Source organism: Malus domestica, chromosome 09, assembly GCF_042453785.1.
Source record: "Malus domestica chromosome 09, GDT2T_hap1".
Taxonomy (NCBI): domain Eukaryota; kingdom Viridiplantae; phylum Streptophyta; class Magnoliopsida; order Rosales; family Rosaceae; genus Malus; species Malus domestica.
This window is the reverse complement of record NC_091669.1, coordinates 19,047,342-19,191,520: the sequence shown is the minus strand read 5'-3', so window position 1 is coordinate 19,191,520 and position 144,179 is coordinate 19,047,342. Positions and strand designations below refer to the sequence as shown.

At 37.0% G+C, this 144,179-nt stretch overlaps 7 protein-coding genes, 2 long non-coding RNA genes and 1 other non-coding gene across 12 annotated transcripts; 3 read left to right on the top strand and 7 right to left on the bottom strand.

The window, feature by feature from the left end:
- Positions 1–10,356: 10,356 nt before the first annotated feature.
- On the top strand, positions 10,357–12,668 carry LOC103443835 (uncharacterized). The gene is made up of 4 exons (XR_001790909.3): positions 10,357–10,594; positions 10,771–10,907; positions 11,514–11,572; positions 12,396–12,668. It is a non-coding gene; the product is annotated as an uncharacterized lncRNA (long non-coding RNA).
- Positions 12,669–19,557: 6,889 nt separating this feature from the next.
- LOC139187942 (uncharacterized) lies at positions 19,558–21,601 on the top strand. Its single transcript, XR_011570983.1, has 2 exons — positions 19,558–19,883; positions 21,243–21,601. It is a non-coding gene; the product is annotated as an uncharacterized lncRNA (long non-coding RNA).
- TRNAR-UCU (transfer RNA arginine (anticodon UCU)) lies at positions 21,084–21,156 on the top strand. Its single transcript has one exon. It is a non-coding gene; the product is annotated as a tRNA-Arg (tRNA).
- Positions 21,602–65,491: 43,890 nt separating the features above from the next.
- Positions 65,492–73,971, bottom strand: LOC103443834 (calmodulin-interacting protein 111). Of its 2 annotated transcripts, XM_017334624.3 has the most exons (12): positions 73,419–73,941; positions 73,156–73,314; positions 72,679–72,742; positions 71,904–71,994; positions 71,188–71,392; positions 70,101–70,308; positions 68,769–69,247; positions 67,985–68,411; positions 67,727–67,807; positions 67,317–67,507; positions 67,052–67,236; positions 65,492–66,170 (listed from the first exon to the last, which is right to left on the bottom strand). In XM_017334624.3, the coding sequence occupies exons 1-11, from the start codon at positions 73,695–73,697 to the stop codon at positions 67,096–67,098; spliced, it is 2,325 nt and encodes a 774-aa protein (XP_017190113.3). In that variant the 5' UTR covers positions 73,698–73,941; the 3' UTR covers positions 65,492–66,170; positions 67,052–67,095. The 2 variants fall into 2 exon arrangements, with proteins under 2 accessions (XP_017190113.3, XP_008380953.3); XM_008382731.4 differs by having other exon boundaries at positions 71,904–72,742; positions 73,419–73,971.
- Positions 73,972–93,591: 19,620 nt separating this feature from the next.
- Positions 93,592–94,852, bottom strand: LOC103443842 (early nodulin-like protein 7). The gene is made up of 2 exons (XM_008382740.4): positions 94,581–94,852; positions 93,592–94,146 (listed from the first exon to the last, which is right to left on the bottom strand). Exons 1-2 carry the CDS (start codon positions 94,768–94,770, stop codon positions 93,764–93,766), a joined length of 573 nt encoding a protein of 190 aa, XP_008380962.1. The 5' UTR covers positions 94,771–94,852; the 3' UTR covers positions 93,592–93,763.
- A 426-nt stretch (positions 94,853–95,278) lies between these two features.
- LOC103443832 (probable inactive ATP-dependent zinc metalloprotease FTSHI 2, chloroplastic) lies at positions 95,279–101,711 on the bottom strand. The gene is made up of 11 exons (XM_008382729.4): positions 100,028–101,711; positions 99,631–99,803; positions 99,237–99,338; positions 98,967–99,131; positions 98,714–98,854; positions 98,234–98,392; positions 97,968–98,053; positions 97,021–97,099; positions 96,162–96,284; positions 95,966–96,022; positions 95,279–95,877 (listed from the first exon to the last, which is right to left on the bottom strand). The coding sequence occupies exons 1-11, from the start codon at positions 101,382–101,384 to the stop codon at positions 95,650–95,652; spliced, it is 2,670 nt and encodes an 889-aa protein (XP_008380951.3). The 5' UTR covers positions 101,385–101,711; the 3' UTR covers positions 95,279–95,649.
- Positions 101,712–102,780: 1,069 nt separating this feature from the next.
- Positions 102,781–105,580, bottom strand: LOC103443833 (CASP-like protein 3A1). The gene is made up of 3 exons (XM_029108341.2): positions 105,134–105,580; positions 103,683–103,818; positions 102,781–103,270 (listed from the first exon to the last, which is right to left on the bottom strand). Exons 1-3 carry the CDS (start codon positions 105,409–105,411, stop codon positions 103,055–103,057), a joined length of 630 nt encoding a protein of 209 aa, XP_028964174.1. The 5' UTR covers positions 105,412–105,580; the 3' UTR covers positions 102,781–103,054.
- A 2,269-nt stretch (positions 105,581–107,849) lies between these two features.
- Positions 107,850–111,716, bottom strand: LOC103443831 (nuclear pore complex protein NUP35). 2 transcript variants are annotated; one of them, XM_008382728.4, is made up of 4 exons: positions 111,383–111,716; positions 110,453–111,052; positions 109,106–109,217; positions 107,850–108,426 (listed from the first exon to the last, which is right to left on the bottom strand). In XM_008382728.4, the coding sequence occupies exons 2-4, from the start codon at positions 111,022–111,024 to the stop codon at positions 108,118–108,120; spliced, it is 993 nt and encodes a 330-aa protein (XP_008380950.1). In that variant the 5' UTR covers positions 111,025–111,052; positions 111,383–111,716; the 3' UTR covers positions 107,850–108,117. The 2 variants fall into 2 exon arrangements, with proteins under 2 accessions (XP_008380950.1, XP_008380949.1); XM_008382727.4 differs by having other exon boundaries at positions 111,267–111,550.
- A 15,685-nt stretch (positions 111,717–127,401) lies between these two features.
- Positions 127,402–128,419, bottom strand: LOC103443826 (uncharacterized). Its single transcript, XM_008382721.4, has 3 exons — positions 128,148–128,419; positions 127,856–127,918; positions 127,402–127,711 (listed from the first exon to the last, which is right to left on the bottom strand). Exons 1-3 carry the CDS (start codon positions 128,217–128,219, stop codon positions 127,508–127,510), a joined length of 339 nt encoding a protein of 112 aa, XP_008380943.1. The 5' UTR covers positions 128,220–128,419; the 3' UTR covers positions 127,402–127,507.
- Positions 128,420–141,881: 13,462 nt separating this feature from the next.
- LOC103443827 (GATA transcription factor 12-like) lies at positions 141,882–143,623 on the bottom strand. The gene is made up of 2 exons (XM_008382723.4): positions 143,207–143,623; positions 141,882–142,867 (listed from the first exon to the last, which is right to left on the bottom strand). Exons 1-2 carry the CDS (start codon positions 143,501–143,503, stop codon positions 142,172–142,174), a joined length of 993 nt encoding a protein of 330 aa, XP_008380945.1. The 5' UTR covers positions 143,504–143,623; the 3' UTR covers positions 141,882–142,171.
- Between the last annotated feature and the right edge of the window lie 556 nt (positions 143,624–144,179).

The following is a 144,179-nucleotide window of genomic DNA, read 5'->3' as shown; positions in this document are numbered from 1 at the left end:
TGGAATCTAGTTGTGAAACTGGACACCATGGTTTTTGCCCTTTCGGCCTCGCTTGTGGCCATGTCCTCGTTTGTAATTATTGCCATGAGAAGATGTGGTATTCCCTTTGAGGGAAGTAGCATTCACTTCTGGGAATGGTGCTAATCCAGTAGGCCGGGACTGATGATTCTTCATTGGAAGCTCATTGTTTTGCTCAGCTACAAGGATCACAAATATTAACTGGTTGTACTGAGTAAAGCCTCGCTCTATATACTACTGCTGCATGAGCACCTTGGAGGCATGGAAAGTGCTGAAAGTCTTTTCCAGCATGTCTTCCTTAGTAATGGTTTCTCCATAGAGCTTCAACTGGAGGTAATTCTAAACATAGCAGAATTGTACTCAGCCACCGTCTTAAAATCCTGGATCCTTAGGTGAGCCCTCGAAAGAATCACCGTTTTTTGGTGATTGTATCTATTTTTCAGTGCCTTCCAGAGGGTTAGTGGATCTTCAACCATAAGGTACTCGCTCTTCAGTCCCTCATCAAGGTGGCGACAGATAAAGATCATGGCTTTCGCCCGATCTTGAGAGGATGCACTGTTATCCTCCTTAATAGTTTCTCCAAGATTCGCTACCTCCAGATGAATCTTGGCATCCATTACCTAGGTAAGGTAATTCTTCCTAGTAATATCCAAGGCAACAAAATCAAGTTTTGCCAAGTTCGCCATTTTCTTTTCAGAAAGAAAAATGATGTGTGTAAGAACTTGCAATATTATGTATTCTGGAAGAACATATTGTTAGAACTTCTGGTTCTTACAAATTTTTCATTTTGATCTTCAGGCTAAAATGATGAGCACTCGAAACTTCAAGCTCGAGATTTACATGATAAATGAGGAGGGCGATTGTACCGCACCATTCTCATTGAATAGCATATGATGGGCGATTATTCTGCACTACTCAAGTAGTAGAAATTTAAATATGCAGAGCAGGGTGGGTGATTATTCCACACCACCTAAAATTGCAATAAAATTAAATAGCATACATATTTAAATATGCAGGGTAGGGTGGGCAATTATATCATTCCACCTAAAATTTGCAGTAAAATTAAATTTGCAGTCCAAGATGGGTGATAATACCGCACCATCTTTGATTGCAGCAAAGATAAATAAACATAGGGTTAAAAATTAGGAACTAATCCAAACAAGAAATCAAAGATATAAGTAATTGTTAGGTTGAGAACTAAAAGCAGACATGGTGCGAACAATTCTTCACGAGGGTATATCCAGTAGTTGAGGCAGAGGAAGAAGAAGAACAGTAAAATCCTTAAAGGAAACTTTTTTTTTTCTTTCGGTGAAGAGCAATGAGAAATGTTTTAGGGTTAGAGAGTCGTGCTGATAACGTATTATAAATAGACAAAAGTTAGAAAGATAACCTTTGCTAGAGACATGAGTGAGGCTGTAGTAAAATATTATAAAATGATTGCAGATAAGAGAGAAATAGGAGGATACTGAAAATATTCTAGCTTTCTTTCTTTTCTTGTTGTTCTTGTTATTGTTATTGTTGAACACTCGTAATGCTCTATTTATAGAGCAAGTGGGCATACATACCCACTATTAATCATATAAAAAGTTTACTGTATACATGTGGGCATACATACCTACTATTTACAACAGGGAGTGAAAAAAAAGTACAAATTAGAAGATAGAGACATATCTTTAAGTTGTATAAAGGTAAAATAGTAAATGCAAAGGCAATAAAAAAATAACCATGACATCACCTGTCATATGAATAAGTTTTGTCTCTTTGCAATAAATAAAAAACTTTGTATCTCTCAAATAAACCGAGGCATGATAAATTAAGTTAGTTCTTCTTTTTTTGTCTAATTTATTTTATTGTCAATATTCAAATTCAAATTATGTAACTTTTCCCCTTAGTATCCAAGAATATGTTTGATTCTTCGCTTTTATGCTTCTTTTTTCTTTTAGCCTATGATTTCACGTTTCATTTGTTCACGGTACACTTTGCTTTTAGCTAACAGATATTTGCTCAGGTTTTCACAAATAATTTATGAGGACTTTTATTGGTAGAGTAATGATCTACTTGTACATATTTACAACCGTAAAGACATTTTCCAACCTGTCAGGGAAAAAACAACTTTGGTCATGGCATGTTATGTGTTGTAAACTTCCCACCATGTTTAGTACTTTTCAATAATAAAATTTGGGTAATTTTAATGTATGCCAATAGCTAGTGCATTTGGTAGGTGATGAGAACAAAATTAATGGGAGCAGTATTCTCTTGCCTATTTTTTTCTCTACCTTTCTATGAGTTCTCTCTCCTATTTGAACATTCACCATTAAATTCCGTCAATATTTTAGATTAATTTTTTTATTAAGAGAAAAACAAAATAAAAAATGTGAGAGAAAAAAAAAGAGACTCGAGCCCGTAAGAAAAAAAAATCACATAATAATTTTAAAAACAAACATTGAATTTAGAATCCGAATCATGCATGGTATAATTTTAAAAACTTCTATATACACATTAGCTATTGGTAGCTATTAGTGACTAATGAAGCTTGTTGTTGTAGTGTATGTTTTGGTACGTTATTTTTTGAAATATTGGTATGTACCAGTGTTTTGACATATTATCATTTGCCCAGTCCTGGTACGTGACAATATTAGTTATGTTATATAATATTAAACTAAGTACGTACTAGTATTCTTACCATTAGATATGTACTGACTCCTGAGAGCCCAACTCAGTAACACACTATGAAAAGAAAAAAAATAGTAAACTGCGGTTTGACCTCTTAAATTATTACCTCAGTTGAAATTGACTCTTGAACTATTTTTTTGGTAAATTAACCTCCTGAACTATTTAAAATCAGCCAATTAACCCCTTACAATTAGATTCTGTCCACTATTCTGTCAAATTCAAGAACAAATTAATCTTTTCTTCATCAATTCTTACTTGTCAGTTACAACCACCAATAAAATAATGGCACATTGACACGGAATAATTCAAAAACTTATAGTATAATAAGAAACATAAACAAACGAAACATTTACATAAAAGACCATTTCACATTATGTGTTCACATGTCATAATTTTATTGGTAGTTATAAGTGACATGTAAGAATTGATGATAAAGAACTAATTTGCCCTTGAATTTGACAGAATAATAGACGAAATCTAACGATAAAGGTCAAATAGTTCAGGGGGTTAATTTACCAAAAACAGTTGAGACTCCTAAGTATTAAGTCGCATATGGACATCACGCCCATGTCTTACTGGAACATTACAAAAAAAAAATCGTAGGAAAATATGAATTATGACGTTGGGTACATACATATAAACATCACGCCCATACTTTCTAAATCTTGCTAACAGGAAAAGACCTAGCTTGCAATAATCAATTGCAATTTTAAACCGTGAAAAACAAACACCAATTGCAAAAAGATGAACCCAGTTCAAATTTCAAAGATAAAATAAAGATATGCAAATAATAAACAAAATGAAATACAGAAATAATATTCTTAAAAAAACAATACATTAATGAATAAATAAATGATGACCAGCGGCAGATTCAAGAATTTTTTTTTTCTGGGGGTCACGTGTAAACAAGCTCAAATCTTTTGCATCTAAAACTCTTTGTGGTCTCTCTAGGGCATGTCTCAGAGGTTGACACCTGTCTACCAATGACTCCATTTGAAACACTGTTAAACTCTAAAAAAGATTAAAATTAAAAAAAAAACAAAAATGAAACGTTAAACGTGAAACGTGAAACCCATAAGCCCAACCGTTGACTCCACTTTTACACCGTCGACGTCGTCTTCGAATTTCTCTAAAAATCATAGCTCTATTTTTGAATTTCTAAGATCATCTCCAACCCATGAGATAAAGCTTAAAATATAAGCTTTAAAATCCCTCCAAACAATCTCCAACTATTGGGCTAAAATAAGTCATGAAGAGAAAATATCTTTGGGCTACGTTCCCTTTAGAAATTAAGCTTGGCTTAAATAATTTTGAACCACCAAATTGTCATATTCCGAATGACACACCTCGACCCGGAAAGTTCCAGTGGACACCGAATCGAGTTGTGCTGGCCGACACCTGGAGGGTGACGAAACCATATATTGTAGTGTAGTGGAAAAACAATGTGAATAAATTTAAATCTAAAAGTGCCTAAACAAAAGAGTGCGCGGATGAGCGGGATTGAACCCTTTCACACGTGATATTAGAGCATAAGACAGTAAAGTGAATAGGATGAGGGTTATACCATTGAAGGTAACCATCTCCTGAGATTTGCCAGAATCCTCGTATATACATAAGCACAGCTACTAAACCTGGAGGGGCGAAAAACAAAGTTGAGTGGGTCAGCAAAACAATGTTTTGTAAAAACCTTTATTTTTGAATATACTAACCCCTCGCCGTAAAACAAGTATAGTTTCCTTAAAACGTATTATGTAAGTATGTAAACAATAATACAACAACATTATAACCAGAAATATGCCAAGTCATATATATATCAAATGCCACAGTAATATAATCATGTGATAATCAAGTATAGCTAAGTGCTCATGCATCTAAACTAACACACGAGTTTGACAGATAATTTTTTACATGAGCACGACTGGGTGTAATCAATATGCTCTAGTACTACGATCATGTGAAGGCTGGTGCAGAAGCACGGTCACATACAAGTCGGATTGCCTAATGCAATCTACCCAACATGACTGGCACCTAACTTGGATCCAAGGAGAGCATACGGTGCCATGTGAACATACACGTGAATGACTGGCTTTGGCCTTGGGGCAAGTATTAACATCGGTGCAGCAAGATGAGCATGTACAAATATGTATGAAAGTCATGATAGCAATATCTCAGCCATATAACAGCATTTATCACAATTAATATCACAATAACGATACTTGGCAATATAAGCGTAAAAGTGAAGTAAATATGCATTTATAGAAACTATAAATATGTATAGGTATAAAACAACTGCCCACTCACATATATGCAGTCAAAACGAAGTCTCCGAGCCTTGCTTGACCTCATACGTCCTTGGGATACGTTTCCCCTATATGTGAAATTACTAATTAACTTAGTTTAATAACACATAAACGGAAACTTAAATAAAACCTTCATAGATTGCTCAAACATAGGGTTTGAATATATGAAATCGATTTACTCGACATCATGGACCTACACAAGTTAACAAAAGGTCAATCGAAGGCCGGACGCACCACCACAAGTGGTTGCACTGACATCTACACGCTGCACGCATCAAGGACCCATGTGAGACCACACACACCCACGTGCATGCGAGTACATACGTACTTGCCTTCATTGCGAGTTCCTACAATTTGCAGGTTGAAGGTCCAACTTCCAGAGCTCCTAACGAGCTCGATTCTCCACCAAAATCAATGATACCAGAACCTACGTGAAGTTTGGAGTGTAGGGAACAAGTATATAAGAAAATAGGGCCGAGCTAAGGTCTATGGTGGCCAGGAAAATGGCCTGAAAGTGGCCAAATGGCCACGGTCTAAGTTTTCCAGAAATCTAGGAATTTCTTCCCTACTTTCAAAGCTAATAACTAACTCGATACTTAACCAAATTCAATGATTCAAAAACTAATGTGAAGCTAGAAATATAATGAACAAGGCTATATCAGTTTCGAAGGCCAAATGCCAACGAGATGGCCGGAAAAATCCTCTAAAATGGGCTAAATGGTCACGGGTCTAAGCTTTCAAATATCTGGGGAATTTCTGGGGAATCTCTCCCCTTCCCCTCGGAGATTCATCTACACCAACCTTTCCCTGATTCTCATTTAAGGTTGAAAGACAGTACGAGATCATGTTTAAAATAAGAAGGATTTCGAGACTTACCATGGTTGCACAATGCTTCTGTGCACAAAGAATAAAGAGAGCGAGAAAGAGAGTCCCTTAGCATAAACATTCATTCGTCAGTTCATCATCATCACCATATCCACATGTCTCACAATTAATTCAAACTATCTCTAACACAAAATTACCCATTTACCTTTGGTATTCGATGTTTCGTAAAAACTTAACCGTAGCTCCGATTTCAATTCTGTTCACGCCAACTCATTCGTAATGACGAGCACTACAAGGATATGCTAAAAGAATAAGTCCTACGTTCCTCCAGATGATGGTCAACAGAAGACAAAGTCCTTGCCTCCAAGGCATTTCGTAAATTCACGCTTTTAAAATTTATAAAAACGTCAAATTAAGGATGGGTTGTCACAATTGTAAGATCCCATATCGCCCAGGTGTGAGGATCCTGCAAGCCTTATATATATGTGTGTGTGTGTGTATATATATATATATATATTCTCATCTCTACCTAGCACGAGGCCTTTTGGGAGCTCACTAGCTTCGGGTTCCATCAGAACTTCGAAGTTAAGCGAGTTCGCACGAGAGCAATCCCATGATGGATGACCCACTGGAAAGTTCTCATGCAAGTTCCCAAAAACAAAACCGTGAGGGCATGGTCGGGGCTCCAAGCGGATAATATCGTGCTACGGTGGAGTCGAGCCAGGGATGTGGTGGGGGCCCGGGCCGGGATGTGACAATTTGGTATCAGAGCTAATCCCTGGCCGGAAATGTGCTGACGAGGACGTCAAGCCCTTAAGGGGGTGGACTGTAAGATCCCACATCGTCCAGGGGTGAGGATCCTGCAAGCTTTATATATATATATATATTCTCATCTCTACCTAGCACAAGGCCGTTTGGAAGCTCACTGGCTTCGGGTTCCATCGGAACTCCAAAGTTAAGCAAGTTCGCACGAGAGCAATCCCATGATGGGTGACCTACTTGGAAGTTCTCGTGTGAGTTCCTAGAAACATAACCATGAGGGCGTGATCGGGACTCAAAGCGGACAATATCGTGCTACAACGGAGTTGAACCAGGGATTTGGTAGGGGCCCAGGCCGAGATGTGACACCAAACATTTTTTTTGTTTTTACTTATAATCCAACAACTGTGATCAAATAAGATCAAATTTAATGGTAAAAAAAAAAATTGACGGCCCAAAATTAAACCTAACGTCTAAAATAATTAAAAAAATATTTAAATCAAATTTCACTTAAAACTTTATAAATACCTATGTATTTGTATGATTTTTAATTAATTATCGGGATAAATATTTTTATATTAAAATGTTTATAATAATCAATTAAGATAATCTACATAAGTTTAATTTTTAAAAAAGTTACCCAAAAAAATTAAAATCATTATTTAATGATCTCGGGTTAAAATTTTAAACCATAGATCCATAACCATTGGAGAAGAAAAGTAGTTTTTGGGTTATGGCTTAAAAGTTTTTGACTTTAATTTTTAAGCTATGGCCCCAAGTATTGGAGATGGTCTAAAAAAAGCAAAGATGGGTTCAAATGTCAATAATGAGGGTGATACGGTTACAGAGATGATGGGTCAACAGGCATGAAATTTTGGGAGCCACTTGACAAGAAATGCATTCTTCCTCCTACATTTAGAAGGGAGCCTGGGAAACCTAAAAAGTAGAGAATAAGGGAGGCATATGAAAATGAATTCAAGTTAAGCAAGAGAGGGCAAAAATTTATGACGTGTAGTATCTGCAAGGGCTCAGTACACAATAAGGTCAGTTGTCAAACCACTCATCCTCGTCCAGTTGCTAGAAAGGGAAGATAAAGCAAGAAAAGTTAGGTAAATTTTTTATATTTGTGATTGATTCTTAATTTCTATTTATATATTATTCATTACTTATCCATTACTTAGGTGAATATATTTTTTGTGAATTGTAGAATTTGTATGTATTCATTACTTAGGCTTCAACATCTAAGGCATCACATGCATGTACTTCCGAAGCTCCACAACCCTCTCAGTCATCACATGCATGCACTTAGGAAGCTCTATAACCATCATCTCAGCCAACTCAAGTCTCCCAAACCACTTCAAGAGAAGGTTATAGAAAAGGAGGAGCTGCATATTTATGTTTTTTGTTCTTTAAATGTTTGTTTTGGTACTAGTTGTATATGCCCTTGGTATTTTGGAGAACAACTTTGGTATTTTGATACTTATATTTGGGAAGAATAGCTTGACCCAATAGTTGTTAAAATTATGGTCTTTTGGTACTTCTTTGTTATGAATTGAACATTTTAGAACTTGACCCAATAGTTGTTAAAGTTGTGCTTTTCTAGATTTTAGATTCATAACAATTGAAATTAAGATAGTTATGTGTGGTGGTTCAACCTTACACTTGAGAGATAATGACTTCTACTTTGTTTCTAATTGAGCACAGGAATAAGAAATTGGTTTATGAGCATGTGCTTTTAAATTTTTTTGGCGGGAATTGAAAACCCAGGCTCTAGAATTTAGGGGTTCTGAGGTGGGGCTACAATTACAACTCCTGCCAAATGGGTTTAGTTTTACAGTTTTTAGGTGTTTAAAATGTCAAAATTTAAAAATTTTTTTTTTTTGGGAACTTTAAAAAAAGAGTTTGAGCAAAATTTATTCTAATAACTTTATTTAAGAAAAATGATTTAAATTTTAATGAAATTGACTTAAATTTTAATGAAAAGGATAAAATTTTAATATAATAAAAAATAAAATTAAAAAGCATAATAAAAAACTGATGCACGAGACCCTGCTTCCATCAGACACACTCTCTCTCTTTTCCTTCACTATTTCTTAAATTGGCTATTTCTGAAATTGAACACAGATAGTATCACAATTTTTTAAACTGAACACTTGTACTATCACTATTTCTTAAATTGAACATTGACTATTTCTTAAATAAACTATTTCTGAAAATGAGCATGGGTACTATTTCTGAAAACTGAACACGGGTTGGTGTTCACCTTGCACGCAATTTTGGTTGGGTTTTTTCTTTTGTTTCATTTTCTTTCTTTTGTTTTTATCATTAAATAAAGTTATTAGATGATTTTTAGTTAAAATGCAAAGCTTCATTAGTTTTCTTTTTATTTTTTAGTGTCCAAGTGGGCCTAGATTGACACGTGGCCCTCAAGAATTGTCTACGTGGGCGCGATGTTCTGACGGAAATCTTAACAGATGTATGAAAGTGTCCTATAAATCTCACTCTAGGTACGAGACTAGTATGAAAAAAAAAAAAACTTAATGTATGAAAGTTTGAAAACCACGAAACTTCAAGTAATAAACTGAGAATTACCCTTTTTATATTAGTTGATGAGAATCTTATGCAAGACTTTTAGTCCCCTAAAATTATTTAGAGTGTTGTGAAATATAGTGTGAATGCCACAAATATGAATGTACGAGAAAGCAAACCAAAACAAACTTTGATGTCAACAATTAAAAGTTTTAGGGAGGTGAAATTTTTTTTTCATGCATGCAAGGTGTTATCTGAACAAGACCTATATAAAGAAGTATTTGCATCATTGAAAAAGAAAACACTAAAATAGAGAAATAAAGAGAAAAATAGTAAGAGTTAGCTTTATATTCCTATTATTTCACATAATTAGAGAAACAACTATAGCTGCCCTGAGGACGTAAACACATTTGCCGAACCTCATAAATATTCATTCTTATTTACTTCATATTTCACTGCACACATAAATATTTTGTTTTATTTAATATTCTATGGCACGCATATTATCAATTTCACAATAAAAACATTTGTCCCAAATGAAGGGACCTCCTGTGATGGCCATACACGCAGCAATAATATTGGTTGGTAGACCCCCTCCCTCTACCTCCACTGAAATTATTCTGTGGAAAGATGGAGAGATTCATAATCATCATTATACACTCACTAGCTACATACGTAAGTCAACCTCAAGGCTCAATCAACTGTTCCATCACTGGTGCAGGCCGGATGGTTCACTATTAATGCTTTCCTGCAGCCTATTTAATACTCCTATCTATTTATTTATTTATAGAAAAACTAACGAAAAATTTAAGTTTTAATAAAAAAATGACAAATAAAAATGTAATGAATAATATCAAGAAAAAAAATAGTAAAAATGTTGTGACAGCCCGTCACTAATTTTAAGAATTTTTAAAGTTTTAATAAAGGATTTTACAAAAATGCCCTTTGGAGGTACGTGCATTATTCGAGGTTAATCACCATGTCGTGCCATCTAAGATTTGTTTTCTTGACATATCCCCGTAGTACTCGTCGTTACGGACGCGTGGGCGCAGACGGTTCGTGATTTGAAGTTATATCGAAGAAGTTATTAACGTTTGAAATTTGGGATTTTAAGGAATTACAATTTTAGTAAAATATAGAAATTCTTTTATGAAAATGGACGGCCCAGATTTAATGGAATTTGAAATGGATGGCTGAGATGAGGGAAAGGTTTTTGGTGTGTGTATGTGTATGAGAAGAAGAACAAGAAAACAGAAAAAAGAAGGAAGAGACTGGGCAGAAATGCCCAATCGGAGAAGAAGAAGATGAGAGCGAATCAGAGGAAGAGAGAGGAAGAAACTGACCAACCAGGGGAAGGAAAGGAGGGAAAGGAGGGTGAGTGGTGCACGGGGGAACAGGAGGAACGGGTCACCCTTGACCCGCGCGACCCAAGCTTCCAAATCGGCGGGTTTTCGCCATTTTCGTCCAATTTTCCGACGAATTGAATCAAGGTACCACTCCCAATCAACATCTAGACATTCCCTCTTCACGTTTCACCCCAAGAATCATTGAATTTCATGGTGATTTCGCGAAGAACACCCCTACGGGTGCCGCGACCTTTTTGTTTAAATTCATCAAATTTTGAAATGTTTTCTTGAAATTACTAACACCATTAGCATTCCTTTAGGACCTAGAACAAAGCCCAAGAGGTAATTGAGGCGTTGGAACAAGTTTGAAGGTCGAATTGGAAACACCCAATTCTAGGGTTCTTCACGGTTTTGGTGAAATTGAAGCACTTCCAGGCCAAATTGGCCTTGGCCACAGGTATGAAAGTTGTTCTACTCATTGAGATCTTCAAATCTGCAAATTTTGGTAATTTTTGGAAATAGTTGAATTTTCCGGCGAGCCGGGGCGGCCAACCGCCACCCGCGGCGGCGCGTGGCCAATGGCTCGCCAATGTCATTATTAGCATGTGTTTGAGGTTCTAGATTCAGTTTTGATAATTGATGGACGTAAATTGAATAATTGAACCTAAGTTGGTTACGATTCGTGGTTAGGTGAAAATGTGAATTGACGATCCGACCGTTGGATCGTCATCAAACTTTGATACGTTGTAATACGTAATATTTGAGGATTATAGGAACTTACGGATTGGGAATCCGATTTACGGATCTTCCGAAATTGAAGTTGTAAGTTCATAAAATAGAATGTTAACCGTCACTTAGTTTTGGAAATTGACGGAGATCCGACCGTTGGATGGTAATGAAATTTTAGGATGTTGTCCTAGAGGTATATTGTGGACCTCTGGAAGTTACGGATTTGAAATCTGAGTTGCAGATCATCCGGATCGAACTACGTAGTGACGTGTCTTATATAAGTTATGTATTCGATCGGCAGGATTTCTGAGGTTGGATTTGATTATTGTTCTAGGCACTGATCATCACGACGCCTTGATGTACGGTGCTAGGGAGTTGTTGGGCGAACTCCAGGTGAGTAGGCAGTTTTGTTTTCGTATTACCTATATACTACTGTTTTTCCCAGAAAAATGTTTTTATATGAAAATATGTTTTGAACATGCCATGCCTAGAATTATTTGAAAATCATGAATTGGTTTATGAATTATATGATTGATATATGATGCATGCATATTGCATGGTGCTGTGGATGCAAAGGTAAGTCAGGTGAGTTCATTTATGCATTGAATTGGTTGATATCGATATAATTTGAGCTCGTAATCTGCACCCTAGGTGTTAGTGCTTATATTATTCACCACACCGCACGCTCGCCTTGGATCCAAGTAGGTGGATGTCGTACAGACCGTGTGAGGGTTCCGACATGCCAGTCGTACAGACCATTAGAGGGGTTCCGACTGGTGGGTGACATTAGATATGCGCGCTGATGATTGATGTGAGAAGCACTAGAGCGTATCTTTACACCTTTTAGCGTACATACTACCTTACGTAGTTCCGTGTGATGTGCAGAGTAGGGCCGTATAGGTCACTGTGGTGACTCCGGCTGAGGGGATTATTGAGCTATTGAATTGATCGTACAGGACCAACTGCAGGGTCTCCGATTGATTCCCTATTTCCACCTGATTATAATTTGATTTATGGCATGACATCTTTTCTTGAAAAAAAAAATGTTAAAGATTTGAGATTTGAGTTTTGAGATTATAAACGGTTTTATATATATATACTATTTTCTGGGAAAGTATACAGGTTTTACGGTGAGGGGTTAGAAATGTTTTAAATGAAAGGTTTTCGAAACACTTTGTTTTACTGACCCACTCAAATTTGTTTTTCGCCCCTCCAGGTTTAAGTTAGCAGAGCTTTGGTGGCCACGAGGAACCCAACGGCGTTTTGACAGAATTCACAAAAGTAGGACTCACCTTTAGGGGTTTCCATTTAGTAATTGTATTTTAAGAGCTTTCGAACTGTGTAAATGGTTACGTCACTCTCACGTGACGGCCAGCACGCCTTCTTCGGGACGGGGTGTGTCAGTGTGGTTTTTCTTTAAAAGTGAACGGTCCCAGGAATGCTTTGTTAAAACTCCCTTTATTTATTGAATCCGGATCCTGTTTGTAAAGATTCTAGGAATCCGTGAATCATATTCATTAATCATACATCATGTGATCAGAAATTATTTTAAATATTTTTATTTAATATACAAACAGTACCTAACAAATATTAATTGCATGATGTATGATGAACGAACACAATTTACAAATTCCTATAATTCTACCAAAATGATTGGAAGAGGATCCTGTTGGTTATTTATGGTGCTTAGAGAACAGAAAAAAATGTATTAAATAAGTTGCAAGGGAGTTTCTTTCATAATTAAACGGACCAATAATGTTGTTCTTACAAAATTATTATACCACAATCTTATACCACATTATGTGACAGCTGACTTGGACATGTCACTTCACTTAACTACAATATATTTCCATATAAATTTTATAAATAGGCTAAATAGCCAAAATGGTCCATGAGATTTGCATAACTCATCATTTTGGTCCCTAACATTTCAAATCGATAAAAGTGGTCCTTGAGATTGTCCACCATGCATCATTTTGGTCATTTCGTTAAAAACTCCGTTAAGTGTCCCGGAGCTCTTGGCCGGAAGTTTGGGCAATTTTCAAAGCTTCGTAACTTAATCGTTTATTAACCAAATTCGACCCATAATATATCAAAATGAAGATAGGAAAGTGTAGAATAAGATTATACCTATTTGGAAGCCCAATGGCTGCCGGAGATGACCTGAAAATAGCCTCAAAGTTGACTGGTCCGAGGGAAAACTTGAAAACTTGCCGAAAACTGGGTAAAATTTAAACGTTCATAACTTCTTCAATACTCAACGAAATCAAGTGATTCAAAAATGAAAATCATACTTTTTGATAAGATGAAGAGAATGGTACCTTTTTAGATGGCTAAATCGTTGTGGTTTGGCCAGAAAAATGGCTCAAAAGTGGCTAACTCGAGACCAAGACAGCCACTTTTGAGTCGTTTTCTGGCCAAAACACGGCGATTTATCCATCACAAAAGGTAACATTCTTTTTTTCTCGTCGAGAAGTATGATTTTTATTTTTGAATCACTTGATTTTGTTGAGTATTGAAGAAGTTATGAATGTTTAAAGTTTACCCAGTTTTCGACGAGTTTTCAAGTTTTCCCTCGCACCAGTCAACTTTTAGGCTATTTTCCGACTATCTCTGGCAACCATTGGGCTTCCAAATAGGTATAATCTTATTCTACACTTTCCCATATTCATTTTGATATATTATGGGTCGAATTTGGTTAAGAAACGATTGAGTTACGAAGCTTTGAAAATTGCCTGAACTTTCGGCCAAAAGCTCCGAGACACTTAACAGAGTTTTTAACGGAATGACCAAAATGATGGATGGTGGACAATCTCAAGGACCACTTTTATCGATTTGAAATGTTAGGGACCAAAGTGATGAGTTACACAAATCTCAGGGACCATTTTGGCTATTTAGCCTTAATTTTAATTAGTTTTTGTTCAGAAACAGATATTAGATTGAATTAAAACGCTTCAATTTTCATATTCTTGCATCCCTCGTCTAGTCGTCCTCAAATACTCGTCATCCCAATCTCCTCCTCCCTCCTTAAAGTTCCTCTAATTGTCTTGTGCTTCTTCATCCTCCTTCCTCCTCTTTTCCATAACAAATAGAAAGAACATTAAAAAAACAAAAAACAAAAGGCCAATTGCGAAAGGCAAAAAAAAAGCATAATTAATTTCAATAATTGGCAAGCAACTGCAGTATAAATTTGAGGATTTTTCAAGAACAGTGACCCCATAACCTTCAATTTGATAGAAAACCTGTTCCTTTTGACTCCATCAAAATTTTAAAGATGCATATAAAGTCATTGTTCAATAAAACGATTAGCTAACCCTTATTTTATGACAATAAAAAGGAAAAAAAATACGATCAGTTAGAAACCAAATAAAATTTGACAAAAAAATGGAGATTGCTGGAGGCTGAAAAGGAAGGAGGGAGGAGATTGGGGTGAGAGGGAGAAAGGAGATGGAGTGGAAAATGAAGTGTCAGACCTAATCAATTCTAATTAGGGTGTTTTAATTATTAATTTTTTTTTAAAGAATAAGTGTTAATTATAGTAATAATAAAACTAAAACTAAAGATGTGGCATGTGACATGTCCAAGTAAGCTGCCACATAAGGTGGTATAGAAATTATGATATAATAATATGGTAAGAATAACATTACTCTAAACGGACAATGTTTTTAAAATATATATAGCAAGATTCACATGCATCATAAGATTCATAATTGATATCACTCGTGTTGGAAAAATAATAGATGTAACTCGCATTGTTTTTTTTATATAGTCTATAAATCTACTAATTTGCCGTTTGTGAATATGAGAAAATTATCTTTAACGTGCACATGAATGATGAATAGACAATCTTGATTGGTATATGCTCACAAATTTCAATATTGTATTTTTTTTTTCTTAGAAAAAAAAAATGATATTCTTGCATTTCTCATCAGCGAATACATAAGCGAAAATTTTACCTTTTTCTTTCTTAGAAGGAAATGATATTCTTACAATTCCCATAAGTGATTACCTAGACAAAGGAGTATAGGACACTTATTTATTCGATTGAGGATTTACCAAAATTGAATTTGAGGTACAAGTTCAAGAAAAAAAACTCTAGGTTTGTTGTTTTTTTTGTTTTTTTGTTTTTGTTTTTGTGATGAAGAAGGTTTTTGCGTTTTTGGATAAAAGAAGTTATATTCATTTAAAGCATATAGAGATACATGATATAATATTCACCTTCAAGTCACGCACTAAACTTGGTAGATATAAGCACATTCTTAGCTAGAAGATGCATTGTCCAACTATTTGCACATGGCACATATTGAGGCACTATATAAGCGAAAAAGAAAAAGTGAGAGTTTATTTCTTCAATGAGAACACCTTCAACAACAATGTTAAACTTGAACTTTGCAAATAAGAAATCTCAGCTTGAGTATCTAATTCAAGAATATTTGGTGAAAGCCCCAAAGATGATGAGCAATCTTCAATCTCATTGTGATGCTAAAGAGATCATTTTTAAAGACCACATGATGTAGCGGTTGATTATTGGATTCTCTCTTTAATTCATTATAAAATGAATCCAATCATCAACCGTTACATTATGTGGTTTACAAAATAAAGTTTAAAAAGATGGTCTCCCTAGCATTTTTAAATTTTCTTTTGGCAAGTGGTGGATTACTCTAGTGGTTTCCTCTTTGACCTACTATATATCGGATTTAAAGTTCAAACTTCCCCTCATCCTTTTAATGTCCCATAGACCATCTCCAACCCTTGGGGATAAAGCTTAAAAATTTAAGCCTGAAAATTTTAAGCCATAAGCCATAAACTATTTTTCTCCTCTAACCCTTGTGGCTTAAAATTTTAGACCATGATGATTAACTAATGATTTTAACCTAACTTTTTGTTTTCGGTATTTTTTTTAAAAATAAAATTTGCGTAGATTATCTTAATTTGTTTTTATGAACATTTTAGTCTAAAAATATTTAAATTCTGATAAGTAATTAAAAATGTGCAACTCGTCCCAATTTATTATATAATTTTCTCCTTGAGCGTGTAAAGTGACGAATATGCCCTCATTGGCTAAGTGACGTGGATGTGTATATGCAGTTTTAAATTATTATTTCCGTTGTCGTAATTAAATTGTACTCGACGTCGCAAGTGCATTGAAGCAAGTTAGAACCGAATTGGAGACATAACAAAAAAGTTACGATTATTTAGGTGCGTAAATGGGCAAATTGTGGACCAATTATATGGGCTCCTATTTCTTTTAGCCCAATAAGATAATTTGTTTTTCTTCTTTTGGGCCAATTAAAATTAGCGCTCTCTCTCTCTCTCTCTCTCTCTCTCTCTCTCTCTCTTAGCCAATCAGAACACACACACACACACACTCACTCTTCATTTTCTCTTTCTCCTTCTCAACTTTTCTCCCTCCACACACCTAAGACACCCCATATACACAACCATCATCAAACTCACACGGATCGAACTTTTGTAAACCACCACCATCCTCCTCTCGACCACACGATCACCACCATACCCTTAGTTTTCCGTTTTTGTGAGTTTTAGCTCAAAAACCAGAAGCTACGACAAGGAGTTAGTTTGCTTCAGCACAATCACGAACGATTTACAAGGTTTTGAGGCTCGGGATGGTCTTTATGCAACTTCCATAGCACTTTAGAGTAGATTTGGAGTGGAGTGGACATCGGAATAGGTGAATTTGAAGAGTTGCAAAGTTGGCCGGATTTTCCAAGGAATTTTCCGATTGTTTTTCGTTAGATTTTGGACTTCTAATAGGTACGAACATGTTCTACTCTTCAAGACCTTCAAATCCATAGAAATTTCATGGATTTTGGTTAAGAAATGAAGTAGATATAAAGCTTTTAAAATTTTCCAAAAACCGGCATGTGAAGACAGCGACCGGCAGTGGTAGACGGCGGAGACCGGCTGGTGACCAGAGAAGAGGAAAGTATATTCCGTTAACTTTAAGGGAATATTCTAATGGCGTTAGGGTTTCCATTAGTGTGCCGTGCACATGCCTGCTCATGGCTGGCGTGTGAGGGCATGTTCGGTGTAAAAAAATCTTTCTAAAAATTTGTGTGGGTTCACATCATCAAGTAGATCACGTTCGTATATTCAAACCTTACATTTGAGCAAACTATGAGGAGTTATTCCTGGATTTCGTATATGTGCTAATTAATTAACGTAAAAATAGTTGTATCACATATAGGTGAGACGTACCCCGAGGACGAGCGTGGACAAGCGAAGCTAAGGAGCTACGATCCTGCTACTTATCAGTGAGTGGGCATTTTTTTTCTATATATATATATATATATATATATATATGTATATATACAGTTTCCAGAAACGTTTTTATATGGAACTATGCTTTACTTGCCATGTCGTAAATAAGTTACATTTTAAATGTTGCATTGTTACACTTGTGAAATGTATTTTGTGATGCTGAGGAGACTCAGGTAAGCTTCAGGTGAGTATTATGTGATTGAATGGGTTGTATTGCATTGGTATGCACACATTTATTTAGAGTTCATCATGGCTGCACCCCGGTATTAGTGCTCCCGCCCGAGGCTAGGGCCAGCCTTCACTTGATTGTTCATTTCCCGCACCGCACGCTTACCTTGGATCCAAGTCTGGTGCCAGCATGTCGTACATACCACAATAGGTGGTTCTAACTTGTAGGTGACCCGTGAATTATCACACAGCCTTCACGTGATCGTAACACTTGAGCGTACATATTTATACCCAGCCCGTCGTACAGGTCACACTAGGTGAGTCCGACTCATGTGCTTGCCTAGATTGATGAGCTACAGGTCCAGTCGTACATGTCATGTTAGGTGATTCCGACTGGCATACTATTTTGTATGGTTTCACACCTGGCTTACATTTATTATCGCTAAGATATTATGACATGGCATACTTCAATTTTCGTTGCTCTTGTGCATTGGTTCTCATACCTATGTAGTAGTATTTTCTGGAAACTATACGGGTTTTACGGAGAGGGGTTATTATGTTCGTAAAGATAAATATGTTTTCAACCACTTTGTTTTTGTTCATTCACCCTTCTGTTTTGCGCCCCTCTCGGTTCTAGGTAGTTGTTTATCTTTGGTGGCTCATGAGGACTACTTGGCGGTTCTGACATTCTACTAAATAAAAGTAGGGATCTTCTCCCTGTTTATATAATTAGTACTTAGTTAGTTCGACTGCACTTTCATTTTACCTATGCTCTAATATGCATGTATATTATACTTGATCATTTTCACACACCTACATATTATCTCTAGTTAAATAAGTTTAGTTTTGGATTTTATTTATACGCATTTTCTTATTATTAGCACTTTTGTTGCGCACTTGGCTACGTCAATCTCACTTGACGGCCAACACGGCTCGACTCCGGTCGGGATATGTCAAAAAATCATACAAATACATAGGTATCTATAAAGTTTTTAAGTTAAATTTGATTTAAATAATTTTCTTAAATAATTTTATACATTAGATTTAATTTTGAGCCGTCAAATCTTTTTTTACTATTAGATTTGATCTCATTTGATCATAGCCGTTAGATTATAAAGCAAAAAAAGGTTTGAGATATGACAATTTGGTGGGTCCAGAATAATTTAAGTCAGGCTTAAATCCTGGAGGGAATCTAGCCTAGAGATATATTTTCTCCCCAGGATTTATTTTAAAGATTTATCCCATGGGTTGGAGATGGTCTTAGTGTAAAAGATAGCTTGTACAAAAAAAAAAAAGGTTATTAAGGGCCTGTTTGGTATCAAACTTGAGAACAAAACTCAAAATTTTAATTTTTTCTAAAAACACATGTTTTGATTTAAAAATTTTAAACTCAAAACCTTGTTTGGTATGCAATTTCTCAAAACTAATCCAAACAGAAAAAGTAAAACGCCCAGCCCAAGCAATTACCCAACCACTACATCCCTCCCATCCCCAGCGGCGAAAGACCAATTTCCCGACCACCGCATCCCTCACTTCCCTAGCGGCGACTCCTTTGGCTATTTACCAACTCCTTACTCCAAACTCGAGCTGACAGAGGCTAATCATGTTGGCGGTCTTAAACCTGAGATCCAACGACCATAGGGAAGATGTGGTGGCTATGGTGGATGCAAGTGAGAAGAGATAATATTGAAGAGGCAACAGAGAAGTGAGGATTGAAGAGGCGGGAGAGATCGATTTGTCTTGGCCGAAGGAAGAAGGATAGAGGTGGTGGCTATGGTCAGGGCCGGCCCAGGCCCAGTGCCACAGGGGCAACTGTCCAGGGCCCCAAAATGAAAGGGGCACCAGAATAAAAAAAAAAAAACCATATAACTAAGTATAAAAAAAAAAATAAAAAAAAAGTTCACAGCCCAAATAGAGGCTGGCAAGAGTCCAAGAGGCAACAAAAGGACCCAGAAAGAGCCCAGCAGCAGATTATATAAAAAAAATAAACAACAGGGCCCAGCCGCAGATTAGGAAAAATAAAAAAAAAACATAACAAAACATAAAGGGACCACTCGGTCCCAATTAAACCCTAATCCCTACATCCTCCACTTCCCTGCTGCCGTTCCCTACATCTTCAATATTCTCAGCAAGCTGCTGCAAGCAGCTAAACAGGCAGGGCCACAGGGGAGGGCATCCTCCACTCCACACTCCTCAGTCTCAGCAAAACTGCTGCAAGTACATTCCCTCACCACCAACCATTTTGAGTTTTGAGGTAACTAATTTTTAAAATTTGAATTATCAATTTATAATTTAATATAAAATTTTGCAATGCAAGTGACATAGAATTATATGATAAATTGATAATTGATGTATAGAATTATTGTTGTTGATGAAATGAATTCTTGACTAATTGATCATTGAATTATTTGATAATTGATTTCATTTCAAACCCAATTTTTAGGTTCAATTTTTATAATATGTTAGACTATGTGTTAGTGTTTTTATAATATATAATGTGTTGGAATGATAGTTTTGATAGGAAAATTTTGTTATATCATGTGTAGGTAATTTTTGTAAACAAATTATCGAAGTCATGTCTTTTAGGAAACAACTCTCTGGCAATATATATAAAATAAAAAAAAGGCAAAGGATAACAAAATTGCCGAAAGTTTAAGACTTAGAGTATGATGGTATAATTGATAATTTTGCTTCAAAAAATGCCAGAAGACAATTTCTTAAATGTTGAAATTTGAAGGAGCTTTGCTATGAATGGTTGTATATGATTGTATTTTTTATTGTCGGGGTTTAGGTACTATGTCCCCCCGTTGTATATTTTCTCAAGTAATATAATTTGGGCGTGAAGGCCTAGACCCCCAGCTTCGACTGGATTTCAGCCCTCGTTAAATTTTTTTTTTTAAATATATGTTTCGGTATTAAAAAAGGGCACATTTTGAGCTTTCGCACTGGGCACCAAAAAACTCTGGACCGGCCCTGGCTATGGTGGATATAAGCGGGAAGGGATTGGAAAAGCAATAGAGAAAAGAGGATTGAAGAGGCAAGAGGGAAGGGAGTACATCGAATGGGAGAGAGGGGAGAAAGGGAGAGAGACGAGAGTGATAATCCATAAAATAAAAAGTTTAAAAACACACTTTTTTGTGTTTTCAACCAATAGCCATTGTTTTCAGATATTTTTGAGTTATGGTTTTAAGAATTGTATTCAAATCTACTATCAAACAAAGATTTTAAATTTGTACTCAAAACTTGTTTTTGAGTTAAAAACATTGGATTCAAATCAAATACCAAACAGACCCTAAAACTTCAAAAATCTAATTGTGTACTCCAATTTTTTATATTAGAAATAAAAGTACTCTAATAATTCCAAAAAGCAAAGTATACATTTAATTTTACATAAACCAATAAGCTAGTGTACGATATAAAGTAAATTAACAATTTAGACTGCATCTTACAAAAAGCGCCCATGGCCTAATGGATAAGGCGCTTGACTTCTAATCAAGCGATTGTGGGTTCGAGTCCCACTGGGCGTGCAGCATTATCTTTTTTTGCTACATTTTCTTATGCTTCCCTTTTCCTTTTATGTCTCTCTCTGCATAATGTGTTTTGCAAACTACAGTTGACTGCCGTAGACTGCGTGGAGAGCCTTCCCCATCAGCCGCCTTGCTTCCATGTTCCACTCCGTACGGCGGAACTAGGTCAGGAGACAAGCAAATTGAGCAGCGCATGCGGCTATAGCTCTGGCCAACAATTACTCACGACCAGTCGCATTTGCTTTCAACACAAGGGCTTCACGCCACCCTCCCTCTCCAGGCCGATGGTCAGGACGAGGAATTTGTTTTTTCCTCTTATACAATGCCGGTTTTGAGGGGGAGTGACTTTTGGCTCATATATAATTATATTAAGGATTAATTTCAATTTACTACTATGAAGTTTCTTGGTTTTCAACATTTGATATATGGAGTTTTTTTCGTTCCAGTCTAGTACCTAAAGTTATAATTCTAGGATACTCTCATACATCCATTAAGTTTTTCATTAAAAATTTTGTTAACTGATGATGTGGCACCTAGGTGGATAATAACTGGACGCCATGTGTCAATATTGAGCCACTTGAATATTTAAAAAAAAAAAACAATAAAAACATGCAAAAAACAAAAAAAAAAAAAAAACAAAAAAAGAATACCCACCCATCTTCTACCTCCCCCTAACCCCTCCCTCCCTTCTTTTCTCTACAACCCGCACCCTCCCTTCTTTCCTCTGCAACCTGCACCACCGTCCCTCATCTCTTCTGCAACCCACACCCACCTCTCTTACCTTACCTCACCCCCGTTCCTTCCCTTCTTTCCTCAGCGCCCACCCAACGCTTTATACTCGACCCACCTCCACCATCTTCACCTTCCCTCCCTTCTCTCTCTCCTCCATCCTTTTCATCTCCACAGTTTGCAAAAACCATAATCCCCAAAATCTGAGGAACACAAATTCGAAATTCGATTCGGAGCAACTACGGTTCGCGAGCCACTCGAGGAGAGAGAAGAACCGAAGCAAGGGAGCCACCACTTGCTGTTGTCGGAGTCCAGTGGGGTGGCGGCAGAGGCTAGGAATGCTCATGAATTGGTTAGGATTTGGGTCAACTGGGTTTTGAAAAATTTCAAAAATTGGATGGGTTTCTTGTTGAATTGGAATTCCTTTGGGTGGGATTTTGTTGGGTTGGGTGTGTAGGAAGGGTGGGTATGGGTTGCAGAGGAGAGAAGGGAGGGTGGTGTAGGTTGCAAAAGAGAGAAGGGAGGGAAGAGGTGCGGGTTGTAGAAGAGAGAAGGGAGGGAGAAGGACCATAAGATGCAAGGGATCAGGTAGGAGACGAATGGCTTTTTAATTTTATTTTTTTTGTATTTTTAAAATTTTTAATTTGGATTTTTTTTAGTTTTTTAATATTCAAGTGGGCCCATATTGACACGTAGTGCCCAGTTATTGTCCATGTGAGTGCCACGTCATCAGTTAACAGAAGTTCTAACAGAAAACTTAACGGATGTATGAAAGTGTCCCATAATTATAACTTTAGGTACCAGACTGGGACGAAAACAACTTCATGTACCAAATGTTGAAATCAAGAAACTTCAGGGTAGTAAACTGAGATTAACCCTTATATTAATTAACTTATTACTATGCTCTTATGGTTTTCCTGAACCTAAGGGTTTTGCTAGTGATTTCATTCTATATCTGGGAGAGTAGTCTTGTGACCCCGTTTTCAATTTGACATTGCTAACAGGTTAACAACTAATAATTGAGCGATCTTAACATGATTTTTAGGGTTAATCTCTATTTACTACCCTGAAGTTTTGTGGTTTTCAACATTTGGTACATGAAGTTTTTTTCATCCCAGAGTTAGACCTCAAGTCTTAATTTTAGGACAGTTTCATACATCCGTTAAGTTTTCTGTTAGAAATTCTGTTAAGTGATGACGTGGCATCCATGTGGATAATGACTAGGCGCCACGTGTCATTAAAAATATTAAAATAATTAATTAAATAAAAGTAAAATATATATATATATATATATATATTTAAAAAAAAAAAAAACCAATTCCTCACCCGTGCCCACTCACCCCGTCTTCCACATCCTTTCCTTCTTCCCTCTGCAACACCCTCTTCGGCTCCCCCTTTTCTCTCCTCTATTTTTATCCCCTTTCTCCACAACCACCACCTCCTCTACCATTCTTCTCCTAACCCCACCCCCCTCTTCCTCCTCCTTATCCTGCATCTCAACCCAAACCCAGACGGAAACCCCACATCGAACTTCACTGAATTCCCTACCCGACACCCTTCCATCCCCTCCACCTCTTCCACTGCTTCACCCCTTCATCCCCTCGACCCCGCATCCACTGGGACAAATTGGACTCCAAAGGCATCGGACTCGCCATCGTCAACGCTTTCAACGAATCCGACTTAAAACCGACACCCTCAACATCGTCGCAAAGCTTACAAATCTGTAGCTTTTTGTTGGTCTTCTTCCATTGGTGAGAGAGGAAGGTTGACGTGGGAAGGAGAATGGGGATCTTGCGAGAGTGTGGGAGTGATTTGGTGAGGGTGAGGCCGCGATGGTGGGTTCTACGAGCAACGTGTCGGATCAGCGAGGTGATTGGGGAAGGAAAGGAAAGAGTGGAGCAAGGAAGGGTTGGGCTCCAAGACCAAGGTGGAGAACGCAGAGATGAATCCGGTCCAATGCCGACGTCGTGCACGTTCCCAGTTCCAATTGGTTTTCAGTGCAGGATAAGAAGGATGAGGGTGGGGGTTTCAGTCTGGATTTGGGTTGGGGTGCAGGATAAGGAGGAGGAAAAAGAGGGTAGGGGTTAGGATGGATGTGCAAAGGTTGGGTAGGTGCAGAGAAGAGAAGGGAGAGAGAAGGGAGGGGGGTTGCAGTGGGGAAGACGATAGGGTTATGGGTTTTTATTTAAATTTTATTTAATTAATTATTTTAATATTTTTAATGATACGTGGTGCCCAATAGTTGTCCACATGGGCGCCACGTCATCACTTAACGGGAGAATTAACAGTTTGACTAATGGATGTATGAAACTATCCCAAAATTAACGATTTAGGTATGACTTTAGGACAAAAAAAACTTCATGTACTAAATGTTGAAAACCACGAAACTTTAGGGTAGTAAACAGAGATTAACCCTTATTTTTAATTAAAATTTGTAGTCTAATCGGTTGAACATTCCATTTTTTGCAAAATAACTAAATAAGAATAGGGAAGAATATGCCTTGTACTCAGTTTTTATTACAATCAATATTCTACGGTAACTAAGACTACATTAAATAATACTACCAGAACAATTCTCCATTATTAATGTATTTATCTTAGGGTTTTTATCACAAAGGGTCCCTAAGATTGATCAAACTCATCATTTTGGTCCCTCAATTTCAAAATCAATCAATGTTGTCCCTGACATTCACTACCCCACATATATTTGGTCATTTCGTTAAGATTTCATCAACTATTCAGTTAGTTTGTATGGGGACCCACAAATCCAATGAAATTGTGACACTTTGATTTACACACAAAAAAAGGATTTTTATCGCAAATGGTCACTGACATTGATCAAACTCCTTATTTTGGTCCCTGAGTTTCAAAAATCGATAAATTTGATCCTTGACCTTCACTACACACATCAATTTAGTCATTCCGTTAGAATTTCATCCATATTTTTTGTTTGTGTGCTGATGTGGTCCCATTAATCCAATCATATGGCTCTACGTGGATTAAGTATAAGAATTTTTTTTTTTTTTTAAGATTAACCAACAAACGAGTATTCCAAGTTGGCATTTTTCTCGCATCTCACAGCCCCAAATTGAAAAAAAAATTCAATCTAAATTCAATAAAATCGAATCCAAATTCAATTCAAATTTGATAGGATTATAACCGACTAGAGAGAATGAGGGGTGAGTTCTGGAGGCCAAGTACTTTAGTGGTGTCATAGTGCCTTTCTTTTCTTTTTGAGCATACCCTGATGAAAACGACGATGACTATTTTTTCTTTTAGTTTTGATTTTTAGTTTCTCATTTTACTTTTAGTATTAAAAAAAATAGTTTCTTGTAGTTAATCCACGTGGCACCATATGCTTGGATTAGTGGGACAAATAAATTGACGAAACTTTAACATAAGGATTAAATTGAGTGCGGTATTAAAAGTCAGGGACTAAATTTATCGATTTTTGAAACTCAGAGACCAAAATGAGGAGTTGGATCAATGTCATGGACCATTTGCGAGAAAAACTCTTATTTTGTGTAAATCCATGTGTCACCATTTCATTGGATTTTGTGGGTCCCACATACAAACTAACAGAATAGTTTGAAGAATCTTAACGAAATGACCAAATTGATGTGTGGTAGTGAACGTCAGAGACGGCATTAATTGACTTTGAAAGTGAAAGACCAAAATAATGAGTGATCAATCTTGTGAGCTATTTGTGATAAAAACCCTTTATCTCACTCGACTATATAATCAGAGATAGCTAAGAATCATTCGGCCGCATGATTCATGTTGGTTGGTTTATTTAAGATTTATGTTGGATGGCATACCTAACATTAGTTCTATATCTTTTTCACAAATCACAAGCAAATAGATGGTCCTAATTAACATGGCTTAGCCTAATTGAACAAAAAGAATAGCCTCCCCATTTGGGAATTCATTTTCCTAAAACAGGTAGGGTGTTTAATTTTTTTCTAAGAAAAACTAATGAAAATGACTTGAAAACTTTAAGTTTTAATGATAAGGGCAAAATAAAGGGTAAAGTGAATAGTATCATGATTGATTTTTTAGTGTAAAAATATGATTTTTCGTTAAAATGAATAATACCTCGAGTTTTTCGTTAAAGTTCCTTTATTATAACACTACTTTCTTAAAAGTAGCAAAAACATTACTTTTGGCAACGGCCAAACCAAGGTCGGTAGCTTGGCTATATATATAACCCAGGGCAATGTTTGGAAAATTAAGCAGGAGAGGATCCTTAATCACGAATATTGTTTGACTCAAATTTAATTAGCTTTTAATTTTTCATTCAAGTCTTTTAACTTTAGTCCACTCCATTATTTTAGTATTAATTGAATAACATGTTTGCCTTTTATTTTATTTTATACCAAACGATATTATCTACCACAAGGAGTAAAAAAGTGGATTAAGCTTCACAATCGGCTAGCTATAATAATGTAATTCAAATTCGTTTTTTGCAAGAATCAAACCTAAGACTTCTCATTTACAAGTGAAGAGGAATACCACTAAGCCGTAGTACTAAGTGACATTTGCCTTTTAACTATTCTTAACAAAAACTTTATTTAGTGTACTTGATTTTATCAAGCAAAAAAATTAAGAAATTAAAATTGGAACTTATTTTTGTGTCAACCCATAACAGTTTCTTATTTTGATTTGGAATCATACCTTTCTTTTTCGTATTATTCATAATTCGTAATAAAAACATCATTTAATTTAAGAAATTTGGAGGCAGAAAAGTGCAGATTGTTAATCTGCAATTGTACCCATAAACATGCTTTTGGTGTTTCTAAAATTGTTACAAATGGGTACATACTTGATATAGGACTGACAAACAGGTCATGTTTGTCGTGTTTTGTGTCATTTTTGTATAACACATGTTATTTTAACGGGTCATGTCGTGTCACATCCGTTATCTTAACGGATTGTTAACAGGTCGGGTCACTTTACCCAACAAATAAAATGATCTGACCCGTTATAACCCGTTAAGAAAAATATTTATTTTTTCTTAAATTTGCACATATCACATTGCCACATAAATATTACTTCAAAACATAAAAACAAATTTGTCGTTAAGTACTACATCTATACTCCAAAATAAGAGCCTAATAAAAGAGCATCAATACACTACTAGTCTACTACAAAATATAAAATGTGCAAGGATATGCAAGATGAATGAGTTTTTCTTTTCAAGGCTGTGAAGCTTTTCTCAGAAGTTAAAACGTTGCCAATCAAACCAAAGCTTGCATGTTATTCCTTTTACAAAATCCTTCAATTTTCATCCATCATGGGAAAATTGTATTAGAACTTTGGCTTGATCTATTGACTTCAAGAGTTATCTTGATGTCAGAACTCTCTTCCGCATAAACTAAGTATAGAAAAACCAACATTAGAAATCATTCAAATTATGAGAAGTTTACCAAAATAATTATCAAAAGAAATATAACAATAGTACTATACCATATAAAATATAAGGTAAATATCAGTTTACTACCATAATGTTTCATGGTTTTCAACATTTAGTACATCAAGTTTTTTTCGTCCTAGAGTCATACCTAAAGTGTAAATTTTGGGACAGTCTCATACATCCGTTAGTCAAACTGTTAAGTCTTTTGTTAAGTGATGACATGGCGCCCACATGTGGACAATGACTGGACGCCACGTGTCATTAAAGGGTCCGCATGGATTTTTTTTTCCTTTTTTTCTTTTTTTCTTTTTTTTTTCTTCTTCTTCTTCTTCTTCTTCTTCTTCTTCGGACCCCTCCCGACTTGTCCCTTCTTCTCCCTCCCTTCTCCTTCTTCTTCTTCCTCATTTCTTCTCTTCAGAGGAGGACCCCTCCCGACCCCCTCCATTCTCTTCCCTGCACACCCACCCATTCCCCTCCTCTGCACTCGCCCTTCGACTCTTGCACATCCACCCACTTCTCACCATCACAAAATTAAAAAACAAAAACAAAAAAACAAAAAAAAAAAACCCCACATCCCAAACCATCAAAAATTGGAAACCCACGAAATTCAGCACCATCAAATTAAAAAATTAGATCCCCAGAAACCCTTTCGGATGTCTGTCTGGGTTTTATCTTGAAGAAATGCAATTGCAGAGTTGTTTCTTTCTGTGTCTCTCTTCATTCACTTGCTCATTACCGTTGGATTAAATTGGATGTCGAGATTAGATGAAGACTACGAAGGTTTATATGTAAAAACGAGTCGAAAAGAAAACCTTTGAATGTCTGTATGGGTTCTTAGTGAAGAAATGCAATTGCAGCGACCTCGTAAACTTCAGCAGAGGCTTATAGACTTCGTAACCGTCGCCCTTAGTCTCGCTGGCACTAGTAATGGGTGGGAGGAGATCAATTCGGCCACCATCTCAACCTCCTCATCAGCCTCATCGTTATCCTCATCCTTGGCCCCAGCAGCTGTTGCCGCAGCCGTAGCCACAACCGAGTAATTCATCCTGAAGAAACCCTCATCCAGCGTTGCAGTCAATGCCGACTGCTTCTGTGGAAGCACCACAACAGTCACTACCGGAGCTGAAGACAGCGTCTTTCAATACCCCAAAGGCAACGGAGATGAGGGTTGGGTGGGAATGTGGGTGGATGGGTGGAGTCGAAGATGGAAGGGGAAGGGTTGATGTATGACGAGTCGAATAGGAGAGTGTGAGTGCAGAGGAGGGGGTTAGTGCAGAGGATGGGAATGGGTGGGTGTACAAGGAGGATGGGTGCAGGGAAGAGAAAGAAGGGAGGGGGTCGGGAGGGGTCCAAAGAAGAAGAAGAAGAAAGAAAGAAAGAATCCATGTGGATCCTTTAATGACATGTGGCGCCCAATCATTGTCCACATGGGCGCCACATCATCACTTAATGGGAGACTTAACAGATTGACTAACGGATGTATGAGACAGACCCAAAATTTACACTTTAGGTATGACTCTAGGACGAAAAAAACCTGATGTACTAAATATTGAAAACCACGAAACATGAGGGTAGTAAACTGATATTTACCCTAAAATATATTACCTCACTTTTTCCAAATTTCCTAAATTTAATTTAATATATATAATATTATATATATACATAATTATTATAGTATATAATATTATATATATAATATAATTGTGTACATACATATAATTATTATAGTATTTTAAGGTATAAAATTATTAAATTAATATTTTGTTTATCGTGTATCTGTAACAGCCCGTCCCTAAAAATTATGATTTTTATAATTTTAGTAAGTGAATTTACGAAAATACCCTTAGAGGTAGAATGTTGACTTTTGTTGACTACCATGTTGTGTCATGTAAGACTCATTTTCTTAGTGTATCCTCTTAGTACTCATTGGTACGGACGCGTGAGTGCAAACATAGCACAATTTGGAATTATAACAAGAGAGTTATTAACGTTTAAAGTTAGGGATAAAATGGTAATTTTAATTGATTTGGAAGGCTCCAGATTTCTGGAGCAAATATCTGTGAAAGCCATATGTGTGCCTAGGAGGAAAGGGAAAAAAGAAATGGATGGTTGGGATGAGATGGAGAGAAGAGAAATGAGAGGAGGGGTAGGATCGGACCCAATAAAAAAATAGAGTAAGGAGGGAAATGAGGGAACAAATCTCCCCTATTTTTTGGACTCGTGCACCCACGCCACCCAACCCGTTTTGGCCGGGGTTATTCCGGCCAATTCCACCCATTTTTCCGGCGATTCATGTCAAATTAACACTTAGGAAACACTCAATGCCCTTCCCTCTACCAATAACAACCCAAAATTTATGGAGTTTGCCTCTGATTTGATGAAAACTGTACCTATGGGTGCGGTGAATCCGTGTCTTCGATCTTCCAAATATAAAATGATTTCATCCAATTACTACCACCATTAGACTCTCTTTGAGGTATAGAACAAAGCCCAAACATTGGTTGGGGCGTCGGAGTTGCTATGGAGGTCGAATTGAAATACACCCATTTCTAGGGGTTTCTGACAGGTTCCAGTGAAATTGGAACCTTTCTAGGCCAAATTGGACTTAGCTGCATGCATAAACTTTGCTTTGCTCTTTGAGATCTTCATTTCTGGAATTTTTGAGAATTTTTAAAAATAGTTGAATTTTCTGATGAATCGGGGCGGCCGACCGCCACCCAGGGCCGCGCTGCGGCGGCGCGTGGCCAGGGGTTCATCGATGCTATTCATAGGCTAACTTAGATTCCTAGAATTCAGTTTCGACAATAGTATGACGCCGGTTGATCGTTAAAACCTAAATTCTCTACCATACGTGATTAGGTCATTATATGAATCGACGATTCAACCGTTGGATCGTCATCAAACGTTAATAGGTTATTCTTCGTAATATTTGAGGATTATAGGAACTTATGGATTGGGAATCTGACTAACGGATCTTTCCGAATATGATTTGTAAGTTCGTAAAATAAATTGTTAACCGCCACTTGGTTTTGGCAATTGGCGAAAATTCGACCGTTGGATCGTCCCGAAACTTTAGGATATTGTTCTAGAATTATAATGTGGATCTTTGGAAGTAACGGATATGAAATCTGTGATGCGGACCTTCCGGATCAAATTACGTGGGGATGTGTTTTACGTAAATTACGTGTTCTATTGTTATAAACTCTGAGACGTGATTTGATAATTGTTCTAGGCGACGATGGTTCATGATATCTTGATATTCGTACTAGGGAGTCATAACGTAGACCTCAAGTGAGTGGGCCTTTTCCTTTTATTGTATATATATATATATATATATGATTGATAATGCTGCAAACGCTTTTAATTTGATTTATGCATATGTATACCATGTCACACATATATTTATATAGTCTAAGATACTATGATATGGTTGAGTGTTAGATTTCATTATGGCATATCTATATGCATGTTACCTACATATAATGACTGTGAAAGCTTTGACGTACTAAGTTTAACTACGAATGACTTGATCTCGTTTGAGGGTATGAAGGCAGTCTAACAAGACAGTTAAATGCTGCCATAAAATAACCCGAATTTAACATGGTACCTGAATTCTTTAAGGAAAGAAGTTATGATGGTTAACAACATAGAGATTAGCCGAGATTTATTTTGGCCTATTATCGAGTTTAGTTCCGATTTAGAATTTTGGGACATTAAAGTTGTTAAGCCAAATAACGCTGCAGATGCCCAGGTAAGCTTTAGTTGAGTACATGTTGATGATAATAATTGTAGCGGGTATGGTTATGTCAAGATGAAATTATAGCTCATTATCCTGCACCTTGGTGTTAATGCTCCGTATGAGGACAGTGCCTAGCCTTCATGTGATCATTCACCTCCCGCACCACACGCTCACCCTGGATCCAAGGTAAGTGCCAACCTGTCGTACAGACCACACTTTACATGGTTCCGACTTGTAAATGACTTGCAATACTTCACACAGCCTTCATGTGATCGTAGCACTTGAGCGCATTTATTTACACCTAACCTGTTGTACAGACCACTTTAAGTGGTTCCGACTCGTGTGCAGGAATTGGTAGACGAGCTATATAGGTGACTCCGACTTATGTGCTAGCATTGTTTGATGAGATATGGATAAGTCCTACAGGTCACTATAGGTTACTCCGACTTATGTGCTAGCTTTGTTTAATGAGATATGGATAAGTCGTACAGGTCACACTATAGGTGACTCTGACTTATGTGCTAGAATTGTTTAATGAGGTATGGATAAGTCGTACAGGTCACTATAGGTGACTCCGACTTCTGCGCTAGCATTGTTTGATGAGATATAGATAAGTCGTACAGGTCACTATAAGTGACTCCGACTTATGTGCTAGAATTGTTTGATGAAGTATGGATAAGTCGTACAGGTCACTATAGGTGACTCCGACTTCTGCGCTAGCATTGTTTGATGAGATATAGATAAGTCGTATAGGTCACTATAGGTGACTCCGACTTATGTGCTAGCATTGATTGATGAGGTATGGATAAGTCGTACAGGTCACTATAGGTGACTCCGACTTGTGTGCTAATATAGATTATATAGCACATGGTTATTTATATTGAGATATGGATAAGTCGTACAGGTCACTATAGGTGAATTCGACTTATGTGCTAAGATAGATTATATTAACATGATTATTTATATTGCTGATGAGATGCTGTGTTGTGGTATATTTATGGATTTACTGTTGATATACTTTTGATTTCACGTTGATAAGTGGTATGATTAACTAAAAACTATACATGTGTTGCAATGAGGGTTATAACGTTTTAGAAGGTTTTTATTAAAATTTTATTTTCAGGGCCACTCACCTTTGTTTTGTTTTCACCCTCCAGGTTTTATTAGTTGAGCTTTCTTATCGGCGAGGATTCGTGGCAAATCTTAGTATTGGGGATTTCTTTCAATGGTTTGATTCTCAATTCACTCTATTGTACTTATTTATGCTCTAATGTCACGTGTGAAGTGGGTTCATTCCCGCTCACCAGCGCACTCTGGTTTTTAGGCACTCTTAGGTTTAAATTTATTCACATTTTTCACATCATCACAATTTATGGCTTCGTCACCTTCCAAGTGTTGGCTAGCACAACTCGATTCGAATTCCTAGTGGACATCTTGGGTCGAGGTGTGGCAATTTGGTGTCAGAGCATAAGTTGGGCAGTATTGCATCCATCACATGTGTGATGTAAGTTTTTTAGGTTTTTGGACCTAAATATCGAATCATGCCACCTCGTCGAATACGAAAAATGTGTTAGTTTTTCCTAAGTTTTGGGCAGTTTTGCCGACTTGTCAATCTTTAGAAGATCATTTTGGCGAGATTCTCTAAACTTTAGGCAAAGAATTTTCCTATCAAGGAAAGATGTAGATTTGAGACTAGTTGGTGGCTGTCGCCAGGGCTTTATAGGTCAATCCCATCATCACTATTTGGCCATCAATATCAAACCTTTCGAGGATAGGAAAATCAGAAATAGTTTTGGTTCCTTGGTAATGTCTGGAAGAGTATCACCCATTAGAATTCCTGTGAAGTCTACTTTTGTCAGGACCCCAGTAATGTTTCGAGTGACAATGTGGTGTTACACCGGTAGCACTCGAAAAAAAAAAACCTCTTGGAATAATCATTTTTGGTCCCTGATAACATTTATCTTTCCATAGGTACTACAGATCATTCTAGATCTTCAGGAAGAAGATCGACTTCCGTTTAAGCCTGTCCTTAGGTAAATTGTTTGGAATTCTTTCTCTGGCCTTAGGACGTTTCAACCCACGCTACTTTCCGAGTTTTTCTGGATGCCGTACTCATTATCTCGATGAGTATAGGCACAAGTGTACCAGTTATTACACCTACGGTTAGTAGAAATCCCTGAAGTAGAAAGTATTATCCCTAGAATATTTTGAATATCGAGAAAACTATGAAGACCTTTTAGTCCGTACTGTGGAGGGGGTTAGTAGCTTAGCACATTTCAGGGAGGTATGCCTTTGGCATCCTTTCTCGAAATTTTACTTGGAAAACTTTTCGGTAACAGATGTTATTCTCATTAATTTTCAAAGGAGTTGAGATTCTTGTTGTTGTTGAAGTTGGACTTGGATTGAGAAGATGTAATTTATTTTGGATAAACATAATCCTTAAATTTTGCATAAGCCTGATACTCAGTGTATTATGGCTTGAGATTCCACCGTGGTCCTAGTTGTACGAAGATCAGGCTTTGCTCTGAATTTCTCTAGAACTTTGACAATCTTCACAAAGGGTGTGAATTACGAAATGGTTTTGGCTTTGTCAAATCTTATAAGCAGTTCTTAACTATTTGTGAGCTTAGATTTTTTTTTCGTTATGGCTAAGAACGGGTCAACTTGACTGTGATGATTAATCAAACAATCATAAGCAGTGACTTGTATTTCTGCATCTTCACCTTCCTTCGCTTGTTGTTTCTCACTGTAAACTGGAAACATGCCTGAACTTTACAACGAAAGTCGTATTCAGGTAGTTAGCTGATTGCATCACCATCTTATTGTAATTCCTTGACATTACATCGTACTCTAGTAGTGCTTTTCAACGTTGTGTGTTTGTCTTAACGCATATTTTCACTGCTTCACTCAGGACCTTTTGTTCTTGAGTACGCATACTTCGAAACATTTCTAGCAAATTTGTTTGGTGCACTTGGGAAAGGTACGCAGCGCAGTCGAGATGAGAATAGGACGATATTTACACTTCTAGCGAAAAGGTGTGCACTCTCTTGGGGTTTACAAGTTGATCACTTGCTAGTCCTTCTTTCTACCAACAATTAACTTGTTTGACTAGAAATCTGCAACTTATCAAAAATGTAGATGTAGTTTGAACACTATAATAACTCCCAAGAGTTACTGTTTGTTGGAAAAGGTGATTTTCTTGTTGTCTGTTTGCTTGGTTCAAGTTTTGGGTTTACTATTAACATGGTAGCCATTTTCCCTTGAATCCCAAGGTATAGTTTTCAAATAGATTTGTTGTTGGCATTATGAGAAAGCTGTTTCTAGACTCTTATACAAGTTTAGGCAAACAGAACCTGACCAGATTATCATCTAGATATGTGTATTTTGTAGTTCCCCATGCTATGTGTCTTATTTCCAAGTGTTTTGGGAAACCTTCTTAAAGGCCAAGTGTAGTAAGTTGTATTTGACTACATTAATCCCTCAGACTAATGGCTAGTCTGAGCTATTTATCCGGGCCTTCATGGTGAGTTACGTTTATTTATTAATCTATGATTATAGCATGATCGTATATGACATTTATCTCTGCTAGAAATGCTTGTAAGTACGGTTACAAAATTTTGGTCCTTGTTGTGACATTATTGAGATTTGGGAATGGAGATTCTTTACTTAGCACTTGTTGACAGATGAGTTTTACGAACAAGTGTTCAATTGTGAGAGTTCACAATATAGAATTGTTTTATTACTATTGTTACCCAAGGAGGGTAGTGCGTGAGCACGATCGAGACTTTGATTATACATTGTTATATATTTTCCAATGGGGGCATGATTGTAATATTGCTCCCTCGGGAATTTGTTGCTTGCTTGTCATGCCAACAGTGAGTTGTTGATATCGCGGGCTGTAGACCGTAATATCAATAACCTATTTGTTGGATTTGTTGAGTAAGTAAATAGTTAGACCTTTTATGTTAGTGTACTTATTGTAGTATTCGTTGCTTCCACTTGCTTATTACTTGGGCTCGACCCAAGGATGCTATGTACTTACTTTTGAGTACACAACTTTCGATTGCGTAGTTGAAATGCTATTTTTAGTTTTAAGTATCAATACAACTATTCTAACCTTATGTTGCTATATATATATTTTTTTTTTGTTTTTTTTTTTTGACATGATGTTAGTACATATAAATATTTTTGGCACTTTCTTTTTTAGAAAACTATTATATTATAGGATGGTACTGAAGAAGAAAGAGAGTATGAGTTTGAGGCAGAAATAATGCACTCTAAATTGCAACAGAGCGGCATTTTCCTTTTTGATGTAACCTCTCTCACTTAATTTCTTCGTTACGTACATATATTTTATTCTTCCTATCTTCGAAGTTTGTGAAGCAAATGATTTTAAATTTTGGGGATGAAATTTTCTTAAGGGGGTAGATTGTAACAGCCTGTCTCTAAAACTTATGATTTTTATAATTTTAATAAGTGAATTTATGAAAATGCCCTTCGAGGCAGAATATTGACTTTTGTTGACTACCTTGTCATGTCACGTAAGACTCATTTTCTTAGCGTATCCTCATAGTACTCATTGCTATGGACCCGTGAGCGCAAACGGAGAACAATTTGGAGTTATAACGAGAGAGTTATTAACGTTTAAAGTTAGAGATAAAATGGTAATTTTAATTGATTCGGAAAGCTCCAGATTTTTGGAGCAAATATCTGTGAAGCCACATGTGTGGCTAGGAGGAAAGGGAAGAAAGAAATGGATGGCTGGGATGTGAAGGAGAGAAGAGAAAAAAGAGGAGGGGTAGGATCAGACCCAATCAGAAAATAGAGTAAGGAGGGAAAGGAGGGAACAAATCTCGCCTCTTTTTTGGACCCGTGCGCCCATGCCACCCAACCCGTTCAGCCAGGGTTATTCCGGCCAATTTCCACCCATTTTCCAGCGATTCATATCAAATTAACACTTAGGAAACACTCAATGACCTTCGCTCTACCAATTACAACCCAAAATTTATGGAGTTTGCCTTTGATTTGTTGAAAACTGTACCCATGGGCGCGATGAATCCGTGTCTTTGATCCTCCAAATCTAAAATGATTTCATCCAATTACTGCCACCATTAGACTCTCCTTGAGGTCTGGAACAAAGCCCAAACATTGGTTGGGGCATCGAAGTTGCTATGGAGGTCGAATTGAAACACACATATTTCTAGGGGTTTCCAACGGGTTCGAGTGAGATTGGAGCCTTTCTAGGACAAATTGTACTTGGCTTCAGGTATAAACTTTGCTATACTCTTTGAGATCTTGATTTTTAGAATTTTTTAGAATTTTTAAAAATAGTTGAATTTTCCGGTGAGTCGGGGCAGCCGACCGCCACCCACGGCGGCGCGTGTCCAGGGGGTCATCCATGCTATTCTTAGGTTAAATTAGATGCCTAGAATTCAGTTCTGACAATAGTATGACGTAGGTTGATCGTTAGAACCTAAATTCTCTACCATACGTGATTAGGTCATTATATGAATCGACGATCCAACCGTTGGATCGTCATCAAACTTTAATAGGTTATTTTTCGTAATATTTGAGGATTATAGGAACTTACGGATCGGGAATCCGATGCACGGATCTTTCCAAACTTGATTTGTAAGTTCGTAAAAAAAATTGTGAACCGTCACTTGGTTTTGGCAATTGACAAAGATCCGATCGTTGAATCGTCCCAAAACTTTAGGATATTGTTCTAGAATTATAATGTGGATCTTTGGAAGTAACGGATTGGAAATCCGTGATGCGGCCCTTCCATATCGAATTATGTAGGGATGTGTTTTACGTAAATTATGTGTTCTATTGTTATAAACTCTGAGACGTGATTTGATAATTGTTCTAGGCGACGATGGTCTGTGATGTCTTGATATTCGTACTAGGGAGTCGTAGCATAAACCTCAGGTGAGTGGATCTTTTCCTTTTATCGTACATATATATGTGATTGATAATGCTGCAAACGCTTTTAATTTGATTTATGCATATGTATACCATGCCACACATATATTTATATAGTCTAAGATACTATGATATGGTTGAGTGTTAGATTGCGTTATGGCATATCTATATGCATATTACCTACATATAATGATTGCGAATGCTTTGACGTACTAAGTTGAACTACAAATGGCTTGATCCCGTTTGAGGGTACGTAGGCAGTCTAACAAGATAGTTAGATGCAACCATAAAATAACCCGAATTTAACATGGTACCTGAATTCTTTAAGGAAAGAAGTTATGATGGTTAACAGCATAGAGATTAACCGTGATTTTATTTTGGCCTATTACCGAGTTCAGTTCCGATTCAGAATGTTGGGACGTTAAAGTGGTTATGCCAAATGACGCTGCGGACGCCCAAGTAAGCTTCAGGTGAGTACATGTTGATGATAGTGATTGTAGTAGGTATGGTTATGTCGAGATGAAATTATGGCTCATTATCCTGGACCTCGGTGTTAGTGCTCTGCTCGAGGATAGGGCCTAGCCTTCACATGATTGTTCACCTCCCGCACCACATGCTCACCTTGGATCCAAGGTAGGTGCCAACCTGTCGTACAGACCACACTTTAGGTGGTTCCGACTCATAGGTGACTTGCGATACTTCGCACAGCCTTCACGTGATCATAGCACTTGAGCGTATTTATTTGCACCCAGCCTGTCGTACAGACCACTTTAGGTGGTTCCGACTCGTGTGCAGGAATTGGTAGATGAGTTATATAGGTGACTCCGACTTATATGATGCATTGTTTGATGAGATATGGATAAGTAGTACAGGTCACTATAGCTGACTTCGACTTATGTGCTAGCATTGTTTGATGAGATATGGATAAGTCGTACAAGTCACTATAGGTGACTTCGACTTATGTGGTAGCATTGTTTGATGAGATATGGATAAGTCATACAGATCACTACAGGTGACATCGACTTATGTGCTAGCATTGTTTGATAAGATATGGCTAAGTCGTACAAGTCACGATAGGTGACTTCGACTTATGTGCTAGCATTGATTGATGAGGTATGGATAAGTCGTACAGGTCACTATAGGTGACTCCGACTTATGTACTAATATAGATTATTGAGCACATGGTTATTTATATTAAGATATGGATAAGTTGTACAGGTCACTATAGATGACTCCGACTTATGTGCTAAGATAGATTATATTAACATGATTATTTATATTGCTAATGAGATGCTACGTTGTGGTATATTTATGGATTTAATGTTGATATACTTTTGATTTCACGTTGATAAGTGGTATGATTAACTGGAAACTATACTGGTGTTACAACGAGGGATTATAACGTTTTAGAAGGTTTTTATTAAAATTTTATTTTTAGGTCCACTCACCTTTGTTTTGTTTTCACCCTCTAGGTTTTATTAGTTGAGCTTTCTTATCGGCTAGGATTCGTGGCAAATCTTAGTATTGGGTATTTCTTTCGATGGTATGATTCTCAATTCACTCTACTGTACTTACTTATGCTCTAACGTCATGTGTGAAGTGAGTTCATTCCCACTCACCAGCGCACTTTGGTTTTTAGGCACCCTTAGGTTTACATTTATTCACATTTTCCACATCATCACAATTTATGACTTTGTCACCTTCCAGGTGTCGGCCAGCACAGCTTGATTCGGATTCCTAGTGGACATCCTGGGTCGAGGTGTGTCAGTATCGGGTTACCCACGTGTATACCCAGACCAACCCGTTATCTTAACAGGTGCTTATCGGGTTACTCGATAACGACCCTATTTGTTATTGTGTCAACCCGATAACATGTTAATTTTAGGGGTGGTTTCGGTTCAATTAACGTACCAATTACCATACCAAACCTTTGGTATTGCAAAATCGATTACCATTATCGTGCCAAACTTTCGGTTTTACTGGAAGTTTGGTATGCCAAATAGTTCGGTTGGAATGGTATGATAATGGTAATTACCACTTTATTTCGGGTCACTTTTTTGGGCCAAAATTTGAAGTTTTTTTTTTTTCATCAACCCAATTCAAGGCTCACTTTTTTTTCAATTTTTGTGCCCTTATCTCATATTTTACATGCACAATTATATAACTATGTAGCTAATTCATACCTTTCAGATGATTTAGGGCTGGTTTGGTATTGCTGTGCTTTGAAAAAAAGCTGATGTGAGAATAAGCGGCTGTGCTGTGAGAATAAGCGGCTGTGAAATAAATCAGCAGAGTGTTTGGTAAACTTTTTTGTAAAAGTGCTTTTGGAAAAAAAAGCAGTCTGATAGTGGGTCTTTTCATTAAAAGGAGCACTGTAGTTCTATGTGCTTTGAAAAAAAGCCAGTTTTCCAAAGCTACAAATTGCAGCTTCAGCTTTTTCCTTTGATTTCAGCTTATTCTCACAACAACTTCCAAAATAAGCCATTTTTTTTAAGTTTACCAAACACCAAAAACACTCACAGCTTTTTTTCATATGAGCTTTTTTTAAAATCACCTCAACCCCAAACTGGGGCTTAATCATACTTGAAGCAAGCCGATAGCAATCACAAACAGTAAAAAATTGCAGGCAACAAAGCATAGAGTAGAAAGCACAGGCAACATCACTACAACACAAATCCCGGCATATTTTATGTAATTGACGCTCATTAAATATATATTATTTTATATATATTTCGTGTATTTATAATTTTTTGTACGGTACAGTAATATTGTGGCAATGATATTGAATACCAATACCGTACTAGAAAATTTTGGTTCGGTACATAACCGTGCCATTACTGGTTGGCACAAAATCGGTATGATACGATTGGCACGGTAATTTGGCATAAAAATCCACTCCTGGTTAATTTCGTGTCGTGTTAATGAATTGTGTTAGAAATTGCCAAGCCTAACTTGATATACAATTTCAAAATGGGTACATTTGACATGCAAATTTGATTATGGATACATTTACCATCAAACTTTTCCATTACAATTGGTACATTCCTTTAGCAATTTTTATAGTGGGTACATTTTACAGAGACCATGTATAATCTGAGTCATTAGGTTAACTTACATTTGCCAAGAAAACTTTCGTGGGGTACAAGGATCAAGCAAAAACTAATTTTGCATTTCTAGGTAGAAAGATCAAACAAAAAGTTAAATAATTAAAAATTGGTTATGGACTTCTTGGTTGATATTTTGGGATACAAAATTGGTTATGCCTTAAGTGAGTTTGTACCCAACAATGTACATTAGAACTTCCAATTTGAAATATATTTGGTTGCGTGATATGGGGAGGGATATATGGATAAATTTCTGGTTATATGAAGTACATTTAAGTGTTTATAAATGAATTGTCACGGTGAAATAAGTAGGCAACTTGAATCAAAAACTGAAAATCAATAAAGTTAGAGTCGAAGAAAGTAGTTAACCTGGGACCAGAATCAAAAGTTCACAATCAGACTTGATTTTCTTGAATATTTTTAGGTCATGATCGTGTTTCTACTAAAAATACTATTATTAAATGTCATTCCCAAGTTCTCACATGATTCACGAGTAAAAGGTGCTTGTTTCTTAACATTATGTTTAGATGAAGGAAATAAATTTAGAATTTTAATAAAAGTCAGAATTTATAAATTGACATGCATCAATCTCTTATTTGGATTCAGAAACATAAAAATTTAGAATTTTCACGTGGGATAAAAACTTGGAACTTGAGACCTCTAATTTCCAAGTTTAAGTTCCATGTAAATAGATGTCATTTCTAAATTTTCATGAGTGAGAGTTTAAAACTAACAAATTCCGTTTCAAATTCCATTATTCTTTTACACTATGTTTGGATGAAGAAATTTAAGATTACTAAGGAATTTTAAAATGACAGAAATTTAAATGATGGAATTTTAAATTTATGAATTTTCTTGTTTGGATAACCTAAAAGAACAATGAAATTGAATACAGAATTTGTTGTTTTTAAACTCTCAATCATAGAAATTGGAAAATGACATTTATTTACATGAAATTTAAACTTGGGAATTGGAGGTCCCAAATTCCAAGTTTTTTTTTCTATGCGGAAATTCTAAATTTCTATGTTTATGAATCCAAACAAGAGAATTGGTGCATGTCAATTTATAAATTCTGTCTTTAATCCAAATTCCAAGTTTATTTCTCCCATCCAAACATATAGATTAACCAAACAAGAAAATTCACAAATTCTAAAAAATAAATTCCATCATTTCAATTTCTATCATTTTAAAATTTCTTAATAATTTTAAATTTCCTCATTCAAAAATTTTCTTTTCAATATATACAATACGGGTAATGTTAGAAAGATGAATCATATTTTATAGACTATATGATGTGATAGTTGATGATTGAATTCTTATTCAAATCTTAAAAAATATATATATTCAACCATCAACCGCTACATCATATGATCTATAAAATATGATTTAAAAATATAATATTTCTCACACACATGATCGATCAGTGCATGTAAAGTGTACAAAGTTCAGCAGTCATATAATCATAAAAATTGAAACAGTATTGTAGCATCGAAGCCCCTGCTTAAAAAGTAAGAATATGTCGATCAAACAACCAAGTAATTGACTAGTGCGATTCTTTATTTTTTGTGATTGTATTGTTTTTTTTTTTTTGGTAAAGTTAAAGATACCATTTATTTGAATTATATTTTATAGATTACATGATGTAATAATTAATAATTAAATTTTTATTTAAATAATTAAAAGAAGTATTCAATTACTAACTACCATATCTATAAAATATAATTTAAAAACATGATCTTCGTAGATTTATTCTTTGGCAAAGTGCTTGTATTGTTCCTATCCAACGAGAGTTAACGTGATGAAAAGGCATATGATGAATTAAACAATACAATCACAAGAAATCAAGAATTGCACTTGTCAATTATCATGGTTGTTTGATGGATAAATTCTTACTTTTAAATCAGGGGCTTCGATGCTACGTTAGTCATATGCCTAAGATACATGTATAGAAACCCTTGCGTTTGGATTCCACACGAACTCATTGTGGTTGACCCGATCGCTGAAATTTTCGTGTACGTCTTGAGTTTACGATGAACGTGACATGGAAGTCCTTGCTGAAGAAGTTGCCATTGTGAGAGTGGCTTTTTCAGTAGTTGGTGAGGTGTAGATCATATCATGCACCAATATCTCCCATTTTTCTTCTTCCTCCATTTGTTTAATTTATTGTGTTATAGATATATAGGGTGGAGTAAGTGTACACACAGGTGTTTTCTTGTCAACATGATTGATGAATCTTGATACGAATGTGATTAACTGTCACCAGATGGCTTATTAAATTTCTTATATGAAATTAGATTTGTGGAAAATATCACATTTCTGCAACAACCCATGTGATTAAATACTCTTTTTTTTTTGCTAATTGTTCGATCGTATGATTGAAAACACTCTGTTGCTAATTATTCCATCGTATGATGAGGACATAATTTTTTTTATATTTGTTTTAGGAAAGATAACATACCAACTAATATTTTGATTTAGTAGCTTTTTCTTTATTTGTAAGTAAAAGATATCAAGATTGACTCACACATGGCAATGATGTGCAAAAGTTTGTGTTGAATTTGATACTTATAGTAATTTGTGTTAGTTGAATTCAATACTTAGCAGACTAATTGTGTTGCTAACTCAATCCCTTTTCTCCTAGCATAACCTTAGAGTAAAGTATCTCTTATTATTGTATAAAAAACAAAAGATAACTTGGAAAATCCTACAATTGGTTTCTTCATCATATATATGAGGTTATGAGCCTCGAAGACATGTAGTTACTTATAAATAACATGGTAAGTAAATTTATTTATTTTATATTGTAAAAATTTAAGTCTAAGACATTTGAGTGTACAATTCATTACATGATCCTCTATCACTGTACCGAAGAAGTCTTAGAAGAAAGTTGGGGTTCTACTATAAAATTAATTGACAATATAATCAGTAACCCAATTATTCTCAACACACCCCTTCATGCGTGACAAATTTTCAAGCCTAACACGTGGACAACACAATCGAATAACGTGGAGCACGTGTGACCATGTGACAATCTAATATGTGACCATGTGACAATCTAATATGTGACCATGTGAAGCACGAATGACATTGAGCTTAACACATAGGACAACAAAGAAAATTAATGAATGGCAAGTTGCATGTTCCTTTGGGAAAACAAAGTTGGATAACCCATTTGCTCACTCTGCATGTTATTGCAAATTGCAATACAAGGAAGTCACTTCACAATTCTTCCATCTTTTATCACATATAGAAATTTGGAGTGATGTCATGGCGATGAAGCAACCCAAGTGTGAAGGAAGTTCAATCTTCTCATAAACTAGATTTGGCGTTCGTGTCGTATTTTTGTGTTTGTGTCGTTTTTCTGACATACTCATATTTTAATGAGTCGTAGCGTGTAACATGCATTCAAATAAACAAGTAATATGACCCGACTCGGAATCAACCCATTAATATTAACGATAATATGACTCAACTCTTTACCCGTTAAAGAAAACAAATTTTAAATCAATAAATAATGAAATGAAAAACAAAATACTGAATTATTATCTCTACATACCACATTGTCATATAAATATTACTTTAAAGCATAAAACACATTTGTCTTTCAAGTATTACATACCCCAAAATAAGAGCCTAATACAAAAAATATTAGTACATTACTACAAAGTAGTTTTTTTAATTAATGTAGAAGTGTAAAAAATATTTATAATATATATATATATATATATATGCTCGTAATGACAAGCTCTACAACTTTTGTGAAGAGGTCAACTTCGAAATTCACCACTATAATCCCATAAACCATAAATTTAAATTTAACTATTATTTGTCGTTTATGTTTACGGTCTATTCGTCCCACCTTGTTTCGTTTATTTAGATTTTCTTTTTTTTTTAAACATGATTTTTTTAACAGATACAGAATGATGAGTTGTTCGGATCGTTAATATAATTTTCAGATTTTTACGATTAGTAAAAGTATTACTTGGAGTTTATAAAGTCCTTTAGAAACTATATAACATTGATTCATATTTCAGTTAACTGTAAAAATCGAAACGTGATACCAACAATCTGAACCCTTCATTTTTATGCGTTTCCGTGTTGTGTTAACAAGACATGTAAGAAATTGTCAGGCATATCATAAACCATAGCATGGACCAAATGGTGAAATAAATTCCAAAGTACAGGGGTCAAATGGTCTTTTTCCATGTTAAAAGGTAATTTAGAAATGAGTGTCTTTATTCTCATCCTAATGTCTTATCTCCCCATTCACTTTTTAATAAAAAAATTTAATTACAATTTTGTCATTTTTAAAATGATCAAAAGGACCTTAAAAAATATATAATAATAGGTTGGGCGCAAAAAGGTGAAATGAGCCTTAGACTTACATTGAGTTGTGAAAGGAAGGGACAATAAGTAAGTTGAATTCAAAAAAAAAAAGAAAAAGATAAGGGATGAGGATAGAAGAAATTCTGGAACGAAAAAGTGTGGAAGCCCTTTCCAATTAAGAGGTAAGAAGTTAGAAATAGATGATGATCAGATATTGATGTTAGTTATTGGATTGAATAATCACATAGCAGCAGAGTATTTGGAGGGTCATTTATTTGATGGTAGTTATCGTCTGCGGATACTTTGTTGTTGGGCAAATAACTTTTCAATTTTTTAGGAATAACAGTTGGGTGGGAAATAGCATATTAGGGCATATTTTTGGAATAACAATGGTTGAAAAAAATAACATTTTATATTTTTAACATATCATGGTAGGTGAGATTATAATGTGGGTGGGGAAATCGAATACTGGGGTGGGTCTAGATGCTCTCTTAAAAATTGTTCTTTATCATGAATTTTGTGGTAGTAAGAATCTGCCATCTTCAATCTTGACAAATTTGTACCTACAAAACAATTAACATCTTTGATCCAAAACCAAATCCTCATGCGCATACGAGGTGGGAGTGGGGGTTTGGCCAATGGATCTCCGATGCCTAAGTCAGTAACTCTAAAAAGAGTGTGTTCAGGGTTTGTATGAGTATCCAAAGCTTACCAAAATATGGTGGAGATGAATAGTTATAAGGAGGTGGTTGACCTAGGTGTAGGGTATTGCATTATATGTGGCGACTTCCCATTGGCCAAGGTTATGTTATCCATAGAATGACTGAGGAATTAATTCCCACGATATTAATTAGGAGATAATATATTGGGATAATGGTGTAAGTATCCTTGATTGGCTATGAGGAGGATTCCTACTTGATGGAGTTGATCTTCAATTGGGAATGGGTTGAAAATGAGATTTATAATTAACTGTATCTTTAATACCTTTGAATTTTCCATGCCTCGAGCATGAGAGCTTTAAGCAGTTGTAGTTAGCTACTTTGACTTTCTGGCATGCTGGAGCTGCACATGGGAATATCTGATAAGCCCACCCATTTAAAGAGGGCTGTGAAATCCCGTTCCAGAATTTCACTATCATAATCTACGTATTTCGTATGGGCGGGATTTATAGTATTTTCGTGAATTTAAATTAATTCTAGATTTTAATTACCTAATTACAAAGTTTGAATTTTTTAAAATAATTATTAAATCCATAGACCTTCAAGTGTCTCTCTTAATGTTTTTAATTGGGCTCGACCTCACAAGCGCTTAAGCGAAGGCCTTATGTGAATAGGAATGAGAAAGGAACGTTACGGATGTTTTTAGAAGTTTCTTAAAAAAAAAAAGAAGAAAATTTGAAACTGCCGTGTGGGAAAAAAGAGGAAAGGGGGAAAATGAATCAAAAAGGAGGGGGGAGAGAAACGGGTCACTGAACCCGTGCAAAACCAACAGGCAAAGCCATTGGAATTGGGTGGTCTCCCGGCAAATTTCCAGCGAGTTGAAGTTTCTCATCACTTTGAAATCATTTCTCATCTTCCCCTCTACCTATTCTATCCCAAATTCCATGCAAAATAGCCTTGAAATTGGGAAAATCACACCGGTGGGTGTACGGGTTCATAGAGGACGATTCCCCAAATTTGAAACAAATTTATTCGATTACCACCATCTATAGCCTCTTCTTGAGGTTTGGAATAAAGCCCAAACAACTATAGGGGCGGCAGAGTACCGGAGAAGCTGAATCAAAGTCACCCAAATTTCTAGGGTTCCTACGAGTATGAACAAAATTGGGCCTTTTACCCGCCAAATTAGACTTGGCCACAGGCAAGGTATAAAATATCGATGATATCAGAAATATCGGTAGTCCAAAAACACGGAAATTTCAATGGAAATATCAGGATATTATCGATATCAATAAAAATTGAATAAAAACCATGGAAATTGTAAGAAAAACTTGGAAATTTTTATTGAAACTTTGCAGGATGTTTATTTAGTCAATTATCTATTAGGTTATCACAAAAAATTGGAAGGAAATGCATTGCATGATGGATTTAACTGATTTAAGCTGATTATATACCGAGCTGGCAAACATTGTGAGTGTAGAAAATATGTAGTAATTAATGAAAGAAGTTTAAACACACCATAATCATTTATATATAATGAATTAGTACAATATTTTACACTTTATACATTACATGGTAAGATACATGAGTGACTTAGTACCACATAGAGTTCCTATGAGGTTCAAATTTTTCACTATCTTCATCATCTCTATGTGTAGAGTAAGTGTATTGTGAAGAGTAGTCATCAAATGATAAATCCCCAAAATAGTTTTGCATGTAATTGTTAACATGCCACCCATATGGATCCGAGATTGGTTGACGTTGTCCATAGGCAAAATCATTTGAATATTGAGTCTCAGATTCTTTCCATGAGTCACTCTATTCCATCCCAACAAGAATGGGATATGAAGGGTAGGGATTGGTTATGAGTATAACCATAGTTACAACTTCCCACTCCAACAAAGTCCGAAGTTATAGATAACGAGTCATCTTCTTGACTTGACAAAATCCCCTTGCCTCTTTCTCTACGAATATAGTCCTTCCCAATGACACCAATTACTGGTCCTGCCCGCCTACTGCCATGGTCCTCATCCTGTGTTGCATACGTGAAGTTTGCCTCACCAATGAAGGGGCTTATAAATCCAGGAGGTGGTCCAACATAGTTTCCATATCCACCACTAACTCCAGCTCCACTATATCCTTCATCATTCCCACCTCCAGTGATCTTGTACTAGAGCTATCTTTAGTATCAGCATGATCTTGTGGTTTCGTAGGATTGGAAGAAGGTGGAATTCCAGTGTTGGTCTTGGGCGCAAAAGTTCTTCCAAAGAGTCAGCACTGCTAGATCCCACCTCCTCCTCTAATACTCTTTCTACATTTATCCCTTCATTACATGCTTCTTCAGCAACTCTGGGAGTTGGGTTGCCTTCTTCATCATCTAAATGAAGAGGTCTAATCCATTGATAAAGTTTGTTACCTTTTGTATCATCATCTTCAGCAACAATATCAAATATATCTAGTGGGTCACCACGGTCGACATGATCTATTTCTGCTTCCTTATCTCGAATTTAAAGCTTCATGTTGTAGTGGCAATAAACTAATTTTTCCAACCTACTATGAACCAACCTATTTCTTTGCTTTTTGTGTATGAGTGCAAATGTACTCCAATTTCTTTCATAAGCAGATGAGGAAGTTGTTTGTGATAATACTTTGATTGCTAACTTTCTCACAGTTGGTGCATCAGTCCCATACATGATCCACCATTCAGCTATAATGAAAAACAATGTTTATAAGCCTAATAACTGCAACAAATTCTATTATAAAATGATAGTGAAATATGTTTACACTCACTAGGAGACATTTTTGTTCGAGCAGCAACTAATGTTGGTTCTCCAAAAGTTCTTCTTGCATCTTTAAACCATGTTAGCTTAATTCAATAAATCGTGTTAGTTTAATCCAACAATGTAATTATTATAATTTAAGTAATTGTGTACCTCATTTCCAAATTGGCCAACTGCTGGTGATGCAGGGTCTAATTTAGAGTATACATTATGTACAACACGTATAAGGGTACCATCATTTCCAACACCTTGTTTGTATTGGTATCGAGGATTCAAATAATATGTTGTTCAAAGAAACACATACTCTAATTAGAGAAATAATACTTATGCAACTAAAGAAATGAAATGCAAATTATGACATAATTTATACCTGTTGCATGCAAATCGTGGTATAATGTTTTATACCATCAGTCATCAATTATCTTTATGACCCACCTTGCACCATGTTTTCTTTCCAAGTCATCCTTCACTACACACATCAACTCATATATTGCCCCCATAGTACGATACACTTATGTGTCAACGATCCGTAAAACTTTGTAAAAAGGTTCAAACACTTGGCACACATGTTTTGATTGAGTCCAAAAAGCATGATCAAGCACTATACTTTCCACCATACGACCTGCATTTGAGCGGCTGAAATTGTGGTTGGCCCAATCATCACTAGTGAATAGTTGTTTCAACCCTGCTTTCTTCTTAAGTAGGCTATCTAATGCAATATAGTTGGTGGCAAATCGAGTGGTAGCTGGACAAATAATTTCTCCTTTGCAAAATTCACGCATCTTTGCCAACAACCAACCGTGATTGTAAATATAATTTGTGATCGTTCTAGCTCTTTTTACGATAGTAGAATTATTCTCTCTCTTCCCCATTGCCTCAAACATGAGATCAATACAATGTGCTGCACATGATGTCCAAAACACATTATGATGCTTCATTAACTTTTTTCCAGCTTTGACAAATGCAGAACCGTTGTCGGTCACGACTTGGACAACATTATGCTTTACCATCTCCATGATTACATCCCTCAATAATTTGTAAATATACTTGTAGTTCTTTATATGGTCTGAATCATCAACGGACTTGAAAAAAATTGCCTTTCCCTTGGAGTATACCATGAAGTTTATGATAAACAATCTGATCAGGTCAGTCCATCCGTCACACATGATTGTGCAACCATTAGTTTCCCACTTTGACCTCAACTTGTTAACATACTCGCCAATGTCTTTATACTCCATTTCCAAATATTTGTTTCTTACCTCATAGGGAGTGGGAGGTTGTACTCCAACACCAGCCTGTTGACATCCCAATACCATATTTTTGAAATGATGTGATGATGCCTTCTCAGCAGGGACATTTTCATAAATAAAGAACTTGCTAATTAGACGCCCCATTCCCTCCTTCACATTACCTCCAATGAAATAACTCCAAACACTTTTTTGACGTGCTTTGGATGACTTATATAAACTTGGGGCTATTGGTGGTGTTGGTTGTGATTCTCTAACACTTGCTCCCCATCTCATTTGTGCACCACCACTTGTCCTGGAACCTTGTGCTCTATTAGGAATTTTATGAAGGTGTTCTCTTTCCCATGCTGACTGTTTGGAGGCACGTAATGCTTGTTTGAAATTACGTCGTTCTTCAGGTCCTATGTCATCATCACATTCATCCTCATCGTCATCATCATCACTGTCAACCGCTTGGCCAATGACTTCACTTGTAGCCCAACTCGAATATTTTCCATTCCATGTGTTTTCTTTTCCTTTTGGTGTTTTTTATTTTTTAATAATGTGGTGATGAATGCCTTCACTTCTGGGGGGGACATTATCGCATCGTTGGACATTATTTCCTGGATCTAATCCACTAAGATGGTACTTAAGTCATGTCACTCCACCGCTCTTTGTTACCCGACCGTAATATTTGCAAATTGTGCCATGTTTGTTTCCGTCTATTGGGTCTCCATGTCCCCAAGATGGATCACATTTAGTAACTCCACTAGACATCTTAAACGTACCTCTATTTATTTTTCATGGAAATTAGGCAATTATTTTTTGGCCAAAAAATATAGTAGTGACGGTTATATAAGAGAACCTAAATAAGAAAGTTATTCTACAGAAGAATTAAATAGGAAGTAAAGAAAATGATTGTAAGAATTTAAGTAATTATAAAAATAATATGGAATAATAAAACCTAATATTAATGAATAATAATCCAATTTGATAATAAAATAATAAATAACATTAAACATATTAAAATTATCCTGGGGAATAATTATACAACATTACTTAATTACTTCAAAAAATTAACATGCAAGTATTATTTGGTTCTTATATCACATGCACGGGTCCACACAATTTTTTTTGTTGTTGTATAAATTACAATAATATAAATATAAGTTTGTAAACTTACCTTAAATATAGAACCCTTTGTGTAAAGGCCAAATAGAATCTACGTGGACCAACAATAAATAATAATTACACAAATGTAACAAATTTGGAACTTTCGATGTCGTACGTAGCAACAAAACCTCGACGATCCTTTGCAGCTTGCCGTCTGTGAATAAATGACAGAGAAAGAAGGTATTTAACATTTAATTTGAAGTGGCGCAAGCTACAGATCCATTTATTCTGTTTGAAACTCTGAAAGGGTTCTGGAAAGGCTCTGAAAGGGTTCTGGAAAGGCTCTGAAAGGGCTAAGGGAAGAAGAAGAAACGAAAAGGTGTAATAGAGGTTTTTCAATTTTCGAAGGGTCAAAAGTCGTCAAAAGTTTGAGATTTATACATATAATATATATACATACATACATACATACATACATATATATTTATATAGAGTTTGGGGGATTAAAGATATTTCAAAGGCATCACGTGGGGACGAAATCAAAAGCAACAGTTCTTTTGGTTCATTGCACTCTTACAGTGCATGTGAAAAAGCAAGGGCTTCACGTGGATAAGAAGATAAAGATAGATTTTTTGGTTCTTCTGAGCAAAGTCAAGTCGACATAATGTTTGAAGATAAAGATAGCAGATTATTACTAATCTATTTTGACATTATTGTATTTTACGTACATATTTTTTACCTTACGTCAATATGCGTTTTCGACTTTATATTTTTATAAAGTATGTTTTCTACTTGTACACTGACCGGGAAAAAGGTATGAGCTTGGAGGCACGAAAGATGGAATCATTGCAACCTGATTAGGATGGGATGGCATTTTATTTTGCTTTAAAATTGGTTTTTTGAGTCTTAATAGGTGTGCCATGGGGCCCACCTTTGTTTGTTGTTCCCCGGATGGTCCAAGCCTAACTCGTTTCTCTCTCTCTCTCTCTCTTCTCTTTCCCTCCCTCACACTCTCTTCCTTTTCCTCTTCTTCCCCGAGTATATGTGTTCTCTCATCTTCCCGTCGAACACACACACACACCCAGTCACCGCACACCCTTCGTAGTACTCCGTCAACGGCATCATCATCACCATATAAACCTCGTCTTTCTCTCTCTTTCTCTCGGTGCAGCTAGGACAGTGGAACCCAGGAACTCTCTGGCCAATTCTCTTGATCCTTCTCCGGTTAGGTAAGCCCCGGGTTACCTCAATTCATCTTGGATGTTGTGTGGTTACGATATACTAAGTTTTATCCCCTTTTTTTAACAATGTTTTAGAACAAGATCGACCCAGGGGAAGGCACACCCAGCCCCGACAAGGCCGTGAGTGTCGAGCAACTTTCCGAACACCTCCGACCGTTTCACGGCAAACGGAAGTTATAAAAACATTCATCTCATCTTGTGTTTCATTTTGATACCTAGATCGAAGTCTAGGGTGCTCTTTTACAGTCGGCTGGAGCTGTAGAAGCTCCGGCGTTCTTCTCCGATTCTCACCAGGCCTAAAATATCGCGATATTTTGACGATAATTCAGTGGATAAGTATGAAAATATCACTCTCTCACAAAAACGATATTATCGGCGAAATATTTCCGATAATATCGACATTTCAGACCATGGCCACAGGTATAAAACTTGCTCTACTCATGAAGATCTTCATTTCGGTAAATTTTGGTAATTTTTAAAAATAATTGAATTTTTCCGGTAAGTTAGGGCGACCGACCGCCACCCGTGGCGACGCGTGCGGCGGCGGCCTAACTAGTGGGCTGACGATGTTCTTTTAAGTTCAATTAGATGCCCTGATTTCATAATTGATATATGTATGATGTGGTTTGATTGTTTGAACTTAGTTTCATTACAATACATCACTTGACCTTTATATGAATCAATGATCCGACAGTTGGATCGTCACCAAACTTTAATGCATTGTAGAACATAATATTTGAGGATAGCTAGAACTGACAGATCGGGAATCCGACGTACGGATCTTCTTGAATTGGATTTCTAAGTTTGTAAAATCAAGCGTTGGCCGCCACTTGAATTTGTAATTAACGAAGATCCGACCGTTGGATCATGATGAAATTTTGGTAGGTTGTTTTAGAAGCATAATGTGGACCTTAGAAGGTTACGGATCCAAAATCTAATGTGTGAATCTTTCGGATTGAATTGTGTAGAATTGTGGACCCTACCTTTGACCGAGAGTTGACTTTTGGTCAACATGTCTCGAAATGTTCCAAATACTAAAATTAGTACTACGGGAGACTTAAGTGAAGTCTAGTGACCTACATTGGTTGGAGAGTGACTTGAATATTGTGATATGGTTATTACCTTAATTTCTTATATTAATATCATTTGTAAATGTGCATTGGACTTATAAATATGATTTCTATTGAAATGTGATTTTCATATATTTAGCCCTAGACTTATGTTTATTAAACATGATTTGGCTTGTGTATTGATGATAATGGTGATATATGGATGTTTAATTATTTCTAGTAATGTGAATGATAAGTATGATAAATTTATGGCTATGTGATCTTAGAATCCTATTTGAAATATTATGTAGAACTTATATGCTTGTGTGATATATTAGTTGGTGGAAGTTGATGGTGTAGGAGACTACGTTGTAATTCATAGGGATTAATGTGATGTGGAGAAATGTGAGTGACTTTAATATATATTATATTGATGATTACCCATGTTTTCATAATTATTATCCTGTGAGGATATGTCTTGGTTTTATAAATATGTTTTTTTTTTATTGAATTGTTATTTTTAATACTTGGCCATCAATTTATGTTCAAGAAGTGAGATTTGACGTGTATAATTGAAATATAGGTTGATTTGTATGATTAGTATGTTGTGACGCAATGTGAGGCTAGGAGTGGACTATTAACCATTGTGATGGGGATTTGTTGCTTCGATATTGTTTCATTTCTCGGTTCGTTGATTAGTTCTAAATTTAGTAATTGTGCCTAATTTCCCTTGGTTGAGCTTTTGTAAATTAAGTAGCATGTGCTTGTCTCATTTCTTTAAGCCATCGTACATTATGGTGTTGGCCTTCTGCGATTTCATTGAATGATGGTCCAGAATCGTATCCACTCGAATTCCGTTGAAGGATGGTCCGAAATCCCTTCTACTTCACGATTCTGTTGAGTGATGGTCTGGAATCCTTTCTACTCCACGATTCCATTGAGTAATGGTCCGAAATCGTATCCTGGGTTGGATATCATTGAGTGTTCTGAAATCCCATTCTTCGGAGAAGTAGGTTTGGCTAAACTGTGTCACTCTAGCCTTCGTTTTAGTGCATTGTGAATAATGGTTTTGAGAATATTGTGAATTGAATTATAAAAGCGGTTGTACATCTGTGGGATTCCTTCAAGATTTTCTACGATTCAATTATGATTTCATAGTTTATGAATTTAGAAGATATGGGAATGATTGTTATTATTTTGACCATATTAGTTAATTAATGTGGCTAGAGCATGGTTTTGTGCGTTGTCGGTTCTTAAATATGATGTATGTTGTAAATTGAGATATCTGAAGGAAATCTTTTGGGAAAACATGTTCATTTGAGCAACATCATATAGCATGCAATTAACAATTAAAGGCGGAATCATGCTTGTATGTACTCAAAAACAAAACATGACCATGAAATTCAAAGCCTAGTAGATTGGTGAACCAATAATCAACTCAAAAACAAAGTGAGTTGAAATTTACCTTTGTAGATTCCTCTTTGCATAAGCAAAGGCTAATCACCCAAAGAGATAGGGCCTTCATTCCTTGCTTCTTAGATCCATGGATTTGGATGGAAGAATAGGTTCTCCAAGTTCCCAAAATTGAGAACCTCTAAGTCTCTACACCAATGAGAGATTGGATGATGAATGAGTGACCTTGGAGGATTAGATGACTAGCTAATCACCTCCAAGGTGTTGGCCTCTTTAGAGAGAAAATGGAGAGACAATTCTCACCCATTTTCCCCAAAAATAAACCCTTATTTCACTTAATGAATATTTAGTTATAAAGTCATTTATATAGTCACTTCTTTAAGTGACCTAAATAACCAAAACCCTAATTCATTCCTTATGGCCGGCCATTTAGGGATTTTTGGGCTTTTGGGCTTTAATGAATCTTTATTCATTAAATTGTCATACAACTTAAGTTAATGGGCTTGACGTTCGAAGCCCATTGGGCCTTAAGGTCCAAAACTATCCCGTGGTCTTTAACGAACTTATTCGTTTGATTAATTAACATATTAATTAATCCTTGCCATAAATAATTAAACCATTCAATTAATCTTACTCATTTCCGTTTAATCTCCAATCTCCACCTTTCACGGTGTGCGATCCATTAGGTTCCTTTTAGCGAGGCAGTGGGCGATTAAAACCATTTTACATCGATTGTGAATTGAAACTATTTTCAATTCTCCCTTTAGTGATTATACACGTTTAGGGCTTCCACAAACCATGAGTGACACCTAGCAGCATATCATGGCTACCCAAGCTAATCAGAAGAGGTTTGAGAACCTATTCAGTTTGAGATTACAAATGCAATACGGTCTTTCTCTAATCTAATACTCTTGACCACATTGTTTGGTTTGATAGTTTATTTTCTCATGTCTACTATCCAATGTGTGTCTTGTGCTTATATGATTACCTTGAATGTGATTCGGAACGCATTCCCCAATCTCATTCATACTCTGGCCAGAGATTCAAATCATATCAGAGAGTATTCTCCCTCAAACGGTTTGAAGGTTAGAGATCCCTTGTTGCGCATTCACTTGTCTCCATAGATAAGTGGCTTGACCCCAACGATGCCGTGGACACCCTCCTGATGGAGTGACTTTGACATAATCAAAGATCAAGGACTTAACCACAAGACAACTATGATGCCTCAGGTCAAAGGACTACTTTGCATTATCCCAACCATGAGTTCTCACGTGACATGGAATATGAGAACTCTTCGTTGATCGCGTTCAGTGAACTCATTCTCTATTGAGCACCTACCGTACTTGTCTTGATGTCACACACACAAATGACTCGAGACTGATCACTCTCCCTGAGAGAAGACATAGTACGTACCGATCTTGACGGACTGTCAATGCCCAATTGGCAATCCTATGATCAGGAACGTTTAAGATGTGTCTACGAAAGAATGGTCTCATGAATCTAACTTCATTAGATTACATTCTCCCAATCACATATTCCTTGGACTTTATCGTTTAAGCATATAACATTTATATGAGACGGCTCAAACAATAATCTTTGCCCTTTATATGTAAAACTAGATTAGTTTAACATGTGAAATGTCCGTAAAGTATCATCATATGATTGGCTTTAGGGCACATTTCCAACAATCTCCCACTTGCACTAGAGCCAATCAGCTTGGTCATCTTGATGATACCTCTTCTGTAGTCATTTCATAAATGGCTGAATAGTAGGCCTAGACAGTGGATATCTATATGTGTTATCCATAGAAGCAACCTTGAGAATAACGACGTCACCATTATACATGATTCTCAATCATGTGGTTCAGTCTCTCATTTGAGTTCGGATCTTGATGAGACCTTGATTCCCAGGCTTGAGCTATCGCCCCATTAGTGTCATACACTTTCTGGTTGGAACCGAATAGAGAGTTCATAAATGAACTTTCCCATCCAAACAACATTGTTGTAAACTTCTATATGGCAATATATCTTGCATTCATAATGGAACACACTAAAGTCATTACTTTAATGTTTCCATCCAAATATCTCTTTAGTCATAATAAAGAGATATCTGTTTATCTCTTCATTCATAATGAATAAACATCCAATGATGGATTAGATTCATAATCTAATACATTTACGCTTCCATTACGTTACTTTGATTCTTCCTCGATCTTTGAGGAATTTATCCTTTAGTATTTCTTAAATACTTAAGGACTCACTTGACAGTTGCCATGGTTCTGATCCTGGGCTTGCACTGATATCGTCTTGTACCGTTCTAGGTACAACTCATATCAATGTTTTTCATACAATATGAAATACATAAATCACCTTTCTGCGTATGCATAAAGGATTCTATTTACGCATTATTTCTTTGGGAGTCAAAGGGGCACGTTCCCTTTGAGAAGGGCAACTTGCTAGTCTTACTAGAGTCATCCTTCTAATTGAAGTTTATCATCATATGAGAAACTTCCTAGCATCCATTGTCTATTATTAGGGATTGATATAATCCAATTATATCATGAAATATATCATTATAGATTTCCATCCCATGTACATAGACTATATCTCCCATATACATTCTATCTTCATATAATGTATTAAAGTCATAACTTTAACAAAGAAGTATTCTTTTCATTTCCAAAATTAATATATCATATATATTTAAATTTTTAGGAACATGATTAACTCCCACTAATCTTTTGTAAAACTAGTAAACAAAAGATTCATTTACATCTTTATGAGAAATCAAACGATTTGATCATTTTTCTCATAAAATGCAAATAGCTCCCACTAACTTGCTAAGATCCATGATGGATGGATCTCTACAACTTACATGTCTTGTGATTCATAGTTTTAGACATATATTATCAAGACTATCTTAATAATGGTTTCGAAAACCTATATTATGTCCAAACATTGAATCACCATTTAGTTGTAGCTAGCAATCTTCGAATTAATTGAAACTAAGACTACGTCAAAAATGGTTCCTTTAAAGTCAACCATTCTCTTTGATTGTAGTCACCTTAAGCTACCAATTAGCTATGAAGGTTTCATTATTTCGAGTCAAATGGTACTTTACCATTTCCTTGAGTATATATCGTATATGCACTCAATGTAGTCATAAGGATTTTCATTCTTATTTCTTTCGAATTAAGAGGTGCAACTCTATGACATAGTCATAAAGTTCAAAACCATTCAACTGAGACGGTTTATAAATCCTTATCGACTACCTTGGAGCTTGTGGTATAGGAACTAGGTTGTTATATTTGTTGATTACTTTCTTGTCTCTCAAAGAACCCATTCTTTGAGTTCTATCTCTCGTTCATTTGCTTTTAGGCAAATCACATTGTAGAATTACAATGAACTACCCAACAAAACAACATTTGTTAGTTGGTTTATAGAAGCGATATCCAAAAGTTATTTTAAGGATATCCTACAAGATTGTTATCAAACAAATATTGCTTGTTAGCACACAACCCCAAATCTTTAACATGCTTAAGATTTGTCTTTCTTTTCCAACTACATCTTATGGAGTCATGAAAATATTGGAAGATCTTCTCATTGACAATCATATTGTTTTTAGAAGTATATATCCTATATATGGGTAATAGATAACATCTAACGAACTAAATCTTATTCAAGTTCGTTCTTCTCCTAATGGAGAAATACATTATCTTATGATGCTATTTTCCTTGATATCTTTCAAGGAAACTTATCTAAAGTGTTATCTTTCCTTGGATCAAATCTAAGGAGGTAAATACTTTAGATGTCTTACTCATCAACTTACATTACTTGAATTCTTTGAAACATTTTGCAAAGTATTCGGACTTGTGTTTATTCAAAATAAACTATAGTCCAACCGAGAGTGATCTTCGGTGAATGTTATCCAACATGAGTAGTATTATGTTTGTGGACAAGTGCCACTAACATTTAAGTGAATTAACCTCAACAACTTTGTGATTCTTTCTTCTTTCCAAAAGAATAAAGATTCGAACATTTCGCCTCCATACAATTTTAACAAGAAGGTATTGGATCCGGATCTAACGATCCAAAGCGTCCATTTATGACCAACTCGTAATTTATGTTTTAGAGGTATCACAACTTTAGTTGGGATTAGTCACTACCTTGCAACCTTTTGGGTTTTAAGCATCATTATTTTCTAAACAGTTAACACTACCATATTATCTCTACTATAGAGATAATTAATTAGATTACCATAATCCAATCATTGATTAATAAAGAACATTGTTTTGTCAAACAAAACATTTATCCATTTCACATAGTGACGGAATTTAGTTCCTTAAAATTGGAATACAAAGACAATCTATGTTTTTCCAATTTCTTTGGTAGTTCATATGAGGAAGTAAGTACCATCTGCTTTCGCAGAGATCTACATTTGATTCACGCTTCGAATGTGAAGTACTTTCTCTTCTCTCATTAATCTTCTACTTCTTATTAGCCACACTTTTACAACGATTGTAAAACATAGTCACTAATACGGAATCATGCATTCAAGTAGAAGAACCAACTGTTTTGAACTATTCAAGAACAATTTACAACACCTTCGAAAGGTGTGTCCTTGACACTTGCAAGACATTTCTTGCAAATACCCCTTCCAATGTCCATCCTTTCATAAAGAAAGTTTGTTCCCTTGGAGTTATTTATCTTCTTTATTTGACTTTCACCTTTGACTACATTAGTCATTGTCCCTAAACTCCCACTATCTCTCTTGAAACCTTTTTCAATTGTGTTATACACATCAAACAATTTTGGAGAGCATGTGGTTTTTGTTCACTACATAGTTTACAATAAACTTAGTGAACGATTAGGATAGGGAAGCAAAGGTGAAGTCCTTGCCTAGTTTCCGTCTCGTTAAGTGATTTATCACTTCAACACTTAATGATTCAAAATCATCATAAGTCCATGTTAATGGACTATTTTTGTCAACCAACCATTATGTTCTAAACATAATTACAAACCTTCAAGAGTTGTACAAGGCAACTCTCATTTCTTCATACAACAATTGTAAATGAAGAATCATGGCACATTTAAGTGTTCATGCCTTTGTGCTTTCTTCTCAAGTTCCTTGTTCATGTAACAAAGAAACAAGCACTAAGTGTTTGCATTGACTAAGGGTTGTTCAAAGCAACTCCTATTTCTTCATACAACAATTTGTAATTGAAGAATTATGACATTAAAAGTGTTGTCCTCTTTATGATAGACCTTTTCTAACATATTCTTCTAATGATACATTATCAATAGTAAGATTGTGAGGATGAGACTACTTTGGTACTTTTACAAGCCATTAAAGACAATCTATGGTTTTGTAGTACCAAGTCCGTAAACTAAACGTTCGGTTTTGTCAAGTGTTGGATAGCGTTTGCAAATATATTGGTAATCAAATACATAACGAATATAAATTGATTGATTTTAAGCCATTTGATTCGGGTCTTTAAATCAAAATAGCACCACCCACTATTTTTGGCAAATTCCATATCCCTCATAGGAATTCGAGAGTTTTGGATGAAACTCCTAGTAGGTTATGGGAGGCTCACTATTACCAAGCCCACCTCACGATGATACGATGTATGGCTAGCAACAATAATAATGAGAGAGTACGCTTACTCATTTGCAACTAATGCAAGTACCCATCTTATTTGGCCTCTAGAGAATGTCACCTCACAATGATATGATGTTGGCTCCATTTCACTTAGTTAAGTTCTTCCCACCATGCTTAGTGTGTGAAGGGGTTCAAGAATAGCCTCACGATGATACGATGTATAGCTATCCTCGTTGCCTACACTCACCTCATCATATGTATATGGATTCCTCCTGAGTATAAGCATGCACTTTGTACTCCCCCATGATAGGGTGAAGCCGGTGTACAAGTCATAAACGATTGGATCCCACCACGGTGGAAGGCCACGAAGAGATATTCTAAACATCTCTCGCTTATTAACTTAATATTGGTTTGATTGAGGGTTTTAGGTCTCATCACATATAAACATACATTTTAATCTCTATTAAAACTATTTTGGTCCTATTACAACTATTGGTCCATCCCTTTGTTTTAGTTGTACATAATACTCCCACTATGCTTATAAAACGATTTTTAAAGCAAGAGTATATGATACTACTAACATAAACTTTGCATTCATTTGATGGACTACATAGTTGCCTTAGGGCCTAAGGATGATTATGAACCTTTGTTTAGATTCAACACGAGCCTTGTGTTGAATCTCGGTCTAGGAATGGTGATTGATTTTAGTTACGCGTTTAATCACATTAAGGCGTGTTGTCTTATGGGCGTTGGACCCAACTACTTCATTTTCATGCATATCGTATAAAGCAAGAAAGAAGTACTTCAAAGTAAAGGTGAGCTTATGCTCATTACAACATTTGCATTTAACAAATTACTTTAAAGTAAAGAAGAGCTTAAGCCCTTTTACAACATTTGATCAAATCAAATTACAACCAAAATTTAATCTACACATTCCCATGGTTCAAACAAATTTGAAACGCCTTTCACATAGCTCAATTATATTAGGCTTAGGTTCATAATCACCCTTTAATTAATTAACACTTTAACTAATTAATTGAATGCAACATTTTCATTTGGTTTTTTGTATCCATAAGATTGATTTAAATGGAGCTAAACAAAATGAAAATCCAATTCTCATTTAAAGAGACAAAACAATTTTGTTCTCATCCTATTTGGGCCATCTTGCAATTAACCTCAACTTTTGGGCCATATTGCAAATACAAAAACTTTTGGGGTCACTTTGTATAATACACAAAAGTCACAACTTCATGTAAATACAACTAGAACCCAAACTTTTAATAATGCAAAAACATCATTAAAGGAACAAAACAATTTGTCCTTTAGCGTTTTTGGACCTAAACGTAAAAACGTAAACTTTTGGGCCAAAGTGCAAATACACAAAAGTATCAAAACTTTATGTAATTGCATAAAAGCCCCAAAAGTACTCCCTTTGAGGGAGTGGCCGGTTTTAGGGAAGATAAGGTGGGAGTGTGTTGATTTGTGAGTTTTGTCAAAAGCATGCAAGTGTATGTAAGATAAGTTTTGAAATAATTCAATCACAATTATTTCAATCATCATTTATACAAATATTTAACACTTTAAATACATAATAAATCATTTAAAAACATATCACATATACTTTATGAAATAATTCAAAACTTTGAATCAATACACCAAACCTTTTTGTTCTTGGCAAGAACATCAAGAACAATGAAGAACATCCATGAAAAACCCAAATTTTTCCATGAACTTTTTCCACCCAAAAAACATTCCAAAACCATTCTTACTTAAGGGAAATAACATCTAACCAAACTAGGGTACTTAGGGGTTCCAAAGAACACATTAAAACACTTTTAACAAGTCAAACAAGAACCCAAAAATTCACCCTTTGATTTTGGCCGAATTTTCCCAAAAGCATGGCACCAAATTTTAGCTCCAATATTCATGCTCATATGAACAACATCTACAACATTTGAGATAGCAAATTTTCCAACAAAATTTACTTTCAAAGAAGCAAGAATAAAGCTTGTAACAATTACAACTTTTAGATCACAAACTTATGAACTACAAAACACAAAAGGATTCACCAACTACTAGACCTAGGCTCTGATACCACTTGAAGGAAATCTTTTGGGAAAACATGTTCATTTGAGCAACATCATATAGCATGCAATTAACAATTAAAGGCGGAATCATGCTTGTATGTACTCAAAAACAAAACATGACCATGAAATTCAAAGCCTAGTAGATTGGTGAACCAATAATCAACTCAAAAACAAAGTGAGTTGAAATTTACCTTTGTAGATTCCTCTTTGCATAAGCAAAGGCTAATCACCCAAAGAGATAGGGCCTTCATTCCTTGCTTCTTAGATCCATGGATTTGGATGGAAGAATAGGTTCTCCAAGTTCCCAAAATTGAGAACCTCTAAGTCTCTACACCAAGGAGAGATTGGATGATGAATGAGTGACCTTGGAGGATTAGATGACTAGCTAATCACCTCCAAGGTGTTGGCCTCTTTAGAGAGAAAATGGAGAGACAATTCTCACCCATTTTCCCCAAAAATAAACCCTTATTTCACTTAATGAATATTTAGTTATAAAGTCATTTATATAGTCACTTCTTTAAGTGACCTAAATAACCAAAACCCTAATTCATTCCTTATGGCCGGCCATTTAGGGATTTTTGGGCTTTTGGGCTTTAATGAATCTTTATTCATTAAATTGTCATACAACTTAAGTTAATGGGCTTGACGTTCGAAGCCCATTGGGCCTTAAGGTCCAAAACTATCCCGTGGTCTTTAACGAACTTATTCGTTTGATTAATTAACATATTAATTAATCCTTGCCATAAATAATTAAACCATTCAATTAATCTTACTCATTTCCGTTTAATCTCCAATCTCCACCTTTCACGGTGTGCGATCCATTAGGTTCCTTTTAGCGAGGCAGTGGGCGATTAAAACCATTTTACATCGATTGTGAATTGAAACTATTTTCAATTCTCCCTTTAGTGATTATACACGTTTAGGGCTTCCACAAACCATGAGTGACACCTAGCAGCATATCATGGCTACCCAAGCTAATCAGAAGAGGTTTGAGAACCTATTCAGTTTGAGATTACAAATGCAATACGGTCTTTCTCTAATCTAATACTCTTGACCACATTGTTTGGTTTGATAGTTTATTTTCTCATGTCTACTATCCAATGTGTGTCTTGTGCTTATATGATTACCTTGAATGTGATTCGGAACGCATTCCCTAATCTCATTCATACTCTGGCCAGAGATTCAAATCATATCAGAGAGTATTCTCCCTCAAACGGTTTGAAGGTTAGAGATCCCTTGTTGCGCATTCACTTGTCTCCATAGATAAGTGGCTTAACCCCAACGATGCCGTGGACACCCTCCTGATGGAGTGACTTTGACATAATCAAAGATCAAGGACTTAACCACAAGACAACTATGATGCCTCAGGTCAAAGGACTACTTTGCATTATCCCAACCATGAGTTCTCACGTGACATGGAATATGAGAACTCTTCGTTGATCGCGTTCAGTGAACTCATTCTCTATTGAGCACCTACCGTACTTGTCTTGATGTCACACACACCAATGACTCGAGACTGATCACTCTCCCTGAGAGAAGACATAGTACGTACCGATCTTGACGGACTGTCAATGCCCAATTGGCAATCCTATGATCAGGAACGTTTAAGATGTGTCTACGAAAGAATGGTCTCATGAATCTAACTTCATTAGATTACATTCTCCCAATCACATATTCCTTGGACTTTATCGTTTAAGCATATAACATTTATATGAGACGGCTCAAACAATAATCTTTGCCCTTTATATGTAAAACTAGATTAGTTTAACATGTGAAATGTCCGTAAAGTATCATCATATGATTGGCTTTAGGGCACATTTCCAACAATATCATGTTGAGTCATAATGATTTATATGAAGGATGGAAGGGAAATCTTGATTTTTCATGTGGGTTGTTATGTTACCTTGAGTCTAGGAATTTTATGCTTGTCAAGTTCTATTGATTGATGTGATAATTGGATGGTGTTGGAACACTTATAGGTGGATGAATGACGAGAAAAAGGCTTGGTTGCTGCTGGGCCTTTACGCCGTCCGAGAGAAAGAAGTGGAGGCCTAGGCCTCTTGTTGATTTAGTCGAGGCGCTAACGTGCTGCAGGCTATTCCGTGGGGGTAGCAAGCTGGGTTGTGGCTTGTCGCGCTACTCCATATGTATTTTTTTATTTCTTTTTTGTCAAGTACCCCTTTTAATATTTTTTTTTTATGTCCTCAATGTAGGAATTCTTTGAGTATGTCTCCCTCAAGTTGCAAAGGTGATGAGTATTCTCTGTCATTTTATCATAAAGGCAGATCTTCTAGTAAGGTAGGCTACTTCAAGGCAACAACATCAAGATTAATTCCAACGAGCTGTTTAGGGACTTCCTTGAGACGTTCAGGCACACAATTCCATCTAGGGTCCGTGTGAGATGTGTAAAGTAAAGAAGCAGCCATGAACATGCCGTGGGACAACTAAGAAAGCCATCAAGCTTCATCCTTACTACTTCGTGCTAGGGTTCACTTTTCCTAAGCCATGCTTTTTCCAAAAGGTAATATGCTCCATAAAGTGCGCTCTTGTCCAGTGTTCTCCAAACATGATTCGCATGATGGTGGGATTCTTCAACTTGAGCAAGTTCTTTGACTTCGACCTAACCATTGATGAGTTATGGTATTTCTTCGACATAGGTCCTATTGACGAAATTATAAAACTCATAGAAGACATGTTCCCAAATGGTGGGATTCTTCAACTTACCCTACCTCACACGTCACATGTGAGAGATATAGTTAAGAGTTCTTGTTGAGTATATGCGAAGTACCTACGGGTTTTCATCGATCCTTGAGTTTCAATAATGATCCATGAAACAATACATCATGTTTCAACCAGACCAAGACGTGATACATCAACAAATTCAGTACCAATCATATTGCGCCCTCATCAGATCAACGAAGCATAAGAAGATTGAAGTCAAGAAAATCTGAACCTAAGACACCCATGCCGACCTCTATACGAAATCACAACCGAAGGCAACATTTCAGAAGCTTGTCTGATGAATTGGTATGTGGAAATTGTTTCATTTGCAATGCTTGTAGTTCTCATTTGGAAGTTTTGTCAAACTCAAGAGGAGTATCTAGAAGTATACTCACTTGACCTTAATATGCTATTTTCCCCTTAAATTAGGAGCATTTTCCCACTGAATTTTTGCTACCTGACGAGGTTTCAACTAGGCAACCATCCTGGTTTGGTCATGCCTTGTGTGCATTCTATTTGCGTTCTAAAGGCTTTTAGTTTTAACTTATTGCTACTTCTCACTTTTCTACTTAGACTATGGGTTTTATCCTACCTTGGGTTTTCCCATAGTCAGGTTTTGTGAGTTTTACTACTTATGCATTCTTCCATTTATTTTTAGACTCTCATTTGCTCATTGTGCCAACTAGAAGAGACGACTTCATCAACTATTTATACATCATCACATGAACACCTCATGCACCATCTGTTTGAGTATTCACACACTCAAGGGAAAGTGTTGCAGTCCTAAATTCATTAAGAGTGTGAATGTGTAAATCCTAATAGATTATATATAGGAATCCTATGAGATTCAAAAGATCTTTCCTTGTACAACTTGTATTTCTTGAAGAGCAAGTTTTTCTCTCCCTCATTAATATAAATAAAGGTATAAAGCATGAAAAATTCACGACCTCAAGCCTTTCTCTCTTCTCGTTACCACGGGTTCTCTCCCTCTATTTTCCCTCAAAAAAAAAAGACTACAACAATATATATAATTTCCAACAATGTATTATGCACTTTACACTTCTATCGCAGATTATGATACAGTGCTTGTTGGGAATATAGTTTTTTTGGAGTTTTGTTTTGTGAAGTTGTTCAATACTTATCAAAGTTCCACTAATCTGGGCCATCACTCCTCAAATTTCGGTTTCTTCCATTAAGGATACTGTACTGTACGATACAAAACCGATTTTTATTCTAAGATCTCGGTTAATGCTCTTAACCACTTTGATTATAAACGCTTTACGACCATAAGTCTCTTAAGCAACCATATGATGGAAGTCCAATAAATTTAGAATAAAAAAGCACAAAATTTCTATTTTTATCACTATTTTCTACATTGGTTCATATGCTAGCCAGCTCAACAGAAAATCTTTTGTCCATGTAGAACTACACTCACTGCCAAAATTGATGGTTTTCGTAGAGACGATGACAGATTTCCTGGGTTGCAGAAGAAATCCTAGACCAGAAGGACCCGTTCCACGCAATGCCCCTTGCGTTCAAATCACAGCACAACTGAATGCACAAGACATTCAGATGGAACCTATCAGTTCACTGGTGAGCACTGACTGCAAATATAACGGCCACGAAGGAATGAGAGCCTCGTCTGCAAATTTACAATCAACTCCGTAACCATGGGTATGCATACATTTCTTTCAACGGAGGAGCCTATTATGGTACTCGACTGGAAGATGTGAAGGATTCTCCAAGGCTTCAACCTCCCCGAGAGACGAGGCATAACCTTCTATACTTGGGGAGCTAAGGATGCATCGAAGTTGCGACTACTCTCGGAGTGCCAGGAGTGATGCTAGTAAAGAAAATGCTGAAGGAACATTAGGGTAGATGTTTATACCTGCTTAAACATAGTAAAGAAAAACATTTAGCTAGTTGATTTCTCAATATGAGATATATTCACACACAGAAAAACATGCAGACAAACTACACGATCCTAGATGAGAGGGAGAGAGGGTAAAGAAGTTAATGAATGCATCACAAAGATTCATATCGTACATAAGTATATATTCTTCAAAATTAACAATTAAACATAAGAATCCTCATGCAAAGAGATGAAATAAACCCAGCTTGGGTTACTAGTGTACAAACTGTGAACTACCAAACTACATTGTCCTAAACCTTTTTTTTTTCTTTTTTACATAACAGATCTTTCAACTCCATACAAGCGAAGACATCCTAATTGGAGTGACTATTCAACTTTCAACGAGGGATTTCTACCAATAATGGCAGATAAATCATTTTGAGGTAACTAAGAACTAAGAAGGTTAAATAGTATAGAAGCAACAATAGTGGAAAACAGTTTAGGATTTATGTTAATCAACTTCTGAAACAATCCTCACAGACATGTAAATTTGACTCCCTAAGGACCATTCTGTATTATTATTAGTACTGCAGTCCACCCTACCATGATGTCATGTACATAGAATGACATGTATCGTAAATCTAAGATCAGATACTATCAAATTCATTTCCTGTCCTATAGGCCCCGGTCACTAATGGACTTTCTTATAGTAGGAATGAGAATTTGCATGAATCAATACTCCAAAAACATCCAAAAGAATAGTGCTATCGCAGGCTGATCCCAAAGTTGAAAATAACTTCAACAGGGTCTGACTCTTAATATAACACTAACAGGTTCTAGAGCATATTGACTTTCAGCATATCAACCAAAATAAGAAATTACAAAAATACAGAGTAGGCCAGAGACGAAAGGCTTACCATATGGGGATGCATACTGTATCCACTCACGCCCTCCAGATAGGTTAGTTCTCTTTTGTGCTAGAAAGAACAAGTCTTTGAAATTTGTCGGATAGTTCTTGATAAAGATGAATTTCTGTTGGCTTCACTTGTTTAATTGCAGTTTTTAAATGTTGCATTTTTACTTCTGAGGCATCAAGGCTCTCCTGATAGAATAAATAATCATGGATTAATGAACTGATTCAGAGAAACAAAATTCATGCAATAAAATAAGTAATATTCAAACCTCCATAGCTGCAACGGCTGCTTCTCGGCAGATTAACGATATATCAGCACCAGTACAGCCTTCTGAAAGACGAGCAAGTTCAGATATTGTGACATCAGAACTGCATGGTATCTTGCGCAGATGGATATGAAATATCTCTTCCCGATCAGTCTCATCCGGAGGTCCCACATATAGCAGCCGGTCAAAGCGTCCTGTCGAAAAAAGAATTCTATGCTCAGGGAAATTTTCCAAGTTTTTGGAGGAAAAGAAAGACACTTAAAAAAACTCAACCATCTTGTGTGTAACATGTTACGGGAATGCACCTGCTACCCATGAGGTGGGTGAACGTGTATACAGAAAATGTGTATTTGTATGTGTTTGTGCTGGAGAGGGAGAAGGAGAAGTTGAAAGAGAAGAGAGAGATGTAGAACCTGGCCTCAGAAGGGCACTATCAATCTTGTCCGGCCTATTTGTAGCAGCAATGACAGTTACATTAACTCTTTCATGTAAACCTAATTTTAACAGTATAGATCAAGTCAGAGATTCAATAGCAAAAATGATGATTGCTTAAGTTAGAATCCTGGCTAATAAAGATTATACATATTGTATAAAAAGAAAAAAAAGCCTTACAAACAAAAAAGAGAAAAAGCTTATAATTGTGGATCGAGTAATGTAGAGTTGTTACCAACCATCCAATTCAACAAGCAGCTGACTCATAACCCTATCCGAAACTGAAACTCCATCACTTTCCTTCCCACGAATGGCAGCAAGCCCGTCAATTTCATCGAAGAATATGATTGCTGGAGCATTAGCCCTTGCTTTCGCAAACAGGGATTTCACAGCCTTCTCAGATTCACCAACCCATTTGCTAAAAAGTTCTGGACCCTTCACAGCAAGGAAATTTAGCCCTGCCTCAGAAGCTACAGCACGAGCCATAAGGGTTTTGCTGCATCCAGGAGGACCAAACATCAGGACCCCTGTCGGGGGCTGAGTCCCGATACGCTTGAATGCTTCCCAGTGTTTTTGAGGCCATATTACGGCTTCCATTAACTGATTTTTTACCTCCCTTTGACCACCAACATCTTCCCAATTAACTTTCGGAACTTCAAGTATTACCTAGAAGTTTAAAGAAACAGATTAGAAGTATGAGTAGTTACATGAGTGAAATTAATACGTCGAAAATATGGCACATGATATGATTAAATAATAATAACAGTGAAACATTTGAACTCAAGACGGTATTCTAGAGACAGTAAATAGCTTGTATGTACTTGCAGTTCTTTAACAGCGGTTGGATTCAATAATTTGTACTAAAAGCAAGCCATTTGCTATCTGGTCTTGCATTCCACGATGGCCTCATAAAGAGAAAGAAGAACCTAACTTAATTAAGATAATTTAGGCATACTGGAGCTTGATACACAACATATACTAAACATAAATGACTGCCTGGAAACGTGGAAGTATTAAACTTACCTCCCGCATGGCACTGGGCCTCACTCTCATCCTGGCCTTTTCAAAATCTTCAAAAGTCACTTTCAAGACACATTCTCCTTCAATGTCATTCAGAAATTTATCACCATCTCCATTTGTTCCCTTTAAATGCAAGGATGTCTCTAAAGAAAAATCCAAATGTGAGACAGATGAAGATCTGGAATCTGAGTAATCCATCGTTATGTCTGTCGTATATTTTGAGAAACCAGGTACATTTAGACCTTTAGAACAATCTTCATCAGCAATAGATGTTTGGTGCAAACAATCATCAGAGTATTTCAATTTGACATAACGTCTAAGACAATTGAAGGCTGCTTCATTACAAAGGGCAGCCAGATCAGCACCGACGAAACCATGTGTAGCAATAGCAAGATGTTGAACTTGCTCATATGAAAGAGATTGCTCCATTTCGCCGATAAGAGAATGAAGTATCTCCAAACGTTGATTGGGAGATGGCACACCTGAATGTCAATTTTTAAAACAAAAATAATAATTACATGTTGTTCTGGTATTTGTACTAACTACCTTTCTCATAGGCCGGTGTGGATTGCTCTTCTACTATAAGCGGGTTATTACAAACTAGAAAGTTAGAAACCAATTATAATTAAATATAGATTGTATCAATATTACAAGATAAGGGCTGTGAGATACTTTTTGGGTAGTGGGAGCAGGTCAAGTAGTTCATAGGGAAGCTTTGTTGTTTAAGCGAGCAGTTTCATTTCTTTTTTATTTATATCACAAAACTATTTTTGTCCAGATATAATTAGGTTTTAAATGGTCACGGCAAAAGGGAAGAGAAAATGGGCACAGAAGGGAGAATCCCCTTTTGAGTAGCCTTGTATTTGTATATTTCTTGCTTAAAGATTTTAGTGTAGGTTTGGTCTAAGAGCTTGTGTGTTGAATCCATTGGTATACAAAAATATTTAATGAAAATTCATTTTTTTTATCTAGATCCACAAACCCTGTGTAGGGTGTGGATGTCTTTCTCCATTTAAATAATTATTTAGACATTATTCAAGAACATTATTCAACTTTAAGCAGTCTCAAATCAATAGGGAAAAAATTAAAGGTCCAATGTGAACAATCTATTTAGGCAATCTAAAATCAAACCCAAGGAAGTTAATTATGACATTTGCACCTGAGCCTAAAACAAGTATGAAGACAACCAGAATTCCCATCAGTTTGTCAAACCTCTAACAGACCAACATATTAGATGGATACCTATGGTTTTCTTACTAGAATAACTCCGGAATTATTTAAAAAGGTTTTATATATGACAAAATACAATCAACACTACAAAAAACTTCACATTACCTATTTCAATTTCCCTGTCAAGTCTTCCAGGTCGTCTGAGTGCAGGCTCAATGCTATCAGGCCTGTTGGTAGCAGCAATTACAAGTACACCTTCTGTTCTACTTACACCATCCATCAAATTCAACAGTGTAGCAACCATTCTTTGAGATAGCTCCTCACCTCCTTCTTTCCTTGCAGGTGCGATAGCATCCAGCTCATCAATGAATACCTATGGAAAGAACTAATTAGAGAAGACAGTATAGATATGTGTATTGAAATAACTAATTTCACGAAGGCAAAATCGTGGTAGCATAATCAAATTTATTAAACCCCATTCCTGCTTATATAAGTATGTACCTATAAAACCACAACTCTTCATTAAAGATCTTAAACAGTACAAGATACGTGAACAAGGAATCCACTTCTAAAATAAACTGAACATAAATCTGGAGCAACACCTCAATCCTAGGGGAAACCATCAAGCAAAAAGAATTCCAACGAGCTACAAAACAGAAGCTTTCCAATCTGACAAAATAACAGAAAAAGGATACTTCCCTAAATTCCAAAGTAAGTCTGCAAAAGGGATTCTTGCTTGCATACCTTATTTATTAAACAAAACCTTCTAAGTTCAATAATTCTTTATTAAGTATTCAGCTGATTTATGGCTTAGCAAAATTCCTCAAAGTTAAAGCTTCGGTGATAATTCTTTATAGAAATCAAGCCCTTGTCTGCTGTAAAATCATAGATATTTGGTATAATTCTAGGAGAGCACCTTTTCCAGTATTTAGTTACATTCTACAAGCATAAGATGGCATTTGACTCCATGCTATTTGAAAGTTGCACATAAGAGAGTCTGCAAGTGCGTGTTAGGTTTTAATATACAAAAGTAATCAATAATATTAAATCACTTTAGATTCCAAATTTAATAAGAAGCATACAATTTTCAGTGACAAATGCCAAAAGATAAAGAATTAAACAGTTGAATGACAGTGCATAATTTTATTTGTATGTTTGCATCATTTAAAACTTTAAATAAGTTCTAACCAGAAAATAATAATGGACCCTTAAAATACAAGGCATGAAAACTGAAACAGAGAAGAAACCTAACCACAGAAGGTGCAGCTTGGCTAGCTGATTCGAAAACTTCTCGCAAAGCTTTCTCGCTTTCTCCATAGTATTGACTCACAAGTTCAGGTCCATTGACAGAGAAAAAGTTAATGCCAGCATCACAGGCACATAATCGAGCCAAAGAAGTCTTTCCCGTACCAGGAGGACCATGAAGAAGCACTCCCTTTGTAGTTCGTAAACCAAGACTAATTAAAAAAATATATATATGCATAAGTATATGTACTAAAAAAGACTGGTTATAACTTATGAACACGCCAAAACCAGATGTTTCATCAAATGAACATGTAAATTGGTTAGCTCGTGGAAGACAACAATTACATTTCTTATATTTTCCATTGTTCAGATATATTTCCTACATCCAAATCATTCGATATATACATCATAGGATATTCTAATACCTTAGTAGTTAGAAATTTTATCACTGGTGGCTGACAGATTCCACTTAGATTGAATTTCTTTATGAATGGGGGAGCACACCATTAACTGGTTAGTACAATCTTATAATTACCTTGAACATGTTAATAGCCTTTATATCAAAAGTATATAACCCCCCCCCCCCCCGCCCCCCGCCACAACCATAAGTATTTAAATTAAACAAGAAAGAAACAAATAATGTGTGAAAACCTCAAAAGTTTAGCATCACACGAAAACTTCACTAAAAATATTAAGAAACAAATAACATGTCATATGACATACCTTGAGAAAGTGTCCATAGAGGAGGAAAATATGATGTCCTTCAAAACTGCATATTCTTTAGAAAGACCCCCCAATCTTGAAATGTTATCTCCTGTATTAGCGGCAGGATCATTACATTTGGATAGATTTCTTCTCTGTTGAGTTTTAGATGCTTGGTTTGATGGCAAATGGAAAGATAATTTTGTTTCTCGCTTCACTAGAAAAGCATCATTTTCATAGCCCACTACTTTAGAAGCCTCATTTAGCAAATCTTTAGCATCAAAGTTTGACAAACTTTTAGCACGAATCACTCGGAGTAAACAAAGTTGTGAGAGCATTGGGATGGTGACAAAATTTCCACAAAGTAGACAGCGAGAATACAACCATGTAGTAGCACATGTCTGCAGAAGTCTTTTGGTACTGTCAACCCCTAAAACCTCTTCAACATCAAAAGAATTAACAGATGGCACATTGGGAATGGTTACACCTGCTACTGACTCACATCGAGGTGAAGTTACTGGACTAGTACTAGACACACTTAGCTTTGATCGATTCAATGGTGTCTTAGGAGATGCAGCCATTCCCTTTTCAGAATAATGGTAAGATTTTTCAGCGGAAATGTTGACAGAGGTATTGTTCATGGTTAATCTATTATTAGAAGGAACAATCTCCAAAACTAACTCCTTGCAGTCGTATACTGAGAGGCAATCAACTCCGGTGCTATGTGGTTTTCCTGTCTTACCCAGAAGACCAACTCCAAACTGATTTTGTACAGAGTGGATGAATATTACCCTACCTGATGGAGGACAACCAATTGTATTTGAAAGATTTGAAGACAATAGCACTTCATTCTTCGTAACCTGAGATAAAACATGAGCCACTATAATTCCAAACTTCGGATTCCCAAAGGCAGGAAAACATATCAACTAAACAACAAAGGTTTCCATAACAAATTGTACCAAACTAATTCGATAATTTTTCAATTTTTTCTGACCCTAACTACATGATGCCATTTTCAAAATTCAACATTATAGTTCAAACTAGAAAATCACCATAGTTTGGAAACACCCTTGGGGAGATTAGTAGTTAGGTATTTACCGTCAAGAATTTAGACACGTACTAGTGTCATATGATTTACACTGTATTGCATAGTAATGCATCTCCTAAACATATTCTTTTTCTTGAACCCGTTTTTCGCAATCACCATATCAAATACGGTTCCACATCATAGAAAGAAAAGGAGGAAAAAGAGTAACCCAGTTGTTATTCAAACCTTAGAAGAAGGAAAAATTGTAGCAAGAGCAAAGTAGTTTCCTGCTTCATTAGCCAACTGCCCACAAGAACCAATCCCAAAAGTTCTAGCACATTCATCTGCTAATGAACAGAGAGGAAACCCATCTGAATATCTACTCTTCGAGCTCGGAAGCGACACCTGACAATCAAACCAATGCCGAAACACCGAAAATTAAACCCAAATACAAAACAAAAAAACACTCGTTTGAATTGCTTTGCCAAACGAAAAGGCGAAAACTTTACCGAAACAATGGAGCCAGGAGTGAAGGAAGAGGCGACCATGGATGGCTCTGAGAGCCAAATTTTGCAGCTTTTGGGGTCGTCCTGAACGTCGGCGACTCGGGCAACGAAAGCAGACTTAGCAATCAGAGATGGGTATTTGATCGAAGCTTGTTCGATGGAGCTCGCAAAACCCTCTTCTGTTTCTCCGAAATCAAGCGACCCATTTGACGAGAAGTTGTCGGAAGAATTCGATAGCCTCGATTGGGTCTTCGAATGCTTCTTTCCTTTTGCAGAAGGCATCTGCAGATAGTGGATACAGTACAATACTAACAAGGTTGATTGTTGTTCGGGAGACGGTGTCAAAAGAGTATGGGTCTTTCGAGTTCAAATGATCCCGACGGCCGGAAGTTCACTTGGCAGCAAGAATACGAGTGGTTGGCGTGGCGGTAGAGTCAAAACCTTCAACTGGGTTGGCGGCAGAGGGAGAACAGGGGGGAAAGGGAACTGATATTGTCGGGTTCTAACTTTTTTACTAGGTTGAAAATACCCGGTTGTAACTTAAGCTAAGTTTAAATAATAGCTTCGTCCAAAAAAAAGTTTAAATATATCTCCAAAAAAAAAAAGTTTAAAAATATATATATATATATATATATTTTTTAATACATTGATATTTTTACACTAAGGGAAGAGTTTGGCTAAGCCACATAATGGGCAACCTAATTTGGTATCGAATTTTCCATCCACGAGATTCGAACCTAAAACCTCTCACTTCCACTACCAGACCGTACTACTGAGTGACAAAAAAAGTTTAAATATTAGCTGCTGAGATTTGATCTAACAGCTAATTAGACATCTGCATTGACATACTTCTACCTTTATCTAAAAGAATATGATATAGTGCAACAAAAAAAGGGTAATTCTCAGAGCAGTTCCACCGGACACAAAATTGCCCAGCACCCTAACAATCTACTCCAGCCCACAAAACAGCCTGGCACCCAACCCAAGCCAGGCAACAGACCAGCCCATTTCGGACAGACCCAAAGGCCGGCCTATTTAGCTGGGGCGTGCAGCACACTCGCGATTGGGAGACAAGGGTGCAGGCGGCGAAGCCCGCTTGTCAGCCCACTTGTGTTCACCCAGATTAGAGCTATGTGGCCCTCCTCAATGTCGTTGGATTTCTAACAGCTAGTTTTTGTAGACCGTTGGATTTCCAACGGTAAAAAAAAATTAAATTTGACTTTTAAAATGGACCGTCTGATTCACATATCAACGGTCCACGTTTTTTTCACAAAATATTTCATGTAAATAAGTGTTTGTTTATATTGAAAATAAATATAATTACATCATAAATTACAAAATAAAATGACATATGTATTATGAAATATTGAAACATAATGAAAACATGGGGAACAAGCATATAATTTGTCTTCATTTTAATATTCAACAAGTTTCTTACAATTTATTAAAAAAATTGCAAAATGATAGTTATCTATTTTCTGTCTAAGTGAGTCGGAACATAAGCGGGTGTTTAGGCGTGTCTGGGCGGGCTAGGGGGGTTGCCTAGGGAGTTTAGGTGGGCACCTCAGAAGGTTTAGGGGCCATTTCTAAATTTTCAAACGTATAGGCATTAATTGGAGCAGTGGCCAACCGCCTAGCGCCTAGGCAAGGCCTAGACAGTGCCAAGGATTTTTAGAACAGTGACTTAAAGTGATAATTCTATGACACTTTCGTACATCTGTTGAGTTATATGTTAAAACAACTATTAACTTGTGATGTGGCGACCACATGACAATGACTGAGCGCCATATATCAATCTTGGACCCATATAGATATTAAAAAAAATTAAAAAAGTGAGCATTGGGATGCGGACTCACTGCTTTCCCTTTCCTTCTCCTTCACCATCCCTCATTCCTCCTCTCTATTCGACAACCACCAATTCTCTATTTCTTCTTCCCTCTTCAAATTAAACCTCCCGTCAAAACCCAGAAGCCAAAAAAGTGTGGCAGCTTCTCTTCATTTTCCTTGGCGCCTCCATCTTCCCGTCAAACTTCACATCAGGTCTTGTAGTAGTTAAATACAACAAACTACCAACAATCTTCCTATATAAACCTTCATCGGCATTCTCACTACCATCAGATTTGCATATTTTTTTCATTTACTACAAGTGGTGTACCAACTGATATGCAATCCTTTAGCCCAAAATTTTCTAACAGTGTCTTGGCGTACTTCTTCTGAAGAATAAGTATGTTATTCTTAGTTTGTATTACTCCTAAACCAAGAAAATGATGCAGAAGTCCTAAGTCATTCATCTCACGTTGTTTCATCATTTCCATTTGGAACTCCTTAATCATGACATGTGAACTATCAGTGTAAATTATGTCATACACATACAGAGAGACAATGAAAATACCTGCATCAGTTGACTTAATGTATAGTGTGTCTTCATTTAGGCTCTTTTGGAAACCATACATTAAAATAGGCATCAATCTCATCCTAGAGCTTGCTTCAACTGATATAGAGCTTTCCTTACTTTGTAAACCTTATCTTCTTGACATTTGATCACAAAGCCCAGAGGTTGTTCAACATACACATCTTCATGTAAAACACCATTCAGAAATGCAAACTTGATATTTGGAACAATTTTCATTCTTTTTTAGTTGCCAAGGCAATTAAAGATCTAATGGTATCCAATCTTGCCACTGGTGCAAATGTCTCATTAAAATCTACCCCAGACTTTTAAGCACAGCCTTAGCCATCAATCTTGCTTTATTCTTTTGCACAGAGCCATCTAGATTAAGTTTAGTCTTATAGACCCATTTGACACCAATGTCAAGTTTTTCAAATAGACGACATCGATGACGGGTTTTTTAAATGGTCTATCAACCATTTCCCAGGTACAATTCTTTTCTATCATTTCAATCTCAACATTCATTGCCTTTTACCATACTCTTCCTTTGATGCTTCTTCAAAACACTCAAGTTCAATTACACATAGATTGCACCTCTCATACACATCACTTAAACTTTTAAACTTAAGAAGATTGATCGTACTCATGTGGACCTATGATAGCATTTTGACTATCAAGACTTGCAGAAAAAGTAACGACTTAATCATTTTGATCATGTGACAATTCTGCAAATAGCAGTTCACCATTTCTTTCTTCAATCTCAGTTGTACTCCATTCATCTTCATGTACTACTCATGTATCATAAGCAATAGGTACAATCATAGTTCTCTCAGTCTTTGACTTCCAATCTCAACAAGCACTTTCATGAAAATCACATCACTGGAAATAATCATTTTCTCAATTTCCAAGTTGTAGAGCTTATAGCCATTTTCACAAGTTCCATATGCAAGAAATATACATTTAGAGCTGGTTTCATGAAGTTTATGTCTCAACTTATTAGAAGCATGAGCATACACAAGGATCCAAACACTTTTAGATGTCTGATTCTAGGTTTTCTTCCACTATACGCTTCAAATGGAGTTTTTCTATCCAAAGATTTAGTAAGACATCTATTGAGAATATGCACTGCAATATTACCTGCTTCTACTGAAAAAAATCTAAAGGGATACTTTTCATAATCATCATACACTTTGCCATCTCAATAGTAGTTCTATTTTTCCTTTCATCCATCCTATTATGTTGTAGTGAGTATGCCACAGTAAGCTATCATTTTAGTCCTAGATTTTCATAGAGCTGAGTAAACTCCAATAAGGTGTATTCTCATCCTTATCACCTTTTAATTTCTTCAGTTTGTAACCACTTCGTAGTTCCACTGTTGCGTTGAACTTCTTAAACACGCTAAATGTCTCAGATTTATTTCTTAGAAAGTAAACTCAGCACATCCTAGTACAATCATCTATAAAAGTAATAAAATACTTATTCCCAACCCTAGTAGAAGGTTGGACCACATATATCTGAGTGAATCAATTCAAGTGGAAATGAAGTTCTCCAGGTTGCTTCTCTTTGAAATGCATTGTCAAGTGCACAACCTTCACAGATAGATTTTGTCACTTTCAACCCTAACATTCCAACCGTCATTTCTTGTTCCTAAAGTTGCTTAAAGGCTTTACATTCAGATGACGGTCTTCTATGTCAAATCATTGCAGATTAACACACTTGGCTCTCCTTGCAATTTACATTCCTGGTTGTAACTTCAATGAAAACTTTATGTTTACTTTCATGGGAACCTTAACAATCAAGTTGGAGAAGGTACAATCATCATAAATGTCCACCTTATTGCCTCCAAAGTTAAGAAAATATCCATACTCCATCATTTGTTCCATACTTAGCAAATTTTCTTTCAAACCAAACATAAACATTACTTTTTTATATATATCTTTTGCCTAGCTTACTTTCAATCACAAGATTACCTTTTCCAACATCTACAAAATGTCTTGTACCCATTTCAACCTTAGCACCTACACTTCTGTCAATGTCCACCAATAGCAACATTACATGCAAAAAACATAGTAGGAGTCTCATCAACATGGTTAGCGTAGTTCACATGTTGAATTGCCTTCTTATCATGATAATCATTGGCAACATGACAAAATTTATCAGAATTATGGCACTTAGGTTTTTCTTTGAACCAACACTCTCCAAAGTGCAACTTATCACACTATTTGCAGGGATTCTTTGTTGTCTTGGAAGTAACTACTAATTTTCCTTGCTGGTACACATGCTTATTCTTCCATTTCTTTCCTTTTATCTTCTAAATCTTTTGGGAATTGAAGTTTCGATTAGCATTGAACTTGTTTTGCTTAGGAGTTACACTAAGACTAGCAAACATTTTCTTAGTTCGATTCTCATAATGCCTCTTAATTCTTTGTCCATATCCTTTCAAAATGACAACATCTTGAGCATGAACAATTTCTAGATCCTTAGTATTTTCAATTACAAAAGCAATACTATTATAGGACCTAGGTAAACTAATCAATAATTTATGCGCAATTCTTTGATTACTCAGATTCTCACCATAATATTTCATCTAATTAATCAAATGAAACAATCAAACAACATATGCAAATAATGATTCATGCTCAGCCATTCTTGTATATTCAAAATCACGGCGTAAGCCTTGTAGTTTACAGACCTTTACTTGTTTGTCTCCCACAAATTATTGTTTCGAGACATTTCATGCTGATTTTGCAGTCTCCTGGGTTGAAATCCTTGGAAAGATCTTATCAGAAATAGCTCCCTGAATGATCCCAAGAGATTTTGCATTTTGACAATATTTTCTCTCCGTTGCAGAGACCTCTTCCTTCTTTTTTGCTCGAACATCGAAGCTCTTCTTAACTATATTACATAGCTTGTAGCTCAGCACCACTTGATCCAACCATATGAGACTTGTTATCGAGCTACCTAGACTCTTCAAAGACTTAGATTTGATGCGACAAAGCTTGATTCAGCTCGAGTTCCTTTGCCACCAAGAATCATAGATTCACACCCAATTTAGACGATTGAACTAGGCTCCGAGGCTATGTTAGTATTCATTTCTGTTTGGATAGACTTCAAAGGGGTTGATGATCTTCGCAATTGCAATAAGAAAATAGAAGGAATGTTTTAGAGAATAATTTTCTATTTTATTGGATTTTGTTTAGCATAAAAAGTGTGTGAGAGTTTTGTTACCATTAGGAGGCAAAGTTATAAAAAGCGCAAGGCGCTAGTCGGACGGCGGCTTGAGGCCTAGCGCCTAGGCAGTCTGGAAGGTCTTAAGTTAATTATTATATATTTTTATTATATAAATAAGTTAGACATAAAAACAAAAAGAAATAATAAAGCATTACCAAAAATTAATAATAAATAAATAAAGTGTCAAGTTGAACTTGGATTATTTCGAACTTGTTGGTTGGCTAGGCGAGAGGATATAACAAATTGTCAAGTTTGTCTTGGTTTTATCATTAAAAAAATATAAATTGTCAAGTTGGTTTTGGTGTTATCAATCATTTTAATATTTTATTAATTTTTCTACTCTAAAATCGTGCCTTGGTCTTGGCTTTATCAATCCTTTTATATTTTGTTTGTACCATACTTGACCAATCCCGAAACTACTGAGCACCGGTCAACTTTATACCATCAAGGACCCAGAAGAGTTTCCCTCAAACCAGGAGGCCAATCACAGCGCGACACGTGTCGACATCAAAAGCCAATCATAGCACGTGTCAACATCAGAAGCCAATCACAACACGACACGTGTCAATGTCAGAATGAAACTAGAAACTCTCTTCTATAAATAGAGATCATTCTCTCACAATATTTCCTAATGTCATTTGTACTAAATCATTCACTAGTACTTACTAAAGGAGAGTTTGAACCTATGTACTTGTGTAAACCCTTAACAATTAATGAGAACTTCTCTACTCCGTGGACGTAGCCAATCTGGGTGAACCACATACATCTTGTGTTTGCTTCCCTGTCTCTATCCAATTACATACTCATCCAAACTAGTGATCGGAGCAATCTAGCGAAGGTCACAAACTTAACATTTTCTGTTGTACCAAAGTCCCCACTGATTTTGTGCATCAACATTTGGCGCCGTATGTGGGAACGACACTTATTCCCACTCTCTTCAGCTTTGCCAAGCTGGTTTCCACCATTCGTACACTCTCTTTTGACTAGGCATCCTTTTCCAACATGGGGAGCGAAGGAAGCCACAGCACACAGAATGACACCCATCTTGCACCTAGTGCAAAGCAACGAAAGAATGAAGGAAAAAAGGTTTCTCTTCAAGCTAAAGTCGATGAGCTAGAAGCTCAAAACAATAAGATAGCAATGAAGAATGAGGTCCTCCAGGAGTAGTATGAGAAGCTCTTTGAGACGCTCCACGAAACTAGGCGTACTCAAACACACGAGCTTGTTGCCCCTGTAGACATCAACCATCATCTAGGTGCTCCCCAACACGGAAGGTCACCTCTCTTCAACATGGGTATCCCTAATGAGGAGCGAGCTAATCATAAAAACATTGATCAACATGAGACTTTTCTCAACCAGATGCTTCAACCCAAAGTAGAAGAAGTGGAGGAAGACACATCCTTGCAGAAGGTTTGGAAGGATCGAAAGTCATTTATCGTGACTGCCAAGACTTCCTAAAGCAACGTCAAGAGAATCCCCTCCACATATTCTCGAAGATCAATGACCCAAAGGTTTCTAAAAGACTCAGTCCCCTCCTACGACCCAGGCCAGCTGCTAATCTAGGGAAGGACCGACAGTTCCCAGAGGAACATGAAGGTAAAGGGGACTCTGAGGTATTCCGACAGACTCGCCCTAGAAGTTAGTACGGCGAGGCCAAGAAAAAACCACACGCCTTTGCTAAAACTTTCCTACTTCCAAGAGGCGATGGAAACTTACGAAAGAAAATTCCAGTGGTATATGACTCCACTTATGACCCCCTTGTCCTACAGCCCCTTAAGGAAGTAAACAAGTTGAAGGCCGAACGTCAGGCCGAGATACCTGATTAGAACCAACCCAGGCCTAGCCCTCTCATAAGAAGGATCATCGACACCCCCCTTCAAGCGAAGATAAAACAAAAACTTTGTTCACAACTATATACTGGAATGGAGGACCCAATTGAACATCTTCACATCTTTGAGTCCACCATGGCATATCGGATGCACACCGACGAAGAGCGATGTCTTATCTTCCCCTCCACCTTCTCTGGCGTCTTCCACCTGAAACAGTAGACTCATTTGAGGAATTGAGGAAACTGTTTGTCTCTCAACACATCTTCCAAACCAATCATTTGCATTCTACAGATGACTTGTACACTATTCACCAAAAGCCGGACGAGTCACTAAGAGAGTATGCCAGTCGCTTCAGCCATGAGTATTCTCGCTACGCTGAGGCAGATGACAAGACCGCCTTCAAGTTCTTCACGGCAGGCCTACGTGATTTTTCTACAAGTACATGATTAATGCCAACACTTTGAAGACTTACTCTGAGGTGATGGCACAGGCTTACAATCACGCCTCCGTTGAAGTAAAGAAATAACAAGGGAACCCCCATATGGTTAACCCCTATCAACAAATAGGAAGTGGAAGTTAAGTTCTACCAAGTGAGGAGATATTGGCTATTCAGACACCCATTGCATCATCTCATGCCTCATTTAGCTACTCGCTAAGTCACCAAACGTATCTGTCTCTTGGTAAGAGGAATGATTTTTACTCTCAGCAAGCCCATTACAACAAGAGGGATAAAAGTTCGTATCAAGATAACCAAGGGTGAACGTACCGTCAACTATTATGACTATGGGGCCAAGCCTCACTCTTTCAAAGTGGATGACTAAATACTGAAGAAAATGCTATTATAAGAAGACATACACATTACAAATGCTTTGACTCTCAACCGCTTGAGATCTTTTGTCACACAAGCCATTCAGAAAATATTTAAAGAAGAGAGAATTCAGACAACTTCTTCTGAGTCTTTTCCATTCCTAGCACTGGAACATTTATTCTACGCTGACCTACCCTTATACTCCAACTCAGAGCTTCAGCATGTGTACTTTGACGCAAAGTATGTGATACTAAGTGTTACAACCAACATGGTTCACATGTCAAAAGCATGAATCCCTTCATGCATAGCAAAACATTCATAAGCATCACTCATATCAATCAACATAAACATTATACATTCCAACACATTCATACATAAACATCATACATTCCAACACATTCATACATAAACATCATACATTCCAACACATTCATACCTAAACCCTAAACCAGGTGATGAAATGTACAACCCGTACTCTCCTTCATGCCACCAACCAGGTGATGAAATGTACAACTTGTACTCTAATATCATTTGGCAACTTACCACTCATGTCACCAACCAGGTGAAGAAGGAACTTATCTTTATGCCACATCCACGTGATGAAATGTACAACCCGTACTCTCCTCCATGCCACCAACCAGGTGATAAAATGTACAACCCATACTCTAATATCATTTGGCAACTTCCCACTCATGCCACCAACTAGGTGAAGAAGGAACTCATCTTCATGCCACCAACCAGGTGAAGAAGGAACTCATCCTCGTGCCATTAACCAGGTGATGAAATGTGATGAAAGGTGATGAAGGAACTCACCTTCGTACCACCAACCAAGTGATGAAAGCAACTCATCATTCATTCCACCTACCAGAAGACGAGTGGTACACCTTGTACATGTGAACTCCTAGCATTCACAAATAATAAAAAACCCTCAAGCTTGACAACTCAACTAGGGGAGCACTTATGCCCAACAAGAGTTATAGTTACCAACAAAGTCTAATTACAAGCCAACAACAACTTCAGTGCATGGCATACGAAGATCAAGCTATTCAGCCATCTTGCATCTGCTTCAGACATTTCCCCTCTGTAACAATGCAAACATTACAACTCGTAGAAAGTTTCACATTCTTGATCAAGACAGTGTGAAACAAAACCAATTTATGGTGCCAACAAGAGCTTCATCAAAGGAGTTCAACCACAATTCTCAAAAGCTTCACACACTCTTGATCAAGACAGTGTGAAGCAAAACCAATTTATAGTGCCAATAAAAGCTTCATCAATGGAGGGCAACCACAATTCTCAAAAGCTTCACACACTCTTGATTAAGACAGTGTTAAGCAAAACCAATTTATGGTGCCAACAAGAGCTTCATCAATGGAGGGCAACCACAATTCTCAAAAGCTTCACACACTCTTGATCAAGACAGTGTGAAGCAAAACCAATTTATGGTGCCAACAAAAGCTTTATCAAAAGAGTTCAACCACAATTCTCAAAAGCTTCACACACTCTTGATCAAGGCAGTGTGAAGCAAAACCAATTTATGGTGCCAATAAAAGCTTCATCAAAGGAGTTCCACCACAATTCTCAAAAGCTTCACACACTCTTGATCAAGACAGTGTGAAGCAAAACCAATTTATGGTGCTAACAAGAGCTTCATCAATGGAGGGCAACCACCATTCTCAAAAGCTTCACACACTCTTGATCAAGACAATGTGAAGTGTTTATACCATATTTAGGGCCTCGTATATTTGGGCCTTGGGCCTTGTATTTGGGCCTCACACTAAAGCCCATACTTTGTAAAAGAGGAGGAGCCCCTTATTCTATAAAAGGGGACTCCTACCCTCATTCTAGAGAAGGCCTCACTCTCACTCTCGGAGGCCAATTCCTAGGCCTGAGATCCCCTCTCTCATCCTCAGAAGCTCTCAGAAGCTTTCACCCTCTCCCTCTCTATTCCCTCAAATAAATACATAATCAGTGTGGACGTAGCCCAAACCTTGGGGTGAACCACGATACATCTTGTGTTCTTACATTTCATGCAGATTCACGGTCGGATTTACGTTGTTCCAAGACCATCCGGTTTTGTGCATCAACATTTGGCGCCGTCTGTGGGAATCGATACGAAAAGTTGTGTCGGTTCTCTTTCATTTTTTCATCTCCGTCGTGAATCTGCAAAAATTTGCAAAAACCCAGAAACCAGATCTCAAAATCACTCGTCTCTCTCTCTGGAAATGAGCTAAACAAAAACCCCACTTCTCGATACACAAACACACTTTGTCTCTCTCTCTCTACCATCATTTGTCAGTTACAATCACACCCATCCAATCAGCAGAGAAGAGAGAGAATAAGATTTTCCGAGAGACCTGGGTTTTCTCGCCGTGACTCTGGTTCCAGTGATCGGCGCGGCGCTGGCCATCTACAGCTTCTGCCAGGTGACACCTCTGTCCTCTACCCCATCGCCGATCCAGATCCAGGCCATCATCCACTACGCCACGTCGCGCCAGACCACGCAGCAGTCGCGAAAAGAGATCGGCGTGTCCTTCCAGGTCCTCAAGTCCCACGCCCCCTGCAACTTCCTGGCGTTCGGCCTCGGCTTCGACTCCCTCATGTGGGCCTCCCTGAATCCACGCGGCACGACATTATGAACCTTCATTAGAGAGAAACGCCGCCAGCTGAGCAACCGCCTCGCCGCGAGCATCAACTCTAGCCCATCATTTATGTATTGAGGAACGAGCCCTTATTCTATAAAAGGGACTCCCTCACCTTCAAGCCGAGCCAACCAAGGCAATATAAGCCATAAGCCGAGCAACCTCGCAACATGTGACAATTGAGCATCATTTCAGATTGAGCACCGCCTCATATCGAGCATCAGTTCAAGATAACATCTAGTTACTTCGGCCCACACATGGACTGAATTTCAAGTCTCCAGCCAAAAGACTCTATTGACTGAAGACTTGGGGGACTACTGTTTATACCATATTTAGGGCCTCGTATATTTGGGCCTTGGGCCTTGTATTTGGGCCTCACACTAAAGCCCATACTTTGTAAAAGAGGAGGAGCCCCTTATTCTATAAAAGGGGACTCCTACCCTCATTCTAGAGAAGGCCTCACTCTCACTCTCGGAGGCCAATTCCTAGGCCTGAGATCCCCTCTCTCATCCTCAGAAGCTCTCAGAAGCTTTCACCCTCTCCCTCTCTATTCCCTCAAATAAATACATAATCAGTGTGGACGTAGCCCAAACCTTGGGGTGAACCACGATACATCTTGTGTTCTTACATTTCATGCAGATTCACGGTCGGATTTACGTTGTTCCAAGACCATCCGGTTTTGTGCATCAACATTTGGCGCCGTCTGTGGGAATCGATACGAAAAGTTATGTCGGTTCTCTTTCATTTTTTCATCTCCGTCGTGAATCTGCAAAAATTTGCAAAAACCCAGAAACCAGATCTCAAAATCACTCGTCTCTCTCTCTGGAAATGAGCTAAACAAAAACCCCACTTCTCGATACACAAACACACTTTGTCTCTCTCTCTCTACCATCATTTGTCAGTTACAATCACACCCATCCAATCAGCAGAGAAGAGAGAGAATAAGATTTTCCGAGAGACCTGGGTTTTCTCGCCGTGACTCTGGTTCCAGTGATCGGCGCGGCGCTGGCCATCTCCAGCTTCTGCCAGGTGACACCTCTGTCCTCTACCCCATCGCCGATCCAGATCCAGGCCATCATCCACTACGCCACGTCGCGCCAGACCACGCAGCAGTCGCGAAAAGAGATCGGCGTGTCCTTCCAGGTCCTCAAGTCCCACGCCCCCTGCAACTTCCTGGCGTTCGGCCTCGGCTTCGACTCCCTCATGTGGGCCTCCCTGAATCCACGCGGCACGACATTATGAACCTTCATTAGAGAGAAACGCCGCCAGCTGAGCAACCGCCTCGCCGCGAGCATCAACTCTAGCCCATCATTTATGTATTGAGGAACGAGCCCTTATTCTATAAAAGGGACTCCCTCACCTTCAAGCCGAGCCAACCAAGGCAATATAAGCCATAAGCCGAGCAACCTCGCAACATGTGACAATTGAGCATCATTTCAGATTGAGCACCGCCTCATATCGAGCATCAGTTCAAGATAACATCTAGTTACTTCGGCCCACACATGGACTGAATTTCAAGTCTCCAGCCAAAAGACTCTATTGACTGAAGACTTGGGGGACTACTGTTTATACCATATTTAGGGCCTCGTATATTTGGGCCTTGGGCCTTGTATTTGGGCCTCACACTAAAGCCCATACTTTGTAAAAGAGGAGGAGCCCCTTATTCTATAAAAGGGGACTCCTACCCTCATTCTAGAGAAGGCCTCACTCTCACTCTCGGAGGCCAATTCCTAGGCCTGAGATCCCCTCTCTCATCCTCAGAAGCTCTCAGAAGCTTTCACCCTCTCCCTCTCTATTCCCTCAAATAAATACATAATCAGTGTGGACGTAGCCCAAACCTTGGGGTGAACCACGATACATCTTGTGTTCTTACATTTCATGCAGATTCACGGTCGGATTTACGTTGTTCCAAGACCATCCGGTTTTGTGCATCAACATGAAGCAAAACCAATTTATGGTGCCAATAAAAGCTTCATCAATGGAGGGTAACTACAATTCTCAAACCTTCAAGGCAAATTCAAGACTGTTCGAAGCAAATTCAATTTATATGGTTCATCCAAACCTTCGACTACTACAAGGTATGGCTTGCATCATAATCTCTTGCTCAACAGTGTGGAAGCAAAATTTGTATATGTTGTCTCTCCCACATTTTCAAATTTTTAGTTTCCCAAAAAAAAAAAAGGAAATTCAACAAAGCTTCATCAATGGAGGACAACTACAAATTCTCAAAAGCTTCACACTATCTTGATCAAGATAGTGTGAAGCAAAATCAATTCATGGAACCCAACAAAAGCTTCAACTCCAAAGCTTCACCTACAAAGCTTCAACTCCAAAGCTTCACCTACAAAGCTTCAACTCCAAAGCTTCACCTACAAAAGCTTCACCCATAATAGCTTCACCTACAAAAACTTCACCCATAAAAGCTTTACCAACAAAAGCTTCACCTACAAAAGCTTCACCCACCACAAAAGCTTCACCTACAAAAGCTTCACCCACAAAAGCTTCCCCACCACAAAAGCTTCACCCACAAAAGCTTCCCCACCACAAAAGCTTCACCCACAAAAGCTTCCCCCACCACAAAAGCTTCAACCACAAAAGCTTAAACACAAAAGCTTAAACACAAAAGCTTCACACTATCTTGATCAAGATAGTGTGAAGCAAAATCAATTCATGGTACCCAACAAAGCTTCAATATCAAAGCTTCACCTATAAAGCTTAATATATATATATATATATATATATATTCAGAAATTCAAAAATTCAAAAATTCAAAAAAAACAAAAAAAATTGCCTAGGCCTCCTCTTTTTTTGGGCCTAACAACTTTCATAACAAATATATATGAAGGACGAGTTTTGGGCTACCACTTAGAAAGGAAAATGGTGAAGTTTTGTTACTTTGGAAACTTGGCTACTAGCAAGACACCTCCTTCATTAACTCCCTCGACCGGAGACTTGGGGGACTCCTACCATATGCTATTGCACCTTGATACTCGGAAGTCTCACGACCACTCAGTGACTTGGACTTTTTCAAGTCTCCAACCGAGAAGTTTTCCTTACTCGGGAAATTAAGGGAGCACTACCTCAACCTACATGCTTCACTCACAATACTTCAACATACAAGCTTCAACAAAAGGAAAAATTCAAATAACTTAGTGAAGAAGGCCTTGGTGTATTTAACACAATACGTTGAAATGAAGCAAAGCTTGTTTATTGATATCTCCGATAAGTTACAAATATGTACATATACATGAATCAAAATAAACAAACAAGATGGAGCCTTCACAAAGGTTGCTCAGGAGAAGTCTCAGCAGTCGGCAGAGCCCCAGAAAGAGGAGGCACCAGAGGGTGATTATTCGGAGCTTCAGTACTAGGCAGAACCCTAGAAAGAGGAGGCACCGAAGGTTGATCATTTGGAGCTTCATTAAGCGGTACAGCCCTAGAAGACGAAGGCAATAAATGCATTTGGAACAAACCTACAAACCTCTGATGATCAAGTAAAATCTGACCATCAGATTCTTGCAGCTGGTCGAGCTTCCTCTTCATGTTTGTAGCATAGTCATATGCGAGTCTGTGCAACTGTTTATTCTCATGCTTGAGCCCTCTGATCTCCTGTTTGAGACTTATCACTTCAGCCGCCAATGATTCAACTTGGCGGGTTCGGGCAAATAGGCGTTGGGCCATATTAGACACAGAACCTGCACACTGAACATTGAGAGCCAGAGAATCCTTAACAGCCAACTCATCAGACCGTTTGGAAAGTAGTCTGTTATCTTTAGGAATGAGAAGGTTCCTGGCCACCACTGTAACGGTCATATCATTCTTCATCACAGAGTCCCCAACGGTAAGAGGACCAGTAGGGGATAAGAAGGATGGGTGCCATATGTTGTCTTGAGAAGGCATGGCTGCCTCTTCATCAAGGTTCAAGTCAAAACGACGGTTAGATGGGCTAGACATTCTCAGAAATGATAAAGGATAAATGAGGTACAATAAATCTCTGAAGTAAGGGGAAAATTCCTACAAGCAATAACTATCTGAATGTACTTTTTGCACACAATGGCGCGCAGGGCAACATGGCTTTTGGTTCAAAAACCGAAGAGGCACCATTCTCCGGATTCCAAAAAGGCACCATTTTCCACACGCAACATCAACTTCTCGAGTACCATAGATAACTTTGCCAAAGATCTCTGACAAAGTTTAGACACATAAATTTTGAAGGTCCAGCTACCCTACTATTACCCACAAAGGTAAAGGAACAGCACCACTACTTGATAATTAGAAAGTCCCAATGTGTGTCAACCTCCGTGCTCCGTGGCAGGGCAGATTGGCAAAAATGCCCAACATTTACTCATATTCGAGAAAACACTCCCCACAAGATTGCTTGCTCAAAAATCGAAGAGGCATCGCCCTCCAAATCTCGAGAGCCAGACTTCCAACAGGATTACTTTCTCAAAAATCGAACTGCTCTCCGAATCTCAAGAGTCAGACTCTCAACATGATTGCTTTCTCAAAAATCGAAGAGGCACCGCTCTAGGAATCTCAAGAGCCAGACTCCTAACAGGATTACATGCTTAAAAATCGAAGAGGCACCGCTCTCCGAATCTCGAGAACCAGACTCCCAACATGATTATTTTCTCAAAAATTGAAGAAACACTGATATCCGAATCTTAAGAGTCAGACTCCCAACAGGATTGCTTTCTCAAAATCGAAAAGGCATGTCAGACTCCCAACAGGATTGCTTTCTCAAAATCGAAAAGGCATCGTTCTCTGAATCTCGAGAGTCAGATCCCCGACAGGATTGCTTGTTCGAAAACTGAAAAGAGGCATCGCTCTCTGAACTTCGAGAGCCAGATTTCCTTGGATAAAGCTTGTTTGCAATCTTCACACGCAACATCAGCTTTCCAGATACCACAGACCACTTTTTCAAAGTGCTCTGATAAAGTTAAAACACGTGAAACTTGCAGTTCCCACTACATTGTTATGACCAAGAAGGGTAAAGGAATAGCACTACTACTTGTTGTTAGAGAGACTCCTATATATGTCGACCTCCATCCTCCACAGCCAGGTAGACCTGCAAATAAAAAAATTGCTCAACTTTTTTTCACATCCAAGAGGGCACTCTCAGCAGAGTCTCTCTAAATACTTAGCTTATTTTCCTCCCGATAATACCTCTGCAAACAAGCCACACTAGAGCAAAAGTATCTCATATCATCAGGGTTAAAAGCAAGAGTATCACATATCATGCTTTTTGCCTGTCTTTTCCTTTGGCCTTGTTCTTACCTGCAAGATAAGGAGAAAGAGAGCAATCAGTCAACACTTGGAATCAAGCTTCTAGTTAGAAACTAACTGCCTCTAACCATTTGCTTGATTACTTACCTAGCATTACTCTCGAGTACTCCTCTTCAACATTTTATGCTTCCAAAGAAGATACCACATCTGCCTGAGGAACAGATAGGGCAAGTGAGAAGGATACAATAAAGCATGTGGAGACAAGCGTAACAGAACACATGCCGACACATCCACTACTTTTTCAATAGCAAAAGTATCCCATATCATCAGGGTCGAACGTATTCTAGATTTGATGGACTTGTTTTGACCCTCAAATTCTTGAGTCAGCCTTATACTCTGGAAGAAACCAGAAAACCCTCTAACCCAGTTCAAGAATAAGCTGTGGAAAGTTACTTCTTCAAAAGCAAAAGTATCTCATATCATCTCTTCTCCATTTGCTTCTCCTTATCTTTGTTGCTATTTACGACACAAGGAGAATGAGAATAATCAATCGGAAGCCGAAGTTGAACCTCTGATCCAGGTTGCTTGCTTGGAAGTCTGATTGCTTACCTTGTATGTTACCTCATTCAGCAAATCTCCTAGCTCGGCAACTTGGGGGACTCCTACTATAGGGTTTGTATCGCACTTGACCAAGCCCGAAACTACAAGTAAGCTTCACGCGAAATTGATACATTACCTTGTGCATCTTCATCGGTTAAAGATACCACCCCTGGATGGAGGAAAAGTACTTCCAGAAAAGATGCCACATCTACATATGAGACAGATAAGGCAAGTGAAAAAAAAATTATACTTTGGTACTTAGAAGTTTCGTGATTACTCAATAGCTTGGATCATGCAAGTCCCCAACCGAGGAGCTTCCCTCACTCGGGAACTTAGGGGAGCACTGTTTGTACCATACTTGACCAATCCCGAAACTACTGCACCGGTCAACGTTATACCGTCAAGGACCCAGAAGAGTTTCCTTCAAACTAGGAGGCCAATCACAGCGCGACACGTGTCGACATCAAAAGCCAATCGTAGCACGTGTCAACATCAGAAGCCAATCACAACACGACATGTGTCAATGTCAGAATGAAACTAGAAACTCTCTTCTATAAATAGAGATCATTCTCTCACAATATTTCCTAATGTCATTTGTACTAAATCATTCACTAGTACTTACTAAAGGAGAGCTTGAACCTATGTACTTGTGTAAACCCTTCATAATTAATGAGAACTCCTCTACTCCGTGGACGTAGCCAATCTGGGTGAACCACGTACATCTTGTGTTTGCTTCCCTGTCTTTATCCAATTACATACTCATCCATACTAGTGACTGGAGCAATCTAGCGAATGTCACAAACTTAACACTTTCTGTTGTACCAAAGTCCCCACTGATTTTGTGCATCAACATATTTTATTCATTTTTCTTTCAGTTGTTGTGCCATATTTTCCTCTCCCACTAAATTTCTCTCTCACTAAATTTCTCTCTTTTATCAATCTCTCACTCTACCATTTCAGTGTATTTTCTCAGAAGACTAGTTGTGTCTTCCTTCACCATTGTCATGGCTTCACCACCTCCACCTATCTTTCCCACCCTTCCTCTTCTCATTAGATCAGCAACGAGCGAAGCCGAGAGATGCGACGACGACCAAAAACGATAGAGAGTCTGCAAAAATCTCACCGCTTGGATCGCCGCCCAAGCCACCTAAAACGCTCAGAGAGCGCCTAGGCGGGTGCCTAACTCCTAGCTGATTTTGTTCGACGATTTGGCCTAAATCACGTCGGCTCTCTACCGCCAAGGCCGATTTGTAGAACACTGTTAGAAGGAGAGGGAAACACTCTCTCTTACATCAATAGAAACAAAACCAACGATTCAAAATTAACTCATCTTGTAAGATTACACATGTCATAAGCTATGACTCATTGTATTCTAATCTAAATGAACACATGGACTATGATCCAACGACTTATACTAAATCATGCTATACTTAGTAAAATCCAACCCAATTCGGCAAATACATTTATACTTTCTCCCTTATACGGTTTCGCTTCAGGTGACAATTTCCACTTATTTATAACATGTTTATAGAGTTTAGCTTATTATGTGTGTACAGATTTGTTAATTTTTGTAGCGGACAAGAAGCAACTGCATATGAGGATATATGTAACTGTGGACTTACTATTTCAAGTGAATGATATTATTTCAGAACGTTTCTATTTCACATTGTTCTCTAATTTCACTTGCATTCCACCTTTGGAGATGAGTTCATTCCCCTACTTGCAAATATCATATCTTATCCATACAAATTTCATAATCAAAACTATTCAATTTCTAAATCTCCATGTGAAGTTCATCCTTACAAAAATTCATTCAAATAAGAGAGCTTGGGTTTTCCTTGGACTCGCTCTAAGAGCTTGCCGCAAGGTCAGGACGAGGAGATGTTTCTCAATAGAGATTGGGAGGAAGCCATCCTATCATATATAGTTTTTGTAAATGTGTATCTTTTGTTTCATCGTCTTATATATGGTTATGCTTTTGGTTAGAGTTTCTGCTCGTTATTATTTTGCTTCTTGTTTAGTTGATTACATACAAATTCACCAATTCTTGTACTAAGAAGCAACTGGAGGATGTATCTTTGAATTGACAATTCTCTCCACGTTGAATTGAATGATAATATTTTATTTTTTATATATGTTTCTTCTCTAATTATACTTCGTTGTTTCTATCAATTTGAATCTTCAAACAATTATGTGTTTCAAGAATCTATTAAGTACTGAAGAAATAAGCATGCCCTTTCTTTTTGAACAAGTAGGAATGCTGGCTACTTTTCCCATTTGCCTTCTCCTACTTGCCTTTCCTACTTAATCAGCCTTGCGGATTATCCTACACTCAAATGTATGTATTAATTATGTTTAAAAAAAAATTCTTTTCTTTTCCCTAATGCCCCTAATTAAATCTCATATGCCAACCAAATCATTAAATTATCTATCATATTTGACAAATCTAATTATTTTAATTATATTTTTTTTTTACACAAATTTCATTTCCTTTTTGTTAACTCTCCTTTTTATTTTTGTTTTTTGTCCCTTTTGTTTTTAGGCTCTTGGAGAGGACACTCCAAAGTTCTCGGAGATGTCAATTTTTTATACGACATATACCACAAATAAATATAAAAAAAGCCTTTTGCTCCTTTTATTGGTAAATAACCATTTTTAATCTATTTTATTTGGATGTGCACTACTTACGGACGAAACTACTCCGATATTTATTTGGTTGATGGAAACATGGGCTAGAGCAATGGGTGGACAACCTCCTTCTGTAATATTAAGTGATCAAGATAAGCCATGAAAGCTGCCATTGCAAAGGTTTTTCCCAATTGGCGACATAGGTTTTGTTTTCTTAAAAAAGGATATTAATAATTAAAAGATTTGTCAAATTTGGTAGATAACTTAATGATTTGGTTGACATATGAGATTTAATTAGGGGCATTAGTGGAAAGAAAGAAATAAGTTTTAAACACAATTAATACATGGATTTGAGTGTAAGCTAAGTCCACATGGCGTTCATTGAGTGGAAAATGCAAATAGGGAAAGGCAAATGGGAAAGGTAACTAGCTTTCCTTTTGAACAAGAGAGAGAACATGCCTGCGAAATTCCAATTTATTGAGACTTAAGGATCCTTGAAAACGCTTAAGATATTGATGTGAGCTGAGTACAATAACTGAGTTCCGGACACAAATTGATCGAGAAAAAACGCTGTTAATGAAACAAGAGTGTTTAAGGAAACAACATGAAGCTCGTCGCCCAGCAAAAACGAATATTGTAACGCTGTTAATGAGTAATTGTTCACTCAAGATATGAAGATGAATACTACGGAATCACTCTCACTTGACTTCATTTTTGTCGAATTTTATGATCATTTGTGTCCACCAAGTCTGGTTTAATTCAGTGCCGAGTGATCATTACAAAGTATTATGCTTCAATATGCTTAATCATATTGAAATTTAACTAAAACTAAAAAGAAACTGTTATTAGCTAAAAGTAGATCTGTTGAGAAACGAAACATAAACATCTAAAGTCCGAAAACATGATCATCAAACATAGATAACTAATTAATAATGTTGAATGAATACTTCGAACGCAAATGCGGAGTCACGAGAATAAAATAAAGTGGAACAAGACTAGAGTGCTGAGGAGCACGCTACTAAAGCCAAAAGTGTGATGATGAGCGGCATAACAAGCGACCAAGGAGTAATCGAAATGGCAATGCCTAAGCTTGGCGAGGGTGCAGGTGCAGGGGAGTCGTCAGGCAAATATTGTTCAGGTGGGGCGGCAAAGGGTGGAGGAGACTGCACGATCGGGGGAAGATCAATCACCTCGACAAAAAGTCTCTGCCCGTTCTTGCAATGATCAGGAGCTCCGCTGATGAAATAGAAAGGGCCAGGCCTATCGAGCTTCATGATGCTCTTGCCGTTATCAAAGTCGATGATGGGATTGCTTGTGTTGCAGTGGTAATAATCCCATTTGTCAACCTCAAGAACTGAATCATTCTTGTATGTGAAAGCTGTAAAATAAGTCGAGAAAATAAATGAAACTAAAACAAAAACAAACTTAACAAATATGTTATGTGTGTGAAGATGTCTTCTAAACACCAAACTTCACACATGGGACATAGAGTTCAAGTGATTAAAAGCGTTTACTCATCATGCACTCGAGGTCCTGCATTTGAATTCCCCTCCCCCAATATTGCTAGTTTCAAAAAAGGAAAAACACCAAACACCACCTCTCTCTCTCTCTCTCTCTCTCTCCCCTTAGTAAGGTACCTTAGTTTGTAATCTTGAATTTGTGAAAAAACAAGTACATATTTTGTAGCATGCGTGGAAAAACTAGACATGTTTTGTTAAACCAATTTAAACCAATTTAAACCTAAAGAAAAATCATATTTCAATTTCATCAAAGTTTCTTCAAGTGCAAGAAACAAAAACGTTAGTGACTCACAAAGAGAATCTCCGACATGAAATCTCTTCCCGGCAGCCCACTGAGAGTAGACATCCGTGTCGTTCAAGCCGGGTTGCCTCCATCCCAAATCATCACCCACTCGAAACTCCTTTGCAGCTTCAACTGGACAATTTGTGACGGCCAAGAAGACCGTCAGCGAAGCATGGAAGAGAAACAAGAAAGAAGACATGTTTGGGATGCTTTACAATTAGTTCTCACGGAGAAGAAGGTTAAGAAACAAAAACAATGCAATTGAAAAGTAAGCTGCAAGGAAGGGGATATTAATGCATATATAATACATATGGTTTTGCTGGGCAGGCGGGAGAGTGGGCAGAGAGGGAGGTTTGCGAATAATCATGGGTAAATTTCATGGGACACGCGGCGGACATTGGATCATTTGATGAGAACGTGTAGAGGTAGTGACAGTTAAATCCAGTTACCGGGCAGACTGGGATAATAGGGTTCGGAAGCATAGCCCCATCTTCTGGAAAAGTTCTTTCGTGCGGCTACCCCGACCACAAGGGATGGGGCCGATGCGAGAAGTGGGATCCATGCTAGTGGGTCCCACCTGGTCCGACCCCTTGCCGTATAAAACGGCCGCTCAGAAGATTTTCTCTATGGACGTGATCCAAGCTTGTGAAGTTAAAATTTAATCAGAACATTTATGCATTAGTTTTACCAGAACTCGCACTTGGTAGTTTCTACTGAAGTATCTCTATTAACAAAAATTTGGTCTCCTTGAACTGCTAAGAACCATTTTGTTCAATTAGCCAAGTAAAATTAATGAACTGAAACATATGGAAATTTTCGAAAATTACAAATCGAATCGTACAAACGAATATTGATGGGGGCTTCTCCCTCAGATAGATGTTGCTCTGCATGACCTCCCCCGTATAAATGTTTCCGATCAACGAATACACTTCCACAATGTGATTGCCCGAGCAGCCAGGCATGTCAAACATCATACGTCGGGGAGGATACTTACGATATCACTCGCTGCTTAATTTACCAACCCCGACTTGTGTGTTGCCTCCAAATCAATGATTAATTATCTACCATATGATTCTCTTCACATTTTTGCTCGTAAGTTGCTACCTAAAGCTGCTTCCTTCTGGTTCATCATCATTTCTTGGAACTGCTTCCGTTTGGCAGCTCGGATGTCGAGTATGCTAGGCGGCATAGGTTTGAGGGTACCATGTAACTCAACTAAGCTAAAGAATTCTTGCTTGGTTAAGCTCTTCTTCTCGACAAGTTCATCGACCACTGCATCCATGAGCGTTCGGTTTTTCTGCAAAATCTGCTAAGCAAAACATAACTATGTAACTTTTTTCAGATAAGTAAGCATAATAGAAAACCTCAGTGCAAAAGTGATTCTTTTACGTCACCTCCTTTGCACGTTCATAACACATGTTGACGATTTGCAATGCCTCCACATCGAGGTCCTGAAAATCAAATTGTTACACGTTAAGCTGACAATGGTATTTACAGAGCAAAAACCAAACTCAAAACCCTTATTTTCTTTTGAAATCAAACTCAAAACCCTTGAGCATAAAAGCCAAGTGTGTAAAGAGATATAATTACATTGAGTCGATCTGCAACCCAGAAATTAGATAACCCGTGATGCTTCTCTGAAAGGCCACCAAGAACATACGTTCGTGCTGCTGACCTAGCATTGTCTGCTGTTTCAGCCCATATTGTACTTAACTGTGGGAAAGGAAAGAGAAAATTTTGGATGCATCACCGTTAGACTAATGAGTTCAAAATGAAAAGTCACCTTATATAAAAGATTTAGATCCACACACAATGTCTTAACCATTTTCCATGATAAGTCAGATGATCCTTACGTTACCTTGTAGCATGCAAGTTGATTTTAACGGTGTGCAAGACAACAGTAAAAATGCAAGAGATTCCCCAAACCCATAAATTGAGTAAACCACAAAGGCACAATCAATATACAAGACATACAAAATGAACACTTTATATGAGCAATGCATTTTCTGAAGTTGAGTAACTGTTTTTACTCTATAAATTTTCTAGTTACCCTAATTAACTACGTTTTTTATACAGCTGAGTTTCTGCATCCAGCACCACACAATTAAGGACGCATATGGTGTGTAGGCTTGGATTGGATGAGATAACTAACTAGATACGAGGAATAATGAAGTAAGAAAAAAAGGTCAATATCCAAATTTTGTCCAAGTTGAAGGAGTTAGATGGAGTACTTATAAGGTGGAGATATCCTACTATTTTGTGGGATTAGAAGGTATTAATTTTCTTCATGACTACTCAATTTTCTAGCTTCAACTTGGACCAAATTTGGAAGTTGGCCTCCATTTCTTTCTCTAACATTTCTTGAATTTGGTGAGTTATCCTATCTGATCCAATCCTAGGCACCAAGGATGACCTAAATGTGCATATAAAGGGATAATAAACCTCTTACCTGATCCTTACCAAACCAAAGTTCATCAGCTGCACGTGGTGCCAGTTGAACAGTGATATGATCGAGGAGCGACTGCCGACTTCATGACATGCGAGATACAAGAAATAATTAGAAAGAAACAACAAAACATGAATATATGATGCAATATCAACAAGAAACAGCACAATTAACATATTGTAAATACTAAAGGCAACATTTATTCCCAAGTTCACATCCTTTCAAGGGAACACCATGTCTTATCTTATTGTATTGTTTATAGGATTTCAATTCCTATTTCTGACATGCTTGATGGTACTCACAATATTTATATACTGTATATGGGGTAGGAAGGGGAGAGCACATTCACAGAAGGAAAATACTTAAGTTTTAGACTCTCTACTTATAAACTACATCGTTTCAAAGAATAATTTTTCTCTTCCCTTTTAATTTATAATTTTTCTTAGAACACCTCCAATTCGTACTCCTAATTTTTTTATAAGAAAAGAATGTCATAATCCCTCCCATGTTATTTAGATTCCGACAATTCTGATAATCTCTTTGTTTTAACCTTAATGTTAGTTAAGAGCAACATATATCTTTAATTACCCATCGGAAAAAAAAAATCAGATTATAATGTCTTCATTAATATATGAATGTAGTTTTTAATTAATATTTTCTATTACCAAAATTTGTTCTTTAATATCAAATCATTGACCTAGACTGATTACAATAATTACTTTGATGAGCAAGTCTCAATAGTTAACACTTCTTATCACTAGTAGCATGATATAAATCTGAAGTCCCTTTTTATCAGTTCTCTGCATATCTAATTATATACTCTAATTTATTGTATTCAGTGACTTATTACACACTATAGTTGACAATGGCATGCAATGCACGTGCCAGCATGCTAGTCCCTTTGAAAATTAATGAAAACTAAACAAATAGGGATACGAAGGAAGTCATACGTAAGCATTCCTTCTCTGAACTTGATAGGATCCATTTTCATTCTAACATAACCCAATTCTCGACCAGCTCTAGGAGCAATTGTGACCTGCACCACATCATTAAACTGTTAGGAAAATTCTACTCAATTTACATTAACAAGTACATTTGGAAGAGCATGAATCAAATCAAGGAATATTATGTGAAATATTCATAAATCAAAAAGGACAATAGTTGATTTTGAGTCAATGAACCCAATGACAAAAACAAAAGAATTAAGAAGCCATACAAACTCAATATTTCTAAGATCAGGAAAGTTCACAGCAACAACAGCCATTGCAGCCTCATTAATAGCTACTTGCTTCCATGTATCTAAACTTCTCTCCTTCCTATCTAGCATTCCTCTTTCTTCCATTTGTGCAGCTTGTAATAGGTCATCAGTAGTAATCTGCACATACAACGAGAGCAGGGGTTTAAGAGAGCAGGTCAAAATGTATGGCATAAATAACTAAGTCGGAAGTTCAATCTTCAAGATATACATACATACATACATACATATGTATGTATGTATGTACATACATACGTATATATATATATATATATAATGTGACAGATGTGCATAAAGTTGATATAGTTATATGTATGGATAATGTAGCCTTCAATAGTCTGTTTTATTCACTCCTTTTTCTATTTTCATTTTTGGTGATAATGCCAAGTATTAGTCAGAAAAACAAAATAACAAGGTTTAATCTATAAGCGTAAGTAATACCTCAGTCCTTCCATCACGCATCATGTTGATTGCAGCAACCTCAATTATGTTAGCTAGCTCTGCACCAACCATTCCATCAGTCATACTAGCAATAGCCATATAGTCGACATCTTCAGCCATAGGCTTCTTGCGTGCATGGACCTATAATCAAGACATGGAAACAATTAGAATCATCAGGGCAACTGAATAAGGACACTCTTGCAATGCTATATATCCAGTAGAAGTGGTGCAGGATATAGGTTTGGACTGCTACCTTCAAAATTTCAATGCGACCTATAAGACCAGGCTTAGGGATAAATATCTTCCGGTCAAACCGTCCAGGTCTGACAAGGGCTGGATCTAGAATATCTGGTCTATTTGTGGAAGCAATAGTGATCACTTCCCCTCTTCCTTCAAACCCATCCAAGCAAACAAGGAGCTGGAGAATATACACAAGAATGAAGAATTGACATAAGTAGGAGTTTAATTGAACAAATCAGTATTAAAAGTTCTCAATACAACACTTATATATTCCCTAACTAACCTGATTAAGAGTAGCATCACGTTCCTGTCCACCAGAACCCTTGATCAAACCACGCTCTCTTCCAACGGCATCCAACTCATCAATGAAGACAACTGATGGAGCCTGTGCATATAAACACAAAAATCATGAGATGTAACATTTGTGCACCGTCGCCTCATCCTCTAAATAAAAGGATAAATCAGAAAGGCATATAACTTTCACAACCTATATCTGTCATCTCCTTATTAAACAGAGCAATACCACCATTTAACACCTACTGATACATTAATATTATAAAAAATTAGTACCTAGGCTAGCCTATCACAGGACAGGGTGTGGAAGTGTTTTGTGGGGGGGGGGGGGGGTGGTGAATGTAAAGAGGGAAAATTTGAACAGCTAATGTGTCAACACTTACATTTTCCCTTGCCTCCTGATAAAGTGCTCGGACACGAGAAGCACCAACACCAACATATATCTCCACGAACTGAGAGGCCGAAATGGAAAAGAAGTTCACGCCTGCTTCACCAGCAACAGCTTTTGCAAGCAATGTCTTACCCACTCCAGGAGGGCCACAAAGCAGTATCCCACCTGATTAAGAAATTAATGACCCGAACAAAATAGTCGGGGAATAAGAACAATCAATTCGGAGTGCTTTCAATGGAATCAGAGCATATATTCCAACTAGGGCAAATAAATAATCATTCAACAAAAGCCAGTCAAATATGTCATGAATTCAGCATACACATGATGTCATATACGATAAAGCTATCTAACAATGTCAACAGAGCAGTAGCATAGGTACAACATCTAACCTGGTATTTTAACTCCTCTTCTCCTATACATTTCACCATGAGTGAAGAACTTGACAATCTCCTCAAGCTCAAGCCTAATCTTCCCGAGCCCTGCCACATCTGTAAACTTGACATCCACGCCTCTCTCCAAATACTGAGGCAGCCTCTTATTATGAGCTCGTCGGACACGAGCACCAGACTTCATGAACTGCATTGCCATTTTCAAATAAGGATTCTGCTCACCCTTCCCTGGCTCAATCTCATCCTCCTCATCACCCTCAATCCCCTCCATCTCCCTCTCCAACTCCCTCATTTTCTTCCTCTCCTCTGCCTCCGCCTTTTCGATCTTCAACCTATCCTCATAGTCCTTCTTCTGCCTCCTATAACTAAGCACCACAGTCCTATAAAATATGTAGAAGAACACCAACCCAAGAGCAGTAGCCACATTGGTGTCCTGAGCCAAATTGGCCCATACATTAGCCATCTCCTGGTAATTCCTCCGTGCCTCACGCAACGAATCGTCGTGCTTCTTCTTCCTCATTTCTCTCCTCACTCTCCTCTCCTCCTCTTTCTTCTGAGCCTTCATTGCCTTGTCAATCATCTCTCTCTCCTTCCTCATCCTATCCAACTCCTCCTTCCTCTGCATCTTGAACTCCTCCCTCGCCCTTCTCAACTCCATAGCTCTCTTGCTCTCCTTCTTCGGCTTCCCGGAGAACGACGACAGAAACCGGGGCCATTTCGCCACGAAGCCCAAGTACGGCGTCGGCACCTCCGGCCGTTTAAGCTGCGGAGTGTAAGCATTAACACAGAAAGACTCAATTTTCAACTCCTCCCATTGCTCCCAGAACCTCCTGTCGCTATCCACCGATGGCAAAACGGTGCGTAGAACACGAGAATCTTCGAGAACAACCAGAACAGGCTCTGCCCTTTTCTGCAATTCAATTCCCGGCGGCTTGATGACATGCTTCAGCTTACCTTCCTGACTGAGCGCCAACAGCTGGGTGTACGGAATTCGATTGGAGACGACGGGGAGTCCCTGGGACCATGACTCGAGTTCTTGGGGAGATAAAGCTTCGGACTTTTTGGGGGTGGACTTCTTGGGCGCGCGTTTTTTCTCCTTGACGGCGGCGACGGCGGTGGGGATTCGGGGGAGGGAGGTGGAGATTACGGTGAGAGTTACAGAGAGCTTGAGGAAATCGAAATTGGGTTTGTGGGTTTTATCGTTTTCATCGTCATCGTCGGCGGGTGAGAGGTGGGAGGAGGAGGAGGAGGAGACGGTGGAGGGAGGGAGGGGTTTTGGCTGGGTTTTGGTGAGGGGTATTGGTTTGGGGTATGGGGATAGGGAAGAAGATGAGCCCAGAAGGGAATGGCAGTCCATGGAGCTTCTCTCTCTTTATCTCTCGCTTCTACATTTGATTAAGCGAAGGTTTTGTGGATGAAAAGGTGTGACGCCATTTTTCAGCCTCTTCTCCTTCGGGTTTCTGTGCTCTGTGAAATCTATCCGGAACGAACCATTGTAACAGACGACGAGATTGGAGCTCCTAAACGACAGCGTTGGAGGAGCATTATCATCTTACATGGTGGTGGACCGGTGGAGCTTTTTCTGGGTCCAAAGAAAAGGGAATGATGGTTCGAGATCCGAGCCTAAAATTGCAGAGTCCAAGTCCAATCTCAGGAGCCAGGCCTAAAATGTGTTTCAACAATACTTCAGTGCACACTGCTGTCTTCTTATTTTTACGAGATGAAGCCCATGCACATTTTGTTTTTCTTTTTTGGCTCAAGCAAAGAAGAATTTATTCAAACATAGAAATTCCTTGCGCAACCGTTTAGGGAAGTTAGAGAGAAATATAAAAAGAGGTTTTTTTTTTTCTTTTTAATTAGAAATATGCTACGATAACATATGGGTGAGGAAGAACAAAATAACAAATTTTTATTTTATGATATTTTCTGTCAATTGTGTATGGAAGTGTATAATGGTCTTTTTCTTAGTTTTTTTGCTAAGAAATAGCTCTATTAATAAATAAAATAGTATAGATTACGAACCAAAGCATCTATGTAATACATTGTTCATAATCATATTTGCAAAAAATTAGACAAATACAAAATCGTTAATACATCTAATTGTAATGAAGAAAATAGATGAATATGGTCTCTTAAAGAAACACTAATATGACTATCATTTAATCCAACAGTCAAAAGGTTTTCAAATTTGAGTGATTTTTTGCAAAGATGCACTTTGAGAAAATGCCTAGAAGATGGACAATTGGATCATTGAAATACGATGCGGAGTGGGCGCTACAAAGAATCCCTCAAATAAGCTTATTTGAGAGATCCCTCAACAGAAGTGGATTGTATACATATGGCATATGATATTCTATATTAATCTATACTAAGTAGAGTTAGAGGGTTTGAACCACCCGGAATACAAAGGATTGAAGGGGAAGGCAATAACCATCAGGGCAATCCACCACTTGAAATCTTGCAAATGCACATTGCAGTCGTAATGTCTACGTAATTGTTATCAACTAATTTTTCTCATTTTACTCTTTCTTATTTGGACATCGGTGGCTTCTACAGATTTACATGCTCAAAAGCCTTAATCCTTAGAGAAATCTATTGTCTATAAACTCATCAAGTAACTTAATTATTTGAAAAATGAGTGTAAATATGTAATAAATGAGACAGTTTAACATGCAGTAATACCTGAGTAGCTCCAAATTTATGTGCGTTAAACATGAGTGTGATGATGTAATAAATAAGTGTATATACGCACATCCTCTCCAATCCTTGCCCATGCATGTACCAGTCACATTATAGCAGAAGCAATCTGACAAAGCTTGGTCATCAAGCACCATACATCCAGCATTTTCCATCAACTTATGTACGGAAGAGTTTTTTAGAATTTTACAATACATCAACCCTTAAAACAGAGAGTCTGAGACTAATTAGTTATTTAAGCTAATATAATTATGATAATTTAAAGTGCAAGTGCAACATCAAGCGGAAAATCATCGATGAAACCAATCATCGTCGTCGTTGTCATCTTCGTCAGTTCTTGGAGAGCCAAATTACATTCTGGACAGCAGATAAGGCCAGCAGGAGGCAACTGAAGAAAGTGAAGGCTATTGAGATTGCAACATGGTCACAGAAAATATGCAAGGGTTTACAAAAATCCGGAAGAGCTGTATGCCGGATTCCATTGCGGTTCAGGTTGCTTACTCCTGATGCAGCTGACCCTGCGCTTATCATAGCATATGCAAATACCTGCACATGGAAACAATAAGGTCAGATGGATGCAAACTTTTACAAGGCACATCAATTTAATTTCGTTCTATAGACCTATATATATATATATATGTATATATATTTGGTACAAAGGCACATGAAACTGAGATCATGGATGAAACCTTAGTAAAGCGAAAGGATGAAACATCGGAACTTATAGCTCTAGCGGTTCAGAACATTCACTTTTATATACACTCAAGATCCTAAATTCAAATTTTCATATCTCCAGTATCGTTTGATAAGAAGGACAAAAACAAATACAAAAAACCGACTCACGAATAGGCCATGTGTCATTTCTAATTACATTTTTGTTAAGATGGTTTAATGTAAATCTATGTGGGAGTTAATTAGATGGCATTAGCAAGGAAGGTGATGAAGATTGATTAATTACCTGATCCCCAGCAAAAGTAAGCCATGCATGATTCCTTGAGGGAATGAGTGGAGACTTCCTGAGCAGCCTAGACACACTTATTAGTAGTTGCATCAATGAGTGAGCTGCTACAGCTGCTGAAACTCCCACCAGATACCTGCTCCATCCATCACCACAAATGATCAAAGAAGAGTTCATTAATACCTGCTCAATACCATTATACAACTAATATCAAATGACAGAAATCGAAAACAGGACCTCAGGTTTTGAATTAAATGCCTTTTATGCTAAAACCACTTTTAAAAAGACAATTTACCAAATATATAGCTGATTATTTTTATAACACAACATAAACAATTTAAAAAAAAAAAAAAAAACACATCACACCACAAACTAGCCATTAGCTTAAAAAGTGAAAACTTCATGGTTTAAGCTCACACATATTTAAGGATTAATACTACTAAGAGCATGTTCAAAAGATATATCAAATTTTAAACATAAATTTTAAATTTGAAAACTTATGTGGCTTTTTTATTTTTATTTTTTGAAATTTTGTTCTCCACTTGATATGTCAAATTAAACTATAATTTATGTTTCATAATTGTAAGAAATATTTTTAGAACGAAAAAAAATAATAAAAATGATAAAAGAAAACATTTATTAATTAATTAAAAAGAGATTTGAAGTTGCTGTCAAATTTTGACCGCAATCATTTTTGGTACCAATCTATGTCATGATGCCGTATAAGCATTGATATTTCGGTTAAAAAATACTCATTTTGTCTTTTATGACTTTTATTGTTGGTGTGAAATTTGTTTATTTCTTTGAATATGCTCTATATCACGAAAACGCCCACAAAATCTCATGAGTGGTAAACTAACGTGATTAGTTTAATATATAGTTTTCAAATAATGGAATAAAAGTGATCTAATCTTTTCGATAAGGAATAAAAAAAGCATTAATATGATAGCACTAGCAAGACAACATTTTTCACGTATCACAATAGAAAATTAAGCATAAAAAATAACAAAATACACAAAAGGAATCAGTCACGGGTCTGCTTCTGTTCATCGATATGGGATGAAGCTGGATTGGTGAGGTGGGGAGCTTAAAAAAGGTTCTAAATGCAACAGAAACCTCGTCATGCTCGAAAGCTCCGGTTGGTCCGTGATAGAATAAACCATATTTAGAAAAACAAATGTTGAAAATAAAATTATAGTTCCGCAATAATTAATATAAAATTATTGGCATTTTTAAAATTGAGCGACGGTTTGATAGTTTTAGGTTTTTTTTTTTTTTTTTTTTAACTGAACAATTGTTTGATAACAATTTTCATTTTATAAACAATAAAAATTAAAATTAAAAGTAGTTAACAATAAAAAAATTGAAGTAAACAAAACGAAACAATTTTATTTTTTGTTTAAGGTGATTAATTTCAGAGGGAGGAAGCAGAATGGAGCAGAGTCACTTACTCGAAGGCGTTGGCAAAGGACCACTTTGAGTTGACTGGGAGCGGAAATCCGTAGACGTACACAGTGGTCGCCTCCCTGGCTGTCACCATGAACGACAGCGCCGTCACCGAGGCCGCCATGCACAACGCCCTCAGGCACAAGTGCGTCACTTCAGCTCTCCGAGATAAAACACTTGTGGCGCCACCACTTCTCACCGTTCCATTGATCTCCTCCTCCACCACCTTTCCCACCCCCGCCGCCTCTTCGTCGAACGACGTCGTCTTTCGGCTGCTCATCATTTTGCTAGAGAGAATGTTACAAAGTACGTGTGCAAACGTCGTAGTTTAGTGGAGGAAAAAAAAAAAAGAGTGACCAAGTTGAGTTGGTTTGAGGGGGGTTTTATAGATAGAGACGGGGTTTCTGTTCCGTCAGGGTACTTACTACTGCATCCCAAACCAAAAAATTAATAGAAAGTAGTAAATGATGTCGTATGTTTACCTTGTATTAGAATTACAAGTGTCGACATATATTTGACTGTAAAAATTATTGAACTTTTTAATAGTTTAATGTATCTAAAACTGAGTGCATGTATGTACTCAAGAAAAATTACTTGAGAAAATATATATAACTCAATTCGATTTCCAATTATATTAACTTGTAATTATATAGAGTTTTCTAAAAAGGGTTGTTTGATAACTATCTTGTTTTTATTTTTTTAGTTTTCACTTTTTGTAAAATAAAAAAAATTTGGACGCTCAAAACTCATTTGGTAAGTATGTTCAACAATACCTAAAAACTAAAAATGATATGGTTATCAAACCACTTTTAGACATTTATATCAAACATTATATTCGTAAAATCAAATTTTGGGGTCGAGCTACAAGGCTGTCATATCCAACAGTGCGTGTTTTATGCAAGAATAAATTATTGGAAATGTTTATATGCAAAATTTAACCATCGATTTTAAATATCACATAATGATATGTACTGTAAAAGAAATTTAGCAAAATTTGTTCACATTTTCTGTAATTTTGCTTAAGAAGTGGCTTCCGCACACCTTTTTTGGCTTCTTGTACATTGTCTTTAATTATGACCATTGATTTTGTTTGATTAATTTAATTTTGTAGATATAAATAAAAAAAAGTGTATTAGAAAGTTAAAAATAGGATGTAAAAATCACTTTTCATTTTGTTTTTATTTTTGCAGCATTTTAAATGGTGGAGCTTTGGCTTTTGCGGAATGGTGAGCTTAAACTGCATGAGAGAGGAACGGGTGGAAAGAATATAGAGCATCAGAGCAGACCATCAGAGCCCCCGTGAGTGTACAGTATTAATTATTGAAATGCCTTGACTTGTTCTACTCCTTCACACTGTTTTGAGTCCACTTCACTGCTGCCCATGACATATTGAAAGGACTTGTAATTTCCATGGCTGGACTCTGGAACCTCATTCGGTTTCTTACTTCTAAAACGTTGAACAAAATTGTTCTTTTCTGACAAAATTATTATGGTCAGACTTAGAGACCAAGGTTTCGTTCATGTGGTTCAGTATCATAATAGATAAGTTATCGAGCTTTCACCTATTTATTTCAAGTTTGAAACTTTCATCTCCTAATTAAAATTATTATAATAGTTTGAAACTCTTTCTACTCTTTAATAATAAATTAAAAAGAAAACTCAGAGAATAATATAACTACATAACAACTTTGATGTACCGTATAATATGTACTAATCATTGGTAATTGAAACGATAGCAGTGAATTATCCTGATAGATATAACTTTTTTCTTCAACTTACAATATTTTTGTTTCAAATCAACTCTCTTCCTCTTTATTGGAGTTTAGATTTTAGAATGGTAATATTATTTGCCCCAAAAAAAAAAAAAAATGTATAACCGAAACTTTTATTTTCAAAGTCATGGATCATTCTTGTTAATGATTTGACCAAGCTAGAAATCATCATATGACTATATGATTGATAGTGTAATCATTCAGCATTTCATAAGGTTTGATTTTTACTTGGTTGATTTTGTAAGGAGATATCTTTTAAGAGAGAATTAAAAGAAACTACATTGCAATGTATAAAACATGCTTAGAAAAAGACATTAAATATAAAACTAATTTATGTTGATGTCTTATGTGCCACCTTAGCAAATTCAGCACGAGTACATTATCACGATGGCAGCTTATGTCAATAATACAACAATATATGTTATTTTCTCTTTACGTATTTTTATTATCATTATCTTATCACTTAACAATGTACTCTTGCCATACAAGTCTTTCTTCAATTTAAATAACTGACCCATGATGGTTTAAATCATAGATCACACATGTGATAGACATGTATGGATCCACAACTGACAAGTACTCCAGTGACATTAAAGCCTATACATGTCACTCAATTAAGGACAAAGCTTCCAATTTCTTCAGATGTCATACGATGTCGTATTTCAAGGGAATGAAAGTATTGTGACGAGGATTGCTGGGTTTCAGTAGGAAAAAAAAATTGATGGTTTTGAGTTTGATAGATGCACATTTATTAGTATTGTGAGAAAACAACTGTTTTGATAGTTTAGATTGCATAGTGAAACCTTGGAACAACCGTAGATCCTTAAGACCGACCATGGTTCGGCAGCTTAAGACCGACCATGGCTCGGGAAGCTTAAGGATCGATAATGTTCGATTTACTGGTTGAGATAGCCATACCAGTAGAGAAAATTCACACTGAAGACAGACATGCTGTTAACGTTCATTCCATTTTATATCAATCAGGACGCAACCACGGTTGCAAATATGCATGTAATAAGCTAAACCACTTATTGATACATCAACCTCAAATCCCAAATGTATAGTTCCCTCAAAACATTGGAGTAAAAAAAAAGGAAGTTCCAACTACAACAATTTAACGATATGACACCTCTTTCAAGCTTTAACCGAAAACTTTTACCAACAATTTCATTTTCTTACCACAAAATTCTAGAGTACCTGTTGGCCGACCGGAGAAGTTAAACACCAAACATTAAATCCATGACTTTGGAGACCAATGACTTTGTTGGGGAAGCAATTGCACCTCCAGATTTCTGCGCACTGGTATTATTGTTTAGCAGATAGTAAGGACGGGAGGGAGCTCTTGAAGCATTCAGCTCTGCGTGTTTCATTGATGGCTGAGGGGGAAATGTCATGAAACCCTGATTGGTGACCCTTTCATTTAATGCATGGCGTTGCATTGGATCCAACGGCTTCACACCTATAATTAGTGCCCCATTAATTTGCGTCCCATTCTTGCTGAGAGCCTTCTGAGCATCAGAGTAACTCTGCACCACCAGAAATGTGAATAGTTAACAAATTTCAATAGCAGCTGCATTCATCTACGATACTTAGCCAAACTGAGCAAACGGAGAGCAAAAAGAGGGAATAACGGTAAGTCTTTGGCAACCAAAACACACATCGACAAACATGCTCTACATCAACTTTCCCTTACACATGCATAAGCCAATAGCAGAAGCAAATAATTATTATGTGCATAAGTATTTCTGAATAATCCTAATTAATACTATGCCTTTGTGAGGCTCTATGTCTGCAACCAAGGCCAAACAAGCAATCTTACATTTGACGTCCATGGCAGCATCCAGCCAAGAATAAAACCCAACTTTTTAGCAAAAATGATGTACGGTATCATTATTATATTTGACAGATAAAAATTCATATAATTTTACAAGTAAAACATCTTTTATAACATACAACAAAAATTCATAGAAACACTACCCAGCTATTTCCAGCTGCATGAATTTTTTTTTTCCTATATCAAAGTCTTGGTTACTTTTACTCCCAATTTCGAGTGCATGTCATATGATGAGCCTGACAGACGAACTGTCCAATTGGTGAAGTCATGGAAACACTACAAGTTCAGAAAGGCAACGGAATGACAAGAAAATAAATTCTTGGTATAAGAAATTCGAGTCACCAAACTTAAATTAATGTAGGAAAAAGAACCTGGTATAAAATGTGCATCCAGTTGGCATCTCTTGGACCGGGAACATGTTTCAAAATCACACCACATTTTTCAAACTCTCGTAAGACTAAATTTGTATCAGCTGGAGAAAATCTGGAAGAACAAAAAGAGAACACTATCAGAAGCCTAAATCAGAATAGCGAGTAAAAACTACATTGCCAAATTATAAACATAACTTCAGAGGTTGAAGGCTTGAAGACTAAGTAAGACTAAATAAGCTTCAATCAGTAGAACGTCTGTCCTAAAAGGTTGGAAAGAGCCATGTGATATTAAAACAAGACAATAAAGTGTTCTAAGAGTTCCCAGCATATTTCTGTAGAGTTCACAACAAAACAATTCCATAGTCCTTCAAACTGCGAACTAGAAGCTCAGTGTAGCAATTCCAATAGATTAGTTCTATGATCTCTTTTGAACAGTCACGGATAAAAAATATCAAACACCATCACATCCCATAATTTGCACTGTTTTATACTGTTACCTTGTTAACCTTTTTCCTAGTCTCCTTGTGGGACGTTAGTTCTACAAATAATAGAGCACGCTACTTATTAAGATTTGTCTTACTTCTAACAGTTGATTACTGAACAAGATCCTCACTTTTTAATGTGCATAGTCAATAAATTCTAAGTGATTAAGTAGCGAAGAGGAGCATAGACTTGGGAGAGGGTATGTGGTTTGGGAACAATTAAGAGCAAATTGACACATAACTTGCTCACCCATAAGCAGCTAAAAGGACATTTGTCAATGCAGAATACTTCATCATGACAAATATCTGAAATTTCTCATAGTAATTCAAAATTTTAATAACATTTGGCCAGGAGTACTTCCAAATGATCACTGACCACTTCAAGTTTAAAATGTATTGCAGTGGGGTATATGTTTCATGCATATCTGAAACCTCCAACAGCTGAAAAATAAAGAGATGTTTATTAAAAGAAAACTCTTTTCTTGGCACAACAGCCACATGGATTAAGCCATGAGCTTTGGCCCTTTTCTATTTTCCTTCTCAAGTCATAATGGCAACACCTAAAGTCAATAATATGACGATACAGAACCAAATGGCATAAACAGGAGTAACAAGCACACCGGTAATCAATAAACCTACAGTACACATACATTAGTAATTATGCAATATTGAAACCATCACGCATGGCATTTTTGTAAGAATTCCTCAATAACTTTTCTGCATCACTTTTAGGCAAAATTAGGCATCTTATTTAGTAATATGCATGTCAGCACACAATATCAGCTAATTAGATACTGTGGCTAATGTAATTTTCACATGCAGACTATTCCCAAGAACAGATGCAAAGGTAAGGTTAAAGAATTACCCATAAACAGTAACCCATTCTTCTTCATTGAGGTTTGCTGTAGGCAATGTATTCCTTTGCATCTCTGGCCTTGCAACTTCCCTTGGAGGTGGAAGAGTGATCAGAGCAAGAGGCTGAACAACACCCTCAACTGGTGAACTCTTTCCCTTCTCTTCTTGCTCACCACCACTCTTTGAGGGTGACCACCAACTCATACTTGCTGAAACTTGTTGGGCATGGTGTCCATTTGATAGAGCATACGAAGTGCTTGCCTCTGATTTTCCCTTCACCGGAGTCGAGGAATCACGCCCAAAACTGTGAACCGGGGTTCTAGGATCCGACTTGATTTCGGGGGATACTGGGTAATCTGGAATTCCAGATTCAGGGGAGAAGTCCGAGCGGTCTTCCAACGTGTAAAGCGGAGGTGGTGGAAGGTCCGATCCCCCACCGCTCTCGCGCCATAGAGCAGAGACTGCAGCTGCCTGGCCTGGAGTAGAAAATTTTCCTCTCCGGGACGATACGGGTGAAGCTAAATCTTGGAAAAACAATGACTGCCTACCAGATTTGGGAGTTCTATGTACTGTGGTGCTCATCCTATGATATCTTTACAAACCAATTCCTCTGAAAAATGGACAAGAAATTCCCAATTATTATTTGTTTTCCCTTTGTGCAATTGTCAGCACGCAAAGGACAACATAAGACAAATATCAAAGACCAAAATTTTAACAGAAAATGAAAAAGGGGGAAATGTTTTATTTACTTAATTGAAACCAACCTAGCTCTAAATTCCTCAAAATCGATCGTAAATTCCGAAAAACTGGATTAGGGTTTCTACCTTTGGTTGCTGCGAAGCCAGGGAGATTAATTTAATCGCCCAATATAAAATGAGATCGACGAAGCAAACGGCACGAATGAATGTGCAGTAATCTAAGTCAAGAGCTGAGAGAGTACCAGGGAATTGGGGGAAAGAGGCGCCTGAGATCTCCGATTAGGGATTTGAAGTAGGAGGGTGTTTTATTGAATTTCTTTCCCAAATACTGAAGAGCGAGAGTGTTCGAGAATGCAGAGCTGCTCGTCGAATAGAAAGCCAATCTTGAAACCCTAAACCCTCGCCATCCCGAAATTCAAATTTGTGCTCTTTTGACAATAGTTGCACTTTTTCCAAATGACCATTCTATCCTCGTCCCGCTCCGCAAATTTCAGCTCTCATTTGATTTTCCAAGTTTTCCGTTAGAGCAATTCCACCATCGGTGGAGGATAAACACAATAAAATTGCTCTTATTTTTTAAGGAAAACTAATGAAAATGGTTTGAAAACTTTGAGTTTTAATGATAAGGATAAAATAAAAAGTAAAGTGAATAGTACCATGATTGACTTTTTAGTGTAAAAATGTGGTTTTTCGTTAAAGTGAACAGTACCGGGTGCTTTTCGTTAAAATTCCCTTTTATTCTAAATAGTAATTGTATTTGTGAAAGTTTACTAGTTTGGAAGGAGGACGATTACTATTCACAAACATTTTTTTTTATTTTTTAATGTTTTCTTCGTCTTATCCTCACATATCATTATCGCTGTAAATTTTTGGATAATTTTAAACGTTTAATTTGCAAGTATGTTCAACTATGTAAGATTTTAAAGTGTGAACTTTCTATTTTTTTTTTATTTTTTAAATAATTTTTTTTAGAGTTCTTTTTTTTTTTGGTCAAATTTTTTTAGAGTTGGATTAATCCTAGCCGTTTAATTGAAAAAAAAAATTTCAAATCCAAAGCCCACAAAGAATCACGTGAGTGGGAAATGGGAGAGCTAATGAATAAAGACAAATTCAAGCATCACGTGGACGGACCCCCTGTCTGTTAGGCTTCAAGTAGGGCGCAAGCCCTTGCAATTGTTGAAGGGGCAGCTGCCTTCAAGTCAACCCAATTGCCTCCCATTTTGTGGATTGCTAGAAGAGATTTTGAGGGTGAAGGAACTCAACCCAATTGCAACCCTTGCGATTAGGTGGCTGGTGGATATGCTCTTACAGCAATAATTGCCCAGGCTATTAGGCAATTGGCCATTAATGTCATTGTGAATAGTAATTTCTTAAGAGCATCCTCATAAATGAATGGCTTGGACAATCAGCATTAAAAAAATATTTTTAAATTTTTTGAAAAAGAATAAATATTATTTAGTTATTAAAATACTTCATTTTTCTAGGGTATCTCTAGAAACCTCCACCAACCTTTCTTCCTTTCTCACTCATCTCTGCTTCTCTATCTTCCAACTCCTCAAGACCCTCTCGCAACCACCTGATTGAAGATCTCCTATATGTTTTCCATCTTCCACCCCACACACAATCTAAGAGTACATTTTTCTAACCATTTCCAGCAATACCAAATTGAAGATCTCCACTCCAAGCATTGGCTTCGGCTCCAAACATCATCGATCTCTGTTTTCGAGAAATTTGCTCCAGTAATCGCCTTAGGATTTTGACCACACCGATGAGAAGAAGAATGTTGCCTTGAATCACATAGGGTGGGAGTTGAGCAAGCCGAGAAGAAGCACAAACGAAGCTTGGTTTTGGACATAGGGCAAACATTAGCCAGACATCATATTGCCTCAAGTAGACAAGGTAGCCCGAGCGTTTGGTCTGTGAGTGTTACCCATTGAATGGCCCCATTGATTTGGATAGGTTAGATATGTTTTTCTTGGGTTTGGGGCTGAATCACCTGCTTGCTAGGGCAATTGGATGGGGTGGCAATGCTCTTATATGAAGAAATGAGGGATGAGAAATAATTTATATGAGATAAAAAAATCTTCTCTATCTTAATGGAAACTTGCTTTGTCATTTTTTTAACAAACGATATTATCTACACTAAGGGGGGTCTATTTAGCCTCGCATTGGGCTAGCAATAATGTAGTTCAAATTCGCGTTTGGCGAGAATCGAACCTAAGACCTCTCACTTACAAGTGAAGAGGAATACTACTAGACTATAGTACTAAGTGGAAAATTTTAATTAGTTAGTTATTAGTAAACACATGAATATGAATACCACACGTTCGTTGTAAGTAAATATAGCCCAAAATTATAAATAAATAGGGGCGTTAACGGGGTGTTTGTTTACCCTCATTAGCCTTTACTAGATTGGATTGGATTAAGTATTAATGTAGTCTTGTGTTTGGTGGCTTGCGGGACTAACATTAATGGCACTAGGAGGGACTCGCTTTCACAAACGGCTTCACTAGCCGGTCTTAGTGAGAGACCCTGAAACCCACGGGACTAGCTAAGACATGCCTTTATCTTATCTCGCCTTCGTCCACTCTCTCATGCATCTTATATCGCTTTCGTCTGCTTCGCTGCCATGGGCTTCAATGAAAGCTGAAACTTGGAAGGCCTATCTTATCTCCAAAGTTCGTCTCTTTCTTCTGCGGCGATCGAATGCTAAAGGTAGAAACATGGTGTTCTATGTCAAAGCTCAACCGCTTATTGATGATTTCACCATTTTTATAGGCTCGACAAGTTCAAGAATGAGGAGCTCATCAAATATGGCTTCCCAGAAGACATTTGATAACTCCCTCCCCCATCTTTGTCTCCAATTTTCAAATTCTCAAATTTAATTCGCAATTTATCCCAAATTTTCATTAGGAAAATAGAAAATTTGCATTTGCATTTCTTGTCAAGTTTTAGAATTTTTTGGTCAAGCATCAAGAGTGACTAGAATTTAAGGATTAGATTAGGGAGAAAATTGCAATTTTCTCACAATTGAATAAGCAATTTGTTGTTGCTGCTTGTAATTTCCAGCGAACAAGAAGAAGAAGGGAGAGTCCCTGTTTGGACACAAATGATTGGTTTTTGATGATTTTTGAATTGGGTTTTTTGAAATTTAGCATTTTAGTGCGTATACTAAGTTAATTTTGGTTGAAAATTTGAGTTGTTTATGCTAATTTGGTATCGAATTTGTGAATTGCATGTTGAAAATTTTATTATCCTACTTCTTAGTCAGACACTGCACCAAATACTTCATTAAGTCAGTCCAACTTAGTCTATTCTAAGTCAGTCCAGATTAGTCCCTGAAGCTAGTCTAGTCCAAGATAGTCTGGTGTAACAAACACACCCTAAAACGTATTACACTATAACAATTATTTTAAAAACATACGATATCCAACAATAATGTACACAAAGGGAGGGCATGGTTTGAACTGGACACAATGGGTTAAAGAGGAGAGACTTGCTATAGAGAACGCGGTCAAAGACAGAGAGGTTATTTTCATAATCTTTTCAATGAAGGACATGAAATGAGTACTTCTTTAGGGGAGTTGAGTAACTCAGAAGAGTGTAGAAACTACTCATTTTACCACCAAATCAGGAAGGAATAAGTGGTTGTAGCTTTGAAAAGATGAAGCATAAAAAAGAAGTGGGCCCAGATGACATACCAATCAAAATGTGGAAAGTCTTGGGAGAGACAGGTATAGTATGGCTCACAGACATTTTCAATAGGATTTTGAAAGCGAAGAAGATGCCAAATGAGTGGCGAAAGAGCACTTTGGTGTCTATCTACAAGAATAAGGGCGACGTACAAAATTGCATGAACTATAGAAGTATTAAGCTAATGAGTCATACAATGAAGCTATGGGAGAGAGTCATTGAGCATAGATTGAGGCAAGAGACATGGGTTTCAAACAACCAATTTGGGTTCATGCTAGGGCACTCAACCATGAAGGCAATCTATCTCCTACGAAGATTGATGGAAAGATTTAGAGATAGGAAAAATGATTTACACATGGTCTTTATAGATTTGGAAAAAGCATATGGATAAGGTCCTAAGAGACATTCTTTGGAGGATTTTAAAGAAGAAAGGAGTACGAGTAGCATATATCCAAGCTATAAAGGATATGTATAATGGAACAAATACTACCATAAGAACTCATGAAGGATAAACCAAAAGCTTCCCCATAACTGTTGGGTTACATCAAGGCTCATCCTTAAGTCCTTACCTTTTTGCATTGGTAATGGATGAGTTAACGAAACATATTCAAGATGATATTCCTTGGTGTATGCTTTTCGCAGATGATATAGTGTTGATAGATGAAACTCAGGAATGGGTAAATGCGAAGCTTAACCTTTGGAGAGAAGTGTTGGAATCTAAAGGTCTTCGCCTAAGCCGATCAAAGACAAAATATATGGAGTGCAAGTTCAGTGCAAATGGAGGCCAAAATAAGTTAGGGGTAAGGATCAAAGATCAGGAAGTACCAAAGAGTGACCACTTTTACTACCTATGATCTATCTTGCAAAAGAATGGAGAATTAGATGGTGACCTCAACCATAGAATACAAGTTGGATGGATGAAGTGGATGAGTGCATCCAGCATATTGTATGACCGCCGTATGCCATTAAAGCTTAAGGGAAAATTTTATAGGACGGCAATAAGGCCAGCAATGCTGTATGGCATAGAATGTTGGGCGGTGAAACATCAACACGTACATAAAATGGGTGTAGCAGAGATGAGGATGCTTCGTTGGATGTGTGGGCACACAAGAAAGGATAAGATTAGGAATGAGGATATCCGAGGTAAAGTAAGAGTAGCCGAAATTGAAGGAAATATGAGAGAAAATCGGTTACGGTGGTTTGGACATGTGCAAAGAAGGCCAACTGACGCGCCGGTTAGAAGATGTGACTACGGGACAGAGGTCGAGGGTCGAAGGGGTAGAGGAAGACATAGGAAAACTTTGGAAGAGACTCTAAGAAAAGACTTAGAGTACTTGGATCTAACGGAGGACATGACACAGAACCGAGCGCAATGGCGTTCTAGGATTCATATAACCGACCCCACTTAGTAGAAAATGACTTTGTTGTTGTTGTTGTTGTTGAAGTATCCCTTTGATTAAACTGACACATGGTGTTCTGCCTCATGTTTTGAGCACATTGAAAAATCTTTCATTAAAGATGAAGACTTTAACAAGCAAGATAATCTACCACTTACCACAATATAATAATTTGACTTGGTTCGGTTTTGGTAATTTCTTAAGAAAAAAAGGAACTAAACCCAATCAATGTTGGACAATGGAGTTAGGTTTGGTTTGGGTGGTTTAAGCTTAACAGATTTTCTCTGCGGCATATATGGGTTATGCGCGTCGATTGGGCAAGACCCGACAACAATTAAATCCAAGCCTTCCAATTTTATAACTTAAAACATGAGGATATGATGAGTCTTAGATGAGATACAGTAAATTTAAAAAGAGTCCAATGTGTAACACCTGACCACGATTTCCCTTTCCTTCCATCCCCCTACCTTCCACCTCAGCTTCTCCATTGTCGTTATCTGCACCGAAGTTAACCTTTGCAACCTGAAGCTTCTCATTGACCTTAAAAACTGCCTCAACTACATTGTTATTAAGGTCTTATACGGCGATCGTCGTATTGAACATGCAATTGTCCAACTTCAAATTACGCCATATCTGGAAGCCGTTAGGGATGAAGTTCGGAGGCAAGGCCCTAAGCTAGGTCGTCGACTCCTTGAAAGCTAGTAAAGAGGGATGCACGTACCTTACAAAATTTGGTTTAGAAATTTGGTCTCTGCATTACCCTATTCATATTTGTGGGTTATACTCTAGTGTATACTCTTTGCTACAATGATTGCCATTTTTTTTTTTGAACAAACCATATTATCTATACTAAGGGGGAAGGGGTGGGCTTAACCTCACAATTGGCTAACAATAATGTGGTTCATTTTTCCTTTGGCGAGAATCGAACATAAGACCTCGCATTTACAAGTGAAGAGTAATACTTTGTTTTCATTTAAAATTTTTTGGGATTTAACTTGTTGGGTCATGCGCAACCCATGTGTAGAGCCCGAATGCTTAACAGACAAAATCTTTGGGCCTAAACCCAATTATTTTCTCTTTTTAATTTTTTAATTTTTCTTCTACAATCAAATCCTCCTAAAATCCGACATACCATTAAACTTACAAATCAAAGATATTCAATATTCCATCAATCTTCAAATTTAATATTCTAAGTTTACCTAGTTATTTGTCAATAAAAAACTAAACATGTAAAATAAATTCATTTAAATACGAATGTTCAAGTAGTCGGTTCAATTCCGTTTGGTTCAATTTATAGAATCCTAAAAGGCTAAAAACTTTACCAAACCATTTTATTATGCTTGGATTTGGTTTCAAGACTGTTTCAATTCTTGTAATCTTATTTGTTGTATTTGAAATAAAATTTTGAATTCTTGTTAGTGTAACAAAAAATAAGGCCTAACATATGGCACACTATGATTTAAAGGAACTTTTGACGGGAAGTTTCAAAATGTTAATATTGAAAACACATGTATCAGCATGACTAAACGAATACGAATTTAGTATGTTAGTTCTAATAACAAAAAATGTAGTGTCCATGTGTTAATACATGAATGGTCCATCTGTTTAGGAATATAATTAGTTGTAAAGTGGTGTGCCACATAAGGAAAGTTAGTTAGGCTTGGCCTATAAATTCTATTGTACTGGTTTACTTTTCCTTTAATGAAAATCACTTCATATTCCTTTCTCTCTCTCTCTCTCTTTGAGTTCTTACTTTCTCTCTATCTCATTGCCTTTAAGAGTGTTTTACTACTGTTAAGATGGTATCGAGCCAAGGTTCTGCTGTAAATGGGAGAATTTTTACGGTGGAGCTCAGTGGTTTACGTTATGTTTCTAGCGATTCTTCTAGCTAAATCTTCTGTTTCCCCTATTCTGATTACGATGGTTGCTTATGGTGCAAAGGTGGAATTAGGTGAAATCTCAGGGTCAATGTTTGAATTTTTGCAACACATTATTCTTTCTTGAAGCTTTTCTCTGTTTCTTGAGTATCAAGATTGTCAATTTTTCTTGATCATGTGGTAAAGATAGTGTAATTTCTTGATTGAATATTGAAAAGTATATCAAGGCCAATGCCAGATTTGTTGTTCTTGACTATGAACAGGTTCTGAATTGTGAAGAGCCAATGCTATCAATTCAATTTGTGATTGATTGAATCCAAAGGCTGAAGCCAATGATTCTTGTATTTGATTTCAATTTTGGAAAATTTACACAATTATAGTTGGTTTAAAGATTGAAGAGTTACTGGGAATGTTAACCATAAAACTTAGTGATCATAATTACACTAAGTGGGCATTTCAATTCAAGTCTGTGTTGAAAGGTTACAAGATTTTTGGTCACTTTGATGGGTCTGATGTATGTTCTCCTAAATTTATGGTGAATACTGAAACTAGGGTCACTAAAGAAGTCACATGGACTTATCAAGAATGGGAGTCCACTGATTTGGCACTGTTAAGTCGTTTAATTGTAGATCTTTCTGATGATGCTATAGAACATGTAATTGGTTGTAAAACAGCAGAAGATGTATGACCTAATCTTGAAGAAAGATATGCATCTGTGCCTAAAATTGGAGTGAATCATTTAAAGATTGAGTCACATACAATTAAAAAAAATGGAGATTTAATGGATAAGTATTTGTTGAAGCTTAAGTCCATTAGAGACCAGTTAACAACAACAGGGCAATTCATTTATGACAATGATGTGATACTTGCAACTCTTGCTGTATTACCAAAAGAATATGCTACAATTAGGACTGTAATTCTTGCAAACGAAACTACTGTCATTATGAAAGAATTCAGGGCTTTGCTTCTTGGTGCTAAAAGAGAGAATGCGACAACTATTAATTCTCTTGCTCATAATATGTTAGCTTTATACATGAATGGAAGTTCACACATGGCAGGAAGTTCGCATTTTAGTGGTGGAACGTCTAGCTCAAATTCTTCTGATATTGAATCAAGTACTTAAGGTTATATTATTGCAGTTCATTTTGGTCATCAGTCATAAGAATTTTTTGGTTCTCAGCAAGCTGGATCTTATGGACCACAGTCACTCAATTAGTTTGGATATCAGTCCACTAATTTATCTGTATACTTTCCTATAGGTTCACAGAATCAAGTAGCTTTCTTTCCTGGTTATGGTACTGGTTTTCTAGGCAATATGAATCAATATTAGTCTATGAATGGTCCATCTCAGGGTCCTAGATCTTTTCAATTTTCTGGAGCTTCTTAGTTTTCTGGTGGTCAACAACAACAAGGGTCATTTTTTGGAGGACAACAGAGGAATTATGGCAATTATAAGTCAAACTATAAATGGCTTCAGGCAGAATAGTGGGTGGAATGGAAATACTAAAACTTGAACTCCTCAACAGCCTGAGTGTCAAATTTGCCAAAAAAAGGGTCACACTGCACCAAATTGTTTTTATAGGAATGGTAAACCTTTTGCAACTGGTTTCTCAACTGAGTGTCAGATTTGCAGCAATAAAGGACTCAGTGCACTTAAGTGCTACCGCAGAGGAAACTATTTTTATCATCGCAATGGTCCTTCAACTTCTCTTGCACCAATCTTTACTGCAACTCTACCAATGCCTCAGATTCCTCAAATGTCAAATGCTTCTGGTCCTTTTACAACACATTACTCATATCAAATTCATGGACCTTCAATGGATGTGAATAATCCAAATTCTTCTACAAATGATCAAGGTTCTTCTTTTATCAATGCTATTACTACACATAATTCTTCATTTGTTCCAAATACTCCAACATGGATATTAGACACTAGCACATCTTACCATATTACCTCTAATCTTGCAAGCTTGAGTAATACTATACCATTTAAAGGTGCAGAGACAATTAAAATTGGCAATGGTCAAGGTTTGCCAATACAAAACATTGGCTCTACAATGATTCAAACTTCATCCAGTTCTCTTGTGTTAAAACATATGCTACATGTTCCTTCCATTGCTGTTAACCTTATGTCTGTTACTCAACTGTGTAAAGACAATAAGTGTTGGTTTATTTGTGATGACATAATGTTTTTTGTGCAGGACAAGGTAACAAGGGAGATTTTGTGTAAAGGAAGGATTAAACCAAGAAAATTGTTTCAGATCCCCACATTAACGTTTCCTTCTGAATTAGCTTTTCTTAGACAACTTGTAAAGTCTTCAGTGTGGCATCACAGATTGGGACATCCAACCAATGAAGTTTTAACATTTATGCTAGCTAAATATCAAATTCTCATGTTATAGATGAAGTGCATAAAATGTATACTGCTTGTATTCATGGGGAAATAGCTAAGAAACCTTTTTATGTTGAGTCAAGTAGATGTATTCTTCCTTTTGATAGAATTCACACAGATGTATGGGGACCATCTCCTGTAAAATCTATTGAGGGATTTAGGTACTATGTTACATTTGTGGATGATTGTACAAGGTACATGTGGATATTCCCACTATTCAATAAATTTGAAGTCTTTTCTACATTAGTTCAAATTTACAAATTTGTTGAAGTTCAGTTTGGTATAAGTATTAAATCTTTGCAATCTGATTAAGGTGGAGAGTTCACTAGCAAGGTTTTTAAGGATTTCGTTGCTTCAAAAGGAATGACTCACAACATTTCATGTCCTTATACACCACAACAGAATGGTCTTGTTGAAAGAAAACATAGGCATATCATTAAGACTGTTATAACATTAATGGATGTTGCAGGCTTACCACAAGAATTTTGGTTTTATGCATATGCTGATGCTGTTTTTCTTATTAACAGGATGCCAAGTAGAGTCTTACAAATGAATTCTCCCTTTTGTGCTTTATATGATAAGTCACCACAGTTACAAGACTTAAAAATATTTGGCTCAACAGTTTACCCTTACTTAAGACACTACAATGATCGTAAACTTCAACCTAGGTCATCTGTGAGTATATTCTAGGGTTATGCATCATGCTATAAGGGAGTAATTGTTATAACTTGTAGTAAAAAAGATTAATTCTATCAAGACATGTTCTTCATGATGAATCAGTGTATCCTGCTAAGTGTATACAACTAGGTTCTGGAGAAATGATATCACAAAGGCCATCTATGTCACATCCCCCAATTGTTGTCAATTTGGTTCAACTTGGTACGCATAATACTTTACCTAATGAGGGTCAGTGCATGGAGTTTAGTTCTTCAGTGCAAGACTTACATGGCACATCTAGCTCAGGTATAACTCCAGCAAATTTACAACGGTTTGAACTATGGTTTCACAGGGGTATGAAACAACAAATTCTCATGTTTCCTTTTAAACACAAAATTATCCATCAAACTTGTTGCCTGTCCTTAATCTTGCACAACTTTAGGTACTTTTACCAATCTCTTATTCTGATAATAATCATTTTTCCAGATGCATCAAGAACAGTACCTAGTAGTAGTTCACATCCAATGCAAACAAGATTACCATCTAGTGCTATTGTAAGGAATGAACCACAAGGATTTATTGATGCAAACAAGATTACAAGAAGACATGTACATGAAGCAACCACAAGGATTTATTGATGCAATAAGTTCCAATTATGTCTGCAAGTTGGTCAAATCTTTTATGGTCTAAAATAAGCCCCAATGGCATGGAATTCCAAGTTCAATTGTGTCTTACCTTCATTGGGGTTCAAAGTTTCACAATCTGATACAAGTTTATTTGTCAAGCATGATGGAACAAACATTATCATTCTACTATTTTAGGTAGATGATATAATTTTGATAGGTTCAAATAGCTCAAAGATTCAGATGGTTTCGGAAATTCAAAAATTCAAAAATTCAAAAATTCGAAAATTCGAAAAGAAAAAAAATTTGAAAAAAAAATTTCGAGAAAAAAAAAACAAATTGCCTAGGCCTTCTCTTCTTTGGGCCTAACAACTTTCATAACAAATATATATAAAGAAAGAGTTTTGGGCTACCACTTAGAAAGGAAATTACTCATTCGTCAACTCCCTCGACCGAAGACTTAGGGGACTCCTACCATATGCTACTACACATTGATACTCAAAAGTCTCACGACCACTCAGTGACTTGGATTTTTCAAGTCTCCAAACAAGAAGTTTTCCTCAGTCGGGAAATTAAGGGAGCACTACCTCAACCTACATGCTTCACTCACAAAGCTTCAACATACAAGCTTCAACAAAAGGAAAAATTCAAAGAACTTAGTGAAGAAGGCCTTGGTGTATTTAACACAATAAGTTGAAATGAAGCAAAGCTTGTTTATTGATATCTCTGATAAGTTACAAATATGTACATATACATGAATCAAAATAAACAAACAAGATGGAACCTTCACAAAGGTTGCTCAGGAGAAGTCTCAGCAGTCGGCAAAACCCCAGAAAGATGAGGCACCAGAGGGTGATTATTCGAAGCCTCAGCACTAGACAAAACCTCAGAAGGAGGAGGCACCGAAGGTTGATCATTTTGAGCTTCATTACGCGGTACAGCCCCGGTAGACGAAGGCAATAAATGTCTTTGAAACAAACTTACAAACCTCTGATGATTAAATAAAATCTAACCATCAGATTCCTACAGCTGGTCGAGCTTCCTCTTCATGTTTGTAGCATAGTCATGTGCGAGCCTGTGCAACTGTTTATTCTCATGCTTGAGCCCCCTGATATCCTGTTTGAGACTTATTACTTTAGCCACCAATGATTCAACTTGGCGGGTTCGAGCAAATAGGCGTTGGGCCATATTAGACACAGAACCTGCACACTGAACATTGAGAGCCAGAGAATCCTTAACAGCCAACTCATCAGACCGTTTGGAAAGTAGTCTGTTATCTTTGGGAATGAGAAGGTTCCTGGCCACCACCGCAGCGGTCATATCATTCTTCAACACATAGTCCCCAACAGTAAGAGGACCAATATGGGATAAGAATGATGGGCGCCATATGTTGTCTTGAGAAGGCATGGCTGCCTCTTCACCAAAGTTTAAGTCAAAATGACGGTCGGATGGGCCAGACATTCTCAGAAATGATGAAAGAGAAATGAGGTGCAATAAATCTTTGAAGTAAGGGGAAAATTCCTACAAGCAATAACTCTCTGAATGTACTTCTTGCACATAATTGGTGCCCTTATAAAAGAAAAGACAACAGGGCCCTAGGTTCAAAAATCGAAGAGGCACCACTCTCCGGATTCCGAAGATGCACCATTTTCCACACGCAACATCAGCTCTTCGGGTACCACAGATAACTTTACCAATGCTCTGACAAAGTTTAGACACATAAATTTTGAAGGTCCAGCTACCCTACTATTACCCACAAGGGTAAAAGAACAACACCATTGCTTGATAACTAGAAACTCCCATTGTGTGTCAACTTCCGTGCTCCGTGGTAAGGCAGACTGGCAAAAATGCCCAACTTTTACTCACATTCGAGAAAACACTCCCAACAAGATTGCTTTCTCAAAAATCGAAGAGACACTGCTCTCCGAATCTCGAGAGCTAGACTCCTAACAGGATTACGTGCTCAAAAATCGAAGAGGCACCACCCTCCGAATCTCGGGAGCCAGACTCCCAACAGGATTTCTTTTTCAAAAATCGAAGAGACACTGCTCTTCGAATCTAAAGAGTCAGACTCCCAACAGGATTGCTTTCTCAAAAATCGAAGAGGCACCGTTTTCTGAATCGCGAGAGCCAAATCCCCGACAAGATTGCTTGTTCGAAAACTGAAGAGGCATCGCTCTCCGAACTTCGAGAGCCAAATTTCCTTGGATAAAGCTTGTCTGCAATCTTCACATGCAACATCAGCTTTCCAGATACCACATACCACTTTTTCAAAGTGCTCTGACAAAGTTAAAACACATGAAGGTTGCAGCTCCCACTACATTATTATGGCCAAGAAGGGTAAATGAATAACACTACTACTTGTTATTAGGGAGACTTCTATATATGTCGACCTTCATCCTCCACAGCCAGGCAGACCTGCAAATAAAAAAAAATGCTCAACTTTTCTTCATATCCGAGAGGGTACTCTCAGCAGAGTTTCTCGAAATATTCAGCTTCTTTTCCTCCCGATAATGCCTCTGCAAACAAGCTACACCAGAGCAAGAGTATCTCATATCATCAGGGTTAAAATCAAGAGTATCCCATATCATGCTTTTTCCCTGTCTTTTCCTTTGACCTTGTTCTTACCTGCAAGACAATGAGAAAGAGAGCAATCAGTCAGCACTTGGAATCAAGCTTCCAGTCAGGAACTCACTGCCTGGAGCCCCTTGCCTGATTACTTATCTGGCATTGCTCTCGAGTACTCATCTTCAACATCTTATGCTTCTAGAGAAGATACCACATCTGCCTGAGGAACAGATAGGGCAAGTGAGAATGATACAAGGAAGCATGTGGAGACAAACGTAACAGAACACGTGCCGATACATCCACTACTTTGTCAACAGCAAAAGTATCCCATATCATCAAGGTCGAATGTACTCTAGATTTGATGGACTTGTTTTGACCCTCAAATTCTTGAGTCGGCCTTATACTTTAGAGGAAACTAGAAAACCCTTCAGCCCAGTTCAAAAATAAGCCTGTGGAAAGTTACTTCTTCAAAAGCAAAAGTATCTCATATCATCCCTTCTCCATTTGCTTCTCCTTATCCTTGTTACTGTTTATGACACAAGGAGAAGGAGAACAATCAACCAGAAGCCGAAGTCGAACCTTCGATCCTGGTTACTTGCTTGGAAGTCTGATTGCTTACCTTGTCTGTTACCTCATTCGGCAAATCTCTTAGCTCGACGACTTGGGGGACTCCTACTATAGGGTTTGTATCGTACTTTACTAAGCCCGAAACTACAAGTAAGCTTCAAGTGAAATTGATACATTACCTTGTGCATCTTTATCGGTTAAAGATACCACCCCTGGATGGAAGAAAAGTACTTCCAGAGAAGATGTCACATCTACATATGAGACAGATAAGGCAAGTGAAAATGATACCACACTTCGGTACTTAGAAGTTTCGTGATTACTCAACGGCTTAGATCTTGCAAGTCCCCAACCGAGGAACTTCCCTCACTCGGGAACTTAGGGGAGCACTGTTTGTACCATACTTGACCAATCCTGAAACTACTGAGCACAGGTCAACGTTATACCGTCACGAACCCAGAAGAGTTTCCCTCCAACTAGGAGGCCAATCACAACGCGACACGTGTCGACGTTAGAAGCCAATCACAACACGATACGTGTCAATGTCAGAATGAAACTAGAAACTCTCTTCTATAAATAGAGATTATTCTCTCACAATATTTCCTAATGTCATTTGTACTAAATCATTCATTAGTACTCACTAAAGGAGAACTTGAACCTATGTACTTATGTAAACCCTTCACAATTAATGAGAACTCCGTGGACGTAGCCAATCTGGGTGAACCACGTACATCTTGTGTTTGCTTCCCTGTCTCTATCCATTTACATACTTATCCACACTAATGACCAGAGCAATCTAGCGAAGGTCATAAACTTAACACTTTCTGTTGTACCAAAGTCCTCACTGATTTTGTGCATCAACAAAAAGATATGGGGAAATTGACATATTTTCTTGGTTTGCAAATTATGTACAAGTCTGATGGCAGTTTATTTGTCAACCAATCTAAGTATGCAAAGGAGTTAATCAACAAAGCTGGCATAAGCTCTTATAAACCACATCCTACTCCATCCAAACCTCATACTCAATTGCTTGTGTCAGAAGGAATTCCAATGAAAGATCCTACTTTGTATAGAAGTCTAGTCGGAGCACTTCAATATCTTACCTTTAGAAGGCTAGACATTGCTCATTCAGTCAATGTGGTCTCTCAATATATGACCAACCAACTGATGCACATTTCTTTCTAGTCAAAAGGATCTTGAGATACCTGCAGAGGACTCATGAGTGTGGAATCACATACTCTCCTTCTTCTGATATCAATATTACAACTTTCTCTTATACTGATTGGGCAGCAGATATTAATACTAGATTGTCAATAACTGGCTACATTGTGTATATTGGAAATAATCCAATTTTGTGGCAATCCAAAAAGCAACCAACAATTTCAAGAAGCTCAATTGAAGCAAAATATAAAGCACTGGCACACTGTACTACTGATGTTTGTTGGATAAGGTCTATGTTGAAAGATTTGCATGAGTTTCTGTCAAATCCTCCTTCATTACATTGTGAAAATCTCTCAGTCTTGGCACTAAGTTCGAATCTAGTGTTTCATTCTAGGATTAAACACTTGGATACAGACTATCATTTTGTCAAAGAAAAAGTTCAAAAGAAAGACATCACAGTTCATTATATTCACACAGATTCGCAAGTTGCTAATGTTCTCACCAAGGGGTTGCACAGTCCTGTCTTCGTGAACCATTGCAGCATTCTGAGGCTGGGATATCCCAACTGAGATTGAGGAGGGAGTAATAATAGAAAATATAGTGTCCATGTGTCAATAGCTGAATGGTCTATCTGTTAAGGAATATAATTAGTTGTAAAGTGGTGTGCCACATAAGGAAAGTTAGTTAGGCTTGGTCTATGAATTTTGTTGTATTGGTTTACTTGCTTTAATGACAATCACTTCATATTCCTCTCTCTCTCTCTCTCCCTCCCTCCCTCCCTCCCTCCCCTGAGTTCTTACTTTCTCTCACTAAAACCTCCATCGTTTCGTCTTACAAGATTATCAAAGTTCATTGCCTTCAAGAGCTCTCTCTCTCTCTCCCTCTCTTCCTCCCTCCCTCCCTCCCTCCCTCCCCTGAGTTCTTACTTTCTCTCACTAAAACCTCCATTGTTTTGTCTTACAAGATTATCAAAATTCATTGCCTTCGAGAGTGTTTTACTACTGTTAATAAGTTCAACCAAAACCACTTTTAAATCTTGGCTTATCCTACACTCCTACATATTGTATTGAATAATGAAAATGAAAGCTTCTTTCTAATCTTTATCACACTGTCACGAAAGCCCAAAATGTGTACGACATTGCATGAACACCGAACACGGCATATTGTTTGCAGTTGCATCTACTACAAAACCCCAGCATTCCCTAATTAAAACAGAAAAAACTTAGTTGCTATGGAGACCCACATCTGCATTCTTTACAAATATCAACAATACTATACTGATAAAAATGAGATATTTAACCGCAGTATTTCATTAATCTTACATTTAAATTTGGCACGAATCTTACTGTATTTATTTGATATATATAAATATTTTCTCGTCGCACAACCTTATAACATAATATGTCAAATTATAAACTTTGATAGACGAAAACTATCAAAATGGGGCCGACACAGGTCCTGTAATAAGTTGCGTTTCTTGATCGGGCGTTTCAACAATGGCCGTAGAGCACAAGCATTGGCAAGGCCTTTCTAAAATTTGAGCCTCCTCCTTCCAGTCCAGAAGCTTAGTCTGCAGTTGTAGTTGCTCACCATCAATCATATGCTTCATCTCTTTCGCTGATCCAACCGGCCTCAATCCCTATATGCATATGCATAAGCCATTTAATTTGGAAGCATGTAACTATGGTATCAATTAGGGAGTTGTTATTGGCACTTTAAAAATCTGATTGTGCACTCCTCACAAATATAACTTTCTTTCTAAACATAGATTATAAAACCGAACCTCAATGAATAGAGCTGTGGCTTCAGTTGGTTCCATTTTCTGAACTACATCAGCAGCAATTTCCTGCAAATATGATGAGAAACATTTAGAAGAGTACAAAAAGTCCAAATTAAAAACAAGAAGCTTAACTCGTGATGCAAGGAGCTTATAGTTCAGTTAACTAGGAACATTCTCTCTTGCTGCACTTAAGGTCCCGAGTTCGATTCTCCCATGCTCTAACATCACTTAATAAAAAAAAAGACGAAATTGTGGTGAATTATATAAGAAAATTTCATTTTTAAAAATTACCCACCCTAGCACGGTTGAGTTGCCCTTCACTCAAGGTTCTAGGCTCTGTCTCAATTGAACGGCAAACTTTAGCCATGAAATGAACAGAAGATTAAATAATCTCTCAAGCAATCCGATTGGAGGGTAGCAAATGAAGCCCATGCATACCAATCACCACCAAATCTAGTACTGTTACAGTGTTACTATCACTGTTTAGTCTTGTATATAGTGAGACATATACATATACATATACATATATATATATATATATATGTATATATTAGGACGTTATTGCCTATATTTTTGGCTAAGTCACGGATTCTATATATAGTGACTGGTATGGAAACTAAGGTTATAAAGCAAAGTGAAAAAACGCACAGATCCCGTGCTTCTGTGAAATTGTTTATGAGTTGACATTATTGGTGGTCGAGGGTACGTACGTAGGAGTTTGTTATGAGCTGTAAGAGGTGAGCAACTGCATGAATGGTTATTCGATTTGATTTGATATCGATGGATTGCTGAAAAAGGTTTTTTGTAATGTTCAATATTATTGACCAACTATATGATCAACAAGGTGAAAAGCTCTAGCATCTAACTAACAATTTGATTGATGTGAACTATGCATTGTTAGATTCACTAATTAATTGTCCATGACTCCGTAATCGTCACACACATGATGGTAATAGGTTGTGAAACCAAAATGCTCGTGTTCATGATTTTACAAGCATGTACGATCAGAAGTTACAAATCTTGGAATTACCGCGTATAAGAATATTATGATTTCTAGCTTTTCTTCAAAATCTTGGAATTATCTACTTCATTTCATGTCCAGTTTTCGTCTATCAGCACGAGTTATGATGTGTTTAGTTGCTTACACCGACGTGTGCACTATCTAACCATTGGTTCTTATGACAAAAACTGTAGCATTCCGTCGGAGATACACCGGTGATTCTATACAGCAGGGTGGCTGCAGGTTTAAAATTATGTTTATTACCACTTTGAGACCTAAGGGCGATGAAAGACAAATAAAAAAAAGTAAAACTAATCAAAAGGGCTTGAAAACTTTTTAACAATAATGACAAAATAAAGGGTAAAGTGAATAGTACCATGATTGACTTTTTAGTGTAAAAATGTAGTTTTTCGTTAAAGTGAACAGTATTTGAAGCTTTTCGTTAAAGTTCTCAAAAATAAACATATGGGAGTTATACCAAAAACATCTTCATCAGATTGAGTTCACATCTTATTGTGTACTTTTTATAAGATCTTTCTATTCTTTAAGTCATTAATATCATTTTGTAGCTCCCTTGGTTAAGTTTAGTATCACTTCATGCTTGTGACTCAATTAGTTAAAAACATTCTTTTGTGCATCTATCCAAGGTCAAAATTTGAATCTATTCTCTCTTAATATCGCTTGTATAAAAAGAAAATAATAAACAGGCCAAAATTAATGACATGCTCATAGGCTTAATACGAATGACTTGGTTGATGCTATGGGAATGGATCGAGCCTGATAAAATTGGTCTTCCACCATAAAATCAATTGACAATATGAAAAGTAGCTAATTTTCTTATAAGCTCATGCAAAATCCCTTCTCTCATCTATGTGGGACTCATTCTCAACACGCCCCCTCACGTGGGGTGAATTTTCAAGCCTAACATGTGGACTACACAACGGAGTGACGCAAAGTGCGTGTGGTCGTTTTGGCTCACACGTGAGACAACCTACTTTGATACCATGAAAAAAGTTGAGGTTCTATTATAAAACCAATTGGCAATATGGAGAGTAGCCTAACCTACTATAAGTTCATGCAAGGTCTCTCCTCCCATCTATGTGGGACTCATTCTCAACAAAGGATTTTATGACTTTCACATTTGTTGCTAAAATTCGCCAGACCTTTTGCTTACAAATTAATCCAGAATTAGAAGAGGAGAAATAATCAATTTTAATTAAGTATCACGGTTCTTTAAATAACAAAATAAATTGCATGAAACGGTGGTCTATCACATATCATGTAGTGACTTATATGAAACGAGAATATATCACTATTTTGTTGTTCTATTTCACCAAAGAATTGGAATAGTACTGACTAACTTAAAGCAGTCAAATATAACAAGAATAAACAAACAAGGAGAGGAGTAGGAGCCTAGTAATAGGATAGCCAACTGGTTTTTGTATAGCCATGTGCTTGCTTAAGGTTAATGTGGGTGTTTCAAAGCACCAATAACTAGTTTATTTCTGTATTTATAATTAATTAATTTTGTTTCCTCACTCTCCCCTAGTGAAATCTTGCTACTTGGGCTACCAACTATATGTTAAGTCAATGTAATTTGACCTTAATTATGAGCTTAATTTGTTTAGAGGATCGATGTTATGCATTTGCTTCTCCCTTTTTTTTTAGTGATTTCAACACAATCTTTTTTATCTTGTGTACATTCTCTGTTAATATTGACCGTTGATTTTATTTTGATTGTTTAATCTAACGACTACAAAACTAAAACAATGTGTATAAAGTAAGAAATGGTGTGTGAAAAGCAGTATTTTGTTTACCCTTTTTCTTCATAAGTTGCTCAATAATATTATAATATGTTGCGAAGAGCTGGCAATGTGAAGGGGTTGGAACTCATGGTCAAGATCAAATCCAATTGATGGAGAGAAAAAGAGATGTTAGACAAAAGCTGTATATTCCTAGCTTCAACCTCTTGTTCTTGTTATGCATTAATAAAGGACGAATTTGTGCTTTTATAATAATTCTATAATGAAAATATATGATCCTATTTGTCAGATATACATTGTGAGAATGTGAAGTTAAATAATCTCACACCAGTAAAAGGAGAACTTTATATGAGTTTATAAATACATTGAGTTAATTCTCATATTGTCAATTAGTTATGTGAAAAAACTATAACTTTCTTTATGATATCATAGCAAGTTGACCAACGCGTGAAACTCAATAGCAACTCGTGCTCGTACTTTAACCAATTTGTGGGGAGTGACCTTTTTTCTTTTTGCCCATTACGACCATTACAAGCTTCCTTTTATTGGACATATTTTCTTCATGTTCAAAAACCAATTTCGTGCTCCATGTGGGCTTCTTTATCCCTAAATAGCTCCTTTTCCTTTTCGTTCTGATCGATTAATTCCTGCTAAGATTTTGTCTCATGACCTGTATATATACTGATTATGCTTCCAGCTAATTACTCAGCAATTCTAATCAATTAAATAACGTCTGCAGGGTTTTGATTCGTAAGCATGCAGCATGTTACAATTACCAACAACATATAAATAGCCTCTGCGCATGAAAATTAAGGTGAGTTTGTAATTTTTTTAATTATTAATTTTGGAAATATGTAAAATCTCTGTCATATGCTTCGTTACTTGATATACAAGTTATGTTTACTAGTCTGCAAGGGGTTATAGCTCTAGTTATAGTTAATTATCATGCACTCAAAATAAATCCTACAAGTTGATCTTGTTATAAATAATGTTTAGTAATATGGAAAGAAAAAAATAAAGAGTTTGGACCTAAGCAGCTGCTGGAGCCTAACTACTTATCTAAAATAAGAGCTGCCGACCCAACTTTTCCATGAAATCAATATGCAACTGCCTCTTATTAGGTCATTTACCTAACTACCAATTAATAACCCATATGCATGTGAAATTGCTTAATTAAGTGATTAATTGTCACTTAATTTCTATATACATATAGACAACTTAACAAAAAATACGCAGTGGTAGTAATTAATCATTTGTGATAAAATAAAGGGATAAGAAAAAAAGGAGAGGGCGAAAGTCATGAAAAAGTTAGCTATGGAGGGGAAGGGGGACAAGAACATATCGATCATATCTGCTTAACAAAATATAACATGGGTGAAAAGATTCTTGGAGACAATTGGGCAGCAAATCCATTGAAATTTGAATATATTATCTAATTTAAACAGAGTATATGCAGGCATGCACGTCACGTACGCCATGTATTCGGGGTTTCATCATCCCACATGCAAACCCCCCGGGACCCTCCTCCAATTCATATCTGCTCAATGTGCCCTATCCTCTCATATTGATTATTCTACATATCAACCGGTGTCACGGTCTAATGTGATTTCTTTTTACTAATAAGTGAGTAAGTGAGATGTCTCATTAGTTCAACTCACATATATAGTGAGAGCATATAATATTTATGTTAAGTTAGATATCTAGTTATAACTAACTCATTATCACATTTCCTTATACTGTTACATTATATATGCACGCATATATATATATGATACATATAATGGAAAATTAAATGAAAATTGATTGTAAAAAGCAAGCAACAATGCATATGAGTACATATATGTGTACTTTTGCGAACCCTTGTAATCTTGTACGTATAAATGTTTGTTGTGGGACTTCGAAGGCAGGACTAGGAGGATAAGGGTAGCATGCATGTACCCATCTTAGCTTTGCATACCCCAGCACTTGTCATTTTCTCAATGAATTGAAGTCCCGTACCCATTCTTTCTACGTCTGCATTATTAGTGTATATGTAAAGTGGGCATATATATATATATATATATATGATGCATGCATTGTCTAAAGTGATCGCAATATCCATCTTCAATAGTGCAGAGGCTAAATTTTTATTCTTCTCAATATTTTATTATTTTTTGGCATATTGAGAAATATCAACCTTCACACATTCAGCTAAGACGTAATTTTTAAATTAAACTATTTTTATTTATTTATGGCTTAGTTAAAGTTCGAGTTTGTTTGTTTGTTTGTTTTTTTTTTTTTTTTTTTTTTTTTGGAATCAAAGTTTATTGCTAAGTACGTTATTTTTTTTTCATTATGTTTATTCCCAAAAAAAAAACCACATGGGTGGGTCCATGAACATTTATGGACCCGGACTTCTAAATGAGCTACGTATGGCAAACCCTTAAGCCTTTTAGGCCCTAATCTTTTTGCAAGAATCTCCTTAACCCACCATTGGAGATGGGTCTTTAACCAAATAAGGCTAAAACCAAGAGATGACCTTAGGCAGGGGTGAGCATGGTGTGGTTGGGCCTAATTTCAATGTAAAATTGAAATCGGAATCGGAAAATATCAATGGTTTGGTTTCGTTCGGTTCTGCTTCGATTCATGTTGATTTACGATTTCGAATACTAAATCATTTGACTACCAAATCAAAGTTTACTTGTTGTTTTTATAGTTGATTCTCTAAGAGTCTCAAACATAACCACTATTTCCTCTCAACTAATTAGTAATTATTAGTTAACAACAACAACCATGCCTAAAGGATCACATGGAAAATCTCAAAAGAAAACAACACTCTATAAATACTATGAGGGTGTTTGTTTGGCCTCACTAGCCTTCACTGGACTAGACTGGATTAAAGATTAGTGTATATGTTGTATGTTAGTTGGAGGAACTAATTTTAGTGGGATAAGGGCGACTCACCCCGACTAAATCCATCACTAAACAGTCTTAGCAAAGCCCTCCAAAAACTAGCAGACTGCTTAGACTGTCGTTGCTCGCATTCTCATCTTGCTTGATTGCGTCTCTATATTGCTCAACTTCGTCCTCCTCCTTCTCGAAGCGTCCTCGTCCGACTCGACTTTTCATTTGACAACACAAAGAAAATCCCTAAACAGCCCAAGCATCATTGTCGCCCATGCGTCCATTGTTCTCTTTTCGATTCGTCTCTATCTCATCTCTCTCTAACTTGATCATCGTCTCCGTATTTTGCTTCTAGTTACTTCTTTTTTTAATTCGGATCTGGGTTCTAGTTATTCGGGTTATTTTGCTTCTAGTTATTTGGGATTCTAAGTTTTGTTAATTTGGATGAAATTTCGTTAATTTATGGGATTAAAATATGAAACTTGGAGTGGATTATGAGTTACTTTGCAATTTCCCCTTATGGGTATGTAGGGATACATAGCTAGAAATGGGGATTCTAGGTTTTGTTAATTTTTGTATTAAAATTTGAAACTTGGAGTGAATTATAGAGTTATTTTGCAATTTTTCCTTTTGGGTATGTAGGCATTCGTAGCCATAAATGGGGTTGGAGATGGGGTTGATTCTGAGGGTGAATTGGAGATTTGATAGAAATGTAAGTTTTCAATTATGTCATTGATGATTTGTGCAAGCTAAAGATAACCATTTTGGATAAGTGTGATACTGATTAATCCAGTATTGAAATAAAGAATTTTTCATGCATTTTGGAAAATTCAGTATGTGATATCTGATTATGTTCTTGTTTTAATTGTTGGGGTCGACCAAGATGAAACTACTCAATGTGTCGACTGCATTAACCCAAGGTTGAAGCATTTTTCTAACTAGCTCCTAGACATTATTGCTACTGGAGATTTAGATGCATTTTTCCCTGCTGCAACACATGAGTATACTCCATTAGTTGAAGAGGTGTGGAAGGATCCTGCTATTCAGAAAGCATATAAAAGAAGAGATGAGCTTCATTTCCTTCCCACTATTACAGAGTATTTTTTTAGCTAGGTAATATTTTATATTATGTATATATTATTCTGCTATGTTTTCTTCATAACCTTGGCAATTAAGATGAGTTTTAGATGTTTAAGCAATGTGGTCATGTTTATTCAGGCTGTTAAGGTATCTAGCAATGAGTATGAACCTTCATAATGAGATATACTATATGCAGAAGGGGTCACTCGAGGAAATAGATCGACTTTCATAGAATTCTCGCTTGATTATCGGAGTCTGATGTTTGAAACCTACATAGAAAATCTGGAAGCTCCACCCCCACCTAACCAGTAATGTTATTTTATTGTTGGTCTCTCACTGCTCAAAAGTTCCGTTGAGGTTTGACCATCAATCAATGTGAGGTAATGCTTTTGCACATTTTTGTACCTTGTGCCCCATTTATGTTAACAAAAGCACCATTTATTTCTTACCAAAGTCCCAACTTCTTCTCAAAATTACATTGAGTCCATTCTTGGAGTTTAGCACAAAGCTACCTTTGGTAGATATTTTGGTATTCATGATATTGTCTTTTGGAAAGATCATCTCAATGCCCAAGAGCTACTCATCTGAATAAAAGACAAAGTAGCTAGCTAAAAGAGTGCCTCTCTTTCTAGAGGTGGAAAGCTCACCCTTATTCAAGCTAATTTCCTTGGTTTACTGAATTATGTGTTGTCGTGTCTTCCCAGTTCTTCTAAGGTTACTAGCACCCTTGATTCTGAAGCTAGGAATTTATTTTGGGGTTCTTGTGGTAAGGGATCTCTGGTTGCTTGGAAACATGTTTGTCTCGCAAAAAGGCTTTGTGGGCTCGGTATTCACCTTGCTAAGTTCTTTAATAGAGTTGCATTAGCTGAGTTAGGGTGGAAAGTTCTCACAAAACCTCAAAATTGGTGGTTCAGATTGTACAACCAAGTATTATTTAAAGGGACATCATTTCCTTTTATCCAGGAAAAAACTAATGTGCCAATGGCTTGGAAAGGTGTTCTTGATGCAAGATCATTATGTCACAAATGAATGAGGTAAGTCATTAGTAACGATAGAAATGTTCCTTTTTGGGTTCACAGTTAGGTTCTACCCTACCTTGTTTTTTCATATTATCGATGATTCTCTTCGTTCTAATATTAACTGGAATTTTAAAGTTGATTATCGATGATTCTTTTCATTCTAATACTAACTAGAATCTTACAATTGCTGATTCTGTAACTGGTAATTTTGAAATTTGTCTAAATTTTAGGAAGTCATTATTAGGAAATATTCTTTCATTAACGATCATAAAGTTACAACTGGTATTTATACAATGGCTAAGCACACAAGATATTGTCAACTCATCATAATAACCTACAATCTTATAACTACCAAATCTCAACAGTATAACAAACTGAATAATACATGCAAAATTATGTGAGCTAGGTTTTATCTTTTGTAACAGTACTCTCCTTATTATTCCCCCTCAAACTGAACTGAGGAGTCTTCAGTGATAGTTTGTCTCTCAGGAGAATAAAACGTGGCTTGGACAATGACTTGGTACATATAACTGCAAGCTGATCTTAAGAACAAACAAAAAGGACAGCAACTTCATGAGATAAAACCTTATCCTTAATGTAGTAATATTCTATCTCAACATGCTTAGTTCGGGCATAAAATATAGGATTCTTAGCAAGGGAAATGGCTAAAATATTGTAACACCAAAGTTTAGGAACCCAGGGAAGTGATAGACCAACATCTCTCAAAAGTTTGCATATCTGGATTAATTCAGTAGTAGTATTGGCCAAAGATCTATACTCTGCTTCAGTAGAGGATCTAGCAACTGTTGGTTGCTTCTTAGCAGTCAAACTAATAATGTTATTTCCTACAAAAACATAGAAACCACATGTTGATTTTTTATCAAGTGAACAGTCAGCCTAGTCAGCATTTGAAAATGCATTAATACTCAGGTTTGTGGAGCTTTTGGAGAACCAAAGACCAAGATTGAGTGTGCCTTTGAGATATCGAAGAATCCTCTTAACTGCTTGAAAGTCGAATTGCCTAGGATTGTGCATGAATTGGCAGACAAGATTGACTGCAAAGTATAAGTCAGGTATTGTCCATGTAAAATACTGAAGTCTTTCAACTAAAGACATGTGTGTAGCAAGATTGAGAAGAAGTTTAGAGTTATAATCCAGTTTGGATGTACTCAGATGAGTAGCATAGGGTTTTGAACCATCCATCTTAGCTTTCTTCAAGAGATCTGAGATATACTTGGTCTAAGAAAGAAAAATGCCACTGGAGGATCTTTTGACTTCAATCCCAAGAAAATAATGCAAAGGTTCGAGGTCTTTGATTGGAAATAGACCACTGAGTTTGGAAATAACATTTTGACAAGCTTGAGGTAAGGGTCTAGTAACTAGAATATCATCCACATAGACTAGTATAAAAACCAGAGTTGGATCCTTTTTAACAAATAAGGAATGATCATTTTGTTAACCCTGGAATCCAAGAGAGTGTAAGGCACTATGAAGCTTTTCATACTAGGCTCTTAGGGATTGCTTCAAGCCATAAGAGATTTATGCAATTGACAAACATAATCTGACTTAATGGGATCCTCAAAACTTGATGGTTGCTTCATGAAAATAGTTTCGGAAGGGTTTCCATGCAAAAACGCATTATTGACATCAAGTTGGTTCAAAAACCAATTAAATTGCACTGCCATTGTGAGAAGAAGCCTAATAGTCACTGGTTTGGCAACAGGACTAAAGGTTTCAGTATAATCTAATCATTCTTGTTGGGGAAATCCCTTTGCAACTAGGCAAGCTTTATATCTTTCTATAGTACCATCCAATTTCTTCTTGATCTGAAATACCCATTTACACCCTACTAGGAACTGAGAGGACATGAGAGTCATAAGAGTCCAAGTACCAGTGTTAAGAAGAGCATTGAACTCTTCTTGCATTGCCTACCTCCAATGAGCATGTTTAGAGGCCTGAATATATGTTGAAGGAATGTAATCTTCAGTGATATTAAAGGGTAAAAGGTGTTTGGTAGGGAGTAAGGCTTTTTGTTTGAAGATACTAGATTTTGATCTTGTCTGCATTGGATGGCAGTTGGTAGTTTGTGGAAGAGTATGACTAGGTGGAAGTATAGGGTGTTGGGGTGAAAGTGAAGGTGTACTAGTGGTAAGGGATAAACTGATGATGGGGTGAGTGGTTGTTAGAAAAAAACTAGTAGGTGGTACTGAAGATGTAGAATGAGGTGTAACTTGAGAGAATGTGAGGGTTGCATGGATAGAAAATGAGATAACATTTTGTGATGAAGGTGGAACATTTGCAGAAGAGGATGAGCCTATATGATGAAAAGGGAACTGAGATTCATCAAATAGAACATGCCTTAAGATATAAATATCCTTAGTTTGGGGGTCAAGGCATATGTACCCTTTGTGATTAAGACTGTATCCTAAGAAGGCATAAAGTTTGCTCTTAGGATCCAACTTCGATGTAGTATATGGCTTCAACCAGGGAAAGCAGCTACATCCAAATATTCTGAGAGAAGAATAAGAAGGAGACTTGTGGAATGAAGGCTCCCAAGGAGATGGTCTTGACATTGTAGGCATCCTGTTGATTAGATATATGGCAATGGAAAAGGCTTCCACCCAATAGATATATAGAACCTTAGATGTAGCCAACATTGTTTGAGATGTCTCAACCAAGTGTCTGTGCTTACGCTCAACACAACCATTTTGCTTTTGTGTGTGAAAACATGTAAGCTGATGATGAATTCCATGATCTTTTAGATAAGTAGACATGGCAGTATTGACAAATTCTCCACCAGAATCAGATCGAATAGAAACAATTTTAATGCTCATCATATTTTCAACTACATTCTTGAAATGAACAAAAGTGGTAAACACTTCTGATTTACATTTTAGAGGAAAGAACCTGCTGTATCTAGTATAATCATCAATGAAGATGATATCATACCTATAACCATAGACTGAATGAATAGGGGCAGGTCCTCAGACATCAGTATGCATGAGTTGCAATGGTTTACAGGTAGTACTTGCAGTAGGTACAAATGAAAGTTTTGAACACTTTCCTAAAGCACAACTTGAACATAATGATTTAACAACAAAAGACATTAGAATACATGACTGAGAAACAAGTTTATTTAAGATCTTAGAAGAAGGATGGCCTAAACGTTAATGCTTAACTTCTGTAGATGCTTTAGCAGTAGCAACATAGAGTTAATGAATGCTAGAAGGATTGTTAGAACCAAAGAAGGGATAGAATCCATGCCTCACAGGACCTTTAAAGAGCATATTTTCTTAAGAAATATTTTTACAGAAAGAAAATGATAGAGGTTAATTGAACACCAATTATCAAGACTAAATTAATTTGCAGAAAGAAAATTTTGTTTCAAAAGTGGCAAATGTAATACATTCTTAAGAGAAAATTCTTGATTATGAGTAAACATAATAGAAGTCCCAGAATTGATAATAGGCAAACCATTGCCATCACCAATATAGACTTGCTCAGGTCCAGTATAAGGTGCATGATTCTGAAGATTTCTTATTGAATTTGTCATGTGCGAGCTTGCCCCAGAGTTAAGTAACTAGGTCGGTGTGTTGGAAGATGTATTGGTATACATGGCAAAAGGTGCATGTTTGTTTCCATAAGTAGGATTCATTCGATAAGGGCATTCAAAGGCTTCATGATCAAACTGTCTGCAAATTTGACAAATAATTTTCTTGGAGTTGAAATTAGATTGATCTCCACGATTATACTTTTGATTTGATCTATTATTGTATCTCTAATTGTTTTGATTGTTGGATCTTAAGTTAGAAAAATTAATGCCCATGCCTTGCACTTGATTGGAGTAATTTCTAGGGTTTAAGAAATTGCGATCTTGACCACACCCTTGGTTGGAGGTGAAATTGGTCATTTTGAGCTACAAAAGCTTGATTGTTATGAGTCGGTGTAGGTAGAAGACCAATGGATGCATTGAAAGCCTAAAGTGGAAAAGAAGAAGAAGAGCGTTTCTTGTTTGTCAATTGAATTTCTTTGCTAAGAAGTAAGCCATGAAGTTCATCGATTGTTGTAGAATTAAGGCGACACTTAATTGTATCCACAAAAGATTCGTACTCAGAAGGAAGACCATTAAGTGTGACAAAGATGAGCTTAGAGTCATTAACGGGAGCACTAACACTGGCAAGAGCATCGACAATTTCTTCAATCTATTGAGGATAGGCTACAGCAGTCAAATCGTCTTTGGTGATGTTACGAAGTCGAGATCAGAGTTCATGAATATGCGATTGTGAAGCCATCGCAAGTTGTGATTCCAATTTGGACCAAAGATCACAAGATGAAGTTACACCGATAATATTTAGAATCAGAAGATCAAAGAGTGTGGAGTTCAACCAAATAAGAATAGTCTGATCATTCTCAAACCATGTGACATAGTCAGGATTCAAAGGGGTACTGCTATTTCCAAAGGCATCGTGAAGAAATTTGGGCGGAGGCAGTACAGATCCATCAATTATTCCGGTGAGGTTGTAGCGGTGGAAGATTGAGCAAATAAGGCACTCCAAGTAAGATAATTCATGGTGGTGAGCTTGATTGGCACCATGGATCTAATGCTTTGGATTGTGATTGAAGTAATTGAAGCAGTTCCAGAGGAATTAGGGCAAGAATTCGCCATAGGAGAAGGGTGAATTCGGTGAATTTAAACAATTCTTGTACTGGTTGTCCTAGAGGCTTTTCTAATTACTTTTCTCTAGAGAAAAAAAAAACATCGACATAGAAAACTCCCCACCCTAGTTTTTCTTTCTCCTTCTTTCTTTTTCTCCCAAATATAATTGAAGTTCATCATTCCCCCACTAAAAATCATAGGGTGAAGATCAATTAGAAAACAAAAGGTGGAAAATCATAAACTCCCACATGTAGTTCTTAAATTTGGACAAATTAAACACAATAAAATTCAAATATCATTTATATGATCTTAAATGACTAAATAATTACCCCCCTCAACAACTAATCCCAATTCACAAACATTATGAAATTGGTAAATACACTAACCAATTATAAGAAATAAGACAGTGGGACCCGGGTGGACAACTAATTCAATCCCCAAGTGTGCCTAATCCTTTGTTTATTGATCCCCCCACATGTCCCTCCCTGCATCCTGTTTGAGAGAATTTTTTTAGTGCACGGAGAACACAAGACAGTAATTACATCACATATTATAATACAAGTAAAGAAATACAAAAATAACTTATTTTCTTCACTTTTATTATGATGCACGGTGTTACAAATCTCTCCACTTTTGCAAGCTATTCAGCAGCCAATGCCAAAATTCCGCCTTCAAAATTTTTAGGATAATGCTAAGAGACCAAAGTTCTAAACTAAATGATATTGAAGTTGATTATTAGATTATTACATAAATATTGATAAATATACACATTTTCTATTGGTGATAAGTCATTTGACTTGCAAATTTAGTTTTAAAATTATAATCTCCCTAATATTATCCAAATTTTTACACACATATTTTCCTTCTGTTACTTTCTCCACTGGTCTCTTCTCTTTGCGTTAGTTTTCAAAACGCTTAAAAAATGCACTTCCATGTAAGATGGTACGTACACACGATGATGTATCAACAAAAGTACTTATAAATTCATCACTGAATCCCATGCACTCTCCGACCTAGCTGCTTCCTGCTGTGCTGCCTTATTATTCTCCTAATGTGTCATGAAATTTGAGCCCTCGATATACACAAAAAAGGTACAACTCATCTATCACAATTCTAGCACATGAACTTTGCTTTCTCTCCACATATATTCCCTTCAAGTTTGGTTGTTGCACTTTATGTATTCCAAGTTTCTTAAGTTAGTTGGAAATGCTAGATATGCTTGTGGAAATTTATACAAATTGGACAAATTTTTGGTTGCTCCTCATCTTGTCAACCATTTGCACAAGCTTCCCATGGCCTTTTTTTCTTCATGCAAGTCTTTTTTTTTTCTTTTTTTTTTAATGCGGACCAGTCGTCGATATACTAATGATACAGTGATATTGATGATACCGTGGATTTATAACTTAACTATATAATTGGTATAGGTGTTAATTTTTTGTTTATAAATACAATTAATTACACTGTAGAAGTATTAATGTCATCTAACCACATCACATTGAAATATGGCAAAATATAAGAGCATCTTCAATCGTGTTCTCCGCTTTATAACAATATTTCTTCTTCCTTTTTATTTTGGGAATTGTTACATTCTTATTGTTTAATTTGTTCCACAAGACCGATCAGCAAATAAACAAAATTTGTTAATTTTATTAACTAAACGAAAAACAAAATGTAGATCATATTGATTCTAAATTTGCCAAATTCGGCAAAAAGAGAAGTAGAATACAAACTCAAGGCCCAAATTCCCTCTCCCATTTTTTTTTTTTTTCCAATTCTACAATTTTTTTTTCTCAACGACCCTTGAAACATTTGACTATAAATTCAAAATTTAAGACAAAAAAAATTAGCAAATTGAGCTAGAGAAATTCATGTAAAAATTAGAGAGGTCCACCCTAATTTATCCTACTCTAGCATCCACTACATCATCTGCCGAAAATCATTCACGTTATGATGATGGATCAAGTAGTCATCATGACCACCGTTGGATACACCAAAAATGGAACCTGGACTAAGATATTGATGATGATGATGATGTGATCTCTGGACCTCCTTCTGTCTTCGGAGCTCCAAAACCTTCCTATGCGAATTGGAGTGCCTAGCCGACATGAAAGTCGGGCTTGCGGCGGGCCGGTACTCGGGAACAAGTCGACCCGACTTATACCGGACCCCGCAAGCGTTGCAAAGAGTTTTAGGGCCCAGGGGCCCAGTCCGCCATTGCGGAGTCTTTTCTGCTGCACAATGGAGGCATTTGCGGCCTGAAGAGTCCGAACCTGAATTTGAATTGCCAGCACCAATGGCAGCATCTCTCTTCTTAGGCAATGTCGTTTTGGGAGGTTTGGTGTTATTGTTGGGAGTAATGAGGTGGAGTAGGCGCGTGGACCAGTCCCCGGGGGCGGCGCGTGAGCGCTTGCTTCGGGCCTTGCCCGGGAGAGGCGTTTCGGAGGGGAAAAGCAGTGCGTTTTGAGGCGTTTCGGAGGATGAACACGTTTCGGGGGTTTGAGGTTTCGTTGTGTTACTTACGGAGAGGAACTGGAGAGACTGTAAATCCTTGTCTGCTGAGAAGGAATCCTCCACAAAGTTCGACAGCCATTCCAGCTCCGCCAAGTCATCGCACTGCAATCAAATTTCCACAAATTAATCAAATTGGACTTAATTTTGCAAATTAATTAAATTAGTTTTACGTATGCATATTAGATATTACATGCAAAGTATAAGAATTTATACTACGAAATACAATTACATATGTATTTATTAAAATTTAGAAAAAAAAATAATTTCGTTCTCAACTAAGAAATACAATTATCGAAATATGCTATTTTGTTGATATAAAATAAACTTTTTTGTCAAATGGTTAATTATAAAATTAACGTCAGGATCATGCAAATTGCATGCAGAAGCCAAAAATTAGTGAATATATTTGGAATTCTTGAATTAATGGGATTGGAGGTCTACCGGAACGCAGAGGTCGCCGGAGAACTGGGAGTCGTCGAAGCTCCGGTTGCCGGAGAAATGAGGCTCTCCGCCAGAAACAGAGGAATTACAGCTGTCAACGGCGGTGACCGCGGAGGATTCTGCGGCGGGGTTATGGAAGCTTCCGCCGTCAGCGGCAGTGGTGATGAAGGGGTCTTCGTTAGAGAAGTCGAGTAGGTCTTCGACGGTGAAGTCACCGCCGGTAGGCTTGTCTCCCGGTGATAACTTGGCGGCTCCGCCGTTGAAGTAGCCGCCGCGGTAGAACTCGGGCAGTTCCATTTGTGAAGGAATTGAGTGCGGAAACTTGCAGTGTAGAGAGAGAGAGAGAGAGAGAGTTTGCTTGGATTGTGTGAGACAGTGAGAGTGATGAGTGAGAGATGGAGGGGGCTGGGGGGTTTTGAGGAGTGAAGGGAGGGCAGGAGTGTAAATAATGGGAAATTGGGGCGTTATTTTGAATGGGGAGAGATGTGTATTAAATAATAGGAAGGGGAAGGTGGTGCTGGGCTTTTTGAACCGAACCCCTTATGAAACTCCTCACATGATCGCTGACACCACCACCACCTTTGTCACGTGCTTTTTGGACCCACCTCCACACCCCCAGCTCTCTTAATAAAGCTTAACCAACACAAATTCAGAGAAATAGATATTGGAAAAAAAAAAGGAGGAATTTACTTTGGTTTATGGGAAAATGAAAGTAAACAATTAATATGGTTGACAAATTTTGGAAGGGTAATAAATGTAACTGCGAAGAAACGGACCTTATCCAATATTTACCCTGGTCAATGTGTCATGGGGATTAGCGTCGGATGACTCGGGCCCATCCGACTCGGTCTTGCAAAACCTTGTGTAGGAATTAGGAAATGTGTAGTGAAGTTTTGTTATTCTAAACGTTGAAACTCGTCACGTAATACCACGGTTTAATGATATTCTTTTTTATTTATAAATAAGAAGTTTT

Excerpts from the sequence above, each read along its gene's own strand:
- LOC103443834 (XM_008382731.4), bottom strand. The coding sequence starts at position 73,697 with ATGCCTTCTGCAAAAGGAAAGAAGCATTCGAAGACCCAATCGAGGCTA. Across the intron at positions 72,743-73,155 it reads CAATTTTTCCTTCTTCTAAG|GTTACGAAGAATGAAGTGCT; the intron begins GTTTGAATAACA and ends GTTTTATCTCAG. Across the intron at positions 68,412-68,768 it reads GGCCCAGTGCCATGCGGGAG|GTAATACTTGAAGTTCCGAA; the intron begins GTAAGTTTAATA and ends TTAAACTTCTAG.
- LOC103443842 (XM_008382740.4), bottom strand. The coding sequence starts at position 94,770 with ATGTCTTCTTTCTTGTTTCTCTTCCATGCTTCGCTGACGGTCTTCTTG. Across the intron at positions 94,147-94,580 it reads TCATGTCGGAGATTCTCTTT|CTTTCACATACAAGAATGAT; the intron begins GTGAGTCACTAA and ends CTTATTTTACAG.
- LOC103443832 (XM_008382729.4), bottom strand. The coding sequence starts at position 101,384 with ATGGACTGCCATTCCCTTCTGGGCTCATCTTCTTCCCTATCCCCATAC. Across the intron at positions 99,132-99,236 it reads GTGATGCTACTCTTAATCAG|CTCCTTGTTTGCTTGGATGG; the intron begins GTTAGTTAGGGA and ends TATATTCTCCAG. Across the intron at positions 98,054-98,233 it reads ATCTTAGAAATATTGAGTTT|GTCACAATTGCTCCTAGAGC; the intron begins GTATGGCTTCTT and ends GATGTGGTGCAG.
- LOC103443833 (XM_029108341.2), bottom strand. The coding sequence starts at position 105,411 with ATGATGAGCAGCCGAAAGACGACGTCGTTCGACGAAGAGGCGGCGGGG. Across the intron at positions 103,819-105,133 it reads TCCTTTGCCAACGCCTTCGA|GTATCTGGTGGGAGTTTCAG; the intron begins GTAAGTGACTCT and ends TGGATGGAGCAG. Across the intron at positions 103,271-103,682 it reads TTACTTTTGCTGGGGATCAG|GTATTTGCATATGCTATGAT; the intron begins GTAATTAATCAA and ends TTCCATGTGCAG.
- LOC103443831 (XM_008382728.4), bottom strand. The coding sequence starts at position 111,024 with ATGAGCACCACAGTACATAGAACTCCCAAATCTGGTAGGCAGTCATTG. Across the intron at positions 109,218-110,452 it reads GAATGGGTTACTGTTTATGG|ATTTTCTCCAGCTGATACAA; the intron begins GTAATTCTTTAA and ends TTGTTCTTCCAG. Across the intron at positions 108,427-109,105 it reads GGATGCACATTTTATACCAG|AGTTACTCTGATGCTCAGAA; the intron begins GTTCTTTTTCCT and ends CTGGTGGTGCAG.
- LOC103443826 (XM_008382721.4), bottom strand. The coding sequence starts at position 128,219 with ATGGCTAAAGTTTGCCGTTCAATTGAGACAGAGCCTAGAACCTTGAGT. Across the intron at positions 127,919-128,147 it reads GGCAACTCAACCGTGCTAGG|GAAATTGCTGCTGATGTAGT; the intron begins GTGGGTAATTTT and ends TCATATTTGCAG. Across the intron at positions 127,712-127,855 it reads CCACAGCTCTATTCATTGAG|GGATTGAGGCCGGTTGGATC; the intron begins GTTCGGTTTTAT and ends ATATGCATATAG.
- LOC103443827 (XM_008382723.4), bottom strand. The coding sequence starts at position 143,503 with ATGGAACTGCCCGAGTTCTACCGCGGCGGCTACTTCAACGGCGGAGCC. Across the intron at positions 142,868-143,206 it reads CCGGCGACCTCTGCGTTCCG|TGCGATGACTTGGCGGAGCT; the intron begins GTAGACCTCCAA and ends ATTTGATTGCAG.